This window comes from Rousettus aegyptiacus, unplaced genomic scaffold, assembly GCF_014176215.1.
Source record: "Rousettus aegyptiacus isolate mRouAeg1 unplaced genomic scaffold, mRouAeg1.p scaffold_m13_p_10, whole genome shotgun sequence".
Classification (NCBI taxonomy): Eukaryota; Metazoa; Chordata; class Mammalia; order Chiroptera; family Pteropodidae; genus Rousettus; species Rousettus aegyptiacus.
In genome coordinates, this window is record NW_023416285.1 from 80,256,789 (window position 1) to 80,400,967 (window position 144,179).

General features: G+C 43.4%; 1 protein-coding gene and 1 pseudogene across 4 annotated transcripts; both read right to left on the reverse strand.

The window, feature by feature from the left end:
• Positions 1–21,352: 21,352 nt before the first annotated feature.
• Positions 21,353–100,981, reverse strand: JCAD (junctional cadherin 5 associated). 4 transcript variants are annotated; one of them, XM_016132662.2, is made up of 5 exons: positions 100,961–100,981; positions 61,054–61,120; positions 49,680–50,000; positions 30,448–34,217; positions 21,353–23,952 (listed from the first exon to the last, which is right to left on the reverse strand). In XM_016132662.2, the coding sequence occupies exons 3-5, from the start codon at positions 49,940–49,942 to the stop codon at positions 23,918–23,920; spliced, it is 4,068 nt and encodes a 1,355-aa protein (XP_015988148.2). In that variant the 5' UTR covers positions 49,943–50,000; positions 61,054–61,120; positions 100,961–100,981; the 3' UTR covers positions 21,353–23,917. The 4 variants fall into 4 exon arrangements, with proteins under 4 accessions (XP_015988148.2, XP_015988147.2, XP_036083974.1 ...); XM_016132661.2 differs by lacking the exon at positions 100,961–100,981 and adding an exon at positions 63,803–63,864; XM_036228081.1 differs by lacking the exons at positions 49,680–50,000; positions 100,961–100,981 and adding an exon at positions 63,803–63,908.
• On the reverse strand, positions 26,761–26,879 carry LOC118609087 (annotated as a pseudogene).
• Positions 100,982–144,179: the final 43,198 nt, after the last annotated feature.

The following is a 144,179-nucleotide window of genomic DNA, read 5'->3' on the forward strand; positions in this document are numbered from 1 at the left end:
GCAGGGCCACCAGTGTTAGCCAGGTTGATGGAGACTCAGATATGGCTGCTGCCTGTATCTGGGCAGAGGAGGACTCCCAAAGGAACAATGCCCTCTGCCAGCTCTTCTGTCTGGAAGAAAGCTGCTCCTCAAGCTCTCACCCTTAAACCAGACAGTCAGTTCCTCCCTGGATGTCCATGGCACCTACTGCCCCCACACTGGAGCTCAGAGCGAGCGAGTGAGTCTGCCAATGAGTAAGTCCATGTGTGGGCCTCTTAAAAGGAATGTCTGCAATTCCAGCAGCCCTTCATCTCACTAAGCCACAATCTTTACTGGTTTTCATAGCAGAAGTTGTGGGGACTTTTCTTCCTGACACTGGAGCCTGGTCTGGGACCCCTGACTCCTCTGGGAGAATCTCTGAAGCTGAGATATCCTTCCAGATTCTCAACTGCCACATGTAGGTGTAGGACAAGCACATCTCACACCTCTGCCCCTCCAGCAGTCTGGAGGTGACCTCTTCTGAGTGTCTCCAGTTATAGGACTTTTGTTCAGCTGGACTTTAGGCGATGCCCAATGATGGCTGTTCTGTACTTTAGTTGTAATTTTGTTGCGAGAGGAGGTAAGCAAAGCATTTACTTACTCTTTCATCTTGACCAGAGACCCCTCCCAATTTTTAACCACTATTCGTGGGTGTCAGATCAGTTCATTCCATGTATCCATCTTTCCTACCGGTCTCAAGGTGGCTTCTTCTCTATGTCTTTAGTGGTAGGACTTCTGTTCAACAAGCCTTCAGGCAATTCTCAATGATGGTCGTTCTGTAGTTTAGTTGTAATTTAGATGTGGTTGTGAGAGGAGAAGGTGAGCACAGCATTTACCTACTCTGCCGCCTTGATCAGAAGTCTAGAATAGATTTACTGCCCAAAAAATCCTCTGTGCTCCACCTATTCATCACTCCTTTTCCCGATTCCTGACAACCACTGGTCTTCTTACTGTCTCTATAGTTGCCTTTTCCATAATATCATGTTGTTGGGATCACATAGGTATGTAGGCTTTTCAGATTGGCTTCTTTTACTTATAAATATGCTTTTAAAGTTCCTCCATGTCTTTTCTGGGCTTGATAGCTCATTTCTTTTTATAACTGAATAGCATTCATTGTATGGATGTACCACTATTGGTTTATCCATTTACATACTGAAGTTTAGGTTCGTTGCTTCCAAATTTGGGCAATGATGAATTCATGTGCAAGTTTTTGTGTAGACATAAATTGTCAGCTCATTTCAGCAAATACCGAGTGAGCTGAAAATACCAAGCAGTTGAAATACCAAGGAGCCAATTTGCTGGATTGTATGGGAAAAGTATACTTAGTTTTGTAAGAAACTGCTAAGCTGTCTTTCAAAGTGGCTGTACCATTTTGCATTCCACCAGCAATGAATCAGAGTTCTATTTGCTGGCCTAGTATGTTTTAAATGTTACTTTGATCTAGTTATTCACTTGTTCGAAAATCTTTCATGGCTATTTGCTACTTTACTATAAAATCCCAATGTGCTGGGGACAGATCCCAGCACAGCATCTAGCTCACAACTTATTTCTGACAACATCTCCTTCCATAACCTAGGCTCCAAAATCCCCCCGTCAATCCAAAGCACTATTCCACTGGAGGTAGAGGGTGGAAATACAACCCATAAAGAATAGCTACCAAGAGGCTCTGTGCATTTCTTCTGTCCATCTTTCTTCACATTGCTTAACAGCTTTTGTTTACCTAATGTTATACATCTTTCAAGACAAAGCTAAGGTACCATTTTCTACTGGACTTTTCTAATCATTTACTCTTCTGTCCATCTGATTGCCAGCATCTCTTGCCATATTTGTGGTGTCCTGACTATATAAAGTTTTTATGAGCATCTCGATCCTGAACAATTTTCTCACAAGACAGCCTTGTACCAGTAAGTCAAAACTTAGGTAATACATGTTCCCACAAGTATGTGCAAAAGATAAACACTTAAGTGAAAGTTATTTATCTCTAAGGGAGTGACTTTGATGGTTCTGTTCGAGAAATGCTTTCAGTACTGATTTACACTACCCAACTCTCAAGATTGCCTGAAGATTCCAGTATTACTGGAATAAGTACATGGCTTCTTTTCAGGACAACATGTGTTTGATTTTACCAGTTAAAAACTGATCATCTTATTTTTAAAATCAGTTCCACTTCTTTATGATGCTCTCTTGCAGCATTTGATAAATATGTTCTTGATTAGAGGTAGAAATAAAAAAATATTTATTCTTTATGAGCAATAAATATTAGGTGATTAAATAAGTGTACATAAAAGAGAAAACACTGAAGAAATTGAATACATTGAGATATTTTCTTAAAAAGTTCAAAATACTTTCTAAGCAAAAATGTCATAAATTCTTGTAATATAACCATATAGGTAAGAACTGGTATCATCCCCATTTTCTAGGGTCTGGTGTTAAAATCACATTCTTCATGATCGGAGGGACTCAAGATAGAATCCAGGCCCCAGTTCCACATCCTGTGACCACCAGACGTTTGATATGTTAACATGAACAGTTGGAACAGTCTCTGGTCATGGTAGAGGACACAGTTCTAGTGACGGAAGGAGAAATTAGACCCGGAAGCTTTTTTTCACCCTGTATGAGAAAGACTCCCACTGTGGCTCTCTGCTGCTCCACAATTGCAGAGTCTTTGTTTGGAGGTGTAAGTCTTCCCTTTTATTCATGGAAAAAAAGTAAACTCTTGGAGAACAAACATGCAATTTATCAGCCATATAGAATTCATTATAGGTGAGTGTAATAGAAATTTTTCTACGGAAGGTTTTCTAAAGGAAAAGGAAGGAGAGTTCTATATAGAGGACAGCGAGACACAGAAAAGGACAGACTGCAGGAAGAGGAGGCTCGGAATGGGTAGAGGCAAAACTCCAGCTTCATAATTGTGCCAGCCCTTCACTCTGTATAGATGACTATGGACTGGCCTCTGCTTTTTCCTAATCACAGACCAGCTGGGGTTTTGGCTGCTGAAGGTGGAGCCGGGGCAGAGTGAAAAAGGCTGCATCTTCAGAAATGTAGAGCGACCCCCTGGGTTAGGCAGATTGTACCCCCAAGCCAAGTTGACAGCCTTGGCAGCTCTTCCTTTACTTTACAACGAACAATTGAGAGAAAGTTGCCTTTTAAAATGCACTGTTAAAAATCTTACATTGGTAATACATATTATATAGTAAAATATTGTATAGGTCTCCTGAATGTATCCACACATATTTATAGAGATACATATACATTTTCTATCATCTTGGTTTTCATAAATGGAATTTTACTGTATTTATAATAAAGGCTAACATTTTGCAGGGGGACGGGGGAGGGTTGTTTGGCACCAGTATGGTTGTAAGTCCTTAGTGTGCAATAACTCACCTTATGAAGCACTATTTGTATCCTCATTATACAAATAGGAGACTGAGGAACACAGAAGCCAAGTGGCTTGTCCAAGGTCACATAGCTGGAAAGTGTCAGAGACAAGGTTTGAGCCCCAGCCAACTCTTGTTTATTACCAAGTCAGACCATCTTTCCCATTGGTTCTATAACTCACACTTTTGTTCTTCAATAAAAAATGTCATGTGTTGATATATTTCCGTATCAGTTCAGCTCATCCTTTTTAATGGCTGCATAATGTGTAAGTGCTCATGCTTAAGAACACAACTCAGCATTGTTTTAAATATGTAATTGCTCTGTAACCATCACCAGATCTAGACCCAGGAAACTGCCATCACCCCCAGAAGCCCTCTACACTTACTAGCCCTCTCCCGAAAGTAACCACCGTATGGATTCCTATCACTATGGATTAACTTTGCCCACTTTTGAAATTTATGTAAATGGAATTATAAAATATGTCTTCTTTGTGTCTGTTTTTTTCTCACATAATATATAGTGAGAGTCATTTATGTCTTGAATTTCTCTCAATATTTTATAGTTGTCAGGGTAGAGATACTAAGCACCTTTAGTTCTTAGGTATTTGACTTTTTAATGCTATTGTAAATGGCATTTTTAATTTAATCTTCTAATTGTTACTCTAAACAAAATCAAGTTTTTAAAAATTGATGTTTAAAACATTGAGAAATTCACTTATTCATTTTAATAGTTTAATCTCTAGGTTCAAAATCATAACATATGGCAATAATAACAGCACCATTTTTAAATAAATTTTATTTTTTATTTTACTTTTGTTTATTTCAATGTATTTTTTTCACCTTATTGCACAAGCTAGGACCTCTAGTATCATAATGAATAAGAAGTTTGTTTCCTTCCTCATCTTTCAATATTTGATCATTGAGTGGGATGTTTGCTGGAGGATTTTTTTTTTTTAGAGTTACTCTTTAACATACCAAAAAAGCTCTCTTCTATTCCTAATTTTTATTGCTCACAGATGGGTGTTGAATTAAAGTACTATATATTTTACTTACTTGGTTTCTCTAGTTCCTTCATTAGATCACAGCACCTCTGAGAGCAGAGACTTTTGTCTGCGTTGTTCTCTGTAATTCCCCAGTGCCTAGAACAGACACCTGGAGAAAGGCTCTGAGGTTGCAGAGTTAATGAGATAATATGTGTAAAGCAGCAGGCTCAGTGCCCCAAACACAAGAGAACCTCGGGAATGGTGGCTGTTCTGTCATCATTGTTCTGACCATGTGATAGTGGTGCGTGACTTGTCTGTGGTTCAAATTCTGTCCAGGGCCATTTCTAGGGCTGTCCGCAGTCAAGGCACCCACAGAATTGTAAAATGAAGTGCCTATTTGAGCCTTTCAGGCACTAAAGCTTTCCGAAGCCTGGTCTTATCCCTATACCATCTGCTGCCCCGTGCATCTCCCAGAACAAGAACCAGATTAACCAGAGCTGTCCATTTGTGCCTGGCATCTTGTCCCCAGGATGGTACAGGCCCACTGGAGGGGTTCGGAGAAGAACTAGAGCTGACAGGCTGGTTTAAAGGCGAGGCTGCAGGTAAGATCATTGAGAGCGAAGGTCGCCTCGAGGAGAGTAAGAGTTTAATGTGGTGCGATGCTGGCGTGAAGTGGGTGTTTCTTGAAATGCTCCAGGATAAAACTAAGAGAGAAGCTTTGACACTGGCTGTTGTACGGTGTCCCTGACGAAAAGCAGCAGGCCGACAGAGCTGGTATTCGACATGAGAGTAGGAGCCTACGTCGCTTAGAAAGCAAAACATTAAGCAAGATAAAGCACTGTTAATTATTATTGATGAAATTTCCTAAACCAGTCCAGGACTGACCCAAACAGGACATCTTTGGCCTCTGGGACACTAGGATATCGAGGAATTGTCATGGACCCATGATCTTGCTGTCTTTATGCTGTCTGCTCCAAGTAGCAAGAACAGTATATGAAACTTACCGAAGCTGAAATGACAACAAACACGTGCAAGTCAGGGGAGGGGCTGGGGAAATTTCCAGAAGGCGCATGTACAACAACTTGCCCTGCCATTCCTCTCAATAAGCCTATTCCTTAGAGCAGGGTTTTTCAACCTCAAAACTATTCACATTTGGGCTGAATAATTCTGTTATGGGGGTTTTGTGGGATGTGTATCGCAAGATGTTTAGTAGTTTTCTGCCTCTACCATCAGATGCCAGCCGCCTCTCCTCCCCAATTTTAACAACTACAGAAGTCTCCGAATGTCACCATTGCTTTCCTGGCTTGGGGCGGGGTGGCGGGGGGGCGGGGGCGGTGCAGTCACCTCTAGTTGAGAATTAGTACCCTAGAATGAGCTGAGCATGAGAATCTGCTCTTTGCTCTCTCCACCTCAGAAGCCAAGCCCTCCTCGAGTCGTGAGCGTCTTGCCATGCTGACCATGATTCTAAGGCATGTCTTCTATTCATGGCTTGTGAATGCAACCCAAATGCTCTCAGAGATATATAAAATGCTGGACCATGTTGGCTTATTGAGAGATGCTCTTATTATGGAAATAGTCTTCTCAGTCATCCCATTGAGAAAAGTGGGATGTTTTACAGATTAAAAAAAAAAAAAATCTTGAAAGTGCAATGCTTTGCTTAAGATCACCAGTGGACTAGACATTAGATTCTTATCCAGAAACTGCAGTTTAACTGCCTCCCGGGTGGGGGTGGGGGGGAATGCTTTTCAGAGTGGATTCATATGTTGTCCCTACCTGCGCGGTTTCCCGAGATGATGTGATTTAATTCCACTCTTACAGAAGTAAATGAAGGAAAGCCGCCCCATCCGGGCCCCACCTGCGTTCTCTGTTCTGGTACTCGGTGAGTCTGCGTGCCCACAAGGAAGAGCGTTCAGTCGCTGGTTTGACACGTTTCCAAGGTTTGCACCACATGTTTGGGGGCTCTCCGGGAAGCTCAGCCATTAGGCATTCATGTCTCATTTTTTCTTGTTTGGAACAAGACAAAGGCCCCCTCCGTCATGGAAAATCCATCTCTCCTCCAGATGCCCTTAATCCCTCATCGCCATCTTCTTGAAGAAACATCACCCCGGGGCCCGGAAGCAAGCTGCTCAGTGCAGAGCAGAGAGCATTTGAACCACAAAACAGGTTTAAACTAGAATTTTCTACTCGAGATTTCTTGTGGCCCACAAGGCCGTTGCGTACTATTGTGGAAATAAATCTGTGTTGAAGAAAGAGGACCCAACACTGCAAGGAGACCCTAGTTTGTACAAAAGGGACTTCCCTCAACTGCCTGAGGATGTTTGGACCTGGAACCTGCCGCTACGGGGACAGGGAGAAGAGAATGCGAAGGGCTAAGGGACACTGTCACCTTTGGAACGTTGAAGCATGAGCAAGTGTTGTGTACACGTATCACCATCGCGCCACACACAGGCAAGACATGCTCACTCACGACACACCGCACACACTCAATTCACAGGGCACATGCACTTGCAACACAGACAGTATACACGCACACATGACACACACGCACAACACAGCGCACACACGTGACACACTCGTGCAACACACACAGTATACACACACATGCAGCACATACACTAAACATGCACGCAACGTGCTCCAAGCAGCCTCTGGGGAGTCTCACCGAGCACTTCCCATAAGCAGCCAGCAGGGGACAGCCTTGCAAAGGCTTTGGAGGACTCGGACTTTGCTTCCAGAGGCAACAAGCACAAAGGATGAGTTAACTTTACGACCTGCACGAAGTGCCTACTGTGTGACAGATGTTGCGCTGGGAGCTTCAGGGGCTGGCAACGAAGAAAAGGGGAATGTCTCTTCCTTCGAGACTCAGCTTCCTCCAAAACCTCTCGAGGGTGCGGCTTCCCCCAGAGCCAGCACGTGGCCCCTGACTCTGCGCAGGCCTGGGGAGGAGAGCTGCGGCCTTAGCGCCAGCCCCGCCTCTGACTAGCCCTGTGACGTCAGATGAGCCGCTAATCCCCGCCCCTTTTCAGGAACACGTAATGAGTGATGGTGCGGCATCATCCAGTAGAAATATAATCTGAGCCACAAATGGAAGCCACACGGGTGACAAGATTCCCTTTGAAAGAGTAAAAGAAATAGGTGAAGTTAATTTAATGTGTTTTATTTAATCCAATATGCTAAAATAGTGTTTCAATGTGTGATCTAAAAATGCTGAGCTATTGTGCATTCAGTTTTTGTATTTCAAATCTGGGGTGTGGTTTACGCTCACAGTTCTCAGTTTGGACCAGCCGCTCAGCGGCTCAGCTGCTGTATGTGCCGCGGTCACCACGCTGGATGGTAGAACTAGGCCTTGTAGCAGGTCAGAGTGGGCCGGGAGCTGTTAAAACATCACCCGTGCCTGGAACAAAAGACGAAAAACAAATACCGCGCCCAGGCTCCACACCATTAATTCGATTCTGTCGAAAGCTGACGGTTATCACCATAATATCAAAGGCCGGCCTAGTCCATTTCATCCGCCTTTTCCAGTGAGCACCTCTATCCTTCTTTACGCACACGCACACGTATACACAAGTACACACAAGCACACACACACATACACGAATACATATACATACACAAAGGTTTGGAACCTGAAGTTAGAGTGTCCTCAGAGGCCCTTTTTATTAAAAAACACGAAACACGGGGATGGAGAGAAGATCAGACTCGTCTACATTTCCCTATTGCTAGGCTCTCACCTGTGCTGTGCGAGTCCCATGACTCTTCTAATGTCCCTCAGGACAGGCTCCATGTCGTTTTCCTCCGGGCCCCTGCAGACGCCAAGGCCAGCAAGGGCCGCTCCACTCCCGCTCCGGCTGCCTCTCCTCGCCATGCGGTCCCTCCGGGCTTGTGGGCTTGTGACGTGCAGGATGCAGGATGCGTATCTGCGCAGCCAGGCCCTGTCTTCTCTGAGCAGCCAGGAGGGCTGGGCCTCTGCCCTCTCCTCCCCCCAGCCCTCTCCTCCTCCCACCCACAGGACGCAGGCCCTGCCGGGTGGGCGCAAGGGCTTCAGCGCTGTGCGCAGGTGTTTCCGTAGGGGAAGAGCCCTGCGCATGGCTGCAGACTGAGGCTTTCCTGGGGGAAGCTCCCGAGGCCTCCACCGCTTCCTGGCACAGGTATCCAGGTACGCAGCTGCTCCAGCTCTAGAGAAATCAATGCAGCGTGAGTGGCTGAGGGAAAACCCCACAAACTTGGGCCCCGTGGTCAGGAGGACAATAGAGCAGAGTCTCACCGATGGCACGTTCTCCGTAGGAAACTGTGGGTTAAGTTAAAAAAAAAAAAAGCAAACGTATTGTTAAAAAGACAAGGACATGGAGAAAAGAAAACACTTATGCACTGTTGGTGGAATTATAAATTGGTACAGCCACCTCGAAAAACAGTATGCAGGTACCTCGAAAAATTAAAACTAGAACTACCATGCGATCCACTTCACAGTACTCATCCAAAGAAAACGAAAACACTAACTTGAAAAGATTAGCGGCACTGCCATGTTTATAGCTGCATTATTCACCATAGACTAGAGATGGGAGCAATGTAAGTGTTCACTGATGGATGAATGGCCATAAAAAAGAAGGAAATCTCTCTGTTTGTGACAACATGATGGACTTGGAAAGAAATCAACTAAGTGAAATAAGTCAGACAGAGAAAGACAAATACTATTTGATCTCACTTGTATGCAGAATCTTAAAAAAAAGAAAAAGAAAAAGAAAAAACTTATGGATACACAGAACAGAGGCAAGGGGTAGGAAGTGAAGAGGGTTGTAGGTGCGAACTTCCAGTTATGAAATAAACAAGTCCGAGGATTTAACACGCAGCACTGTGACTATAGTTAACAATACTGTATTGTATATTTGAAAGTTGCTAAAAGAGTAGATCTTAAAAGCTCTCATCATAAGAAAAAAATTGTAACTATATATGTGATGTTGGATTAACTAGACTTGCTGTGGTGATTATTTCACAATATATACAGGTATCAAATCATTACATTATATACCTGAAACTAAGATAGCATCACATGTCAATTATACTTAAACAGGCAAGCAAACTAACTAACTCCTAGTTATGCCATCCCAGTTGGAGAAGAGGAGAATGGTTTGGAGGAAATACTGATCTAACTACATAGCACTTATTTTCTAGCTGTCAGTGTGTCCTCTGCCAAGGTATTAGCTGACCTTGAAAATGTCCTGAGTCTCTGTTGCCACACTGCAAAGGAATGACAATACTTGCTGTGGCTGGCTTACAGGGTTGTCATGAAAACCAGATAAGAACACATGGGCTGAAATTTGTTCAGAACCGTGAAAGGTCTGAGAGAGTTGTCTCAGTTTCACGGCTGTTGATAGAAAACACAAGACACTTGGGTCAGAGATGAAGGACTGTATCACTCACAGCAAGAGCAGTAGCCCGGGTAGCAGCCCTTCCTGCTCCGATCCCTGAGCCCCAGCTCCTACAGGGCGATGGGAAGAGGGCCAGGTGAAACCTGCACACAGGACAGCAGCCCTGCGCTTGGAAACTCACGGTGTTTCAAATGGGTAGTAAGCCTGCCCGAGCTTTACCCCAGCGGGATGTATTCTCGATTCTATTGGGAAGTCAACGAACCTGCCCTGTGCTCTGTGGACAGACGCTGTTTCTCTTCCCACGCTGTTCGTTCTGCAAACACCCTTGGAAAGCTGGTTCTGAACAAAGTCAAGGACAAAAGCAGTCAGCTCCTCTATAGGCACCATGACTATGAGGGCAGTGGCTCGGGGAAATTTGGCTCCTCACCAAGGCACTCTGTGACATGTAGGTGCTATGCATCCACCCGGTATTCCCGCTTCCTTTATTCTGACGACTGCCCTGGTAGGAGGGAGGGGCAAAACCGACACCATCTTGCTGCTGATGCAGACAGGGCAGGAAGAAGTTAAGTACTTACCCAAGCCTCCCAGCTCCTTGGGGAATCACCATGTCTAACACTGAGAAATCTGGCAAGGTGATCTCTAATGTCACTCGAGCCTCATTCATCCCACTATAATCACAAACTGGAACTCCCAGGAACACTCCAGTCACGGCCTCTAGAAACTTCTGAAGCTTCCGAAGCTGAGCTCACTTGCAAACAAGCACTATCTGCACTACATGACTGGGCTTCGTCCCGGGTCGTCATAATGCTTGCAGCTCTCACCTGCCAGGTTGGGTGTCAGAGGGTTATGAGGGAACTCACGGACACCCAGGAGCGATCGGGACCCACGGAAGGTCTGCAGCTAGGAGCTTCCTGGGCAGGAGAACCCAAAGATGCCTGGGAAGAGGGGGACGCTTGGGACTGCGGACACAGGGGTTGGTGGCCAGCCATCAGCCCTCGTACAGGGTCTGCCTGTTGTGCTCTGTCCTCTGCAGGATCCATACCTGAGGGTTTTTTCTGTACAGAGAAAGTGATCGGGCTCAAGAGGTCATGTGGCCTGGGGACTGTGTCTCTCTTGGTGCTTCAACAGATGCCATGAAGGTCTCTCGCTCTGGAGGGACTCTAGCTGATCCCTTCGAGGACGGGCTTGTGCAGGAGCCCAGCCCAGTGGCTGCCCTGACTCCTCAAGTGGCTCACGCCTGAGAGGGCCTCTCTTCCGGTCCACCAGTACGATTGCTGGTTAACATCAATGGAACAGGCGCTTTACTAAGCTCTTCACGGGCATTATTTTATTTTTAAATAAAATCTTCAGAAAAACCCTTTCTGTGGTGAAATGTTTGTGTTCACAGTAAGTGACAAAACTCCAATTCATCAAAGGCCCAGATGGCTCTAAGGCCCATATGTGCTTGAGAGTCATCTACACGTTTTCACAAAGTTTAGGTCCAGGAGCAGAATCCCTTACAAGTCTTTCTTTCGTGCCAGCTCGTTGCAGCAAAGTACCTCGACCTCGATCTTTCGATAAGCAGGTCTGTGGGTTCCATCTGTGGGTTCTGTCTTCCGGAAAAACCTCAAGCCTTTGCCACAACCCGGCAGGACAGCGGTGCTGTGGGATCTGCAGCTTCCTTGGCATGAGACTACACTGCCCTCTAGCGTTCGGACGCCAGCGGGACACTCCCCTGCTCAGGGCGACAGGCGGCCGCCCCGCCTCTTCCTTCCAGGGCAGAAGGGAGCCCACGACTTCCAGCTCAGAGGAATGGGCCACCTCCCAGCTGTCTCTCCCACATGGGCTGCAAGGGCCTGCATGAGAATCCTCGTGTGGAGCTGCCGGCAGCCTTCGGCAGGCTCCACCTCGTGAGAGGGGATTTTTTTTTTTCTGACAGGGACGTTTGTACAGCATTAGCTACAGTTGTCATCCTGAAGCCATTTAACCCAATGGCTGATGGTGTGTGTTGATATTTGACTGAATATTCAACTTGTAGTCCACAAACCTCTCCCATGTCAGCATGCCTTCAGAAACCAAGTATATTTCCAAAGGAATGACTGTCCACTAAGGAAATCATGTCCGGATTTCTGAAAAACGTTCAAATGTACAAAACACAGAGGAGCCCACTAATGATCTTCTGCCTTTGAAAAAGAAAAAAAGAAGAGAAAGAGAAAAAGTCTGAGTTGAACTTGACCCTCAGGGGTGAGGGGTGGAGGTGAGCAGAGAGACTCCTGGGCCCGCCACCTAGATCAATGTGGCGCCGATGTTTTCAGGGCAGGCTTAGGGTCAAAGGGCAGAGAGACTCTCCTGAGCTCACACCCGCTCCAGGAGATTCTTGATATTCCTGAAGGCCCTGACCTGAGGCATTTGCAAGTCATACAAGTCATGGATATCTTAAGAGTATACAATTCTATCCATAAGTGCAATAGCAGATAAATTTTAGAACATAATTAGCTTATGTCCTAGTCAGCGGCTACTATCACTTTGATGCTCTGTAACAAGCAACCACAAACATCTCAGAGATGAAGTACCATAGCATTTGTTTTTTTACTCACATCTGTGGGTCACCCCAGGTGTCAAGCTATAGGTCTTTGGGTTGACTAGGGTGGCTCGCCTCTGTGTGTCCCCCACTTTTCCTAATGAGGGGCTGTCTGGGACAGTTTCTTGTGGTCATAGGAGAAGCATAAAGGGGAAATCCCAGCCACATGAGCACATTTTAAGCTTTCGCTCAGGTCACATCTGTTAATACACTGGCCAAAGCAAGCCACATGGTCAAGTCGCATTCAGGAGAGGAAGTAGGGATTAGAGAATAATCACATCCCTTTATACCCTTTGACCTAAGGTATCTGATGTATTTTCGACCCAACCCATGAGAGGAACACGTAGAGCCATGTGGAAGCAGATGCTGGGCTTATTGTTTTGTAAGTGATGTATTGCTACATCCCAGCTTCAGATTGAAGGAGTTATGTGCATGCATGAGAAAAATGTCTAGTTGCTATTTTCATAAAGATCACTCAGGAATAGACAAACTATGCAGGCTGACTTGGCAAATGCTCCAGGCGGGTCCAGTTCCTGGAGCTGAGAATTCTCCAGGCAGGCCGGCGCTCAGTGTTGTCACTGTGGGCTATCTGGGGAGATGGTGGCTCCATGCGAATCCTACTTGTGACCCCAACACTTACTCCTCGAAGTGGGGGGCCCCAGCAGAGATTCTTCAATATGCCATGATTACGGCATAGTGGAGAAAACTGCCTTGAGCAACCACCTTTTATGTTCATAAGATATGTTCTATCTATTGTGCGTGAGACCAGGATCTGTGCAAAGTTTCTGTGACTTGAAACTTTTCTGAATTAAGAAAAAAATGACACCCTTCACAGGCTTCTTTCTTTGGAGGTACTCAAGCTTATTGGAAACTTTAGCTTGTCTTCTCCATGGTGCGATCTTATACATGTGGAATGGATCTGAACTTGGTAACATGGGCACAATTACGACTCTGACAGGGAACCCTCTGAGAGTAACAGACCTTTATAATAAAGACAGTCATTTAAAAATAGTGGTATAAACTGTGCGGCTTTGGCGTGACTCAGACACAGTGTTCTGTCCAAGTTCATGCATATAGGGCTCCCCAAAGGCAGAAATAACTCTCCTGGCAGTTCTACTTGTTCTTCCAGAGTTCAAGATAAAAAAGGCAGACCCCGTGGCAAAATTATGAAGCTGGCAAAATGAATCTTCCCAGACCCCAGTCTTACATTATTCTGCTTTCTTCTTCTCCTTCTTCTTCTTCTTCTTCTTTCTTCGATTCTTCTCTGGAGGGTAGGAGGAGGACGGGATGTGAGCAGCGGGAGGAGAGGGGAGGAGGAGAATAAGAGAAGAATAGAAACCTCCCCTCTCCTCCTCCTCCTCTCCTTCTCCTCCTCCTCCTCCTCCTCCTCCTCCTCCTCCTCCTCCTCCTCCTCCTCCAGTAGCAATCACAAGATTCCCTTTCACTTTTTCAACTTTCTTTATTAGGTTCAAGGTAAAAAATTCAGAATAAGTTTTCTTTTAATGAGAAACAAATCACCTCCAAATGTAGCAGTTTAAAAGTACAATAAATATTTATTATTGCACATCATTTCCGTCAGCAAGTAGGAACAGCTGAGCTGAGGCTGGAAGGTCCACTTCCAAGGCAGCTAACTCCCACGGTAGGCAAGCTGGTGCTGGTTGTTGGCAGGAGACCTCAGCTCCCCATCATGTGGACTTCTCTCTCCACAGGGCTGCTTGAGCAGCCTCCTGACATGGCTGCCGGCTTCCCCCAAAGTGAGGTATCCAAGAGAGCAAGTTGGAAGCCACAGTGTTTTTTGTGACCTAGCTTCGGAATTCACACACCATCATCGTTGTAGCATGCTAGTTGGCTACAAAGTTCAGGTTTATTTAATGAGGGAGGAGATTCCACAGGGTATGAATATCTTAGAGCAAGGATTATCAGTCCATTTTGGAAACTGGCTACTACACCTCCAGTTCACTTTCAGGGGCCTTTTTAAAAAGAAACTCCTTTCTACTATTACAAAGGAAAATAATCTAATTACAATTATCTACACACATTGAGTGGTTAGATCTCAGAGTGAATTTCAGTCAAGGATCACATTGACCAGCATTGGATTTTATCCCTAGTTGGGATAAAAGGTATTGCCCCATAATGAAAGAATGTAAGCATGAGCCAGTGGGAATGGGGCCCTGAATTAACTTCCTGCTGTCATATATAAGGTCAGATTTGAGGGTGAAACTAGACTGGGCCTATGAGAGTGAACAGGTTAAAAGAGGCTGTTCTGCTCTGCTGGCTTCCTCCAGTGGTGAGTCCGTCCATATGGCCCACATGTCAAACCGTGAGGGCTCAGCCCAGGCCATGCGAGGGAGGTGAGCCTCTGAAGGACCATAGTGCTGGTGGACGTGGACCTGCTCTCCCCTGCCCGTGCTGGCCCTCTGCTTGCTTTCCCTGGACACCAAATACTGGACCCTCTCTGCTTTGCTAAGGCAACCCCAAGTCTCCCTCCCCACAAGTCCTCTTTCCCAAGTAGAACCCCAGCTACCTCATTTTGACACATGCAATTTCCCCATCCGCCACCTTAGTCCAATTCATTGTCCATTTTTTTTCTTCTTTCAATCTTTCCTCTTTTTTTTTTTCATGTAATAGCTGTTTCTTATGGAAAATACAGATGAACAATACATACATACCCATAATCCCAATTCCAGAGATGACAATTGTTAACATTTGGGTGTAAACGCTTCCAGACTTGTAAATTTTTGTTGTTCTATGGTGTTGACTTCCTGCTCTACTGAAATAAAACCCAGGACTTGGCGGCCCCTACTTCCGCCTTTTGTTTAACATGTGAACAGCTGTGCTTTTACTTCAAAAAATGTTTATTGATAATCTATGCTGTCAATATGTGCCAGGAGCTGTGTTAGGCCCCGTGGATTCACAAGACAGACACAATCCAAACTCTCACAATGTTTGTGTCTAGGAGGAGGGGACAGTGACATTTGACACTTTAAATGCATTTCATTACAGTCATTGTAGTGGCTTGGAGGAGAAGAGCGCCTCAGGGCTACCTGACCCTGAACGAAATACCACAGATTGGGTGGTTTATAAACCACAGAAGTCGACTTCTCATAGTTCCGGAGGCTGGGAGTCTGAAGTCAGTGTGCCGACATGGGGGGTCAGGACGCTCTTCTGGTTCGTAGACATCTCGTTGTGTCCTCAAGTGGTGGAAGAGACAAGGGGGCTCTCTGGGGTGTCTTTTATAAGGGCACTAATCTCATTCATGAGGGAGTCTATCTTCCTGACCTCATCACCTTCTGAAAGCCCCACCTCCTAAAACCATCATCTTGGGCATTAAGTTTTAATGAATTTGAGAGGATCACATTCCCTGGCCAGGTCGGGAAGCTGCTGCAGAACCTAAGGCTTAGACTGAGCCTGGAAGGATGAATGGACGTTGTCAGAAGAGAAGGCTAAGGCCGGCCAGCGAGACGCAGGAGCATGCGCAGGCGCTCTGTGCCAGGAAGGATGGAGAGGAGCTCCAGGGCCTGGGCTATTGAACCACTTCTGAAGTTTCCCCAAGTGGCTATGGATTTGAGTGCATTGAAATCACGTGAGGTACTGGTTAAGATAGAAGCGTGTTGGTTCCCAGGCCAGACATACTAAATAAGCCTCCTTTTCTCTTTTAACAAGTTCCAGGCACTGAAAGACACACCCAAGTTTGAAAGCTCCGCTGCCTGTGCAGATGGCAAAGAGCTGCTGGATGTAGGTCCTCCAGGGCCATTCCAGAGGCAGCCCAGCAGGGGCCCCACCTGGAGAGGTGTGCTTTGGAACCTGACAGAGTGAGGAATGAAGGTTAGTTACCGTATTTCACCAACTATATAGGCACATCTCTTTTCCACATTCTAGCACTTCTGATATTGGGACTCATTTATCTTCCAAGGCAAGAAATAATCTAATCGACAGCGTTTTCTTCCTTTTTTTTTTTTTTTTTTAGGATGAAACAAATAATGATGTATCTCTTAGGTTTGCTGAAATATAGGAGTCACAATTTTAACCGACTTTCCCTTGCTTCGCACAACTCACCCAATCACAACTGAACTCTTCTGCTCCCTCTTAGAGTGAGACCCCCCTGGGGCATAGTTCCCCCCTACACCCCAAGAATACCTGATGCCATGATAATTTATATTGCATGAACTTTGCTGCCCACTACAACTTTTTTCCTCCTGGCATCTTGAAATGTTTTCTTGTAGTTCATGTTTCATTTTTGCCTTTAGTCATAAAGTCTGACCCTCCTACCCCCCCCCCCCAAAAAAGTGTTTCTGGGCTGCATCTTCTTTATGAGAGATACAAATGAAAATCTCAATAACCAGAAAAGAAAGTTCAGAATTCCTCCCTTGCAACTGATACAGGCTGAAATAATTAGAAAAGTGAACTATTTAGTGGTAAAACCTGCTGCCCGAACTGCCCAGACCTAGTTCTGGTTCCCTTGTGGTAAACTGCAGGGTTTTGAAGGCTGAGCGTGTCCGTCTCAGACAAGAAGGCATGGGCATAGCCTTCTTGGGGACTTTCCAGTGAGGGTGCGGGAGGCTGTGCTGCTCCCTCCGTCTCTGGAGTCGCTGGCTGTACCCTCCCCCATGTCTTACCCACCAGCGGCCCTGGCCCCACCCACCATGGGGGCTTCTCCAGGAGACAGTCCAGAATCCATTGCCTCTGCCTCTGCAGAAAGTGTGGTGAGTGTCCACAGGAGAGTGGAGAAGGATGAATAAAGTCTGCTGTTTTCAGAACTCAGAAACTTGGCATCTAGACTCCTGTGTTTGCCAGTTGCTTCACACTGTCCTGTTGTACCAAGGGCATCGATGTGGTAAAATCGCTTTCTTCCCCTGAAGGTGCATCTCCCAGGAAAGGGAGGGTTTGTGTTTGGCAGACCCTAAGCGAAGGTGGCTGCTTACGATGACTGGCCCTTTTGGCTTCGTAGTTAACCTTGTGGTTGCATAAAAGGCACCTTAAAAACTCCCCATTTGAAACTACATGTTTAGTCTCTGGTGAGACAAAATCTTGAGTGCTGCCAGAAGGCTCCCATCTTAAAGCCTTCCACAGGGACCTGGGAGGTGCATGAACTGTTCTGTGTTGCTGGCTGGTAAACATCCATCCACCCTGGGGCTAACACCTGGCCGTAGTTTCAATGTGGCAGAGACTACTCTTTGCCCGTCAAAAACTATCTGCACTCTATTTATTGGTAATGGAACTTTTATTTTATTCAGACCCGCAGTGGTGCACAGTTAAAAAAACAAACAAACAAACTATGTTTTCCAATCTCCCTTGCACTTATTTTGATCATGAGATTAATTTCCAGCAAATACAATCTAAGCAGAAGAGTGTAGAACTTCCTGGAAATTTCTTTAAAGAAAGCTAACTCATCTGCGAGGAGAATTCTCCCTCCTGGCCACTACCTGGAAAGAGTCTAAAATGGATGGCACTCATCAGCCGTTCTGGACCATGAGGTTACCTTGAGGAGGGAAGCTATGGTATAAGGATGCTAGATAGAAAGACATGAGGAGCCCGGCTCCCGGTTGCCATGGAGCTAATGTGCTAACCCTGGACTTCCTGCATCTAGATTCCTTTGAAGTGTGAGAGAAATGAGCTTTCATCTCCTTCATCATGTTGAAGCCAGTGTTGTTCCCAACTTTCTGACATAAGCAGCTGAACCTAATCCTAACAAATGCAGTCAGCATCGTAAGCCATCACCTTTGACTTTCCTGACTCACTGGGAGATCATTCTCTCATCCTCCTGGAGTGCAGTAAACTAAGATGAATAGCATGGACTTTGGGGTGTAAAAATAGGTTTGAATCCCTACTCTGCTGCCAGCTGCATCTGCAAGCAATTATTTGTCTTCTCGGGACCCATTTGTCTTTGGTAAAATGATGTTAAGTTAATTGATGCACATGTCATAACTGGAACATAGTAGGGACCCAAGGACATTTGTTTCCCTGTCTTCCTCGCATCCCTATGTCAAGCATTTGTTTTAAACAGTCCAAAGAAACTCTAGGTAAATGCACCTCTGGGTTTACTTCTCCACAAGGTGACCCTGAGAAATAAAGCAGTGGGGTTAGATGAGGTAAAAACACCCACAGTTAACACAGCAGGAAGCACAGGAGAAAGGGAGGTAGTCAAGAGAAAAAAACAGAAATGAGCATCTATGTGATCAGGAACAAACCTTCTGTAGCTCAAGTAAGAGCTGGGTTCTCCAGTCAAAGCCAAACCGGAGGCCCATTGGTCCTGGGAGGGCTGTTGCTTAGTTTTCCATGGAGCTATTTACTGTCCCCAAAATGCCAAGCAATGGGGGTAACCAACAGTATTCCCAGCCTGTGAAATACAAGCTGACCACTTGGGGTAAGATTTATGTGTAGCGTAGAAGCTTGGCTCATGAGATCCAAACATCTCCAAACCTAAGTGCATTTAAAGGACCCCAAGCAGCCAAATTGTGATTAAAGCAGTCTACATAGACACTGACTGCCCGGCTCATGAAAACCCCAGTGCCTTGTGCCTACCTAAGAAAAATATGTTTGGAGAGAATTCAATACTGTCAGTTCCTTGGCTGGTCCACAGCTATGGCGAGCGGGAGAGTAGCGTGAAATTATTGGAATGGGAAAGGGACCATCCTGGTGAAAGAGATAATGGAAGGGTTCCTTCTCTGGTGATGACCCAGTCCTCAGTCATGTACGGCCGTAGCTGTCAAGTCATTTTACCCTTGGACCCCGCTGGGACTATATATATATATATATATATATATATATATATATATATATATATATATGTATGCTAGAAACCACCTTTTCACTACACACTAAGTGTTTCAGAGACAGTAGGGAAGGTGGTCACGGTCACTGCTCATCATGTAGAGCCAGGCCTAGGACTGGAACCCCTGATTACAAGGTCATGTATTTCATCTCATAGCATTAATGTGGTCAAGGAATTGGTTTTTCAGTTATATTTTAATATGTGGATTCAATTGTCAACCAGTTGGGAATAGCTCTTACTTTAAAACCCACATCTCGACATGCTCTGAAATTTCGGACATCTGCAAGGGCCCCCGAATATTTGAGCTGTGAGACAAGACACACCCATAGCCTCTCCTCGGGCTATGACCACAGCTGGCTACCGGCCGTTACCATTTGTCTTTCCCCAGGACCCTCTCTACCTCCCTTGGATGTTAATGGTGCCCAAAGAAGTGCTGAGCAGATGCGAAGTTTCTGTGGGGTTACAGGGCCTTGTCTTCACCAAATTTTAGAAGTTCTTGTTCTTTTTTTTTTGAGATGTTTCTGCTTAGCTTTTCTGTGAGGCCTGAGTGCGAGGGCTTGAATTTCAGCTGACTCAGGTGGAGCCACCTCATTGATTTGTATAATCTGTAGGTCACTGTTTTTCTCCTTGGCCGGGATACGGTCTTCACTTCTATTCTGCCATGTGCTTCCCGACCTGAACTTGCCTTTGTCCCGCTCTCGCTCTGTGACATGAGTGGCACGCATCGCAGCCCTGGCGCAGGGTGCCTGAAGGGAAGCAGGAGAGGGACTGCTGCCCCCGTGGCCCCGCTGAGCCCCGGCGGGCCTGGCTTCCGCACGGGCAGGATGCTAGCTCTGTGGACAGCGCTCCTGCTCTCTCCGAGTCAAGGCTTTGGGATGAAAGCTGGGCTTGCCATGGAGTTCCGGCTTCCGTCAGAGGCCACAGCACAGGAACCTCCCTGTCCTCTGCAGTAAACACGACTGTGACAGGGGCTCTCACGAGTCAAAGCCCGGAATCCACGAGCACCCTGCCTGCCTTGCAGCACTGCTGACGACCCCAAGGACTGCTTCGACGTGCCGTTTGGTAGGCCACAGCGACCTTCTCATGGGGCCTCCATTTGAATTACAGTCTTAACTACTTCCTTAACGTGCAGGTTCAAGACCATTCTTTTTAAATGTTATTTTATCATCTCCCCCTTCTTCCCTTGGTGAGTCCCGGAGTGGACCAACCCACACTCCGGGAAAAGGACCTCCCACATGCAGAATCTCAAAGGTCATTGCAATGTGTCTCTTAAATCTTGTTCTGAGTAATAACTCCCATCCCACAAACAGATGTACAGAATCTGCAGTGAAAAGCAAAACAGAAATAAAATGCAAAAATCCCCCAGGCCTACTATAATAGCTTCAGCTTAAAAAAATACACTCCCACCCTTCAATCTATCCCTCAAACTTCATCTCCCCTGCAAAGATGGGTCTGGCAGAACAATGGCCCAAACACTAAAATAACTGCTCACAAGAACTTAAAAAATTGGAACTGTTTCTCTAAGCTCACATATTTAGAGAGAATTCTGCTGCACTGGTCACTTTCTAAAAGATGTTAACTTGACAACTGTGTATTATTTAATCATTTTAAACAAAACGACAACACAAAATAGCCAAAACACACAAACATAATCTTCAGGGGTCACAGATGAAACAGCAGGTTAATCTGCTCTTCCATCAGTCCGTTATGCTCAGAGCTCGGAAGTAGCTGTGCCAACAGTGGATCGGCTCGTCATTTTCCCTCAGAAGTTCTAAACCAAGCTGCTTTAGAGTAAGTCATTTTGCTCCTGCGAAAAGTGGTCAGGGCCTAGTTTCAGAGTCATTGGTGTTTAAGCACTTGAACTCCTTCCTATTAACAACAATCCTTCAACAACAGTCAATTGGAATAGGAAAAGATCCCCTTAGCATTTCCACTTGATTCAAAATCTCAGCTTATAATTCTAGTATGGACACTACGATCTCAGAGAGTAGTTGAGATTTCGCAGGACTCTTAAGGAGGAAATCCAAATAATTACAAACGACATGGAAAAGAATTCTGAAGATGCAGTCGGGCTGTGGATTTAGGGGAGGAGTTTTCTGTGGTTTGCAGAAACATAAAGTTGAAAATGATAATGAAGATATTTGGTTTTCAATTATTCGAAAATTTTCTTCAAAAAGGTAATTAGAGCTATATGACCAACATTTTCCCCTTCTTTTGCAAGTTAAGAAACACAAATATATTTCATATGTAATTCCTCATGTGATTTTTAGTCCAAATGGTAAAAATTAGAACTTTAATTTTATAACTGCCCAAATGATTACAAACCAAAAATAACTCATACATGAGAAAAACAATGACAAACACAAAATATGAATTTTTTCCAGCCGCAGTTATGCACATATGAGAAATATGAATAATAAAATAATAATTAGCGTTGAGGTCTGGGGAAGCTACTTTTGATTAGAGACTGGGTTATTTGTCTCAGAATATGCAACTTTAAAAGTCAAATTTTCAAAGTTACCTTCCTCCAAAAAGATTTCTATGTAGGATGATTTCTAGAAATTAAGGTTAAAAGTATAAATATTAATAATTTCAACTAAATTCAAAAAGGTTTCATAAAGTTGTGATGCAACAATTTAGAATAAAACAAAACAGGAATATTGTATTTTAATTTGTGTTTTATAAAAGATACACTATTTTTTTTGTTTTTTAGGAACCTGGTATTTCTCTTGAGGAATAAGCTAAAATTTAATTCTTTTGATTAAAAGAAGTCTTTAGATGAGATCAATAAAATTTAAAAGTAAGTCAGAATAAAGTTAAAATATGTGTGTGTGTGTATGCCTATATGTACAGATTCACATATATATCTGGATATACACATATATACCTTCTTCCACTTGCATTTAAAGAGGGAAGCAGAACCCCTACAATACCTCCAGGTAACCACCCTCACTAAGTTCTACCAGAAGACTTAAATGATTCACCAACGACGACAGAGTAATCGACCTCTTCACCACTAAACTTTTCCTGGGAAAACAGTTTCAACCATTTTTAGTGGAGACGTGGCCAATCTCATTGTGTTGTGAAAACGAGAGCCTACTGTAACTCTTCACGAGAGCCAAACTCTGGAAAGAAGTGACTGTGTATAAGAGGTAAGAACCAAGACTGCAGAGAAGCATATCTGAAAAGATTTTTCAGAATTACTTAAGGTTCTGTGTTGTTTATTACAATCCAAGTACATAAAATTCTTATGAAATAAAATCATATGGTACAGATAAAAACAGGCCATGAAAATCCAGTCAGAGTCATTTTAGGGCCAAATTGTAGACCACCCAACAATTCACAGTTTAGGAATTTGAAATGTCTAGAAATAGATAAGGTGGTTTCTCAAAAATTGAAAAAGAAAGAAAGAGAAAGAAAGAAAAAGAAAAAGAAAAAAAAGAAAAAAGAAAAAAGAGAAAAGAAGAGAAAGAAAGAAGGAAAGAAGGAAAGAAAGAAAGAAGGAAAGGAAAGAAAGGGAAGGAAGTTGGTAGGAGACAAGAAACCACCAAGAAATCTGTCAGCTAACAAGAAATCATTACTTAGAAAGAAGGGATAAATGCATAAAAAATGTAAAACCTTTGTGCAGGTTAATGCAATAGTAAACACAGTAGAATACATAGGCCTCATAACGCTTTTGTAATGGGATATATATATATATATATATATCTTTAGCACTTTAAAAAATCTGCAGAGACCAATTAAGGATCATTCTAGATAAAAATACATATTTCTTAAAGGGGCAAAGGGTGGGGGGGAGGAAAGTATAATCTCAGGGCAGATCCCCACAGATCCCCCGTACAAAGGTGAAAGTATACTTTTTGGTAATTTTAGTGGATATGGCAGCAAAAATTGTCATAAGGATGTTGGCTGGGTTTGAGAGGGTTATTTCCACAAATAACGTTACAGCTACATTAGTAAAAAATTCTTTGTGAAAAGTAAGGGATGTATGCTTAAAGCAAATGTGAACCCTCTCTGGGTCCCTCTCACACAAAGGGATACAGACTCTTAAATAAAATAATACTTCCTTAAAAATCTGCCTCCTAACAACTGTTTACATCATAGAAAAATAGCATTTTATAAAAAGAAATATAGTTACTTTGTTAAAATGGTCTATTTTAAACCAGCAATTATTTTTCATATAAAGAATTTCTAAACATCCATACAGGAAATAAAAATAGATAGTTAATACTGAGTGCAAAGCAGATGATGGCATATTTGCAAACGATCAAAGCATTTCATTACCGGATAAATAATACTCTTAGCACATTATAGTACAAGTTTTAGGGACTTAAAAGATATTGCTTTTAACAAGTAAGGTTATTTCCAGCAGCAGAAGGCCAAATTGATTAGAAATGGATCAGATATATTCATTCACATTTCCCTAAACTCAAAGTGCAGACACACTAGGCAATGACATGAGCATGGACAGCCGACCCTGGAAATGCAAAGGGGAAATTATGACACTGACCATCCTTTCAAAATCATTCACTATGTCATCCATGTTCGAATTGCCTCATTGAACCATGATGGCTAAATCCATCACTGAGGAGAGTCTAGGTGACTCTTTTCTAAATATAGGTATTAACTCTTCATGCTATAAAAATGGATGGTTTCAAAGGACGACTGCTTTATTTCCACAAAGCTATTCTGTAGGGATGACGTGTTTCCTGGTGGCAGCGGTAACGGATGTCACAGTGCAGAGTGTATCTGTTTCCAGCCGATACACAGGCAAGCTGGCTGACAGGCAAAATCAGAGATCACTCAACAAATGTGGAGGCCCGCACCTCACCGGCAGCTCATCACACCCTCTCGACTCTGCTAGGGTCATATGAATCTGTAAAAAAAAAAAAGAAAAGATAGAAAAGAAAATCAGTGAGAAATTCAACTGGTCTGTTTTCTGCCTAATCCTCAGGCCATGAACAATTATATTTAGGGAGCAAAATCCACAAAGGTAAAACTATGAAACTAAAAAGTTCACTTTTAGACATTTCGGCGATCTTGTTTTTTTCACTAAGAAGTAAAAAAACTATTATCAAAAGTCTGTTTTAAAGGGACCTGTATGATCATTACCTAATCACAAATGGAAAAATGTGAAACATAATTAACATAATTAACTTTAAAAGCAATGCTTGTTAACCGGCAGTGGCTGATGCTAAGGACCATTCCATTATTTTTTTTATGAATTACAATTCTAATGAGTTGCTTTATAGCGTGTCTTTGTAATCAAATGCTGTCCCTGGAAGACTTGGGGACCCTGAAATTCTGACTGTGTGACCTTAATAAGAGGCCTCCTGTCTCTGACCTCCACCAACCAGCAGGCAGCACTGCCACAGGGGTTCCCAACCCCCAGGGCGCTGACCAGTATGGGTCAGGTAGATGGCCTGCTAGGAACTAGGCCTCACAGCAGGAAGTGAGTGGCGGGCCAGTGAGCTTCATCTGTATCTGCAGCCGCTCCTCAGAGCTGGCATCACCGCCTCAGCTGTGCCTCAGATCATCAGGTATTAGATTCTCACAGGAGCACCGGTCCCTCGTGCCAGAAAGGCTGGGGACCGCTGCTTTCGCCTACACCGGAAAATCCCACACTAGGCCCAGATATCCTGGGTTTCACACAAGGAACACCATGTAAAAAAAGCAATAGTCCTAAACTGCCATTAGTGCTGCAGCCAGCAAGGCTAAGTCTGATCACCTGGGATTCACAGACCTCAGGGCCCCCAGACAAACCTGAAGCTCACATGCCTGCCTCCTATGTTCAGAAATTCCTGCCGCAGCAGCTCAAAGGTTTCTTAACTTTCTAAGAAAACACCCATAAGAAATCTGGAAGGATGGTACAATTTGATAGCTACAAAAACTATTACAATCTCTTCTCAAGTCATCTGGACACTGTGCATAATTACGAAGACCACACAGACTCCAATTTCTCTAGCAGCACGTCCTCCTTACACCTTCTCATCTTAGCCATGATATATTTATGATCTGACACTACAAGTGTGACAGCCAAGACGGCGTTTAGAGCACTCTGAGTCATTCACTATAAACCAGATATGACAGGCCTGTATTTGGGGACAGGAGTCTGTTGCTTCTCAAATGGATTTACTGCACTCAGTGCCCATCTGCGAAAGCAGGGAGCGTTCACGCGAGCCAGCGCCCTCTGAGCTCTTACACATACCACTACCCTGTGGAACGATGTAGGATGCTAGCAGCTGAGCGCCACATTCTTGTGCTCAGTCAGCTTTACCGTGAGCTATACTGAGAGGGACTGCCTTGAGCAGAGATGTCTTTTTCTCCACTGTGGACAGTCGCCAATGAGTGACAGCGCGGAAAGGGCATGCTTTTGGCTGGTGAGAGACCTAGAAAAGGTTGAGCATCTATTAAGCCCCAGATTACACAGATGCTGGGCACTGACCAGCTCTCTTACGGCCAGGTACATGGAGACACGTCCACAAAACATGCCTGCACCCCAGCGCCCCGCTGTTGAAGCTACAGGCCCAGGGACAGAGAGCAGGACAAGCATTCTGTACAACGGCCCCTTCTTCAGATCACAGAAGGTCTAGGTCCAATAAAGCTATAACATGAGCCACATAACATTATTTTAAATTTTCTAGTATCCATGGGGAAGCAAATAAAAAGAAACTGGTGAAATTAATTTTAATCATGTGTTTTATTTCATCAAATATATCCAAAATATTATTTCAACAGGTAATCAAAATAAAAATCACTGAACAATTCTGAATTTTATTTTTTTTGTACTATGCCTTTGAACTCTGGTGTGTATTTTACACACATAACCTATCTCAATTTAGATGAGCCACGTTTCAAGAGCTCAGGAGCCATAGGTGACTGACAGGAGACTACTCCACTGGCCAGCCCAGGTCCAGAGACCAGGTTGGTTACCCGAGTATTTGGAATCCTGGCTCCTTTCAGCAATATTTCGGGTGACGATGAATCACGAAGGGCTGCCGTGGTGGAGAGCTCGTATATGAGCACCCCTGAAAGCTCCTGCCCTGGAAGCGATGCTGATGCTTAGCTGTCTAACAGCACTACGTGGCATCATGCCACCTTCCCAGATTTTCCCCACTGAGGCCTGAGGCAGACAGTCTCTCCTTGTTCTCTTCCCGTACTGGTATTAAGAGGGTAGACAATAGAAGTTGATGGAACCAACAGGTCCTGAACTCTATCAGTACCTGGGATTACATTCTGATCTGAAATATAACCCACCCAGTAGAGATGGGATTGTGTCACCTGAACTGGTTTTGAGCTGCTGATTTCTTAGCCAGAGCCCAAAAAGACCACTGAAAAGAAATTAGCTACAATGTCCAATTTTAAGCTGAAATAAGGACACTTTATAATATGACAGGTACTACAATACAACATAAATAATGAAGTTATGAGGGGTATGTGTATGGGTGGGGCGGGAGTTACATTATTGTTTGAAAATTCTAGAACAAAATCTGAACTTAAATGGGCTGTGCCTTCAGGAGCAGTGAAATGGTACTGGTCCATTGAAGTGACAAAGGTCAAAGGTAGGGGTGAGGTTGAGATGAAGATGAAGATCCTCGTGTTTGTTTATTGGTTTGTTTGTTGGTTGGTTGGTTGACTTCACAGATTACAAGGACCTTGTCAGTTTACAATCCCTTATTTTTTAAGCCTATAGAACCTGGTCTTCCTAGATGGTTTCCCATCCAAGTACTAATCAGGCCTGACCCTGCTTAGCTTGTGAGATCAGACAGGATCCGGCTTGTTCAGGGTAGCATGGCCGTAGACAGATCCTTGTGTTTAAAAGGATAAAATATATCAAAAGAAAACCAAAGTCCAAAAGTTTATCAGCAACAAAGTTTCAAGGGTTTATTTTATTTTGTGAAGCAACAAGTAGAAAATTTAACACATGTTAAAAGTTTTATTGCTACAGTCATGTAACCTCTCTAAAGGACCAGTTTTAATATTGAGGCCTGTTGGCCATCCCATGAAAGGCCAACAGAGGTTCACCTGGGCCACTGTGTTTGTTAGAAACCCTCCCTAATGGTATCATGTCATGCAGTGACTTAAAAATGCCTGAGATAGCTATCTGTCATCATGAGTAGTTCTCTGCCTTCAGATTTTTGGTCATTTTATTATGTATGAACAAATGCATTAGAAGAAAAGGAGAAAATAATTTCTACCTGTTAGTAACTATGGTTTAAAAAAAAAATAGAAAAATAATAAGGTCATGGCAGAGGTGTTTTTAAATTGGCATTATGTAAGTATTTTCAGATACCTATCCACTCCATTCACGTCCCAAATGGTCACGCTAAAAAGTGACAGAATCTAAATATTCTATTGAACAAGAAATTTTCAACAAAATATTGTTGAAAATATTTCAACAAAATATTGAGCTATGTTCTAAAATACTGCCTGAGATATGCGGCCATGGACTGAGACATAGAAATCTTTACAAACTGATGTTTTATTTTAATGGGATGTGTCTTATTTTAAAGTCTTTATAATTCTCAGTACAAGCTAGGACTGATAAAATTATCCTTGACTTAAAAGCCTACGATGTCTTTTTAACTAGCACTTAAAAGCAAGGGAGCATGTTTTGGGGGGCAATAGGGGAGGAGGAATCACATTGAAGCCTAATAAATCTCCACAGCTCAAAAAATGGGCCACATAACAGTTTTTCCACCATAATGGCAAAGGTTTCACATTCTTAGTATTCTTGTCCTCAGTAAAGACCAAATTTATCAAATGAGATGATCCAAGAGGACCCTGACAAATCAGTTATTTCAATAATGTAGTATTTTCCTAAGGAACAAAGCAACATTGGTTAATACTCTTAAGAATCATGCTACATTTCTGGGAAAATTTAAAAAGTGCAAAGTAGATTTTTTTATTTAAAACAAATAATTCTGAATTCTTCTGGCTGAAAAGGGCCATCTTTTCCATCTACTTTTAAATCCTTCGATTTCAACCTTCTTTCAACTGTATGGTCAATTCACCTAGGACAAAGAAGGCAAGGATATACAATAGGGTAAAGACAGTCTCTTCCACAGGAGGCGTTGGGAAAAATGGATAGATACATGCAAAAAATGAAACTGGATCAACTTCTCATATCGTATACAAAAATAAACTCTAAATGGATTCAAGATTTAAATGTAAGACCTGAAACCATAAAATTCCTCAGAGAAACACAGGCAGTAAACTCTTTGACATCAGTCTTAGCAGTATCTTTTAGGATATATCGCCTCGGGCAAGGGCAACAAAAGAAAACAAATGGGACTACATCGAACTAAAAAGTTTTTGCACAGCCAAGGAAACCATTGGCAAGAGGAAAAGACTACCTACTGAATGGGAGAAGATATTGGCAAAAGATACATTCGATAGGGGGTTAATATGCAAAATATATTTTAAAAAAACTCATAACACCAAAAATTCAAACAATCTAATTAAAAAATACGCAGAGGACCCGAATAGACCTTTCTCCAAAGAGGGCATATAAATGGCCAACAGGCATATGAAAAAATGCTCAACATCATTAACCATCAGGAAAATGCAAACTAAAGCCACAATGAGGTATCACCTTACACCTGTCAGATGACCATCATCATCAAAAAAAAAAAAAATCAACAAATAAGGAGTGCTGGTGAGCCTGTGGAGAAAAGAGAACACCAATAATAAACTGTTGGTGGATTGTAAATTGGTGCAGACACTATGGTAAACGGTATGGAGGTTCCTCAGAAAAATTCAAATCAGAGCTGCCATATGACCCAGCAATTCCATTTCTGGGTATGTATCCGAAGAAAACAAAAACACTGATCCAAAAAGATGTATGCACTTCTATCTTCATTGCAGCATTATTTATAATAGCCAAGATAAGCAACTTAGATGTCCATCAAGAGATGAATGGATAAAGAAGAGGTGGTACATACATAAAATGGAATATGTGGACTCTGAAAACAAAACAAAACAAACAAAAACAGATCCATAGATAACAGAACAAGCTGATGGCTGTTGATGGTGGGGGGATACATGAAATAAATAAGAATCACCACTAAGTTCAAATCTATTTTGAAGAGAGTTAGAGGAAGTGGAAAGAAATACTGACATTTTGAACTCTAAAAATGGAGATGTTTAGATGACTTCTGTCCTCATGGAAAAAGCAAATAGATAAATAAATAAATCCATCCTTGGATCAAAATAGGAAACAGAGAAGCAGGGCAGGGGTGACCGCCCTGTTAGGTAGGAGGGCCTGGCTCAGAGGTCCGACTGGGGTCTGAGGGCACTCCCACACTCACCTCACGGGGGCACAGTCTTCCCCCTGCTGTAACGATTTAAGGTCCCTTCCATTCTGTGATTTGATTTACGACAGATACCTTTTGATAACTACCTCACCTCTTCTACTAATCATATACTAGGACATATAATTGATAATTCCCAGCCTCTGAAGAAAAGTGCCTAAAACAGTAATGTCTTGAGTTCTCCTGGCCGGTTTGTGTCAAAGTCAAAACGGTGAAATTGCGTTTGAGGAAAATCACTGTCACTGTCACTGTCACTGGGGCCCTGTCTTGTGAACTTTATGAATCAAAGAAGGCTCTGAAGACACGCTAAGGTGAGAGGATGGAGAGAGCCCAGGGGCCTGCAGGATGCTGTTGCCAAAATCATCTCACCTGGGATTTCAAAATCAGAACTTAGAGGACTTTAAGAAACAGTTAATGAGTGAGTAAACTTTTTAGGGGTGAGGTAGTAAGATAGTACAAACTATTAATTTTGCCTACTAAAGTTTCATAAATGGTGTGGTGTGGTAGTGAAAACAGATAAAAATGGGAGGCAAAGAATTTTGAAAGGTGGAAAAGTGAAACACAGCATCATGGGGCAGGTAGTTTCTTTAACCAACCTGGTATATCTCTTCTTCTTAAGTAATAAGGAGCAATGGGGGTTATCTGGGTGAACACTGTTATTTTAGGAGATGCAATGGTTACGATCTCCTACAAGGTTTATCAAGGTGCCTGCAACAAAGCTATATTGATTCCCTCTTTGCAGTAAAGGGCCCAAAAAGTTGTTTATATGGATAATTTCATATAGTTCTCTACACAGATAATTTTTATAAAGACGCTACAAGATTTAAAATAAACTACAAGATCGAGAACACACAAGATCTTGTTTTTTTTTTTTTTTTTTTTTAAGGAAAGCTTCTAGATAATTCTTTGTAAAATGAAGACTTGGTACAATAATTCACAGGGTCAACCTGATCTTTCTTGAATATGCATATTTTCATTTTTCACCAACTTGGTATTTTTTAATGCCCCAAGGACACCAAATTAACACTGAACACCTGCCCACTCTCCTGACTCCTCACCTGGGCACCAGAAGTCCTGGTCCACATTCCTCTTCTCCCTTCCTGCTGCCAGATGCCCGTTTCCTTCCTGTGGGAGGGCGCCCTTGGAGGTGGAGAGCCCATTTCCCGCCTTCCGGGACAGGTTCCAGGTGGGCAGAGACACCAGGTTCCCTGGCGGCAGCCCAGGGCCCCTCTCGGCCTTCGCCTCCTCTGCCTCCTCCATGGAGTCAGCGCTCTGGGAGCTCAGGAGCCTCATCCGAGACACGGAGCTCACCTCTTTCATCCTCATCAAGCGGTCAGGGTCAGCTCTCTGGGGCGGGGACGCCAGTTTCTCTTGTAAACTTTCGATCACTTTGGAAGTGTTTCTCGGCCTCTTTTCTGAGCCTGCCACACTCGGAGTCCTTTCTATGAAGTGGAACAAAGTGGACCTGAAGGGTGGTTTTGTCCCCACGCCCTTGTGAATGATGGATGTGGACTCCTGGGTGCTGGGCTGAGGCTCGGGGTCGGGGGCCTTGCCGGGGATGGCCGCGTCCACACTGGCGCCCTCAGAAGCCCAGGGAGCCCGTCGGGCACTGTCCCTTTCCCCTACAAAGAGAGGGCTTTCTGTCCAGCCACACTTTCTCCTGCCATAAAAAGCGTCAGCGGACACTGTTGGGTCATCCGGCTGTGATGGGCTGGATGTCGGCCCCTCCCTGGGGGACGCTGGCCTTGGGGCACTGCCATCGGGCTCAGTCGGCTGGCTCTGTCCTGTTCTCCTGGTGCCTGGCAGCAGGGACTCCACGGCCACCTCGATGCCCAGGATCCTCACAGCCCGAGCTTGGAGGGACTCATTTGGGGGGATTTCTAGTGCACTTGCTTTACCTGAAGACTCATAAAACTTACTGGCACCCTGCTCCTGTGCCAAGGTCAGCCCCACAGACCTCAAGTCAGGTGCTGAGAGGCCTCGGGGTTTGCTGGCAAGAGAGAGGGGGACCATGGTGGCCCCCACCTCCTCCGTCTTCGGGGGGGTTGCTTTACTCAGCTCCACAGAACTTGAAACACTGGGGATTTCCTGCCTTTCCTGGGGCTCCCTTAGTTTAGCTAGACCAGATGGGGGTACTGGTTTTGTGTCACTTGGCCAAGAAGTCATCATTCTTTTCACGGGACCTGGGCTGACTGCTAGCTCCTTCATTCTTTTCTCAATCTCCTGGTTTCTCTTCTCTGTAATCAGGCGTCCATGGGCTGACAGCAATGCTTCGCCTCTGCTGTCTGTTGCCGGCGAGGGGCCCGGGGACTGAGGTCGGGCCTCCAGGAGGAGGGCTGCGGGCTTCTGCTCCTCACTCCAGCTCTCGGACTTACTCTTGACTCTCCCGCACCACGCGGGCTCCTCCGGCACCAGCCTCCTTGGCTGTCCCGCCTCTCTCCTCTCCTGGCTGTCTTCACTGAAACCCAAGTTCTTGGGCGTGGAGTCAGAGTGCCATTCCGACTGCCATTCTGTCTCACTGTCCTCACTGCCGCTGCCGCTCTGACTGCTCTCTTCTTCTTCCTGAAGCTCTTTGTTAAAACTTTCTAGCTGACTTATCAGATCCCAGGGGCGACGGCTAACTGGTTTTAAAAGAAACTGACCAAATGGCTGCTGACTGTTGCACGGGCCCGTGGTCGCCCCCTTCACCACTTCACCCCCGGTCATGGGGCTGGCTCCATGTCCGCGGCCGTCCACGCGGGACTGGCCCCGGCCCGCTTTCGGCACAGGGGCCTGGTTTATTATAGACGAGCTAGTCCTTGAAAAAGCACTGTGGCTGGAAGGGTGCAGGGACAACTGACCTTTTAGATGATGAGCATCTGGCCTCTGGTTTTGGTCACTAGAAGCTAACACCAGGTGCTTCTGGGCTTTGGAGGCAGAAGGGTCTAGAAATTTTGGAGTCAGCAGTGCATTAGGTGACTCTCCCGACTTCTCACCAGGGAGGGGCTGTAGGCTTTTGGATTCCTCAGTGAAAGTAGTTTGTGTTTGCTGATCTCTGCACTGGTGCCCTGGCCACGAGCCAGAATACTTGAGTTCTCTGTGTTTCGTAGGGTGAATGAAGCTGAGGTCATCTGTTTGTTTGTCTTCTGGTCCCCCCAGATCTTGTTTTTGGAACTCTGTTCTCCCAGCCATGCTTCCTGTGAGAGCCTGCAGCTCCAGGTCAGTGGAAGACATGCTCAGCAAGCTTTGTTCCTGCAGAACTGTGGTCTTATCGAGCCCGTACTTTTCATCAGCACTCTGTTTTAAGTCATTGTTGTTGGTATCTATATCTGGCAGATGTGATTCTGATTTAACTGGGATGGAAACCAAACAAAATATGGTCTCGTTGATTTTTTTCTTTGAACTTTTCTTGGTCTGAATCCCAGTTTCAAACTTTTTGAGCTTGGTTCGGGTTCCACAGGTACTCTCGCCCTGTGGGTCTGGAGAGGAGACTTGGCTTTCTGCTTGTCCATGCTGGCCGCCTCTCACGTCAGGCCACTGTCCTCTCACGACACAGTGGTCTCCTTGGTCAGGAAAGCCACCATTTTCTCCGTCCCTGGGGAGCTGGCCCCACAGCCAGTGGGGGCTGGGATGGCCGAAAGCAGGGCCTCTTTCACTCCCTGAGGGGGCCATCATGCTCTCTGGGTTCAGAACGGCGCCATCACGGTACATGCGGCCATGAGCTGGCTCTGGGGCAGAGACCGGACCAGAGTGGTACAATTTTTTGTCCACCTTTGTTTCTTCAAAGAAACCCTGGGGTGGGACCAGTTTAATGTGTCGTATCCGTGGGTCGTCAAAGGGGATGTATAGAACAGAGCCGTCGTAGGCAGTGGTGAGATGGGGCTGTTGCGGGACCCTTTGGGGAGAGCGTGGGCTCGCATCGTACTCACTCCCGCCCCCGAGGGAGCCAGGAGGAAGCTGACAGCTGGCAGCGACCTCCTCCATCGGATGACGATAATCATCACACACAGGCCTGGGTGCCACGTCCTCCAAGTAGGGGTTTGTGATGTGCTGGGATGGTGACCTGTACGATGGCGGAGGCACGTACACTGGAGGCTCCAAACCAGAGTCGGGCAGGCAGAGCTCCTGCCTGGGGTCGGCAGTTCTGGTCAGGTAGGAAATACTCAGGTCTGGCTGCTGGCTGTCCACATAGTCGCTGTTTTCCACTCCCCCCCTGGGATGTGGGCGGGCATCATAGGATGGAGGCTTGAGGGGTCTCCCAAACTTCGGCCGAGATGAAGGGACACAGGAGCCACCCTTCTCAGGGTTCCTGATGGATTCCAAATTTGGTGCACCATTTGGAGGGTAAAATTGTGTTTTAGGGGCACCTGGTAAATGCCCATCACTTAACGGAATGTCCATGCAACTCAGGCTCTCAGGAGAGAGAACTCTAGGCAATGACCGGGATTTGCCTTTGCTTTGGGAATTCAACGCATGTTCTCCTCGTATGAATGGGTACAGATCTTGAAACAGCTTCTCCCCACCGCCATCAGACATCTGCCTCCCTAATTTCCTTTGCTGGTTCCAGCTTTCCAGGCTTACATTCTGCCACTTGGCAGGACCCGCCATTCTTAGCTCTTCTTCCCAAACTGCTTTCTTCATCACATTCTCTGTCCTTCCTCCAACTTCCCATGGACCCTCCCTCGCATGGACGGGCAGACTATGGGCTTGGGCCATTCCTCTGACCTCCAGGTCTTCTCGGTCCCTTGGACTTGGCAAGCCACTGACCTCCGGTCCTCGTCTCCAATAGGTGTAGCTGTGATTGCTCTGAGGCTGAGAGGGCCACGCTAGCATGGGTTGATGATAAAACCTATAAAACAAAGAGGCACGGAAGTTACACCAAGAAAGGAAGCACACAGAAAAAAACATGTAGTTCCCTGCTTCTGTGACTGGTGTTCCACCTCAGACATAGGGCAGTACTTTCAAAAAACAGATTCCCAACCAGAGTACTTGTTGACTCTAAAGAAAACATGTCCCACTAATTATGGTTGGAAGGCAGCCATGTGTCTTGCCATCCAAGGACTCAGGAATGGCAGCAACAGGCTGCCCACAGGAACATCAGGACATTGGTTATACTTGAATGATGAGGGAATAAGGGCAAACCCAAGAGCAAGTGTGGCCTTGGGACACCGCGAGTCCATTCTCAGCTCAGTCCATACGGTGGAGCTCCAGGGGAGCGAGTCTGGGAAGCTGCTTTTCACAGCCCCGCCCACAGCAGTGGTCCTTAAACTGTAGCATGAGCAGGAATCACGAGAGGGTTGCCAGGGCACAGAATGCCAGGTCCCACCCTCAGTTTCTGATTCAGCAGGCCTGGGTGGGGCGCTATAATGTGCATTTTTTATTATGTATGTTTCAGGGGTGTACAGCATTATCATTCAAAATCTGAATATACTACAAAGTGGACACCCCTAAAAGTCTAATTACTATCCGTCACCATACAATTGATCCCCTTCCCTCCTTTGACCCTTCCCCAACTCTTCCCCTTTGGTAACCACCAATCTATTCCCAGTATCTACGAGTTTGTTTTGGTTTTGTTTGTAGTTTAAATAGTGGAACACTACTCAGCCATAAAAAAGAATGAAATCTTGCCATTTGTAGCAACATGGATAAACCATGAAGGTATAACGCTGAGTGAAATAAGTTAGGCAGAGAAAGACCAATACCGAACAATTTCACTGATATGCAGAACAAACATACTGTGCATTTCTAATAGGTCCCCAGGTGATGCCGAGGTTGCCTGTCCCAGTGCCTCACTCTGAGGACTATCACTGCTGCTGGTTGTCAACCATGACTGCACATTAGGATCCGGAGGGACTTCACGGCTCCTGATGCCCAGGCAGTCCCCTAGCTCCATCATGTTAGAATCACGGTGGCAGGAGGCACCAAGCGTCAGAGTTTTTCCAGGTCCCTAGGAATTCCCAGTGTATGGCTGAGACAGAAGCACAGCCTAGCAGAGCTCCCGCACTTCCCTGACAGTAAGAATCACCAGTGGGTCGTCGAAGACACACATTACCAAGTCTGCCCTGCTGGAAGTCAGTTTCAGTAGGTCTAGGTTAGGGTCCAGGCAGCTGTATTTCTAACAAGCACTCCCAGGGAGCCTTACCTTCAGACAAGGTGGGAAATATTTCCAGGGCTGAGTCTGCGATTCACCAGAGGAAGAGAGGGCTCTGTTCATGGGCAGAACTCTCTGCCAGGCTGGACAGCATAGTATAAATGCCACCTGATTCCAGGTGGCTGTTCATCACATGGCTGCACCTTAGCAGTCTTTAAAAACTACCAAGGCCCGGGGCCCACCTCCAAATATTTGGACTTAATCCATCTAGTGAGAAGACTAACACCAGTGGATTTCAAAATCTCCTCAAATGAGTTTAGCATGCATCCAGAGTTTAGAATCACTGTTCTAATGCAGCTGAAGATAGACTCTAATCAACACTTACACTGTGCAGAAATGTTAAGTGACTGCCTACAAATGACCAGGGATTAGGACTTTAACACGGAAAAACCATTAAGTGGAAGGAGGCTTGGGGCACTCGGCTATTTTGATTAACCATGGGCCAAGTAGAAGTTGTTTCAACTCTAAAACTGTTGTTTGCTTTTTAAATTATAAAAATAATATGTATTCACTGTTGAAAATTTAGACAAATATAGAAAAGTATGAAAACTAAAAATCACTTGTAATTTTTCTACCCAAAGATAGATATTTTGACAGATATCTTCTAGTCTGTGTGTGTGCGAGGATGTGGATTTTCAAATAGCCTCAGTATTCTGCTTGGGGTCTGGCTTCACATGAACATTTCCTGATACTTGTAGTACAAACAGCTGACATTTACATAGCAGTCACCATGTGTTAGTCCATACAAGTGCCTTCTACACAGGAGCTTACGTACGAAATCCTGTTATTCCCATTTTATAAAGGAGGAAATTGAGGCACAGAAGTTAAGTAACTGGCTGAACACTAACATTTACTGGGCACTTATGCTGTATCAGGCATTGTGCAAATTCTGCTGATTGGATTCTTTCATTAACTTTACAATTATCATTATTTATCCCTTTTACAGATAAGGAAACTGAGGCACACAGATAGGTTAAATAACTCTCTCAGGTCACTCAGCTGGTAAGTAGTGGTGGGAAAAGAATTCAAACTCAAGAATTGTGACCGAAATGATGATTTAGTTAGCCACTCTGTTTAACTTCTCCCAAAGCAAAGAAAAATTCTTCCAGTGCATAATTTTAATAGGATATCTGGATGAATAGGATTCTATCATATGTACATGACTTATTTAAGCCCTGAACCACTGCTGGACATGTATGTAGACTGCATTCTGAAGCACTTTGAGAGACACTGTTGTTCACAAACACCAAGCATGTCTCAGATTAGTTCAAATAAACTACTAGAGAAGGAATCAGTACATTGAGGGCATTATGTTATCTGTGTTGTCCAACCTGACCTTAGATCAGCCATTCCGATTCATATGCCCTGGTGTAGTATGGAGGAGAGCTGGACTTGCTAAACCTTTCCCATCTCTGGTTATTATGATCATTTTTTTTTCTTATTATCTAAGTGAAAATAATGTCTTATTGGTTTTAATTTACATGTCTTTGATCTCTAGTAAGGTCAGTCTTTTTCATGTGCCTCCTTGTCATTTGTGATTTTAAACGATTTCTACAACACAGGCCATGTGTCAGCGGACACAGGGCAGGGTGAAGACGGCAGGGAACGGCCACTGGTTCTGTGCGACCACGCACGGAAAGGCCTGGAAGGGGAGCAGCTGCAGGGACTGCGCTGGAGGAGGACCATTCGATGCTGCTCCACCGGAGCCTAGATGTTAAATAAACGGCAAGAGTCTGTTCTTATTATTACCATTATGATTTTGGAATTACTTCTTTACCTAATAGTAGCTCTTCAAATCCTGCCTTCACCCCTACCCGATGACTTGTTAACCAGCTGCTTAAAGCAAAGCTGAATTATGGGTGAAAAAGTAGAAAATATTTAAAATCAGTTGGAGGTAAACCACTTGCCTGTGAGCAGCCTAAATGCTTCCGCACTTACTGTTCATACATGGTGCAAGCTGTCTTAACATTGGACATGGCTGAAGGTCAGTTTCCTTGTTGCTTCTGTTGTCATCATAATTGGGTGAGCAACATTTCAGTTCTGAATGCTTAACAGAGCACTTCTTGGGTCAGGTTCTATAAGGATTCGTCATTTTGGAACCATTGCTCCCCACCCACCACCCACCCAAGTGATCCAGCCAATCACAGCCCAGAGCTGTGGAGCCACAGCCCATCACTTGGGAAATGCTCTGTGATCCATAGTTGGAGAAACACTGTAGAAGATGAGCCATTTAAAAGTCCTCAACACCTCCTGGCTATAGGATCTTAGACTTTATGCAAAGTCCAAGGGCAAGACTTAAAAACTGCTGCTTAACAAGAAGTTTCAATAGTCATAGACCCAATTAAGAGAGAGTAAAGTAAATCATTCAGAAGGATGTGGCTGGCGCCTGCATCAGATCTACTTTCTTGCCTGTTCTCCAGTGGATGGCGACTGGGCTTTATAAACCACATGACTTTAATAAGCACCATTCTTACTCCTTACAGTCTTACAAAACTTTCCTGGGGTGCCTGACTTTATGGAAGAAACCGCACTGTGCGGCTTCTCATTTTCTCAGTGGATATTCTGGTTTCTCAGTAAACATGTTGGTTGCGCTTAAATGCCGAGGTGTCACTTGTCTATGTAAGTGCCATGAGCAAAATTAGAAGACAAAGAAGGAATGACATAAAAAGTATAAGAATATAAACAGATTGCAACTACCTATACAAGTAATATGGTCAATTTTCTTCCCTGTCCAAAAAGTTGACATTATCCCCTTAACTTTACCAAAATTGCTATATATAACTAATCAAAATAGCTAAGCATTCTGGATTAAACTTTTTTTCCTATTTGCACAATGCATCAAAATCTCAATTTAAGGAAAAAACAAGTCATCTGGGAAATTTTAAATATTATTTTAAATATATTTATTATTTTAAATATATTTAAAAAACAGTCCATATGACATAAAAACTATAAAGCATTTATTTAACAAACATCTATTTTATACCTAGTATGAGCCTGGTTCTGACAGGTACAGGTGTACCCCACATGGTGATAGTTCTGCTAAACTTCTCCTTCAGACAAGTTATCAAGTGTGGATATTTACTGGCTTTGATGTATGATACCCTTGACCAGCTAAAATGTGTACTACCTCAGATGGCTTCAAAACCAAGAATATATTTTCCACCTTTGAGAAAATAAGATGAAATCAATTTTTTCTTTTTCAAAAAATGGGACTACAATTTACATTTTAAAAAAAGTTAACAATGTGACGTTTTACAAAAACATGCCGAACGCATTAATACAGGGAGGGGGAAAAGATAAGGAAAGCAAAGTGGAACGCAATAGCCCAAATAAATAGTGGTGACAAGTTCAATGAGACAAGCAGGGTCTTTGTACACAATTCCTGGGAGAACAGGACAGAAACAACACAGAAGTTACACTTGCTAACAGTTCCATGTCTTATCACAGAAGAGAGATACGATGCTAACAAAATAACTGATAAAAACTGTTTGGAAAATATTTGAAATATGTAAATGTGAAAAACAACATGTCTAAAGGAAGATAAGCAAACCTAGTCACTGAATATATAAAAACTAATGATGAAAAAAATTAGGAAACACTTCTGTTAATTCGCATGACTCATTTTCGACCACAATACTGCTCTTTTAAAAAGTAAAAGCCTACTTAGAACGGCAGTATTTGAATGACTTTTAACCATGGTTTCACATGCTCCAGGATTATTGTCTCAGTAGACTCCAAGGTTCTTAGTTACTAAACCAACTTGCTATCAACTGAGCACATTACAGCCTAGCTCTGTGCCCGAAACCCAGTGGGCATGGGATAGATGCCCTCCTTCCTCTATGAACAAAATCCTGAACATGGTCCCTATGGGCAGCCCCCAAAGTCTAGAGCCAGCTATGTTTCCCTGTGAGGCTGGAGTGGAGGGTGGGAAGCCCCAACAAAGTGGTCCCTGGCCCACTGACTTCCTCTGGTTGCAGGTCTGCTAGCCTAGGCCTTCTGACCCTGGTGTAGCGTCACATTCTGGACTGGGAACGGCTGCAGCACTTTGCTGTAGCTATTCCTTCAGAAGCTGGTTCCTCTGCCAAATAGGTCAGTTTTACCCAGGTGAATAATCTGAGCACAAAGGTAGCACGTGTCACTTAAAGAACCTCACACTTCTCGAAGGGGAATCTCTCTTCCTTTAGACGGGCAGAGGCATTGACGCATCTCTTGAGTGACTCGTATTCATCATTAACATGTTTCTGTGATGGGACCAGCCATCTATTGCTATAAAATTTGCTCTTAATGCCCTTTGTCCTGGAAGCCTATAATTTTACCTTTCAGCACGTCTTGGTATAGTCAATACACTACACTGTATAAGTAACCCTCTGACATAGGGTAACAATTAGGCTAATTTTGGAAAGGGGAAATATGAGGTCAAGAGAAAATTAAGTCTAAGGTATAGAGGTTAGCATAAAGTAAAGATCAGTCAGAAAAGATAAAGCTGTTGGAAATATAATGGATAAATACCATTTTTTAGCCAAGTTCAATCTGAACAATAATTGTAAGTTGCATTGACATAGTTGCAACTAGAAAACACATAAATGCATGGTCAAATCGCTAATGTACTATCATGCCTGCTTTTTACAATGTCACAATAAATTAGTATAAATGATAAATAATATAGATTCAGTTGAAATAAAGCACCAAGTAGAGTATTTCATGGGTAACTTGTTATTTTTTTTAAAAAAATACACACACTTTATAATGGGTCTGGAAGAGGAAGCATGATAATATATTGGCTATATAAATGATGCTAAATTTAGACGTATGAACAAGGGAAGATGGCAAAACAATTCAAAATACTAAGGGTATAGGTATGCACAGTGGTAACTAAGTAGATTCACCTGGAAGACCACCTGCTGACAAACCAGATGGAAGCCCCTGGGTCATGGGTCATGGCTCATGGGTCATGGATCACCGGTCACCTGAGCTTTGGTCTGGGTTCCACAAAGATGAATTCAGAATGGAAAAGGTCACTTTGGAAGCCATCCCTGCTGCCATGCCAACTTGCTCTGACACAGGAAGATAATATTTTAAAAACTTCTATGACTAGAAATGATCACAAATTGCTCTTAATGGGGTTGCCGGCCATTTTCTGGATCATCTTTGCAATGGGACTTCAACAGACTTTATTTCTGCAGGTCTAGTAAGGACCTTTATACATTCTGGGTAAGTCAGAGACCCCACCCAAGATGGCCTGCCTCTGGGAATGGTGCTCACTTTTTACAAGTCGGTAAGTGCATAGCGGGTACTGATGTGAAAGACTGAGCCATCTTAGAAAATGCGGTGAAAATTCTAGTAGTATAGCTTTTGGATGTATGTAAGAAAATCAAGAGACTAGGAAAACCATTCAATAAAGTGTATCCTGAGGTGCAGTCTACATGTGGACCACTGACAAACGCACACATAGAGAAGGAAAAGGTGAGCAAAGTAGGAAGGAGTGAAGGAACAAAACCAAAGAAGGGTGTGGCGTCTCCATGGAAGAAGAAGAATGTGGAGGACAGGTGGGTGGGGACTGGTGGCAGGCCACCTGGGGCAGGGCGACCATGGCTGTGTGCACTGTTACCCTCAATGCAGAGAGCTGGGACCTCACAGTGAATGTCATCTTCACTGTGACTGAACTTCTGCTGAGAAAAGACAGCCTGTTTCACAAACTCCCATCTCTGACGCCCATCAGTTAGTTAAATTAGACCACCTGCCTTCCTGTAAAATGGCAAGGATACACTGACTTCTCTGAATTTAAAGGCAAGAAGACACTGGGGAGTCCTCTTTATTCCAGCAGCAGCCTCCTTCCAGAAGAACGTGTGTCTACACGCCTACCCACACAAGAATCTCCATGACGGATTACATGCTCCCTCTATATAAAACACCTTCTTTGTACCATCACCATGTAGGAGCCTCCTCAAGCCTACAGAGAGACCGACCTGCGGGGAAGTTCGTGTCAGAAGGGCAGGAAGCCGTGGTGATGACCTGGGCTTGCAGTTCACCGAGGGCAAAGCCCAGGGAAGTGGGGGTGGGGGGGCAGAGGCCAGCCCTCCCTCCCGCCAAGATGTGGGCCTCACCCTACGAGTGCCTGGCTGCGACACTTGCATTCCCCACAGGTCGCTAATCACTTCTGATGAATCTCCTAGCTCTGGGGAGAAAAGGTCTGATGGGATAATAGTGGAGTGAGCAGACTGTCCCTGAGTCAGGCCTGGAAAAGCCCAGCAAACCTGCAGCCAATCTCCAAAGAGGCTGCTCCCGGGCAACGGAGCAGTCAAGGCTTGTGGCACCTGAACAGGCTAACGAGACCATGGGTGGCTTCAGGCCCCTCACTGCAGCAACAGGGAGCAGTGCAGGCAGTGCTGCTGCGAGTGTGGGCACCAGTCGGTGGCGTGGGTCGAATGCCAACACCGCGACTTTCTGTTACTTTGCCTCTCTTTGCCTCTGATTCTTCATTTATATTGAAGGGAATGGCAACGATTCCTTTCTTTTTAAGTTTCTTGGGAGAGATTAATCAGATAATACATTTAAGCTGTTTAGCAGAGTGTCTAACACATAATAAACCCTTGTTTTAAACTATTATTACTATTATTAGCCCTATTAAAATAAATTCTCAGTGGAGTATATAATTCTGAAACTCTTCCTCGTATCATCCGAGGAGGGGGGTGAGGGCAGAGGAAAGAACCGTTTGTCTCAACACGATTATTTTAGATCTGTATTGTCTCTTTCTAAGTTGTAATCTATAGACTCTCACAATGATAGGAAACGGTGACGCAGCTGACTGTCACAACAAAACTCTGCCCCCCAGTGTTGGCTGGTCTCTGAGGAAGAAGCGACGCCTGTTTCCATAATGACGATATAGAACAAGACCAATATTTAGTTTACGAAAACAAAGCAGGAAGAGTAAGCTGCTATCCATCTTCTGTTAAATAAATCCAACAGGTAAGGCAGATTATTTCAGTATTTTCCTATTTTCTCTTTAATAAGGATATATTATATTTTTACCAAGTCAAACATCTCCGCTCATGTAGTCTATACACTGCCACCATCGACAACGGGAAACAGCAACCCTAGTTTCTCACTTCCCTTCACACTTCTGTCACCACCCCTCACTTATACATCCATTCATTTCTTCAGTGAACAGTTATGGAGCCCTCTCTGCATCTCAAACCCTCTGCTCTTTGGAAGGTAAACTCAGTCTAGGCTCTCTGTACCACATCAGGAACTCAGAGGTCCACAGTTGACCCTTGAACAACATGGGGGTTGAGGTGCTGAGCCCCATACTGTCAAAAATCCGTGTGTAACGTGTGACTCCCTAGTCATCACTGGTATCTATGGGAGATTGTTTCCAAGACCTCTGTGGATACCAAAATCCACGGTACCCAAGTGCCCTGTGTAAAAGCGGGGAGAACAATGCATCCGGTCAGCCTCTGCATCCGTGGGTCCCAATCGCAGATCAGAAACAGCTTTCCATCACGGTTGGCTGACCCTGAAGATTCAAATCTGTGCTGTTCAAGGGTCAGCTATAGTCATCTCTGAAACTAAGTGACCGCAATTGAAGATGACTCGGTCTTTTTTAGACCCACGTTCCATATTCTTACCATCTGGTTTCTCTAATCTGGGTATTTCCTAGCTTGGTAACTAATCCAATTCTCTAGCTAAAGAAGAAACTCAGCACTAACGATCCTCTTGGTGAGGACACAGCCACCAACGCAAATGAAGTTCTGGGCCATGCTGCCGAAATCTTCCCACGCATTCTGGAAGTACTTCCTTATCACTGTTCTTGCCAAAGACTCATGCTCAAAGGGTCCAACCGGCTTCCTGTTGGGGAAGACTGGGGACAGTAAAGCAACACGAGTGTGTACAGGAGAGAGGACCAGGACCCAGGCAGTTCTGGAAGGTTGCACTACCTGTGAACAAGCACAAACCGACTCAGAAGAAGGGTCTACAAAAAGGCCATGGGAAAAACAAGAGGTCTGAATCCTCACGTGTATTCATGAGCACACCAGCTGAAACGATTCTGACTTTTTTTCTGTGAAGAGGTCAAAATAAAAACACCTAACACTTAGGATATGAAGCAAGCAGCTAAAAGACAAATAATGCTTGTGAAAGTATGGTTTTATAAAGAGAAAGAGCTACATAGAAACAGATGTTGAACTTGAAGCATTCCTTTTTTTGGAAAACCATTATAAGCAGGATATGATTTAAGAGAGGCTTAAAAAGCCTCTGAAAATTAACTGTTTACCATATCCAGTAGCACTACCTAGAATGGATGTTTACTGATCAAATATAAACCACCCAGGATGAGGTCCTAGATCCCCGCCACATCAGAGACTCCTAGATTGCCGAGTCTCTAATTAGTTACGACTACTGCTGATGACAAGAGATAATGACAACTTATTCTCATGGTTAACTAACAAAATTTTTTTACCAGAATTCCTGGGGCTAAACAGAGGAGAACCTATTATGGTGTGCCTTGTAGATTCAAAGCTCTGCTATGTTACTTTATTTTACAGTTTCCTCTGATTATAATATTTCAAAGGAAACACATGAAGGAAACCGTGAATGCCTGATAACAGTCTTTTACATAGTTTAATGGTAGCTAAGTATTATTCAATTATGGCTACTTGTATTCTGAGCAGCAGTTTCCTTCATGTATAGATAACAGCTAGCTTTTCTCTTTTGTCTCCTCTTTCCCCCTGAGTGTGTGTGTGTGTGTGTGTGTGTGTGTGTGTGTGTGTGTGTTGGCAAGCAAGCCCTGGAACAGTCAGTATGTGCATAAACAGTTAGTGCAAACTGATGAACTAAAAGAATGCTTCTCATTATAATCTTTGAACACAGATGTAAATAGAAGCTTTCAGAAGCATCCTTTTCCTACTGCCATAGAGAACAAGATGCCACATATAAGATGAACTCAGAAAGTCTCTGCTGCTGGTTAGACGGCAAAATTAGAACATAATAAAAATCTAGCATTAAATTATTTGACGTACAGAATGTTGACTGTGTGCCATTGTACAGACATTCATGGTTTTCCAGCTATGAACCTATAATTGCTGTAACGACTGTGACATGACCTGCGAGGTCTTTTTCCTGTACCATGTGAGGCACTTTTGTGCAAAGCCTGCCGCCAGTTTCAGCATCGCAGTCTGTTAACTGAGACCATTAGGACCGGCTTAGCATCTAGAAGAGTTCTCTGCAGAATCAATGACTCAAGGAGGAAATGCCAAGTCTTTAGGGTCACTAAATGAATGGTCTGTGAAGGTAACACGTTTGAGGTGTGTGGTCGGCACCCCCTCCCGGCCTAGAAATCACCATGGTCTGTAGCCCCTTTACCCACCCTGGGCACAGCTCAGATACCCATGTCTGGTCCTTCTCTCCTCTTGTCTAACTTCCCTTCCCCTATCCAGCCCCTCCTTCTGCCTCCACTGATTGGAGGAGGGGTGACATGCTAACCAAGGCCACAGCATCTGCAGGCTGCCAAAATCTGTCAATTCTCTCTCTCAAGAATCTGAGAGACAAGGGTGGCGGTCATCAGGGGGCTCTGGGGTTAAACCATTAGGTAGAGGCTAAAGAACAAAAGTCACCGTGAGCCCAGGTCCCTAGGAAGAGTGACTGTTTGTGAAGGAAGGGGCTGGTCATAGCAGAGGGCAAGCAGAGTGCAGGAAGAGGCAACAACAATGTGGGACAGAGACCAAAGGGTCCCCCAGGGAACACCCCAATCCAGAGAGACATCGACTGAGGGACAGTCCTGACTTACGGTGTTCACATCCCCACATCGAATGAGCCTGCAGGTCTTCACTTCCTACCTGTGGAGAATCCATGAGACCCCCCACCGTGCCCTCACAACGATCTCTCCCTGCTCACTCAGGGGCGCTATTTTCTGTACCCACAGAATCCACAGAGAAGGGACTAGTCGGCCTGCTAGGAGTTTCTGTTATTACGTCCTCCTTCCCCTCCTCCCTGTTCCTCAAGAGTTAGCTTGAACAGACAAAGCCATCAGCACTGGTACCACAACTGCCTCTCACCGACAGCCAACACCCCTCCTTTTCACAGTGGACCCCCCCCCAATGGCTTCACATGGGTCCTCTCGCTGGCAAATCCTCCACCTCCCACCCCACATTAGCCCAATGATCTGAAACACTCAGGATTTATGCAACTGACTTGCTATATAAGTACTAGGTTTGACTTGATAAATTTATATTTTAAGAAATGTTCGAGTGTTTGATAAATGCGAAATTCTTTATAGGAATTAGCAAAATCTGGGACAAATGAGAAAAGGTGTCTGCCTTCCAGAGCCTGACAATCCTAGGGACCAGGAGAAAGTTCTAGAAAAACACGTGGGAGAGTAATTTCAACTAGAGGATGCTTAAGAAGTCAAACAGGTAGGGTGGGCTTCCTGTGGGCAATGGGGAGGAGAGAGGGCTCTGGTGTTCCTGAGCAGGGCTTTGGGGGTTAGGGGGTACACGGTGGCCCCGTGTGGCCAGCAGCCTGCAATCTGGAGAAGGCATGGGAAAGGCGGGTCAGGCTTGGAGGCGGCGGACTGCATGGCCCACGAAAGAGCTGGCGGTTGAAAACACAGGCAGTGGGGGTCCAGGAACGCCCTGAGTAGGGAATCGCACAGTCAGGGTTCAGAGTTCATTGTCTGTGCTTTAAGTTACAGCCCTGAGGCGGACAGCACACACAGACGGTAGCTTTGGGAAACCACTGCTCCCTAATCATCAGTCTGGATAAATTGCGTAAAACGAGATTTGACTCTTGGTCCTGGCTCCACTGCTTGAGCAGAAGCGCCTTTTAGCAAGTCCAGTTGGTCTTTCGCCCTTCCTCACATTAGAACTGATGTTTTTATCCCATCCTGGGTGTTCGGTATCGCTTGATCTAAAGACAGTGAAAGCTCAAAGCACAGCCTCTTCAGCAAGTTAGGAAACACCCATTCTGAATGTCTGGAAATCTGTATTCCTTTTTACTCCTCTAAGTTTTAGTGGATATAACCAGCTCTTAGGTAAGAAACTCTGTCTGAGCCCTTGTTAATTATCAGAGGGAAAGGGAAAGAAGTCCTGGCCACCCTCGCCAGCCCCAGATGGCAGGCAACACCAGCTTTGGTGACGGAGCCCTTATCAGCGTGCACAGAAGAGGCCTGATGCACATGTGTCTGATTTAAGTACGACAGGATGCATTCCTTATGCAGTACCAGGACAGGAAAGGGACGCAGCTGGGCTCCGAGAGCTGGTACACACCCGTGAGAGCCCCTGGGAGGGTGGAGGACGAGCAAGTGGGAAAGGACAGGACGGCACAGAGCACCCGTAAAAGGCGCTCAGAGGCTTGAGCACCCCTTTCAAACTGGGCCAGGCCTGACGTGGGAAGTTTGGCCAGGCCCGGGGCTTCTCTCCACTGCCTCCAGTGGCTGGTGCCAAGTGGCCAACTGTCTCTGGGCTTTACGTTCTTTGGCTATAAAATAGCAACATGGCCAACATGCCGACAACTCAGCTGTTCCACCGGAATCAAACAAATTGACCCTGTTCGGCTCCTGTGACCTTCCAAATGACTTGGATGACCATCTTCCCCAGTCACTCAATGGGGCCCTGAGGACCAGCTCGTCTGTGGTGTGGGGACTCCAGGGAAGACCTCAAACCCACCGAAGAAACTGCAGGCAAAAGGGTCCTTTTTGATGCTTCCCAGTCACCCTGAGGGTTTGGAGTTGCACAGAGTCGTCCAGGGCCTCACCTCTCTGCCAGACACGGAGGCCAGCCCAGCAGGGTCACTGTGGCACAGGCCAGGCTGCAGGACCACTGCTGCACTCACCAGTGACTCACTGAAGGCTGAGATCTCGCACAGTAACATCCACCCAGATGCAGAATTTATATAAGCCAAAGTATTGTTGGGTTTTGTTTTCCTTTCCCTTTTTCTTTAAAATGTTAAAGCTGTTAACTATTAGCATTCATTGTTTTCTCCCAAAGCACTTTTTTTTTTTTCCAATGAGGGAAAATAATCTTCCTCCTGCCCACCTTTCTGTTCACCTCCTGTTTTCAATTCTCTATTGGCTACTAAAGAAAAAAACATCGTTTCAGTACAACCTAGGAAGTCCTACAGCTGGTCTCTGAGGCTTTGGGCACGGGCATGGATTTTTACAAGCATGCATGCATTTTTTCCTTTTACCCTAAAAGGCAACCTTCACTCCCAAAGCTACTATACACCTCCCAAGTCATCAGCCAGCCTCAGAAGCAGGAAGAGGCCAGGTCTGTTGATACATCTGTCATCTGAAACGGAGTCATCCCCATGCTGCATAAAGCCACTTATCTGAGTGCTTTACTCATGGCAGAAAGAGAAGGCTGGGAGACTGAATCATGCCCCCCACCTGGAGGCAGGGCTGGTGTGCCCTGTGGTCCTCAGACACCTGTCATCGCATAGGGGCTAGAAAGCCCGGAGCAGGCTGCAGAAGAGGTTGGGAGCCACACTACCCACACGACATTCTAAGGGGTTTCTATTGCCTCCCACTCAGGGACCCGACTCTCATCCCCAATCCAGAGCTTTGAGACTGAGACCCCACACAGACCACACAGCATGTCACGCGGACTCCACCGCCACTTTCTGCACCTCGTTAGCAGCAGCCTTCCGTTCCTCAGCAGTTGGTACAATGGTGAGAATAAACTAAATCTATAAGCGTATAGTGATCACCCTGTGTGCCAACATTGCAAGAAGCTCTGCAGTGAACACAAAAGAAGGAGTAACTGAGGTACAGCTTCCGTCCCCTGAAATCCAAGGTGGAAAGTACAGAACTAGAAGCAACAGGAGGCAGGATAAAAGCAAGCACGGGTTGTACAGTCGTTACTAAGCTGTCCTCACTCTCAGCCATCTTGTCCATAAGCGCCTTCTTCCCAATCCATGGTGGGCGTTTCTGGGGAACGTGGCTGATAAGAGACTTTAAGCCCAAGACAGCAGTGGACCCAACTGCGAGTCGTGGGGGGGCAAGGTTAAAGAAAAACAGCTCCAAATCCTCTGCCATTCCACGCTCCCCTCTGAACCAGCCCCATCAGTGGATCCCTCTTGCCCCTCGCCAGAGAAGAGGTTCTGACTTGGCAGCACAAACCTGCTTCTCCCACACTGAGAGTGAAGAGGGGTGATTGCCTTCGCTTTTCCTCAGTAACCAAGGTATTAGATGCTCTGGATGATAAGGACAAAACGGACGAAACCCTTCCTACTCTTTGCCTGAAAGCCGTCAACTGACATGGAAGATCCTTCCGGTGAAAAGGTGTCCTCTAACCATGAATGCTTCGTTCAGCCCCTTCAGACTTAATTCACTCCCCTTTGCGTTTGCTTGTTTGTTTTGCTTAAAGACAGGTCCTTTTCTTGCTGGTTACACACAGTTTGACAACATGCTGGATGCGAGCAGAGCCTTCCTTCCCCAATCGGAGCCAGGTCCCAACACAGCATCGAAGACAAACACAGTTTTATGAAGTGATGACAAAGGTTTCCTCTAGGTCATAACCGCCTGGATGAGAGTTGCAGGCTCCTCTCCCATGCTGGCTCTGTGGCAAGCTGCCGAAAATTCCCTCTTTTTAACCCTCTGTTCCCCCAGCCAACCCGCCCCATCATTGCTGTTGGTCTAAGCGAACACCCACAGACGCGGCTTTATGGGGACCCGGACCCACATCAGGGACAGGGTGCATGCCGGGGAAATGTTGATTGGGAGCCAGTGGAATCACAGGGATATACAGGAAGAAAGGTGTCCTTCTTCCCAAACCAAGGGGAATACAACCTCTTTCAACTCTGTACTAGGCCAACTATTGAAATATATTAATAAAAAAGCCTAATTACTAGAAGTGTGTGCTTGACATAAACTAGCTATCGTGGAGTTTTTAATGATTCTTAGAAGAGGCCGTATCAAGAGATATTATAAAAGGAACAAGGAAACCGAGTACCGAATCGCAGTGCCTGGCGTGACAGAATTCGTTCACTGGCCACCGTTTACCGAAGGCCCCGCACCTCAGTGGGCGCTGGGCGCACGGCAGCGCCCTGTGCCTCGCCCCACCTCTCCCTCCCTAGCCCCGGCCCGTTATGAGGCGTTGAAGGATTTTGCTTACTACACACCCCGAACCCCCAAGTCAGAGGAAACCGGGAGTTCCCGCTGGTGCTTACCCTGCCTCGGACGTCCTGGCCGCAGAGGCGCTCCGGGGCTCCCCGTGGGCTCTCAGCGCACGGCGCTCATTTTCAGAGTGACTCACACGCCCTGGCCCCGGAGACGCCTTGCTGTGTGGTGGGGCGTCGCAGCCATTCAGCAGCCCCGCGCTCGCTCTCGCCCTGGCGGGCTGGCGCCCCTCATGCCGCTCCTCGCGCGCTGCCGGGCGGTCTCGCGAGAGTTTGTACCCGTGAGAAATCAGCAGGTCCTCCACGCTGTACATGCTGCACCGGCCGCATCAAAGCTTGGGCGCTGGGACCGTCGTGGTGGCAGGGCCCACACTGAGGGACAACAGAGTGATGGTGAGGACTCGCCCCTTCTTCCCGCAGCTGCGTCTCACAGGGCCCCCTCCCTTCAGCCCCAACTAGACCCTGGTTCCCAACACGGTGTGGCGCCTGCACAGATAGTGAAGAGGCAGGGATTGTCGTGCCTGAAATTACTCTCCGTCTTATTCAAGCAGAGAGTGAGAGCATGCAGCGGGGGCTCTGCGGGATGTGGTGGTAATTCTGGGGACCCCACCCTCTGATGGCTGCCTCTTGTAGAACAGTCCAGAGCAGTGTTTAAGCAATAAAATGAATGACAGTTTCACCATCCCCTTGTCCCAGTCATCTGAAAACAACGGGCATAAGGAGAGAGGGCAAAATAAATGCAGACTAGGAAGCTGCAATTACTACCTCACGTTTCTAAAAAAAGAAACTACCAGCGTCCAGCTTAGTCTTATACTCCCCCGCTCTCATCTTATAGACAAATCTTTTGCTCTAAAAGGGCAGAGGGAGATCTTTAACCAACACAAAGCCACGATAAACACAAAGCCATGATACATACGCTTTGGCATGATACACTGTAGCAGGAGCAGCTGTACCAGTGAGGCTGACTAGCTGCTGAAAACAGAGCTTAAGTTTTTAGGCTCATAATGAGAAAACATGGCACACGGATCGAGTGTACACGCCCAAACACTACACAATCCCAAACTTCTCCTTCCCATGGGAAACTTTTAAGAATCAAATCTCTCACTAATAAATCGTGGGGAAACGTTTTACATCTCTGGGCCTAGAGTGTCCACATGCAAATCCTGCCATGAGACATTAATTCACCGGCGGCTACTTCCCTGAGTAAACTGTCCTAAGACCACTGCGCCAACAAAAAGGAATAAAATTGGACAGGAACCTACGTGAGAGCACATGTGTGAAAATAGGTGAGGCTGCCATGTTTCCTTTTAAACGAGAGAATCTTCTTTGCTCATCTTCCTATTATAGAGGAAAAGGCAGTTTGGTCAGACGGGTCTGCTCCCCAGAGGCTGTGACACTGGCCTGGGCAAGGAGTACACCAAAGCCAGGTTTCTAAGAGCTCGGCCAGCTCTAGCCTCAACTTCGCTGGTGGACAGAAATAGCGTCGCCGCAGTCCCCTGGAACAATGGCCAGGAAATGCCTGCTGGCCCATGTGCAGGTGGAAGCGGCACGTGCTTCCTGTCAGGGGGATTCTCACTGGGGCCCATCGCACAGTTCTGCTGACTGCGCATGTCCTCACTCCAGCACACGCAGCAGGACAGTCTCGGTTGTCAGCATGGAGGGATATCAAACTTCGGAAGGCTATAATTTTCTATTAGGTACCTACATTTCATGGGAGGTTGACAAGCTCTGGCAGTTACTGCACTAGTAGAAAAATCTCCATCGCAATTCTGATACTCCTTCTTGACACTCCTGCTGTATGTGTTTTCAGGAGGTGTACAACTTGGGTCATTCACTTAGACAGAAATAGAAGCAGAGAGCAAATATCTGTTTTCTGATTCAACTGAGCAAGTCACTGGGCTGGCGACTGCAGAGGAAAGAGATTCCACTACAAACACAGGGCTATAGGAACACGGAGGCAAGGCGAAGAAGGCAGAATCTTTGTTTTGTTCAACAATTTGCCCCCAGCGCTAGTATATAGTATGCTCTCCATAGATAACTGTTTAGCGAATGCACAAAAATGAGAAAAAAAAAAAGGACATTTGAGCTAGGTTTTGAAGGATGATCACTAGATAAACCGCATGTGCACATTTACTAGAGAGAGAATTGACGTTTAAAATAGATTTGGAGTACAATTATCACAGAAGTAAATGACATAACAACGATCCTAGTGGCCTAGACCAGGGTCCTTGGACTCGTTGGCTCAATGTCACACATCCAGTCAGCACTATAAAGTTAGAGTCTGGGTCTTGTAACACTTGGTTTCTCTCTTTTACTATGTCAGGCTCATTTAAAGCCAGGGCACTACACTCTATACACAGAGGGACAGGCCAGTGTCTACCACAGACCTGGCTGTGCTGCAGTCCACTGTCAGAGTCATAAGAAATGACCCTCACAAAACATGTATGTGGCTCATTTCCCTACTGGGGTTAGGTAAGTTGATCCCTGAAGAGCTATCACTTGACCTACAGGTCTGAGGTCAAAAGCATACTGATTACTGTAAATTCCTAACTTTATCAGCTCATGGAGGCCAGAGCTTGTGTGCCGGCTTCAACACGCAGGACTTGAAGTCGGGCGGGAGAGGCAAGGAGGACCCGCAGGCCCACAGCCCAAACGAGTGTTCTCAGACACTGCTCAGCCTACGGAGGACATCGTTTCCTCAGGCTCACATTCTTCGCCTTCTCGATCCCAACTGAGAGTCGGGGCTTTGCCCTCCTCTCCATACCCATACTACATGTCACCTGTCCTCTTAGATGAAACTCACGCGGTTTCTCCAATCCCTATCATATTCTGCTTACTTTCTTCAGGGTCCTATCTACTTAAGGTGGAATGGGCTGCCTCACTACCAGGTTGAGGCCACTAGGAGGGGACCCTGAGGGGATGAGGAGGAGTGAGGCATCTGATGCGTTACTGGACTAAACGCTGTCCCTTCTAAAGTTTCTTTTCAATCCTGAGATGCCAGCACTCCGCGTCAACAGCATTTAATTAAACCACCCACCAACCAACTCAAAGTGTTGCTGGAAAGACAAATGCACACCAAAAATAATAAACGTCTGTTATTATAACAGTAGATTTCACAACTTGGCAGATATGTGAGTATTTCAAATAGCGTAGTATCAGCTGTAGTCCTTTTAACCCCAGCGTTCCTGCTGGTACCCAGCCCCAGCTGTGATCTCTGCAGCAAGTCGTTAACTTCAGTTCCCTGATCTGCAAAATGGTGATGTCGCCATCTTCCTGTCTCGGCAGGCTGTTTGAGAGCCAAATAAGAATATGTAAAAGTGGAAATCACCACACAAACTTAAGATTGCGGATTTATTATGCTACACTGGCTCTAGTTTGTCACTTGCTTATGGAAAGATTTCGCATTAGCTATTAATTTTCAGCATGTAGTTTAGACCATTTCTTAACTCCTTTGGTATCATTTGGGATGTCATTCTTGATTTCCAAAGTCATGCCCACTTTATAGCATCCACATTTCTTGTCTTTTGTGAATGGATACTCCAATCTCCACCCAAGTCACTTAGAACAGTAAATGTTATTTTATATGGTCCAAAATATTAATGTGTAATTCATGAGTACATATAATGCACCAGGTACTGAAACCATAATAATGAATAAGACATGTTCTGTGCCCTTGAGAATCTTACTGTCTAGCTGTAGAGACAGCTGAAAAACAGGCAATGAAAATGTGGCATATACATGTATTAGTGACAGAAGCTAGTCACCTCTCCATAGTGTCATAGCACTATGACAAGGATAAGGACAGGCTGACATGAAAGGGACCCTTACCCAGTCTCAAGGGGTCAGGAAGACCCCTTCCAAGCCCCTGGAAGATTGCTTCTAAACCAAAACCCCTCTACCTCAGGGTAGACCTGCACACTAAGGTCACCTATAAGATGATTTTATAGCCAGTTCGTTTAAGAAATTTTTTCCGTCACTACTTTTGTTTGTTGCCTTATCTCAAATACTGATTGTGGGGCATTTAGAAAGAGGGGTCAAGCCAGTGCAGGTGCCTAGATCCAGTCTCAGGTAAGCAAGGGTCTTCTAGAACTGGCTGAGCCAGGACACAATGACGAGAGAAAAATGAGCCCACTATAAACTTTGGGTTCATTCTATGAATGTCTAAATGCCATTAATACAGAGGAAACTCTATAAGAACAAACACATTAACAGAACAATCCATCCATCAAGGCACCACTGCCTCTGAAGGTAGGGAGTCCCTGGCTGGGAGGTTCTTAAGCACAGATTGAAGTAACTGATTTGGAAACTTCTTTCTTTTTACAGCCACCACTGCATGTATGTACACACACATCAATCTCAACTTTAAAGGTAAAATATTCACCCTCACATCCTGATATGTACTCATATGTACTATAATCTTTTCTATTCTATTTCACTTTAAAAAGCTAGTGACCACTCAATGAACTTCATGGCACTCTAGTAGGTCACAACCTGCAGTTTGAAAAGTGCTGTTATAGAAATCATTCCTGTGCTGGTCAGTGTGCTGGACTAGATGACCTCTGAAATTTCGGCAAGTTCAAAGATCCTATCGATCTATGAGAAATTCCTTAGTATAACAAGTTCATTGCTCTGTTCTCAACAACAAATACAACTGTGCTATCCTATAAAAAAAGTTCTTTCCAAGAAAAGGCATAGCTACTAAATGAAGCTATTTTCCTATTCTTAAGAGCAGAAAATGAAAAAGAAATAAATCTCCTCAAGGGAAAGTACCATATTCTGCTTCCTTCCTCACTCTACTATGACTTACGAGGGACTTGACAGCTGAGGCTTGGGCACACTGCATCACCGGCTGACAGATGAGCCAGCACTGCGGAAGCAGAGAGGGAAGGCACTGGTCCCTCGAAATGAAATAGACCTGCGACACTGCCACTTTCATTCTCTCTTTGGGTTGTGGAAGCCGGGACATGGCTTTCTGTTTCTTTTGATGTCACTACTGTTCTTTTCATGTTTTCCTACTATTCTCTGGCCCATATATTCCTAGAGTCAGTCCATCATCTCAAAAACAAAACCTATAAAAGCAGTTTAAAAACCCTACCACCACAATAAAAACCTGGTTAAAGGAACACGTTATCCTAATGGATCTCGTTCTCCAGGTGGCATGTGTCCAGCTGTTTCCCCTCAACGTGGGTGGACGGTGCTTGCAGACTTTCTCCCACACAAGTGTAGACAGGGTGGCAGGGCACAGTAAGAAGGACGTCATGCGCTTTGATGTTAGAATGACCTAGGTTTCCATCCTGGCTTCCACTGGGTCGGTGGCCTTTATGAAGTTACTTAACTTCAGCGCCTCAGTTTTCTCGTGTGTAAAACAGATGGGTCTGCCACTTTATTCCAAGGTTATGTGGCTCTCAGGAGCATTAGGATATTAGGATAGAAACTTCTACTGGACTTTGTGATATTGCTCAGTTTAACTAGAGAGAAATCAGAACTAGTCCCAGCCTCCTGCTCAGAGAATTTCTCACCTAGTTGTACAACTTGGGTCGAGTAAAATAAGCCACTCGATTAAAAAAAAAAAGCTTTGTAGGACAGTACACTTGGCCCTGAACAACATGGGTTTGAAGTGCACAGGTCCACTTACATGCTGATTTTTTTTTCAATAAATACTGTAAGTGTATATTCTCTTACTTATGATTTTCTTAATAACATTTTCTTCTTCTCTAGCTTACTTTACTATAAGAATCAATACATAATACATATAACATACAAACTATGTCTTAATCGACAGTTTGTTATTGATAAAGCTTCCAATGAACACTAGGCTATTATATTAGTAGTTAAGTTTATAGGGAGTCAAAAGTTACACATGGATTTTCAACTACATGGGGGGTTGGCACCCCTAACCTCTGCGTTGTTCAAAGGTCAAGAAGAAAAACTAGATTTATAAAAAATCCTTGTATAGAAGATTTTGTGCTGAGTGTACAATGCAAATTTTTGTTATCTGCTATTAAAATGCTACTTCTCACCTCTTTAAAACTGGTTTAAATTAAATTAAATTCATGAGACCCAAAAAAGAAATGCTTTTTGCCTGTAGTCTCTAATTTAGGTGGTTTGAAGGAAATGGTGTAAAGGAATAACAATGGCGAACAGCCAAGTTTACCTGTACTAGGTTTCCTGATCAATTCATGAAATCAATAGGTTTATATTCTATTACTCCCCATTTCCCTGACTAAGGATGCTTATGATACGCAGTGAAATGTAGAAAATACTCTCCAGTAGATGCATAACAAACTCATCAAGAATATCTTCCAATTCTGGGTTAATTTATTCCCACTTGCCCCAATAAAGTTTCTCTATACAAAGCAGAAGGAAAAGCCTGCTTTATAAGCTTGAAATAGCAGTGCACATGAAAGATAATAACATCAACCATCCACTGAGAATCTGCAAAGTGCCAGACATTCTGTTAGTTGCCTGGAATACTTTATTTCATTTTATGCTCACAGCACACTTCCTGATGTAGATATGAATGTCTCCATTTCACAGACAAGAAAACTAAGGGTGAGTCCAAGGTGATACAGCTTATAAGGTTCAAATCAAGGTCAGCTAGCTTCAAAGTCTGTATTTTAGGCTCACTCGTCTATATTTCCTTTTTTTAATAACAACAAAAACTTCCTAATTTACCAAATAATGCATAAACAAGAAAAGATAGAAGGTGTGGTGACATTAAAATAAAAACTATGTATATTTAAAATGAAAAAAATTCTCCTTTATTCTCTGAGATTAGGATGGCTCTTCTAGATGCTTCTTTCCTTATACAAATCAAACACACACACACACACACACACATATACACAAACCTTGCACATGTGTATATGCATACACACATGCTCAGACACACAGAGTTGATGCCTCGCTTTACTGTGATGTTTTATGGCAATACTAGTATGAATTTATAAACACTCAGTAACATGATTCATTCACAAATACACCTTGCAATCACTTTGTGACCTCCAGATCTCTTTGATCCTTTCGGGTTTGGGGTTCTTCGTCAGTAACAGGAAGCATCATAAAACCTATTGTGTGAAACTGAAAAGCAGAAACTACAATCTATCAGAAATGAAAGAGGAGTGAGTAACTTTAGAAAAAAACAAATTCTAAAAAAAAAAAAAATGTATAAATAGTCACTCCTATCTGCAACATTAATAGAATTTGAACTTAATTTGAGCAGACAATGGGAAACAACGCAGGGCTTCTGCAAGCAAGGGAAAGGCTGCTCCACAGAGGCTCTGGCAGGAAAGTGGCAGACTACCATGGTCAAAGCGAGGACAGACATGGGGTCAAGTAGTCGTAAGTCCTGCTGCAAAGTGCAGGGCTGGCAGCAGAGGGGATAAGTAAATAAAAGGAATAATAAGAATAATTTTCAAAGGAAGAAGTACAGTGGATTTTAGTCTTAATGACTAAGATAACGGCCTTTTTTTTTTCATTAAGAGAAATACAGAAATCAGAAACAACTATTGGTTGGAGAAGATGATGAGTAATTTGACTTTGGTTTTAACCAATCTATTTACACAAAATTTTCTTTTCTCAAAATTCTTTTCAAATGGATTTTCATCAAATCAGTTGTTCCTTCCAAAGAACCTGATTGAGACCACTTAAGGTCATCTTATTGTGGGGTAGGTTTCTACAGTATCAGCCAAATGCCGTTTATATTCACATGAAAGGGCTGATAAAATTAGAAAAGTGTCGTAAACAATCCATTAACATTTCAGCATGGAGTTGAGGTATCCACCACCCCCCTCCACTGTAGGATGAGTTTCTATTTCTCTGTGTTGCTCACACATATCTGTTGTGTCGAACTGACTCTGAAACACTGCTCATCAGACAAGGAGCGAACCTCTCTGGGCTCCAGTCTTCTAAAAAAAGTGAGATAAGAAGATTGAACTAAAGGTTCTCAGGGTCCTTCTAGCTCTAGAATCTGCCCCTCTCTCCAGCATGTTCTCCCTTGTTATGAACAGCATGCATTTCTAATTCAGTGGTCACAGTGAAAAGCTTATAGCTTGTGGCCATGACACAAAATAAAGCTAAATAGGTCATATGATGATAGAACCTCTGACCTTGGCCTCATTAGCACCCCTACAGGGGCCAAGCAAAAGAGCAGAGCTAAATGGCCCCACACTGAGCGGAGGAGGAGGCGGGTACTGGGGGGAGGGAGGCCAGGGAGTATGCCGTCCAGCAATTCTCCAACCCAGAAGTCTCAGAGTACAGGTATCACACACTTATTCTAACTTAAATTGATTAAGACGCTTGTTCTGCACTGAATGTGCAAGGCACTGGGCTCTGTGCTAGAGAACAGAAAAGCGCAAAGGACCCGTCAGTCCCCTCCTCATGGATGTCACAGCCTAAGTGCTCTTCTTCCAATTCCGGGCATTTTCATCCTTAGAGGCTGAGGCTCGCAAATGAGTGTTCTCTAACAGGTACTATTTCCTCCACCTTTTCTATTTATAAAAATAAAAACTAACTTTTATTCTCTTATTTAAAGTTATAAAGCTCCCAAGACAGTAAAATGAAAGAAAATATTAATAAGCTCATTAAATGAAGCAGACTTGTCTTCCTTTTAAAAATTTGTCTGGAACATGAATGGAAATTTAATAAGGGACAAAGAAAAACACCCCATTTAAAAATATGAAACAAATATTCACCCTCACCTATAGTCAAAGATATGTAAATTAAACCAAAATGCCATCATTCACTTAGCAAATCAGCGAAGCTTTTAGAAAGCACCGTTTGTTGTGGGCTTGGGCATGATGAGCTATAAGGGTTCTCCTATTTGTGGGTGTATGAATGTGCAGGGGGTGTCTGTGCATAAATGGGTATTTCCTTTCTTAAAGGTTATTAATATGTTATGAACTCTTTAAAAATATAAAACCTATGGACTAATTATCTCACTTCTTAGGATCCATCCTAATGACGTAATCAGAGATACAAAGTTTTCTATCAGGATATTTACCCAAGTTTTAATTATGTTAATAAAAAATCAAACTACATGTCAATTTAAGGGATGATTAAAAAAATTCCGTTGCATCTACATGGTAGGCTATAATATGTATAACATTTATAAAATTACATTTTCAGATACATAATGGCACAGGGAAATGCTCACGATACCATGTCAAATAATAAAGACAGGATACAAAACCCTAGAGTCAGTGTAATACCAATTTCACTTATATGCATATGCACAGGGGGTGAGGGGGCATGGAAAGGAAACAAACCCAAATATTAGCAGTGGTATTGGATTCTGGATTTGCTTTTTCTTAAGTCCTTATTTATACTTTACTATATTTTATGAGGTTCCGTCATAAAATGCATTAGGTACAACTATATGAAGTTGCCGTTTTGCAGGTAAGAAATGTTCAAATGTTAGCACTTTCATATACTTTAATATTATTTCATCATCAGGAAAAACACTTTCAAGAACAAGGAGTTGCTTAGGTAAGATTAGGAAGATGTACCTTTGAATATATATTGCATATTTTAAAGTTTCAATAAGAATAAAAGAAACACTGGAGAAAAGAATAAGTGAACAGTAAATCAAATAAGGTTCTAAGGGTCTAGTATGTGGTGCATGTTTCTTATCTGCTACAGAGATTCTTAACCTATTTGCAGTAAGCCTAAAATTACATGTTTTGTTGATAAAATCTAACACAAGATTACAAATAGCATTCTAAAGGTCTCGATTAGACATTACTCCTCCTCTAGAAAACCTTAAACTTAGCTGTAGTCACTGACATTCCATACTTAAGATGTAATTAGTCCCTCAAATTGTTGGCAGTTCACTGTAAATATTTCTGCAACTGATGATTTTTCTGTCTAATGTTACGATTAATATATAACAAATTACTTTATTTAAACAAGAGGTAAATAGTCAAGATATAAAACAAACCAGGATGGAGCATGTTGCTAACTGATATATGGACGTTTAATTCTTTCTACAGCTTTTTTTAATGGTAGAGCTATGTGTTTTATTATGAGCAATAGGATTGTCATCCCTCTTTTCAGTCTTAATAATTAAATAAAGAACTCAACAGTTCCAGTTGAAGTTCTGGGACAGTAAGTTCCCACACAATGTCATTACCATACTACACAGAATGATAGTCAGCTCTGCCAGAGCCTTTGAGTTGTTAAAATCTCCTAAGACATAAAAAACATATTTACTCTCTGAAGCAATAATTTTAGTAGAGTAACCATCACTGAGTTGTTTCTTTAAGGTGACAGAAAAAAAAAAAGAGAGAAAACTTGGGTCTAAGATCAAAAGGATCTTGGAATGCTAATGTGCTGGGTTGGGTTGGTGTTAAGGCACTGATCCAAAAACAGAGAGAAAGAGAAGAAAATATTATGCACTTCATTTTTCTCATAAACATTATCCCCTCTAACTTTTTTTTTTTGTCTTTTCCGTCACAACTTGGTGAATTCTCTCCCTCCCTCCCTCTCTTTCTCTCTCTACTGTCTTTCTTCTCTTTTACCTTTAAATTCTGTCACACAGTTAAGTTTTGGAGACCACACCCCATTTTCATGAGGCCCTAAGTACCGCACTAACATTTTTGAAAGGTTAGCAATCATTAAGAAAAAGACTAAAATTAGATAAGATTTTTTAAATCTTCTGGAATTTTTTAACTATTTGCAAAAATAAATGTGAAACTTATAATAGGCTAGAATTTAATTCCACTATCATCAAATATGTCAAACTCCATATGCAAAGATTTCTAAAATAGTCTGTTAAACTTTTAACATAATAGTTTTGTTTTTAAATATCTTTAGAATAAAAGAGCCAAGGTTTTGTAAAAAAAAAAAAAGTTTAAAATTACTTCATATAACTTTTACATTTTTTTCTCATTTTCTAAGTATAAAAGTCATAGAAAGTTATTCTAGAAGTAGACACTACAAAATTCAGTGTTTAAGCAAAAAGTAAAAGTTCCCAATATCCCTACTGAGAGATAACCAACAGTAACTAAGGTGTCTATTTCTCCAACTCTTCTTCCAATACATAGAGGTGTGTTCTCTCCCCACCACCCCTTCCTCCTTCTTGAAAAGTATCTTGGTTTCTCCCCCTAAATTCTTTCGTTTCCATACAGAAGAAACAAGCTTAATAGATAAGCTATCAAAAGATAACCAGCGCAAACTACAAGGATTTTTAGCGGTCTGATAATCTTTGCCGGTCTGCAACTATATAGAAATATAAACTGTTCCCAACTATATTATCTATAGAACGTTTTTGGAAACTATATTTAATTAAAGAAAGTAAAGGTGATAATTTTAAACAAGAGATCATAAATTCCAATCCAGATAACTGAAGTTTGAGCATTGAGGCAGTTTCTGGATTTTTAAATGACATTTAGTGTTTAAAGGAGATATCAAAGTACTGGAGACTGACCTTGTCCTCCCTGGGCTGCTGGCCTTGGCAAGAGAGTGTCCCTCAGCATTCCTTAAATCAGCAGGCCCTTGAAACAAAGTACAATAGCAAGATTTTAATGAGTGAGATAACTCTTCCCATTAAAAAGGTAAAAAAAAAAAAAAAAAAAAAAAGTCTGTTAAAAAAGCAAAAAACCCTGCAGGAATGGGTTCAGCAATAGGGCCAGAGGATTTCAGAGATACAGTCCTTGCTTATCAGAATAAAAACCACAACAGAACAATGGTTTCAATCCTATGCTCTGTGTTCTAAACTCTCTCCAGATTAATTGGCCTAGAGTCTCGCCAAGCTCATTAAAACTTCTGGACTCCTACAGCAAGGTTGGTGTTTACTGTCTTCGCAAACTAGAGGGCTCTCCCAGCAAGGACAAGAACTTGGTGGAACCACAGACTCCTGGGCTTTCTTTACTGATAGTATTTCTCAAAAAAAAAAAAAAAAAAAAAAAAAAAAAAAAGAATTGCATTTTAAAAATCAAACTCCAAGGATACTTGCTTTTCATACTTGCTTTTATTTTTAACTGAAAAATTGATCCTTATTTATTCTCCTTGTGGTACCTCCCATGTCCAGTTACATTTTATAGCTACTGAACAATATACCACCCACCCCTGGAATCTGTGACCACTCGCATGGGTTATTAGATAACTCTGATTAGCTGGTCAAGGACTCCAGAGCATGTGGACACAGGCATTTTAAGTTATGTTCCAAGGAGGTGGAAAGACAAATTCTATTTTTTTTTTTCTGGCATAGGCTTCCTCCACCCACCCAATCCCCCTAAATCTCTCAGGCTTGCCAAGGGCCTGACTTCCCCAGTTTCTGCAGCAAAGGGTGAAGTTTGGCGGGAGAAAGGCCCAGCAGATTAAAGCCTCTGTTCAACAATTATTTGCTCACTCCAGCAGGAGTGAAACAGTTTGCTACATGCTGCCTGCCTCAGTAACACTTAGGGACCTTCAGGAAGCTTGTTCAGAGGTGGCTAAGAATTACATACCTCCTATCAAGGTAAATATAAACTCCAAGGCCGCAGGATATCATGGAAAACCAAATGAATTTACCAAACCCCCAATCTGTCTTGGTGAAAACCAACCCAAGTCTTATGCAATAAAATCTGAATGGGATTTCCAAAACGACTTTACAAACGCCTGTGTCATTAGATGGTCTTAATCTAATTTGATCTTCTTAAATTCAAAAACTGTGAGCACAAGTTTTTCCTGCACAGCCTTTGACCACGCAGTTTAGACTATTGAGTCTGCCTTTTTTATCAAGGAAATTTCTGGTTGCCCACATCCCATGTCCCTCTCCCCTCCACTCCCCTCCGAAGAACACCCTCCTATCTTCCAACCCTCACCTCAAATCACTGGGATATCTGAAAATCTGAAAAGACAAAAGACAGAAAAAGGAAGGACATGAAGCTGTGGGAAAAACGTCTGAGTTGTGTGGTCCAAACTACTTCACCCTCCTCCCCTAGACGGGCCAGGCAACCGGACTAGCAGACGGAGCCGCCGGCGTGGGGGATTAAAGGGGGTGGGGAGGATGCAGCCAGTGGGAGAGTAAGTGACAGGGTGAGTGTGTTGGGGGGGGGGGGGTGACCTGTCTAAGCTAATTCCTCAAAGTCCTCTGCTCCTAGAGGGTGGCTGTGCAGGACCAGGGCATGACTGGGTTGCGCTGGCACGAAGTTCCCGTTTTCATTTTTTTCTTTAGTAGTGAAATCACAGCTTCTTTTTCAAACCCGCAGAAGAATCCGAGGCTCCCGGCTGCTACCGCCAGTGACAGGCAGCAAGAGCGGCGCCTTCAGCTGTCGGTGCCGCGCCTCACTGCGGTCCCGGCATCTGGGAAGACGCTGGCATTCCGAGGTGACTTGCGGGAGAGCTGGGCTGGGGAGGGGGGCGCAGGGGTGCAGGGTGCTCGCGGAGACCCGAGCGCCAGGACCGCGGGCGGGCAGGCAGCTCGGGATCCCGGGAACCAGCGGACCGACGAGATTTACAGCACTCTCAGGCGGGGCGCCTTCCTTTCTCTCGCCCTCCTCCCTGGCTTTTCTTTTTTGTTTGACCACCAGCAGCCGGGGGCCGAGCCGCCCGGGCACTTGCTGGGAGCGGCGGCGATTAGCGCTCTAATCCCCGGTCCTGCCCCGCGGAGCAGCGGGCGCCGGGCCCGGCGGGGACCTGCGCAGGGAGCGGGCGCCGCGGCTCCCAACGTCCCGCGGGCAGGTCCGGCCGCCGGGCACCGTGGGAACCGGGGACCTCGCGGACCCTGGGCAGCGGCTCTCAGTTCCCGGGGTGGAGATGCCCGCCCAGCCGGGGCGCGCAGGCGGGGGAGGTGGGCGGCTGGCCCCGGACTGTGGCGGGAAAGACGCCGAGAGGGGCGCGGCGACCCCCGCCCTGCGGGCCCTCCCCGCGCCCGGGGAAGACCCGAACGGCAACGCCAGCGCGGCCTTCGCGACTCGGGGTCCGCGCGCCTCGCTCCGGGGCCGGGCACCTGAGGGGTGGGGACTCGTGCTCCTGCCGAAGCGGGCGTCCCCCGCCCTCCGAGGCTACGGCGCTGGGCGCTGCCGCGGGCTCCGCGCGGGGTGCGGACGTCCCCCAAGCTTGGGGGAGGCTCGGACGCGAGCAACGTCCGGCTGGAGAAGTTGAGGTAGAGCGAGGGGGGCTGGGGGAGAGGCCGCGGGAGCGGGCCAAGTGCTCGGCGGGAGTCAGGAGTGGGGAGAGTCGCCGGGACTTACCTATCAGCTCCCTCATGCTGCCCGGCGCCGCCGCCACCGCTCCGGCCGGCCGGGGACCAGCACCAGCAGCCCGCTGGCAGCCGCCGCGGCGGAGCATGCCCGGAGCCACCGCCGCCCGCCCCGCCCCGCGCCCGGCCCCGCCCCGCCCCGCCCTCCTGGCCGCCTCCGGGCTCCGGCTTCCTCCAGCCAGGGCTGCACCCAGGCAGGCAGCCCGGAGCGTGGGCCACGGAACTCCCTCCTGGGTGGGTCGTGCGGAAGGCACAGGGGGGCTGGCCACCTTTCCCTGTCCTTTCCTGTCACTTGTGGTTGGGCGGCTTAAACCCTGTGCGATATACACATACACAGATACGCAGAAAACACAGAAATACTGGTACAGTCACACAGATGCACACACGCTCATATACAGTAACACAGATACACACGAACCCACTCATATACAAACACATCAAATACAACATCAAACAGATGCATATGAACATGTATATACACACGCACACAGAAACACACACACGTTGAAGGCATAAAGAGCAGAAAATAGCGATGGTTTCAACACCTTAGAGCTTGGGATTTCCTTCGTTTAAAAAAAAGACATGCAAGAGTCTTAGCTGTAGGTTGGAGGAGAGCTCAGAAGTCAGCTGGTCTGTATTCTCTTGTGACAGATGAGGAACCTGAAGCCTAGAGTAGGATTTACCTAATAAAGCCAGGAGTAGGAGGTCCATGGGGAGTTCTGAGCAGAATGAGTCTTTACCGCCTCCCAACCCACTCCAAGTTTCTCTTGCAGCAGAGATTAGACGGCCGACAGGTCTCCTCAGGGGCAAAAGTTATAGCATTTTGGAGGACAGAGAAAAGACATAAAATGTCTAGCTTTACTAATGAGTTGGGGAGAGGGAGAGGATGTTGGCTAAATCAAGTTCACAAAGACAAAAATGGATGGCAGAGCAGGCCGGAGTCCTTACAGAATGATTTTTTTAGAAAATCATTGACCTGCACCATGCACTTAGGGGTGTGCTTGCTGCCATAACACCAGTCACATCTAAAGTTGTTTGCACTGCCACCATAACCACGGGAGGCTCCAGACTGAGCCCTTTACATGCATTATTTTCTTTTAATCCTTACCACAGTCCTAGGAATTGGGTGCCACTGGAAACGAAGGCTCAAGGAGGCACACGGTTAGCAAGTTGCAGAATCTAGCCCAAGACAAGACCCTGTTCTGAACCCTAACTATAAGTGTATACAGACTAAGAGGGCAAAAAAGCCAAACACAGTAGAGCTGGGAGAGAATAACTAAGCAGCTGCCATGTTGTGTGTTATCTGTAGTACATTTGAGGACACCAGGTGAGGAGACGAGAGCAGACAACATAATCAGATGCTCAAGAGGCAGATGGCTTGGGCCTGACTTGGGGGCCTTCTGCTACTTTCTAGATGTGTTTAACTTCTGCTAGTCTCAATTTCCTCTCTACAAAATGGAGTTGATGATGATACTCACTTTATAGGAAAGCCATGAGAATTAAATGAGATAATGTCTTTCTAGCACTAAGCATAGTTCTAACACATTGTGAAAGTGAAGACAATGTTAGATCCTACCACTAATACTCGTGCTGATAGTGCTTTGTGGGCTCTTCTTACTAGGGAAGGCTTGTTGGGGAGCTCCTTGAAGAACAGGTGGGTTGTGGCTAGGCAGAGACAAAGGGTATCATCTCTGGGCTGGGAGTGATAGGATAGAAAAAAAAAAAAAAACGACAAGACAAAGAAACAGCAGCTTTTCTGGGAAATCGCAGATATTAACAACAGTGACACTTTCTTGTTATAAAAGCATCTTCCGGGGATAGATTGCTTCAATGACATACAATTCTTATTTGTCTTCAATTTGTCAACTCAATGAAATAATTTTGTTGTTGTGGAGCTCCTGTATCTGCCCAGCACACTGCAGACACATACAGAGCCAAACGTTTCCTCAAGATCATTAATCAGCCAGCGAATTGAGATTAGGGTGCATTTTCTTCATAGAACAATGTTATATTGTTGGGTTTCTGGGTCAACTTCAGAGAAGTTTTATAATGTAACTGAAATGCTGTATAGTTGCAGTAGAAAACAACATTGAAACAATGCTAGGAACGAAGTTAAACTGACCCAAAAAAGCTTAAGAAGAAATAATGTTTTTTTGCAGTAAGGCTGGTAAGGGCAGATTTAATTAAGGGAAGGTAATAAGATTGAAATACCAGATTCTGAAAAAGACTTTACAGTTTTAAAGATTTTTATGGTTTCTTGACACTGGTTCTCTATCGTGAGAACCCCATTTCAAAATGTGTGGCTTCTTTCTTTCTTCGGTCCTGATATATCACTATCCCTGCTCTAATGCTTTCCAGCCATGGCTAAGGCCATTTCAAGCAAACAAACACAATGAAAAAATGTGGATAGAAGGAGGTGATTAGGCTGGGGGCAAGAAGAAAAGTGGGAGATTTTCCGAAGATTTGGGAATAGAATTATGAAGAGGAAGGAAGGCAAGGTTGGAAAGCTACATGAATATGAGCAGGTGGCTGTCTGAATTATAATGTAAGAAGACAGAGGCAAGGGGGAGTGCGGCGCTTCCCCCAAAGAAGATAAAAGTTGGTGAGGAAACCCACGGGGCCCTTTTCCCACGCGAGACACCAGTACACAGACATGGGTTGGTGGACATGAGATACAAGAAACCAGCCATACATAATTGTATGTATTTTTTATATATACACTCATATACATACATGCATATCTACATATCTATCTCTATATATTCTTATTATGTTTTCAGATAAAAGGACAGTTCTTCCTAAGTCAGGTCTTTGCAACTCAGAAAGCACATGTGTAAGTTTTATCTTGGCCACAAGAAGAATCACATTTCTTCTTCTAATCACCACCCACTCCCACTTTTGTGCAACTTCAGTACCATTCTCCCACCTACTTGATTTGGGGAGATTTAAACACAGGGAAAAAATGTTACTGCTTATGTGATATAAAATGTAAAATATGATTTAAAACAACTTTTATCGAGATGCTGTTAGAAATCTAGTGCTGTCTGGGAACATGTGCCAGGATGCAGCCCCGGATGCCCAAATGTCCCCGTCTTGCTCTGAGTCCTGGAGAAGGGATTTCACAGACGCAGGAAGGAACTTGGACTGTTGAGTCATCGGGGCAGATGTGCGATGACCAGAGAAAGAATGCTTAACGGCCTTCTTTAGGAAAAAAAAAAAAAAAAAGACAAACCCTTGTTTCTTCAACTTGCAGCCTTTTCAAGGACCTAGAACGACCCTCATCCTTCCTTCTGTGATGACCTACTAGGAGGTGTCCTTTAGCTGATGTAGTTTTGGCTCTTTTTCTTAGTCTGAAAAACATTATCAATTTTCTTTTTTTTTTTTTTTTGAAGATTAATGTTCTTGATAAAATCTCGAAGTCCTTCTTGTTGGCTAGTTTTAGAAAGTCAGATAATAATGATTATACAAAACCCTGAGTTTTATGTCAACAGGTGCTAATAAAATTCATTTTTAGATATCAACATGCTGTATATTAATTCAGAGGTGATACCGCATAATTATTTTTAACCACGAAATCTGTTTCTCAAAGTGTGCTCCATGGACCACTTACTTCAGGACCAAGAGGGGACTCAAAGCCAGATCCCTTGGCCTCATCAACAATGGACACAATCAGAATTTAATTTCTACTTCCTACAGTTGAGACCCTGGACTCTGGACTTAAGGCAAACGCCCAGATGATTCCTACACATGGTAAAGTTTGAGAAACAGGTCTACAGCACAAGAAATAAGAATTGTGTCGAGAGCCTAACAAAATGATTGGTACGTAATAAACATTTAAAAAAAAGAAAAAACAGTAGCTATGGACATCACTATGTGATGACGATGAACAGCAGAGTCAGGAATAATGCGCATTAGGCTTTGTCAACTGTTGCTTAGAAGATTTGACACCTTCCCAGGCAGAAAAATGTATATCCCTGGGGATTAAGAAAAGAATAATAAACATTTTATAATTATATATCTTCACTCTAAGGAGAATAAATCTGCATGGTTTTTGCTCAAAAAAAAAAAAAAATCATTTGTCGTCATTCGCTATCTCTGTCAGCCTTTTCCTCCATGAGGCTACACATTAATGGAAAACAGCCTCCCCGCCTCTCTCGCTGTCTCACAAGCCCTGTCACCACTCACCCGTAGAAAGGGGCTGCTGTTTACTAGTGGTTGACAGGACATTCCAAACATCCCCCTGCCTGCAATCTACAATCCTTTGCCAAATTCATAAGGAAAACCCTGTTTTCCTGTCCTCCGGGGGAATGACAGCGGCTGGCTGAGATCCCACTGGTACAAAGGTGATGCAAACGTGGCTTCGAGAAGACAGTGATGGGGTCAGACATGGGCACCTCTCCTGCCATCACATACCAGCTAATCGAGAATCAACCCAAATTAATTTGAGTGTTTTCTTAAATCCTGTCTGACATTTCATTTTAAAAATGGGAAATATGTGAACAACCATGAAACAAGTTAGTTCCCAACATTAATTACCAAAAAAAAAGAAAGAAAAAAGCTTTTATTTCAGGAAACGATGACATATCAGAGTTTTATTAAGTCAGGGATGGCTAACAAAACAAGGATGACACCAGGTTGTGAGGGAGATGTGACAACTGGCTTTCAGTTCATGTTTCTTACGTGCCAGGCACGTGGCTAGGCCTTGACTAAGTTCTTCCATGTACATAAGGTAGCATTTATTACCCGGGCTGTATGATTTTGAGTTAGTGATTCTAGTTGAGTCTTGATGAGAATGTAAATATCCTACATGAGAAAGCTTTCCGTATCTTTGCTTGTTTGCCTTCATGAAAGTCCCATAGCATTTTGTTTAAGCTGCTAGAATAGCATTAATTATGGCATATGCCTTGGATCTGCTTTATCAGCATACATATTTGTTCGGCTACTAGATCCTGAGTTCCCAGTAGAAGAGACTATTCATTCCTACCCCGTGTTTTCTTAAGTTCTATATTTGTCTGCTTGGCATCCATTAATTACAGGGCCAAACTAAGGGCCACAGTTGTTTGCAACTCCCCTGCGATTAAAACCTCATACTCTGAACCACCTTCCTATCTAACTCACCCGCACCAAGACAATATTTTCACTGGCCTAACACCCAGTCAAGTAGGGACAGCCCTTATGCCCCGATGCCCATCACGGTTATTCAAACCAGTCAATCCTAAACTGTTTTCCTGGCCCTGCTTTCCCTTTCACCCAGAGACCCCAGTAAAGGCTGTGGTCTATGCTTCGCCCTCGTTCCTTTCTGCCTCCTTAGGAACCTTGGGGCTTCCCCGTCTGGCCCTCGGTGGCATGCATGCCTCTTGATTCTTGAGGAACTGTAACTTTAAACTTTTCTTTCAATACATTGACTTCTCCATGTTGTCACTCAGTCACCTTTATAAATTAAGACCCAGGTACAAATCAATCCCTCCTTGCACTATACCTGTGGACAGGTAGATGAGACAACTGTCTTGAATTGTAGAATATCTCTAAAGTAAAAAATGGTCATCTAAACTCACATTGTACATAACCTGAGTTATAAATCCTCATCATCTGAACAGGGTCAAAATGTTAGCTGAGCACTAATGGTTCTCATAGGGAAAATGGCCAGCACTTTTAGAAAATGTTTAGGTTTTCTGGAATTTTTGGTCTATTTGTTTTAAATCTGTTTTGAGTTTTACTTTTGCTTTTGTATGTGTGTTCTGTCTTAAGCCCAGATTACTGTCCTCAAACTGTTCATTAGCTCCCTAAACCTGGGTGATATATATATGTATAGATATCTCATGATATATATAATATATATCATATGTAAAACAGGTCGGGTGCTCTTTGTTTATTTGGTTTAATCCAACAAAAAGTTAAACTTTCTAAAAGCAAATAATATAAAAATGCATATAAGAGAGGCCAAAAAGAATTATTAGCGGTTTGTAGTAAGACAACCAATAAACATGAAACAGAAGTCTGAGAAAAGAAAATAAATCACTAGTGAAAGTCAGCTTTTCATCATCAGTAGTTAAAAAATAACAATAAAGTCCAAACCCAGTCTCATTTGTCAGGAACAATTGGCTCCCGGAAAACTGCCGCAATGTTTCTTTAGTCATCCCCTCCCACTCCCCCCCCCCCGCACCCCATAACTGAATCCATTTTCCCCAGTCATAGTCATTGCCGATAAGGCTCAGCAGGACTCACCGCTTCTGCGTGCGCCATCACTGCAACCTCTGCCCCCCGCATGGGGGCACTTCCAACCCAAGCGGACGAATTGAGAGCAGTTTTCAAGTCAGCAGGAAACTTCATGTACTTTCTAGTTTTCCCAAACCAGTGAATGTATTAATTCTTTGTCTAAATATTTTTACAGTCTTCCCTATGGTTCTCGATGCCTGGAATGTGTATTAGAACTTTTGCTGAAACCACCAAATACCTGAAAGTTACCATACCTAACTAGTCACAGATGTAGTATTAAATCCGCCCTGATTTTTTTTCCTCCATATACAGCATACATTGGAGCCATAATATTACACATTCTTGGAACAGATGCTATTCATAAACAAAACGAATATCTTTTCCAGAGAACACTGCCTTATTCGTGGTCAGGGGCCACCAGTTTAATTTACAGGGGCCACCTGTTTATAGGCAAATCTACATATGCGGTTACGATGGATTTTATATGTTAAGGATTAATCTAAAATGTAAAAGAACGTTTCCTAGTTGCTGATTCTTTGCTGCTATCTCATAATAAATTGTTCTAATATTATTATTGTTGTTGTTGTTTTTATTTTTCCCAGATTTTCCATGAACAGGGTATGAACAGGGGAAACAGGGATGGTGACAGACTGAGGAATGTGAGGACAAAATATTCCAGTGTTGAAAAAATTGCAGGATGATAAGCCTGATTTTCAGCCATTCGATGTCAAATGTTAAGGTCTTAATAAGATACATTTAAAAGTTGAAAGGTAAATTTTCTTAGATGCGGATTTGAAACACTAACATAAAAACAACAGAAGGAACCACACAGACACCGGCACGTCATTGCTTTGGGAAAACAAAATGCTTTCTCTTCCTCGTAAAGATGGGTGACCAGAGGTTAGTATCGCGAAAACTTACCTGGCATTTCAATGAAAGGTCACGAAACATGTTTATTTCACAGTCAACTCCCACTGCTACTCAGTGAAGCATATTTACTTAACATTCCCATGTTTCAGGTCACATGTTATATTTAGTGTTCCATGCTACAGTAGACACTATTTGCACTAACATCTCAGAGTAAGTGCAGGCCTTGCTCTGGCATTCTCACACACACAAAGGCCTAGTCACTACACCAGACTGTAAGTTTCTCAATGGCAAGCCACCTGGTGACAACTGCCATTCACATCATCAGCCCTTATAAGTAGAAATGTCATCATCTGAATATATTAAAGCGGAAATGGTAAATTTATGAACCATTTGGAAAAAATTGGTGGTTAGCTGTCATTGACTAGGATCTCCATGCTGCCACTTGTTAATGGCATGTCTTTAGGAAAATCACATCAGTTCTCGGAGCCTCAGTTTCCTTATATGATAAGAAACCACGGTCTAGTTGTGAGATTAAATGAGATATCCTGTGAAAGCATGCAGTACAGAGTCAGCATTCCACGGAGGTTAGCTGTCCTTATGCTGCACCCTTCCCGAGGTTCACGCGAGAATGCGTGAGAGAAATTCAAAGCACTTGGCACATCATAGCACTCTGCAAACCACAGCGATTAGTATCTTCAATTTCTGGGGTCTAAATATAACTTATGAGCACAGTTCCCTCATTTGTTGAGGGAGGAAACTATTTCTATGTTCATTTTCTGTTTGTAGGAAAAATGTTACAGAGATACTAGATGATTAACAAATTTTAAGAATTGTTCCACTTAGCTTTTTAATTCGAAAGCAAGACTGTGATTTCCTTCCTTCCCTTCCTTCCTTCCTTCCTTCCTTCCTTCCTTCCTTCCTTCCTTCCTTCCTTCCTTCCTTCCTTCCTTCCTTCTATCCTTCCAGACAAGAGAACTGGTATTGCAAAATGTATGAACGTTTTCAGGTTAAAACAAAGTGTTAGATCTCCTTAAAGCTATTGAAGTATCATAAAGGATTTGGTTAAGATACTGTGTAAGGCAGACTATGTAGAGATACCCTCATTTTCCTAGGGAGCTCAGATATCACAAGAGATATTCCAAGAGAACACTTTCACGAGGAGACTCATTTAATGTGAGATGTGAAGTCTCTGAGCTTAGCCTGAGCATATGGCTGTGTGTGTGTGTGTGTGTGTGTGTGTGTGTGTGAGAGAGAGAGAGAGAGAGAGAGAGAGAGAGAGAGAGAGAGAGAGAGAGAGAGAGAGAAAGAGGGCAGTAAAAGAACTAGCTTTCAGGATGTAGAAGAGTAGTTTTGGCCCAGTAACAAGAGAATGAATAAATGTGTTAGAAATCTTGATAAAAATACCATGGACAAAATAGCCATCTGATACTAAATTCAGGATATTCTTTGGAACATATACGAGCAGGATAAATTTGCATGACTCTTCCTTTGGATATTAGCACGTACTGTACCTGTGGTTAGGACATTACTTCACTGCCTTTCACTCTTTTCTTCCAAAGTTAATAGGAGGGCGCCAAGCGGGCAACTGGCCAAGGTAAAAGTAATGCGACCATATTATAAACTCCCTGAAAGTTTCAGTGATTTCAATTTTAAATACTCTTTTTGTATCTTGAGCCAAATTCTCGGGCCTGAACATTCAGAAGAGCCAGCCTGGCTCTCGGGGCCTGGCCTCCACACGGTCCCAGGTGGATAATATCTCACCTCATGAGTGGGTGGGTCAGCTGGGGTAGTGACGATGTACACAGCTCTGTGTCCACCCAAACACACAACAGCAACGCTTTCTGGGGAAAGACAACAGGGTCTGCAGCTGCTATCATCTCCAGCTGTCAGTGATCCCCACGTGGGAGAGGAGTTCAAAAGGGCGGGGAAGTCATGACCACGATACTCGGAGTGGGGTGGCAGTGGGGGAAGATCATAGAGCGGATGTCATCTATGGCACGCCCGCCGTTCCCTCACTGCACCCATTACATCCAAACACGTGATGCTTCCTCGTACGAGAAGCAATGCCCGCTCAGCCTCAGATGGCAGTCCCCCTTCTTCCCATTTCCCACGTCAAACTCATTGTTAAAGGCTTTATTACTTTATTTAAATTCTGATTTCGCAAACAGGAAATCGATACGGGCTTCAAAGAACCATCTTATTCTCCCATGGGGAAAAGACCTTGAAAGCCAGAATGGAACGGGCTGGGGTTGTCTTAATCTCTGAAGGAAATAAACACGGTAAGGGAGGGTCCCCTCTGCTCTCATGAAAAAGCCTACGTAACACGCTCTGATACACGTTGCTGTTGGTATGTTTTTAGTAGAATTCTTTGGGAACAACGTGTTCTTCTCATTAAACCTGTTAGTCTGGTGACATTTCACACAGCTTTAGCCCAACTCCATGGAATGGCTTAATTGATTTAACATTCCTGTCAGTACAATGGCGCTGGGTAATTGTTACATAATAAGGGAGCCAAAGGCCAGCTGAAAGAAGTGCCTGAGGTTTGCTCCAGCTTCGTTGCATTTTGAAGGGAAGCTGTACTCTCAGACCACTCGAGGAACTTCTGGCTAAAAATTTTTGCAAAAAAATGAAGCTGATGTCACATCAGAAATGCCAAACACCAAACACCAGCAGATGCCAACCTGTCAGAATCATGCCATCAGATTATGGAACAACACAGTGGAAAAATATGAAGTGAGCAGGAAGGGAGAAAATGCACTCGAAATTAGGGCAGTCTGTTTGTTTTGCTAATTTTTCTGATAAGGGGAGAAGTTCCTGGGAAGAACTAGGGTGAAAAGGAAAGCGCCGTCAGGCCCCTGTGCCTGCCGTTTCCCACGGCCTGCCACCATCGTAGCCTCGTCGTGTTATCACGCTTATTTCCAAGCATTGCCATTTGTTCTGAATCTTCTCGACTCGGATGACGAATGGAGTCAGCTTGATGCTTCCTAAGGCATATGTGCTTTCACTTCGAATTTATAAATATGGTTCAGACAGGGACTTTTTGAGCATTTGGTGCCTACCCCAAAATCCGACTGTTATTTCTTTCTAAACTGCCTATGTTTTTATTTTATCAAATAACTACACCATCCAGGTGTTTGTTGATTGCAGAACCCACAGCTGGAGCCGACCTGCCAAAGTCCTAGTTCTCTAAGACTGTGGGTCTCACTCAGCCAGATATAGGAACCAGACCCGCCTGTTTCAGGAAAGGTCAGCATCCCAGCGCTATCTGGTTCTCTTGTAACTGTGTGGTGAAACTGTGAAGGGCCATCTACGTGCAGTTAGGACAACATAGGGACACACGTGTAGTCCTGGGTAGCAGGGCATTGCTAATCATTAGAGTCTAAATTAAACTCTGGTGCGATGGGGCCAACAGACGGCCCGTTATCTGCAACTTCACAGGAATAAAAGTCAGCAGGAGAGCAAAGCCATTGTGCTTGTCAAGGGAAGAAGAAAAACGAAAGACATACTATAGGCTGGTGAGAACCTGCTGTGAAGACTGAATTGCTCAGGCCCATGTTTAATTCATTTTAAAAGAGTTTCCCCGGAAGAAGAGAAGGCACGTTCCCCAGCAGGACTCGCTTGCCCAGAATGTCAGGCAGAAAAACGGACATACATTCGATTGAACTTGGTAAAATATAGGGAGACATTTGGAATTGCAGAGAATATTCGCAGTGCTGCTGCCGGCTGGCGGAGTGGTCCAGCGAAACCTGCCTCCCCGAGTCGCGGCTCCCAGTCCCCTCTGTGGCGAGGTCACACGCTGCGTGTGGACTTCTTTTACAAACCCTGGGCAGACAATGGTATGTGGGGCAGCGTTGCCTAGGCCCTTGGCAAGGAACTGAACAAAAGAAATTTACTTAAATTTACTTGTCCATACTTTTTTTTCCTTTACCATGTTAACTATTTTTAATTGTACCATTCAGTGACATTATGTATGTCCACAGTGTTGTGCAAACACAACCACTATCCATTTCCTGCACTTTTTCACCATCCCTAGCAAACACGGTAGCCATCAAACAATAATTCCCCATCCCTCCCTCCCTTCAGCCCCTGGTCACCTCCATTTTCCATCTATAAATTCAGCTAGGTACCTCATAGAAGTAGAATCGTTTAATATTTGTCCTTTTGTGACTAGTGTATTCCACTTAGCATAATGTCCTTAAGTTTCATTCAGGTTCCAGCATGTATCAGCATATTCTTTCTCTTTAAGGATAAATAATATTTTATCATATGTATATACCACATCTTATTTACCTATTCGTCCATCAATGGATACTTGGGTTGTTTCCACCTTTTGGTATTTGTGAATATGCTGCTGTGAACACTTGTGCAGAGTCCTGCTTTCAATACTTTTGAGTATATGCATGTGAGTGGAATTGCAGATCATATGGAAATTCTACGTTCAACTTTTTGAGGAACTGCCAGACTATTTTCCACAGTGGCTGCACCATTTTACGTTCCCACCAGCAGTAAAGGAGGGTTCTCATTTCTCCACATTCTCGCCAACACTTATTTTCAATTTTCTTTTTCGAAACAGCCACCCTAATAGGTGCGTAGTGGTATCTCATTGTGGTTTTGATTTGCATTCCATACTTTTAATAATCCAGCCGCTAAGAACAGGTATGGCTTTTTCTTTGAAATTCCAGCGGCTCCCCCTGGTCAACCAAACAGCCGGTGGGAGTGTGAAGCCTGTTTCCAGACAAATCTCAGAGCCACTCTGCAGGGATTCCACCTTGTAACTGTCACAACCACGTAGCACGGAGAGACTGATAGGAATTGTAGAAAGGCAAACATGTGAATCAAGAAGGTCACTTTGCACTCTCAGTAGGCTAGATGAAGGGTTGGTTTTTTTTCTTTTAATATAACAGCATCAGAGAACTGCCATTTAGTACAAACCAAGCAATTCACCCACCAAGCCTGTGAAGATGGTGGAAATAGATGCTCTGATAGCAGAAGGCTGGACAAAGGCGACCACCGCAGGGCTTGCTGTTTTCATGGAAAGCTGACTGCTTTTACCTGCCAGGAAGGCCAGTAAATTATACCTGTGATAATTGGAAAGAGATGGATCTGCAATGGTCGATCAGAGAAGTTGCTTCTCCAATGACTGGCCTATGGCAGCAGGTCTTTTATACTAGTACATAAAAAGGCTATAGGACAATAGTGTGTTTCCTTTTGGAACTAGATATATCAGAGCTGCTGCAGGCATTTCTCCTTAATGACGGTCAGAAGGATGGTGCCCTCAGGCAGGGACTGACCGCAACATTCAGGACAGAGGGGGTGTGGCCAGAGCTCGTCATCTCGGTAATAGACGGTCAGAAATCATCACCATCTTCTTTTGTGCGCCCTTGTAACAAGGAACTCTATGATGCCACGTAGACGGAGGTAAGGGCCCCACAAATCTGGGTCTAGGCTCTAGCTGTCAGACTCTGCTGAGGCTCTGCCAATCAACGTCGGTGGAACTCACCTCTACTGGTGACGCCTGTTATCTGCCTTACTTTGTTAGTGGGTCAAGAAGAGTAGTAATTATAGGAGTTTCTGGCTAACTGGCAGCAAGGTACAGAGAAGCACAATTGAACCTTAGGGAAATGGAGAAATTACTCTTTGAAATAAAGTAGGCTCTTTGAGTTTCTAAGGAGCAAAATTTCCCAGAGAAAGAATCTGATTAGTCTACTTAATCTTCGTTATCTCTGGGCAAAGCTCTTTAGACATATCTTCTCCTGGTTTCTGGCCATGGATTGGCTGGCCTTTGGTCAGCCCATTGACTAGGAGCCTATCAACTGTGCTTGGAGGGCTGGGTCACATGCTACGCATTATGGCCATTCTCATTCCAGGACTAGAAGGCAGTAGGCAAAAGTTTCTGGAGCCGGAGACCATGAATCATACCTATGGTTGATGGGCCTCGTACAATCATGTCTAACTCTGCACTTCAAAAACAGACACCAGCACTTCACATGCCTCCCCTGCTTAAAACATAGAACAGTTTCTGCAGATTACGAGGCTAAGTTATAAAAAGAATTCAGCTTAGGTTTTACTTGCACAGTTATTTCTAATCGTTCTTCGTCATCCATTTAATTTTTCAAACAACCCCTCCCTCCTAAAGAACAAGGATGAAAAAGAACATCCATGTAAACCTCTTGGCAGAAAAAAAATAATCTATAAGAGGGTTTCCTCAAGGAGTTGCCTGAGTTGAGTGGTTTAGCTGTTTCTGAGAGTACGTGCAGATGGAATTAATTCTCTTAGTGTCCAGTGGTTTATTCTAATAGTCACTGAGTGAGGGAAAAAAAAAATTCTTCATTCTTTTTGTAATTTTAATCTTAGGAGAACCACGAGGTTTCAGAGCATCACTTGCATCCTTCTTCTTGAAGATTCAGTATTGTTCTACCTTCCTCCCTCTTCCCTCCTCCTCACCTTCAGGTAGCTGCATTAATGGCATTCTTGTCTCAGTTCCTAGAGCTCACAACTTCGAGTCCAACTATGTTTCTCCTTTCTTTTAACTCTTTCTTCAATAGTAAGTCATCACTTAGTCCTGTCTTTGCGACCTTTCAGCCCATCCCTTCTGATTATTCCTGCCATTTTGGCAGTAGTCTCCCAACTGGCCTTCCTCTACCCCTCAGATTTTCTCCATAGAGCCAGGAGAATTCTCTGACATAAGTCTCACTTGGATCACCCTCGCTCCTCTGTTTGCAAACCTATAGAAAAACCTCTGTCAAATTCAAATCCTTCATCACACACTTCGTACATTAAAGTCCCCAATCACATGTTTCATGAATTACCAGCCTGTCTCTCACCTGAGTAGGATGACCCCATCTCTGACCACTCTACAGTCTGCTGTGCCAGGCCTGCACCTCTTCTCAGCTTTTCGCAGGTCATTTCTTCATCTCAAATGCTGCCCCCTATCACCACCCTCCTGGGCCCTGCTCAATCCCAATAGTGGCAGCAATCCCTCATGCTTGCCCCATAGGCCTGCTTATAGCGATGCTTTCCTTTCACGCCCCCCTATGGCTCAACCAGCGTCATCCTATCTATGACGCCTGCTGCCTGTGGGCTCCCTAAACTCTTCTCCTATGTGAGACCAGGAATCCCCCAAGACTCATCCTTCTCTTGAAGGAGAAAAACGAAGTCTCTTTTCACCAGAGCAGCCCTGTTTCAGAGTCATACCAGGTACTGTTCACATTCCAAACTCAATGAAGAACAGTGAAACATACCCTCACTCTGGCCAAAATCTCCTTACTGCTGACCAACAGGTTCCCTAGGTAAAGGCAAATGTTGAGTTTAAGAAGCATCTACGTTACCTGGGTGAAAGAAACCATTATTGGCACCGAGTGAACTCACACCATGGACCACTTTACCAGAACAGCTAGAGAACAAAGGACTAGAACAAAGGGCCACTATATATGTTGATAATTTATATCTCAGTCAATTTTTTGTTTTGTTTTGTTTTTGGTTAAAATGACAAAAATCCATTTTGAACTAGCTTGGTCTTGGTCATATAAGGAGATTTAATCGGATGACAAAATTGAAGAAAGGGTTGAACACACAAGTTGGGTACGTTAAGTCATGAAGTTGAATCAGAACCTGGAATTCAATACCAGCAGGTATCACAGCTGTACCAGCATGCCTCCGACTAGGACAAAAACGAGTGTCCCCAAGACACAGCTCTGAGGAGGTCACTCGCACCTGTGGCACAACAGCAGACACTGGTTTGGAAGCTGCGTGTATGTAGTACTACCGCCTCCAGCATTGCCTGAAATTCTGGTGCCATGAGATGCTCCTTTAGTTTTTAGAAATATCCGATGTGTACATAACTGGAACGACACAAGTATATCAAATTTCTTTGCTGCAATTTAAACCGAGCTGCGTTTGTTTAAATATTATATCTTTAAAGTCTAAGTGTAATTGTTTTTACCTTTTTCTGAGAAATGAATAATTATGAATGTATATTTATACATCTCACACATAATGGTGATGATAGAAACCTTTAAAAGTGCTTTGGAACAGGTGGTAGTTTTAGAACAAAACAGATCCATTAGCTGTCAAATCCAGCTTCCCGTAGGATGGAAAACAGAGTCAGTTCTCAGGTGATGCTAAGAAAAGCTCTCACTTGTTCTAATATCTTAGAGTATGAATTCTTTTGTAAAAATTTTGCCATGGGGAGACTATGACAACTCGCTATTAATGAATATCACTGCAAAAAATAAAAAAATAAAAAAATAAAAAAATAGCTTCTCTAATCAAATGATATGAAACCTAATTCAAAATGTACTTTAAAAGATAATGCAGTTGATTCCAGACCAGTGGTGCAAATTTCTGAGGTTTTCCAGATTTGCATAGTTTTCTGCCTCATTTATAGAAACGTTTTATCTCTTCTATTCATCATCATAGGAAGAAAGATATAATCTCCTATTTTATGAAACAATAGTTTGTAGAACTGGAGAAACCCTTAGAAGTATTCACAGATGAAGCAAATGACTTCTCTAAGGCCAGACAATGATTCAGAGCTGGAGAAGACACTGGAAATCAAAGCTCTTGGGTGTTCTGGCTTCCACCTCCCTTGAATGCTAAGCAGTCATTTTTTTAAAAAACTGTTTCTGTAAATAGTCACTCATATCGGCTTTTTTGTACATGTATACTTAAATGAATCTATTAAAAGATCTGATAAAAAAAATTTAAACCACATTTACACCACTTATGAATGTCATGCTCTACTCAATAGAAAGGGCAGAGTCCTTTGTATCCCCCAGGACAGAGTCTACAGACAGCTAGGAGAACTTTAATTTAATAGTTAAAGCTTATATGCCTATTTATTAAGCCATCACATCTGTGTTTAAACAACTCAATTCATAATTGTACATCGGAATAAAATAAAACTTCTGTCAGCCCTAACACAAGTTAGTCATGAATCAGAAATGAAATGCAGGCACTTAATCATAAGGAAAAAAATGCAAATAGGAAAAACAATTTTAAAGAGTCTGAAAATGTCTATTTGTGAGATGCAAGAGTAAATTAAATTAACTTAATATGCAATATAGCAATTATTTGTGCTCTGGAAATCATCACAGTCACCCAATCCATGGTCATTCTGTTTTCTACTATCATACAGCTGTCAAATTGATTCACCCTCATTTCCTTCCCCCATAAAGCAATAATCCTCATACTATACCTCGTACATTAGGATCCTGATTCTAAAATACTAGCGGGTATTCTACTATTCACTGGTGTCTTTTCTTGCAGTTACATAACCTTATTTGTTTGAATCTTTCAGTTTCTTTTTGAACTCATTAGGTTTTTACATTTTCACTATTTCAGAGGAGTAATTTGATTTATCTTTTTGGTATAACCTATATACTTGTTAAAGAGTCAGTCCCTCAAATTGTGAAATCGGGGGGAAAGCAAGACTTAAAATGATCTGCTATAAAATGAGCACATAATGAGGCCCTAATCTATGTGAACCATCTGCTTTATTTGCCATTATTTTTGTGTGACTTTGTGTTAGTTTTTACATTTCAATAGTATTTCCACATTTGTCCATTAGTCTTTACAATAAGATTCCTTCTAGCTCAAAAATTCTGTAATAAATAAAAGTATGATTCTCACTTTCAATAAATTTACCATCAAATTAGAGAGAAGATGTGTTGGATTTTAACATGGACATAGGTTTTGCAGAAGCTCTGAGAAGGCAGAGGCCAGGGATAGCTGTGTAATTGCAAAAGGCTGCTTGAAGAGGATGAAATGCCCTTACAGAATGGGGAGAAGGGAGAGCTTCCAAGTGAGAGACAATGTGGGATATGAGCCACAGAAGTGAGAACTACTTTTGGGACCCACAGATCGATGTTAGAAATTGTGTGTGTGAGTGGGGCATGATGGGTTGACCTTCAAGATACCCTCTGGTCATTTGCCAACTAGGACAAGAACTCTCATCTCTAGCTTCATTGATGACTCAGTTTACCTGTTCTTTTTAAGAGTGCCTATGGATTTACAGTGATTTCCAATCCATGAGATTCTAACTGCATGGCCTGCTGATCTGCACAGCAGGAACCTATGGCTTCAGGGAGAATTTTCTTTAGTCGAATTCTAACACCAATCCAGTCCTCTTTCTAGAAAGTCTGTTTGTTTAAATGAACCCCTTTGAAATATTAAAGATGGAACTTATATCACAAATTCGATGGGATTTTATTGATAAAAAATTATAAAACTCTGTATGTCTATTGACTCTTTTGAAGAATGAGACATTTGAAATTTCTTTCAGCATTAAACTGTCACCAAAAAACAAAACAGTACATCAAATTGTTTCTAAAAAAGAATTTTTCTCAAGGACAAATGAACATGTATCAACTGCACCAAAGGTTTCCTATCTTGAAAAAACAATTGCAAACAAAATCTACCTCTTGTTTGCCCCTTTTCAGACATTGAACTTCTCCCCCTCACAAAGGACTGCTTTGTCCTTTGGCAGACAAGTCAGTGTAAACTGTGTCAGTTGTTCAGGGATGAACCCAAACGGTGCCTTTTACTGACAGGGCAGAAAATAACAGTCTAAGAGTCTACTACTGAGTTTGAAATGAGATGCATTCGACAATTCAATCAAGGGCTCACTTTTTGTTTGTTTGTTTGTTTGTTTGCCTGCAGGGCAATGTCAGCAGGCCAGAGCTAGAAGTTCTGTCTGTGTTTGGACCTCACCAGTTACCTTAGCTTTGGACTTTCAATAGTGAATTTTGTGTGCTGAAAGCTATGTTACAAATTCAAATCATTAATTACTACCTAGCCTGGGAGGAAATCCAACGCCACTACTGAAAAGAGTTGTTCAATGCTTTGTTCCAATTGCCAAAGGCATCTTCACTTTTATAATCACTGTACTTCCCATAGCTCCTATACTGGATGAAGACATGGGGGGATGTCCACCTAACTTTTCCAACCAGTAGATCTGAACTCTTTCTAATCCGAGGCATACGATGTGAAAATGTTCGAATACTTCTTATAAACAAAGAAATGAGATCAACCCGAGGAGTCAGAAATATTTTTTAAAAGGTATACTGATATACTTCTCTCTTTTTTTAAAGTATGAAGAAAATTTCTTAGTTTTGGTAGATTTTTATTTCTTGCTAAATAATACCTGCTGTTCCTTGCCAGAGGAACAGCAGGATAGGCATAATGGAATGAATCCCAGACTTGGGATCCAGAGACTTAGATGGGAATCTGGCTTGTCTGAATTAGAAACACATGCATGATGGAGGAAGCCCTACTCCTCACTGGTGACAGAGAGTCATACCCCAGGCTCTCCATTCTTCCATACACTCTTCCCCTGGCCAGAGGTAAAGTCATATCTCAGTGTCAAGTTTGGAAGATGCTGAATACACCTAACCCAGCATCTTCCTCCTTCTTCCCTCTGAATCTACCACTCAGCACACACACTCTCAGTCAGTCCTCAAGGGGGGTGGCCTGTGTTTGTTCAGCAGTGACACTGTCCATGACTGGGAAAGTCTATCTAACTTAAAGACATGGTATTAAGCTCACTCGGCCAATACACTAAAACCACAATCTCCAATATCATTTTATCAGTTATACCTGACTCAACTGGTTCTGAATGTGGGAAGGGGAAAGGAAGGTGTGTGTGTTATTTACTCACGCCCATGCAAAAAAGCTGGAATGATACCTGGAACCTTACTGGACTTTAGTATAAATTTTGCTTAAAATTAATGAAGGTGGAGAGATTGGATTGGATGGAAAAAAGCAAAGAAGGCCGAACATGAAAATTATAAATTAGGAGGCCTTTTGAAGCAGTTGATCCAGCTTCAAACTTCCAAAGATAGATCAGTAGCATTAGAATAGGAAACAGCAGTATTTCTCCCCATGGGAAATTCAGGATAAAACGGTCATCCTTTGGAGTTCCAGAACACATCACTGTTCTCAGAGTCTGCTGGTCTCAGCCAACGCTGGAGGGCTCCTCACCGCAGGCCTCCTGACTTGTTTGTTTACTTACAGCAAGTGGAGGGATCTGCCAGCTCAGTGTTCAGGTTTTAAATCACATAGTTTGGGAGATGGCAAGATAAAGACCCTCATTCAATTTCAGTTTCTTTCTCTTTTGAAAATAATAAGGTTCAGAAACACAGTGATCCAAAAGCAGGAACTGGATGAAATCCATTTGGTTTCCAGGCCTTGATATGGGAACAAAATAAGACATGACACAGACAATTGATCTCTATCCCAAGGAGAGAGACAACGTACAAAAAAATAATGCTCCTCAACCAAAATGGGGGTGGCTTTTTTTCTTTTCTCCCTCTTCAGAGGAAATTCTAGAAGGCATTGGTGACAGGAGAGCTTTGGTCCCTAAACTCCCTTTTAGGTTCCATGGCTAATGGAAATGACACATTGGGGTGTGGCAGGCTGACACTGGGCTGGGAGTCAAGAGACTACATCCCATGTCACAGATAAGCCACTTTTCCTCTCTGCGTCAAGGTTTCCTCATCTGCGGAATGAAGGGCTTCCTTCCGTGATGGCGAGGGTGGGCCTCCTGGCTCCCACTGCCCCTGTCTATCAAGAGGGACTGAACCGCGACGGCCACCATGGCCACCCTGGAGAAAGAGGGGCTTGGAGAGGAGCACCGTCACTCAGCAGCCCGAACAGCACCTCTTCTCTGCCTGCCTTGCCTGGCTGCCCTATTTGGCAGCCACTTACGGAACTCCCGCTATGCCTCCATCTGTCGAATCCCGGTGGAACATCAGGGATGAAGAGTGTGAAACGCGGATGCTTCTTTCATATTTTTTTAGTTGCTGCTAATGGCTGTCTAGGGATGAAATGTTGGAAGTCTTGGTTAGAAGTGTCTTTTGAAATATTAAAAATATCTGGAGTTCACTGGAGAATTGTTTCATAAGACATAGAACGGCCACCCCCATTCTTGTGGCCAGTGACACTGTCTGATTTATCCAAAGGGGTTATAAGTCATTGTAGATGAGTTAATCACTTGGAATAGAGCAGCAGATGCCAGCTGTCTAGAGAACAGCAAGGCTTTTCTGTATTTTGAGGCTTTTAAAATACACACACACACACACACACACACAAACTGCTATATAAAAGTTATTTACAATACATGAAAACACAATTATTCCAAATCAAATTCAAAATGACCGATTTGTTTTGTTTCTAATTATATTGTTGAAAATAGTCAAAAGAATATCTGCATTCCAGTAGTTAACAGCAAGGATCTATAACCTGCTTAACTTTCACCAACAGCTGAAGAATATTTTGACATTTTCCTTCTTAACCTAATGTGTGCTTATTTAACTAGGTGTTATTGCCTTTAATTTAGGGGTTATCAACCAAAGAGCTGCTGAGCCAAGCAATGTGACAAATGGTGTTCTGTATGTTCTTTTGTTTCCAAAGCTAATGACACTAAAAATACCTTAAGAGTACATGAAGGTCCCACACTCATTAGGGACACTATCTGCTTACTTGCCAATTGCTTGAGGAACTTCGTAGGACAAATATTTGCACAAGTGATAGATAGCTACAGGGGGTGGATAGATAGAAGAGATAGTCAAAAGAAAAAAATGTGAACATTCTAGATCTTATCCTTCTCTACTGCCAAACCCCTTTCCATATTCAAGCAAAGGTCCTATCAGACAATGAGAAACAGGACCCCAGAAAGTGATAATCAAGTCATTGCAAGGAATGTGGTGCATCCTGTCCTCACAAGGCAGAAGGACAGGCCACCAGCACAATCAGCTCATTGGCAGCTTCTGCTCTAATTCACTTGTTACTGATCAATAAGATGAGGGAAGGGGGTGAAGGAGGGCATTGAAGGCAACTCCCATGGCTGGATTCGAAATGGCAGCGTGATACAGGCACAGCCTTAGACCATGCAGAGCGCCAGCATGTGCTCACACAGCCGGCCCACGCCTTGCTCGTGAATCTCCTTGTGGGCCCACCGACTTATTCATCCCAGGCGCAGAGGCCCATCTCCATCTTCGTGGCTAAATAAAACTGTGAAAACTCTGGAGGAGTAACAATATGGTGACTTAAAGACGACTAACTGGTACATCTGTGAGAAGCTCTACGATATGACTTCTGACAGTTGTTTGGCATAATTAAAGATCACCAAACCAAGCTAAGAAAAAATTTTTCAAAAATAGATAAGATTCTGGATGAGATTCTAATAGCATAATGGAATTTCTCTTTAAATTTATCTTTATAGGAAGTTTCTGTCAAAAAAATAAGCAGGGCTGAGACATAAAGAAGTCAGTCTAACACATGGCGACTGACGTCAGATTTTCTCAGAGGGCTGGAGGCGTTAAGAAGAAAAGATGTGAAAGGGTGACTTCACCAACTATCTGCATTTCCTCACGATGACTATAGCTGTATTTTAAACTATTCTCGTTGATCTACTCTAGGTCTCAAATCACAGAGTATATTTTCTACAACACAGACAGATTCTCTGAAAGGAGAAAGAAGAGTAGAGAATGGAAGTGGGGGCTGTAGGGAGTCGAATGGGGCATCCACGTAGGCCCATGGCAGCAGGGCGGGACGAAGATACACATTTGCCTGGCGGTGCCGAGCCAAAGTGTCTAGCATACGGCGGCAGGTAAAGCTGAGCAGCTGGGAGCTCCTAGCTCAAATCACCCCAGCCACCCTCACTCCCCCATTCACTTCCGGGCCCTGCAGACAGGAGCCAGCAGGCCCAAGCATCCTTAGCTCACCAAACCTGGGGAAGAAACACCCGAGGGATCTCCTCAGAAACACCGTTCTTGTATGGTGACAACATGGTGAGCAAAAGCTTCCTTATCTCTGAGCGCAAAGCCCAGTGCTGTGTGTCACATGGCCCCCACAGTGAGAGGCTTCAAGGCTTCAAGATTTTCCTTTTGGAGGACAGGGTTAATAGCTGCACCTAAGCCAGCACGGTAGATGATGGGCATTTGCAACTTGAACGTTCCTATTTGTGAACCAGCCCCAAAGCCTACGACTTGTAATAATTGGTTCTTCTGCTGAGGGACAGGTAGAATGGTGACAGCAGTGTTGGGGGTGAGAGTGAACCATTTAGCTAGTGAGTGAGCGTGGCTTATTGCTCAGCAGCCACATTTCAACACAGGTTTTGCTATTTTCTGCTCAGTAACTCTTGCAAGGTGCTACTGAAAAATAAAATGTTCTGTTGTGGGAAAAAATCCATAAAGAAAGCCAACCATGTGTGCTGATTTTAAAAAGAAGAATGCAGAATGCTCTGAGTAAGCCATGGGTTTTAGCCACAAGATAGAAATTTTTGATAAATTAAAAAATAATTTATGTATGGTGTCAGGGGGGATCACTTTGTAAGTTATGTAAATGTCTAGCCACTATGCTGTACACCTGAAACTAATATAATATTTAATGCCAACTGCCATTGAAAATTAAAAATTTTAAATATTAAAATTAAAAAAATGAAAAGGATATACTGTAGAAGGATCAAAATCTTCAGATATGCCAAGGTCCTGGATGTTGAGTCTACTATATTTTACAATTAGAGACATGAGAGAACTATGCTCTCCATGTAGATGAGACCAAGTAATAAAAGGGATCTACCTTCAGCCAACACTAAGGTATCATCACTCATGTCGGGCGTGGTTTACATTTTGATAAAACCCACTGATAGTTTTCTCATTTTCTTCTGTAGATCCCAATGGCATGCTTATTGTAAAACAATCTTTTGGTGTCTACATATTAGTGTTGTTTATAGGACTATCGTTTTCCACATATGGCCACCCAAGTCAGTTTGGATAATTTGAAATTGGCATTTCAGTGAAATCGTTGGCACATTCGAGCTGCCTGTGGAGAAGTGTGAGACAGGCATAAGGCCGCAGCTGGCCCCTTCAGGACTGTAGAACAAACGGAGAAAGAGGCTGGGCCACTTGCCGAGTCATTGATGGGTATCCGCGTAGGGACTGCTCAGTGCCTTGCGTCTCTGAGCTCCTACAAGGGCCTCCTGAATGCTGGCCCGTGTGTGTAGCCCCCGTGTATTATCAGGCAGCGCTCTGATAGCCAAGCTCTCACTCCAGTGGGCAGCACCAAAGCCAAGGGAACCGCAGGGATAGAGTATAGCTTATAGAGGTTCAGCAAGTGTTTGGAGATCAAGGTTCTTTAATAAGTTTCTTGAGTATTGCTTGTAATAATTAGGCCCTCTCCTGAGAGCTTGGTTATAGAGCTGGGCACTTCATAGGATTCTGTCTTTTTTGCAGAGACTTTGGCAAGTCCACGAGGACTTACTGGTATGAGATGGTCACTGTGATAGGAAAGGAAGGTAAGAAAGACTTCTTCTGGACTGGCTGTAGTAAGTCGGCAGGTGGTTACTGCTTTGTCATTAACTCATATCAAAGCCAAGATGAAAATTGCTAATCTGTGTACTGGAGGGCTACTGTGAAATATGGAAGAGCCAAAGGAACAAGTCAGATTCCCAGGTGCTCTGGGATCACTGTCCCCACCTGAGGGGCCGTGTAGAATAGTCACCTTTTTGTCAAAGGCTAAGGAGCTCTACTACTGCCTGCATTCTCTGTTACACAGTCTCGGGGGAGGTGAATAGGGATCTCTTGGAAAGAAATTAGTTCTCTTACTGCTCTAAAGCATCATTCTTTCCTTTGTCATGGCCAGCCACCCACTCCTACCTCGTTTTCTTCTTGCCCACACCTCACAGACTTAACCCACTGCTTCTCCGTCATTCTCACTGCCCAGTCTCCTGACTCATATCTCTCTCCCTGAATGCACCGAGGCGTGAAAGAGTTCCCTGTCTTTTCTTTCTCTTGTTTCTCTCCCTGAAACAAGCACAAAGTGCCCCCTTCTAGAGCCCGAAGGAGGACATCCAGTTCTCACTAGAGGTTAGGTCCATTTAAATTGTCTGAGTAGGATGCTGACTCGGTGATTCAGATTTCTGCTCAGTGTGGGTTCAGGCTGGTGCACCATAAACTACAGTGTGGCTCTGAGCCCCTTCGATCATTTCATTCTTTTCCCTCGTATCCCTTGGGGCCCTGGGACAAACTTTACGTCCATTCTCTGTGCCCGAGAACTATGGGTCCTTCTGTGGTCCATGGTCCCCATTTTTCTCTCCTGCCTTGAACTTGAAATTCCCAATTTCACCCCTGAAGAATAAGTCCATGGCTCTCATCTCTTGAAGTTATTTTCTGACTCAGGACTCATTTCTTCACTTCTGGTTCAGTATTGCTGATAGATATTTACTAGTCACTTATTAAAGCTGATTCTATCCCTGGCGAATTATGGCTTTAAAAACTATTGTTCTAAATTAAGTCCTGGGCCAGCCTTACCAGGGTCCTGTGGCACCTTGTCTGTATTGCCTCAGCTCTAACCATAGCCGTTAGCCAGCCCCCCCATTTCGTCCCATTTTAAGCTTTCATGTCCATTCAACCTGCCATAATTTGGAATCTTTTGGTTGGAAGTGACCATTTAATTCTCTACTCATCTGCACTTTATATGCCTTCATATAGCATTTACCCTGCTGTGCTTTAATTGTTTGCTTTCCTGTTGGCCTCCCAGTCCAGATCACAAACTCATGTTGGGCAAAGGCCATCTTGCTCATCTTGGGATTGTGAGTGCCTGACACAAAATTGGAGCTCAGAAAATATTTATGAGCCACTCAGGTTAACAGCTGAAGTTCTCTAGGTGAGAGACCTTACGAAATCTTAAATCCCCAGCTTCGCAATAAACAATCCTTTATCCCAGTAGCAGAGGTAATAACAAATGACCAAATTAGCAAGAGATGGCCTGTTCCCATTCATCCTAGATAATTTTTTTGTGGTTTTGTTTGTTTGTTTCTACTTGCTTATTTGTTCATTTTTAAGTAAAGTGGAACTTCTCTCTAAAACTCATGTCATGTTGAATCAGCTGACAACAGTCAGAAAAAAAAAATGCTGTGTTCTGCTTTTTGTTTCATTGTCAGTAAAAGCCAAGGTTCAGTGCACACAAGCCACACTATTAGCAGAGGAGCTACAGTGCAGAGAAGCTTCCAGAAAGATGTTATCGGTCTGCATCATAAAAGCCTCTTTTCTGTCACTCTGCCTTATTGTGTCTTCCTAAGCCGCCCTCTGCCCCCTGTCAGCTTTCCCATCACCAAAGGTGCCAGGAAACAGGAGCATGCATCTGAGAGCAGAGTGGTGAGGGGCTGGCCCTGGGGCCACACAAAGTCACATCAGCCTAGAGCTAGACCGCTGCTCTGCCCCTAACTCCATCTCCCTGAGCCTCAGCTTCCTCATCTATGAGATGTGGTAAATGCTACCTACCTTACAGAGTTGTTATAGGGATTAGTGATCATGTATAATTATTGTGATCATAATGGAAACCTCTAGGCAAGACCACTTTCCCGAGCTGGCACAAAATGAAATCAGGAAATGTCTAATGCATTATTCATCACACCTTAACACGACCTTTATATAACATTCAGCTGGAATATCTTCGATCTGTTTCTTCTTCATTTGCTATTCTGAGCTCAGAACATAGGATAACTAGCTCATCAGTTCAATGAGCTGATTTTTTTTTTTTTTAATGAACATCTGTTTGTGCCAACGTCTCAGGTTCCTAAATGTACCTGGTTTCCTAGGGTTGGGGTATGAATTGATGAAGCTCAGGTGGTGTCATGAAATTTCTCAAATAGATTATTGAGGCTGCATGACACATATGCGAAGTGTATCTATTTGGAGACTCTGTGGGATGATGAATCAAGCAAGAGCTCAGATTTTCCACTGAGCCACTGTGGAATTTTAATTAGCTTTGAGTCCATTTCTCTGCTGGAAAAAGCAGATCTCGAAGCATTTCTTCAATAGCATTACAGTAATCATACTTCTAAAAGGAATAATTTACAGGATATATTTTTATAAGCTCAGAGGAACAAGGCGACATCTAGTTCTGCATTTGGTAATGGAGTTACTGTCAGATGGATGTTTAAAATATTAACAACAATAATGTGGATCAGGTGGTTCACACTGTCTACCGATATTCTAACACTGACTGTTCAACTGAACTTCTTGGGACCATAGAAGAGTTCAGATTTGTGCTGCCTCAGATGGTGGCCACCGGTCACACAGGCCATCAAGCACTTGCAATGTGGCTAGTGAGACTAAGGACTGAATTTTTAACTTTATTTAATGTTAACTAATTAAATTTAAATAGCCATTTGTGGCTAGTGGCTGCCATGTTGGACAGCGCAGCTCTAAGGTAGCAACTGGAGCCCACTCCAGCCGCCCTGCCATTTGGAGCACCAGTCGGACATAGGAGGACGCCTGAAAGGTACCCAGAGAGCCACAAACACATGCACTCAAGCTTGACTGAAGCCTCTTGATCGGGTTCTCTGATTTTCTATTCCTCAACAGATTGGAAGCATCTGGTTAGAGAAAAAGGCAGACACAACGGTAGCAGTGGGAAATAAAAAAAACATTGACAACAAACTGGGACTCAAAAGAGAAACTGTCTAGAATTACTGAGCGTGAAAACACCCAGCCTTTAAACCTAGAGAGTATAGTATTTGATGCCTTGGACCATACAGGAAATGTTAAGAGTTAGGGACATAAGCATCGGGAAAGATAGAGAGAAAATGGCCAAGACTCATCCAGATTTTTGCCCATCAGAAGTGGTAAAAATATAGACAGTTTTGGCACACAAATGGGTGAGCTTTGGTCATTTGGAGAGTCCTCCAGGAGTAGGAAATTCCAGTTCCCTATAATGTCTTACTTCTCTTGGGGGTGAAACCCGAATAATTACTGTGACCCTCTGAGCTACCCGATGTAGCTTTGTCCACCACTCCTGCCCCAGTTCACCCACTTTCTCTGCCTTATTCTCAGCTCTGCTGGTCTGCCTTCTATTTCCTGAAGGTGCCATGATCCTTCCTCCACAGGGTTTGCTCCTGTTGTTATCTAGAAGGATTCCTCCACCCAAATTCCATCCCTCTTCCCCTCCAGATGCCAGTTCAAAGGCCACTCCTTGGAAAGTGAGCTCACGCCTCCACCCCTCCCTACCCCATCAGGCCTGGTTCCTTTGTTATTCACTCCTCCCCCAGAACTCCTACTAGAACATAGATAGTCATTAATGAGATTATCTGATTTATTCATTTGTATACTCTAAGAAAGCATGGATGGTGTTTGGCCTGATCATTCACCTTTGCATCCCCAGTAAGCTAGTCAATGCTCAATAAATACTAAATGAAAGAATGAATGGTTGTTTCTAAGACTTCAGTATGACAAGTGTCCTCCAATTCCTAGCACTTTCACATCTTTTCATAAAGGCTCTTTAGTTTCTATGATTCTTTGAGAGCCATTTCTAAGTTCTTACTGCCCAATAATTTTATGTCATAAAATCTTCAACCTTAAAATTCTACCCACTCTCCTATGTTTGCTCTACTTATGACATTTGCTCCCAAAACTTCCCGTTTCCTTTAAATTGTTGGATTTCATTGTTGGATAAATTGTTGGTAAGCTGAATTGTATCTGTGGTTCTTTCCTTAATGGAACAATTTTCTTGATTTTTTTGTTTATCCTCCACCTGATCTTTTTCTATTATCTCTTTCATAGACTTCCCCTAAATGTTCAGTTTATTTCCTATTTTTTCCATTAAAAGAAGTATTAATAAATAAATGGCAGAAATTACACCTACACTTATTCCTAACTTTTCTTGCCCCCTACCTCTGAAACATAAGACAACATCATAAAAGAAAGTTCTCAGTGAATCATTTCCAAAACTTTCAGGGGTTCCCATTTCCCATTTTCTACCCCATTCCATTTTTTTCCCCTAAACAAATCAGGGGTAAAAACTCCTGTTAGTCCATTACCCTTCTCCCTAAATCCAATCAAGTTGTTATGCTTCAAGTTTCATTCTCTTTTTTCAGAGAGAGCTCTCTTCACTAATGAAATTATGTTCCCATTCTAATAGACTTTATTTCGTTGTGTCTAATAGACCCAAATCCTTGCATATAAATTACAATTTCTTTTAGCAAGTATTTATTGAGTACCTGCTATATACCAGGCACTGCAGTAGGGAAAAAGCAATAAATAAGTTGAAAAAAGTTCCCATTCTCATGGAGATTACATTTTATGGGGATAAGTATAGTAAACATATGAACATATATAATTTTAGATAGTGATGAGCTCTACAAATAATATATGATAAATGCTATATACGATGGAAAAGGAATCTGAATTTATAGCTCATAGCCCACAGGAATATTGTGAGAATTATGAGCCAATATATGCATAACGTATAGAGGAGGATGGGTTCATTATTCTTGGTAGAAATTATGACTTTGTTTTTGAAGTGCAGAGTCCTGTCATAAATGTATTAAGAATTATTATTATTATTATTTTATTAATGAAGGGAAAGATTACCTATTCATTCACTCAGGAGATACTTATGGGGTACCTTCTATGAGCAGGGTACTAACATACAAGTGTTACAATGAAGTACAGAAAACCTGTGACATTCTGACTTCAAAAGCAGGACTAAAATCATGGATCACTTTCACTGTGACCTTTGTCTAGGAAAAGGCCAATTGGGCTAGACAGTGAGCTTGTACACTACCCTCAGACCACTCTTGGTGACTCACCTCCTACCTAGTCAACTGCCCACGGCTCTGGATGGTAGAGCCCTGGTTGTTCTTTTGCATGAAACTTAAAGGTATATTATAATAGGAGTCCTCAACCCCTGGGCTGTGGACCAGTACCAGTTCATGGCCTGTTAGGAACCAGGCCGCACAGCAGGAGGTGAGCAGCAGGTGAGCAAAGGAACCTCCATCTGTATTTGTAGCCTCTCCCTGGCGCTAGCATCACTGCCTCAGCTCCACCTCAGATCATCAGGCATTAGATTCTCATAGGAGCACCGGTCCCTGGCGCCAAAAAGGTTGGTGGCCACCATGTTATGTATGAGGATAGAAAAGCCAGTCACTCATATTCATAAACTTAGAATTAAAAGGAATTTCATATGCCATATGTCTCTTTCACAAATGAGGAAATATGTACAGTCATGTGGCGCATAACGACGTCTGGGTCAGTGATGAACCACAGGTGTGATGGCGGTCCCATATGATTATAATGGAGCTAGGAAACTCCTATGGCCTAGTGACGTCGTAGCCACGGTAATGCCATAGCACAACGCAGTACGCCGGGGTTTGTGGCGATGCCGGTGTCAACAAACCTACTGCGCTGCCACTTGCATAATAGCACAGCCCACACAATTACACACAGTACACGAAACCTGATCATGACAATAAACGACTATGTTACTGTTTTATGATTTTACTAGACTATACTTTTTATCATTTTATTGTTACTTATTTTAAAAAGTTTGCTGTAGAGCAGCATGCCGCATTACGCCGCCAGCAGCCTCATGTCTTGTGTTTACCCATCTCTTGATGACATCATTTTCTCGTATGTGTGATTCCAGCTCATGTCATTTTGTACAGTAACGTGCTGTACAGGTTTGTAGCCTAGGAGCAACAGGCTGCACCATACAGCCTCGGTGTGTGGTGGGCTGTACCATCTAGGTGTGCAAGTGCACTCTGGGTTGTTCACACAACGGCCAAATCATCTAACGACACATTTTTTCAGAAAGCATCTCTATCGTTAAGTAGTGCATGACCGTTTATATATTGCACCCACATATATATATTTACATGCACACATATACATATAGAGATATATACATAAATATCCTGTTCTTCTGATCCCAAACAAGCCCTTTCTTACTGTCATGGCCTACTGACAATAAATAGAGTCCACTTTTCAATTCATTTCAACCAACATTTTCTGTTGTTTCAATTTTCAGAGCGCTTGGTATATAACACAGGAGAGATAATTTAAAGTAAGGGTGGTAAGTGCTATGTAAAGGCACAAATATCATAGGAATGTGCCCCCAAAATTTACCCCAGATGGATTAGCTCTGATGGGAACTGGAGGGCAGGTGGAGGTAGAAAGAAAGGGCGTTAGGGGCGAGGGAATCAGAAGCTAATTCACAAAGGCTTTGGGGCACAGGGCTCACTCGGGGAAATGATTTTAGGGGTCCTGGAGCATAGGGCTCACAGGAGCTGGAGGGGGAAATGCTCCCTCCCAGGGGGCCTCACATGCCACGCTGAAGGCGTTTGGACTTGATTCAGTCCAAGGTTTTGAGCAGAGGGGTAACTTCATTAAAACTGCAGGTTGGCATTTGCCTGAAGAATGGCAGCTCAGTTCTGTTATTCACATTTTACCTGGGATAGTGAGCATTAACACTGATTGAATGTGCTAAGAGCTTTGCATACATTAGCTCACTTGATCGTCCTAACATTCCCGTGGCCTAGGAGTTTTTACTGTTTTGATTTCACAGATCAAGAAACTGAAGCTTAGAGAAGTTATAGGTTAGCATCAGATCAGAGCACCAAATAGGTCGGTTTTATTCCTAAACCCACCCTCTTACCTGCAGTGTTCTATTGCCCTGGATGGCTAACTGCCAGTAGGGAATAATTTTGTTAAGGTGGTATGCCGGGGAGAGGTGAAAATAATTTTTAGACACTCCTACTATGTCTGGTATTAAAAGGGTAAGAAGAAGACAAGGACTTGTCACCAGCCCTATGTTGTGGAGCTTCTTCTGCCAATTTTTCTGACCTTCACTTTGTGTGTGCCAAAATCAGACACTACAACTTTAATATTAGTTTAAGAAAATTAAGAATCAGGAAGATAATCTATTTAACACTTTCAAAGCCTAAATCTAGCAGGGCAGTTCTCTTTTAATCATGTCACTATAAATTTCTTTGGCATTAATTGACATTACTGCATTTGATAAATGTAGAAGATTAAAGGATGATTTTATAATTGATGTGCAAAAAATCAGAGTGGTTATTTTACATCCTATATCCTGAAATGTTCAGATCCAGCATTAACTTAACTATGCCAGCCCTTCTAATCTCTTAGTTCCCAGTGGCAATCTAGGAAGAAACACACCACTTCCTTCAGGACAAAACAGCCTCTGACACTAAGACCCCAGCCAGTGCTTCTCTTCCAACACGATTCCAGAACAATAAAACTATCATTAAAGATGATGCTTTAAACATCATCCAGCATTTTAAAGAAATGTTTTCCAGCAGGCACGGTGTATCATGGACATGCAAACTAACACTGTAGGATTTTGTCATTGCAAAGCCTACGGTAGTGCAAAGGGTTCATTTGGATGAACGTGGTAGGCTGTAGACCTTAGAGCCTGAATGTTTGTAAGGTGCCCTCGCTTGAGTTCTCAGTTGTTATCCTACTGGTTGGACATGCTGAGGAGGTGGCTCAAATGCAGCGAGGCCACGGCCGTGTGCAAGGCGCGCCACGAGCCTGTCCTTGCAGCTCCTGGTCGCTGTGCACTTCTCTCCTGTGATCACTTTTCATCCCCGTGGCAGTCCTGACTCTTCATTACGACTGGAGAATAGAGACGGGGTCTTGTGACTGCCTCTCAGTGGGACTCTCAAAGAGCTCACAGTGAGCTTACACAAATATTTGGTAGATGAATAAGTATATAAATTAATTAATGATTAAATGAAATCAGAAAACACATTATTCAAGGAAGTCAGTCCTGAGGCGTCATCATTCCTAATTGCATAAAGGACAACTTCCTGAAAACTTTTTAAAAAAATCACTGACCATACCATTTAATAAAATGTGCACCCTATCCTGGTATGTCCTTCTTTCTGCCTTAGTCAGTAGGTTATGTTCCAGAAAAATGTCCAGCGCTCTGTCTTGTGAAAAGACTGGCCATACAGGGGGTGACTGTCAGGGAGTGTCAGACAGAGTGCTTGGCTCTCATTAGCTGTCTCTTTATTCAGGCTCAGAGCTGGAGAAGTACAGGCATCCAGCCTTATGATTGGCAAGCACCGCTTTGCAGTACAGAGGTGAACATTCTATCAGAGAGAAAGACTTCAAACATGGAACAACGTTACACACGTGAAGTGAAAGGCTCATGGCGTGAAGGTGCCCCATCACTGCCAGCCCTCAGAGCCTCACACACGAGCACCCTACTTGGCGTCTTCAGCCAAAGGGAAGGGCAGCAGTGAGAACCCCTTCACTAGAGTTTTCTCGGAATCTGTGGGAGGAGATTTCTGGCACCAAATGCTCTTCTGCCAGTCAAAGTTTGTCATCCTAGGTAATAAGCTCCTTCTTCATAAACACATTTCGGCCTACATTTTTGATGAAAGAGAAAATTCCCAGTATAAGGACTTAGTGCACTCAATATTAAAAAATAAAAAATAAAGGAACTCTCACATGCTTTCAGCAAGTTCCTATAAGTATGTTCCACATTGAATATTTAGGAAGTAGTGTAATTCCCATTCTCCGTGGAAGATGCCTGAAAGCATGAATACCAAACCCTATATATACATATACTATATTTTTTCCTATAAATATATACCTATAATAAAGTTTAATTTATGAATTAGGCACAGTAAGAGATTAATAACAATAACTAATAAAATCGATCATTTCTAACAATATACTGTAATAAAAGTTATATGAATGTGGTCTGTCTGTCCATCTCTCAAAATATCTTACTGTACTGTACAAGCCTTCCTTTTGTGATGATGTGAGATAATATAGTGCTTATGCGATGAGATAAAGTGAGGTACTCAATGGCATGCAATTTAAAACACAGCTTATTTCTGGAGTTTTCCATTTAATATTTCGAACTGTGGTTGACCATGGGTTCCCACGCATTGACTGCAAACATGCAGATAAGGTAGGAACAACTGTAGCAGCTTTTCCATCCTGAATCTTGATGTGGCAGAGCTTGGAATCCTTGACCCAACTTGCCCAGTTGAAATGCTTGAGCTAGAGCTGTAGAGAGCCCTGGGGCTGAGCATCTTTACTCTTCCTTAGGTTGCCTCTCTCTCAGGTCCCTGTGCTCAGTTATCTTCATACACTTCCCATCCGTGTTTGTGGAGGTCATTCCCCACCATGGCTCTACAAAGGGCAAGAGTACCAATGGGCAGAGCTGAGCTTCACTCAATGGGACAGAGAAGCCATGTTAGGCTTCAAAGGCTGCCTGTATTGGGGACACCACTACAGACTCTCCAGAATGAAAGTCCAGATTTCACTCATTAAGGGCCTTTGACTTAGAAGGTCCCTGGTGGCACATAGTCATGGCAAGGCTCGCTTTGTTGTGTTTTAGGAGACTGCGGGGCCAGAGAGGGTAGAGGAAGAAAGTCGACCAGCAAGTCAATAGTCAAATTTCTCTTTCTCCCTCTCTCTTACTCCCCCATCTTGCTCTCATTCTTGCTAATAAACTGGTAGAAAGCATTCTGGGATACCATCCCCTCCCTGCTTTTCTCCCTTCCTAAGCCCCTCTCTCCCTCTTCGTACTATCTTCTTCCCCGTTCTCTCTTATCCACGTCCTACCTCACCTCCTTTCCTTCCTTGTGCTCTGACATCTCCCTATTCTGGCTGTGTATGCTCAGATCTCCTGTCGTTTTCTCAAACCCAGTATAAAACAGGCCTCCTCTTTTCCTTGCTCCCAAATAGACTCTTTCTCCCAACTTTCTTTTATAGTTAACGATGCCACCACTTTCCCAACCTTCCGGGTTCCAAATCTGAAGTTACTTCAGCTGACACGTCAGCCAGCCACCTCGTCTTGCTGATGTTTCCCTAAATACCTCCCTCGTATCTACACTCCCACTCTGCTCTCCTTGCTGCTGCCTGAGCTCCAGCTCTTATTACCTCAAACCTCGATTACCCCTGTAAGTACTTTGCCTTCCAACCTCTCTCCTCACTATCCAAGGGATGGAAGGATGGCAGAGGGCAATCCACTTGTCTTAGCAGCACAGGCTGGGAGAAGGGAGGGAGCAGTGTGGTCAGGGGCTGCCGTGTGGACCAGCTGTGGCCTTGCCCTCTTGCTTGCCCCTCGTTCATGCACCTGCGGGGAGGGTGGCCAAGGCCCAAAGCTTGGGGGATAGCCATAATTTGATTTTCAATTTTTGTGCACATATGTATTGAGTTTCTACAATACCAGACCCTGTTCTAGGTATTGCGATATAATTCTGAGCAAGGCAGACAGAGTTCCTGTCCTCATGGAACTTACTAGTTCATAAGAGAGATAGTCAATAAATAAAGATTCAATGTGATATCTTATGAAAAAAAAAATAGAGCCAAATAAAGGGAAGAAAAAGTGATTGGGACAAAGGGCCAACAAACACAGGAAATAATGCTCAGCGTCATTAGGAAAATGCAAATCGAAATCACAATGACATACCACTTCACACCCACTAGGATAGCTATAATTAAAAAAGACAAAAAGAAAAATGTTGGCAAGGACGTAGAGCAACTGAAACTCTCGTACATTGTTGATGAAAATGTAAAATGGTGCAGCTGCTGTGAAAAAGTTTGGCAGCCCTTCAAAACGTTAAACATAGACTTACCGTACGCCCCAGCAATTCCACTCCCACATATTCACCTAGGAGAACTGCAAACATGTATTCACACAAAAACTTGGGCACGAATGTCATAGCGGCATTATTCACAACAGTCAAAAGGTGGGAACAACTCAAATGTCCATCAGCCGAGTGATGAATGGATAAACAGAATACGGTGTGAACACAATGGAATATCATTTAGCCACGAAGAAGAATGGAGTGCGGATTCATGCACTGTCATGAATGAATCTTAAAAACATTACGCTACGTGAAAGAAGCCAGATACAAAAGGCCACATATTGTATGATTCCATTTATATGAAATGTCCAGAATAGGCCAATCCATAAAGATAGAAAGCATATCGGTGGTTGTCAGGGCTAGGGGTGGGGGGATGTGGAAACAGGGAATGACTTTAGTGGATATTGGGTTTCCTTTCAAGATAATGAAAATGTTCTGGAATTAGATGGTTGTGATGGCTGCACAGCACTGTAAATGTACTCAATACCACTTAATTGTATACCTTAAAAATGTTTAAAAAGGTAAAGTTTATGTTATGTGTATTTTACCACAATAAAAAAAAAAGTGAATAAGGGAAGTTAGGGATTGCTCCTTGAATAGGGCGGTCAAGGGAGCGTCTGAGATGAGGTGAGATTTGGGCAGAGACCCCAGGAAAGAGGGGTTAAGCCTTGCAGTTACCCAGGCAGAGTCTTCCAGGAGGAGGAAACGAAGCACGCAGCCAGCTCTGAGCGGCATTCATCACAATCTGACTCCGCTGTCCTCATTTCACTTCTCAGTCCAGAAAAACAAATGGCTCCTTTGCGCCCAACCCTTCTGCCTCTCTCGACCCATCAATTGCCTACCTGCTTCTCATCAGGGCACACATTGTTGTACTGTCCCCTAGGCACACGAGCCCCTTCCACCTGTCCATCACTCATGCAACTGCCCCTTCTCGCCATCTGAATGCTAAACAACCCTTCAGGTCCCAGCCTAGAGACCACTTCTCCTGGGACACATTTTCTGGTGCCTGGGGTTTGAGCCTTTAGTTTACCACTCATCAGCCGTGTGAGCCTGGACACTTAGCCCCTCTCTAAGCTTCTATTTCCTCATGTGAAAAATGACTGTTACTGAGAATGAAATGAGATGATTGCAAAGTGCTTAGCTTAGTACCTGATGCATAGTGAGCTCTCAGAAATGGTAGTTGTATCATTACTTCAACCTTTCCTATAACCTGAGTTTGAAATTTAGCACTTCATTTTGTATCTGATAATACTTGGTAAATATTATATAAATGTAATTAAGAGTCAAAATACATGCTAAACACCAATGAAGATATTGATATTCTTTGAGACATCTTTCCCCCAATACTGGTGACTATTTCAATACAGAGCATCTAGAATGCACTTGAATAAATGTTTGACTGGGCGATGATTGATTCATTCATTGATTTGGTTCTGTCATCAAACAAAAAGGGAGTTTTCTTCAAATTAAAACTTAAAAGGAAAACAATGATCTCTCGGAGAAAGAAGAAATAGAGATGAGAGAGAAGAGAGAGAGAGAGAGAGAGAGAGAGAGAGAGAGAGAGAGAGAGAAAGGGAAACACCTGGTCCCAGCAGGGTGAAATATATTGAAAGATTTCATAGGCACAAATGTTTTCAAAAAAGGAATACACTGTCAAAAAAAGCTCTGGTGGAATGGTGGAAGAAAATGTTCATACATTTTATGACCAAATGTAAGACAAATCTTTAATGTTCTATCACTGGAGAAAGGCATGCATTTAAAAATATGAAAATATGAGAATATGAGATAGAGCTATACTTCAAAAAAATTCAGAAGTGGGATATAGAGGATAGATGAGAGAGAGAGAAAGAGAGAGAGAGAGAGAGAGAGAGAGAGAGAGATAAAGAGAGAGAGATAAAGAGAGAGAGAGAGAAACACCTGGTCCCAGCAGGGTGAAATATATTGAAAGATTTCATAGGCACAAATGTTTTCAAAAAAGGAATACACTGTCAAAAAAAGCTCTGGTGGAATGGTGGAAGAAAATGTTCATACATTTTATGACCAAATGTAAGACAAATCTTTAATGTTCTATCACTGGAGAAAGGCATGCATTTAAAAATATGAAAATATGAGAATATGAGATAGAGCTATACTTCAAAAAAATTCAGAAGTGGGATATAGAGGATAGATATGAGAGAGAGGAGAGAGAGAGAGAGAGAGAGAGAGAGGAGAATGGCATCTGATGACTGGAAGAGAAAGCAGTGAGGAAAGAGAACCAGTTTGGTTTTATTCGATGAGAAGATATGATGCCAAGATAGGGCTGGAACTGCTCCTGTGTGAGCTGGTCACGTGACCACCCTCCAAGCAGCTGCACCAGAGAGTAAATAAGACCACCCCGACTGCTGTTTCCAGCCTTTAAGACGTGTACACACCCGGGCGCGGACGTGGTGCTCCAACGGGGCACAACTCTTCCTCAAACATCAGCCCTTTCTCCACGAACAGAGAACTGCTGCTGCATGTTTCATCGCTTTATTCCTCTTTCAGAGTAACAGACGCAAGCCCCGTTTAACAGGAAAAAGCTAGAAAGCAGCTGGCTCCTTCCAGTGCTGATTGACACAATTTTCTTAACCATCTTTTCAAACTAAACCATGAAAAAGGAAAAAAAGCATTTACCTGATGTGATCCCTGATTTCTTCACGAGAGTCTAAAATGGAATATTTAAGGAGTGACTCAAATGCATCTTCTGAGAGTTCCTTAAATCCAAACTCTGCCTCTGATAGCAGCTCTGAGTTTGAGCTCTGAATAGAGGCTGTGTGTTATTTTAACCACAAGGTTTCTAGTCAGTAGGGAGGAGAGATGGAAATGAGGCACGCGGCAAGTGGGGGCGCCCATCCACCCCCCGGGCGCAGTCAGGAACGTCTGAAGAACCCTCGGACCAACTTTCCCTAAACTAGAGGTTAAAGAACTGTAGAAAATCCCCAAAGAGTAAGATAAGACACTTATGGTCTTTTCTAAAAAAAGACATGTTGGTATGCCCTCTCTGATACAGTTTGAAGAGGAGCCCAGCATGGAGCTGACTTGCAGAGTCCTGGGCCTCTGGGAGAGGAGAAGTGACACCTGTTGACAGCTTTGCTCCACAAACAAGGGAGCCTTCTGGGGGTTAAAAGCACAGAATGAGAAAGGAGTGCGACCACATCGAATCTTTTGTGTAAAAACAATACCGGTGTCGTGAGACTCCATAGGAAGTTACATAGTAAGGGAACAGCTATTCTACAATGTGTTATTATGGAAGATTAATGTGGTGTGTGTGCGTGTGCGTGTGTGTGCGTGTGAATGCATGTGCGTGTGTGTGTGAATGTGTGTGTGCGTGTGTATGTGTCTGTCTTCCTCACTACCAAACAATATAGGAAGCAAAGATCCGGCCTCAGCTTGGACCAGATGAAGATCCTCCTCCTCAGTGTTTCGGCAAATACAAAGGCCGCCTTTGGACTTGGAGGAGAATGATTTATGGCACACAGAATCAACAGCAAAAAGTAGAGCTGCTGAAATGGCCAGTGGTCCTTTACAGCCAGCACTTCACAGATGCCAAAGGGGTTTAACTCCACTTTTGGAAAACCTCAGCAGTGCTCCTATTAAGCAGGGTCATAACTCAGTTTTATATAGAGTCTTTCATCTCAAAGGAGCTCGAGGTACGTTTACACCAAAATATAAATTATCCTGTGCACAGCCACCTTGGGGATGGAATACAGCCCCTGCCTAGCAGCAGCTGGCCAGGACACAGCCCATCAGTACGGAGCTGCAGGCAGACAGTAGGCCCACGGCCAGCAAGCACTCTGCAAGGAAGAATGAGTGGGGCCTGCCCTCTAACATCTGCCCTTTCCTCCCCGGAGCTACGGGGGACCTCTCTGATCTGCACCTCGCTTTCTGTCCTGACCCCCTTCCCAAGCCTTCCCCCAGTGATTTCTGCTCCACACCCAGTCCTGCCTACAAAATCTCACGATGAACCTCAAAATCACAAACTGGGAGTAAAAATAATGACTGCACTTACAAATTTGATCCTGTACACCAGGAGTTGGCAAACCATGGCCCTCAGGCCAAATCCAGACTGCTGTTTTTGTAAATAAAATTTTATTAGTACACGGTCACACTCATTCACCTGTGGATTGTCTATGGCTGCTACAACAACATTGGTACTGCAATAATGGAATGGAGTAGATGTGGCAAAGATTGCATGTAAGGCGTTTTGATTTGTTTTGCACTGTTTTATTTTTTAGAGGTAGAAGAATGGAACAAGGAAGCTCTTTCAATAATCTCTAAAGATCAGACTATAGAAGAAACACCATATTCGGGCCCTGAGCCTTCAATTTCATTATTCCTTCATCAGAGAAATTCTTTTATCCAGATACCCTCCATCCCTGCCCAGCCGCACTGTCCCAGAGCACCGAGCTTCATGCCCAAGAAATCACCAATGGGCTATGTCCAACTGGTATCTCACATAGAAGCCTTAAAGGCACCCCCAAGGCCTCCTCCATGTAAACTCCAAATGCACCTTGACTTTGAAACCCTCTCTGGTTCTTCCCAGGCAGTTAGTTGTTCCCTTCTCCAGGCTCTGGTAATATTTTGTTCATTCTTCTCTTGTAGTTCTTGTGGTTACTTTCCAATGATCTGTTTCTGTGTTTGTCTTTCTTACTAGACTATGGGTTTCCTGCGAGTAAGAATGATATCTTATTCAACTTTTTACCCCCAAAACATAACACAGTTAAGGACAAATGAGGGGGCACTCCATTAACAGGTATTACACAGATAACACAGTCTTACTCCAGTGGAATATAATCTCAAAGGAAATGAAGGAAAGGGATGTCTGATGTTCTCTGAAGACTAGATGTGCTTAAAATAGTCTTCCCCAGGGATGACCCTGGCTCTGTCCTAACTCTTGTCACCAAGTGGGGCTGACTTTTAAACATTCTTTTTTAGTTGGTCGTGTAATTTTGAATTTGTGGAAGAAGAGCCTCATTAGAAAAACATATACCAACAGCAGTAAGAAAAAGACAATCTTTTAACAACTAGAGCCGCCAGAAAACTTACAAGAGTTGGCACTGGGTAGAAAGTAGCCTGAGCGTTCTCTAAGTTCCCTTCTTACTCTAAGGTTTGGTGATAGCCTAGTTTCTCTGGTGTGGCCCCATCAGAAGACAGATCTGTGGCCAAGGGACACAGATTTGGCCCTATTAGGCCTGGAGCATAAAAGAAACCAGTCCTCTCACATGGCAAGCAGCACTAACTTTGTAACATTTCGGCAGCAATGCCATGGTGTCCTCATTTGTATTCTTCTAATGGTTAGATGTGTGGCAAGACCTGGTAACATTGTGTAGTGAACAAAAGTTGGTAATGTGGTGTTCTGGGCATTTATCACATGCACGGCCACTCAACGGCTAGTAAACAGTCTTCCTTTGGTGAACTTGGACTTTCCACATTGAGTCCTTGTCTTAGTCTGCTCAGGTGGCCATATAAAATACCATTGATTAAGTAGCTAAATATCAAAAAGGTATGTTCTCATGGTTTGGAGGGTAGAAGTCTAAGATCAGGTTCTGATGAGAGCCTGCAGACCTCCTGGCCACCTTCTCACTGTTTGCTTATGTGGCCTTTCCCTGGTGCCTGGGTAGGGAGATGTTTTTCTCATCCTTCTCTCTCTCCTCTTTTCTCTTCTCTTCTCTTCTCTTCTCTTCTCTTCTCTTCTCTTCTCTTCTCTTCTCTTCTCTTCTCTTCTCTTCTCTTCTCTTCTCTTCTCTCCTCTCCTCTCCTCTCCTCTCCTCTCCTCTCCTCTCCTCTCCTCTCCTCTCCTCTCCTCTCCTCTCCTCTCCTCTCCTCTCCTCTCCTCTTCTTCCTCTTTCTCCCTCCTCCTCCTCCCATTCTCTTTATAAGGCCACCAATCCTATCAGATTAGGACCTCATCCTTATGGCCTCCTTAATCTTAATTAGCCTCTAAAAGGCCTACATTCAAATACAGTCACATTGGGAATTAGGGCTTCAATGTATAAAACGTGGGTGGGGGGAGGCACATTTCAGTCTATAGCAGTCATCCTTCCCCAAAATAGAAGCTAGGCTCTCTTTTCCAGCCACCTTTGCAGCTGGGGTACAAGCACATGTCACAGGCTGGGCAGGCAGATGCCTTCAACTCAGTATACTCCAGGAGGCAGGAAAGGGGTTGAATACACTCTGCAGGAGGTGCCGCTTGGTAGGGAGACACCAGCTTCGGTGGCAGCTCCAGGGAGGAGCAGCCATGGTGCCTGGTTCAGATCGTCTGCTGGGTGATTTCAGGGGCCTGGTCCTGCCCCTGTGGTGACAGAAGCCCATGCCTGCACCCCAACCCCCACTATGTGTAACTGTGCAGTTTCCACACCTGCTCCTGGTCTCCCAGAGATTCTGTGACCTACTGATAGTCTTCAGTAAATCATCTTTTGTCTCAAATTAGATAGAGGTACCATTTGCAAATAAGAAGGCCAGTATTTATGGCTGATATGGGTGTTTAAAACTAAACTGTGTCGCACCTTTTTGCTTTCTTTGCCAGCTTTTCTGGAGGATTTTTCCTTCTTATCTTGGCGTTATTTTGAACGAATATTTGGCAATGTGATGTTGAACCAATTCGTGGCCTGTTTGCCTCGGGATTATTCTTTATCCCTTTCCCACTTCATTTTGTCACAGGAGGTGGGGGAAGAGCTCACCCCTGGAAGGTGTGGGACACAGGCTCTCATGGTACCTGGCTTCCAGCTGGGTTTGACCAAGGAGAGGCCCTGGCAAGAGACAGGAAGGAAGAGAGAAGGAGAAGCCGGGACATTCCTCCCACTCTCTCCACTCGCGGTAGCTCTCCAGCAGGGCCACCTCCTCCTTCGTGACTCCAGCTCTGCAGTGACAGGCATGGATCCAGCCTCTGCCAGGTGACTCTGGCTCTGCGCTTCTGCCTGGGCACGGCAGTGGCTTCCTGCTATTGCTTATCTCTCAGTTGTCTCACCACAGCCATTTAGTTTTTCTGTGTCCCAACCTCACTGGATTAACTGTCTTGTTTGAAATGCTTAGAGTGGTTCTCATTTTCCTGGCTGGATCCTGATCGACACAGTAGGGAGATACCACTGTTGATTCAGTTCAAAGAACAACCACATGCCCGTAGGCATGAGTGGGACTGTGTGCAGTCTTCATCCTCTTGGGTCAAATTCTTCTTATTGATTCAGACAAGATCACTTCTCCAAAGTTACCATGAGGCAAGTGTTATCAGGCCATCTCTGTAAGTCTTCTAGTCTTTCCAGAGAATAAGAAACAGTGTTCAAAGAGACTTGTTGATGGAAAACATCATGATTAGAAACAGCAGCTAAATCTTGCCTCACTGACCAGAAGATCTTATGAGGATAAGGCAAGATAAAGCAGAGATGGGTCAGGAAAGGCTAATAAATAAATGGAATTTAGAAAAATTTGCCAGACTTTTAGAAAAAAAAAATTATAAACACATTTCTCTCTAGTACATAAGGGAGGAAAAGCTATACATGCAAAGTATGCATTATAGCATTACTTATTAAAACAAATCTAAATGTCCAACAGCAATAAAATTATGTTTCATCATGAGACGTTTTACATCATGTAATAGTTAAAAACCAGTAGCAAAAATAATGAAGACATTGTAGCAACTCGGAAATGTTTACAGCAGTGTTAAATACTTAGAACTAGAAGAACCAGACAACGTATGTGCTCTATGATCACAGCCACGTGAAAATCACAGACGCGCAGGGACAAACTAGAAGTGGTACGGGAGAAGGCTGGGTTGATATGTTAAGGTGATACAGTAATAGGCACGTTATTTTTTTTTATAAAATTGCCTTTTAAAAGATGAGGATGTTTGTACAAAAATAAATATCTTCCTTTCCCTTTTCTTTCCCATTCCTTTCCGATCTAGGATCATGTACTACGAAGTGACGCCAGGAAGGGGACAGGCAGGGCTGCGTGCCGATCAACCACCGGCACTTGGGGCACGCCAGAGGGGACACGAAGGTAGTAAAATGAGATGAGAAATACTGAAGAACCAGGTAACATGAAATTTTAGGGATTCATAAGACCTATAGAGAAACAAGAACAAGCAGGATTTTAAATTTGGGCTGAATATACATGGTAGGCTTCATTTTCAATACTTTACGCACGCTGTCACATTGATTCCCATGGATTCGGCATAGGAGACAATGGACCTCTTTTCCTGCTACTATGAACAGATGGAGAAACGGGGGCCAAGAGATGTGAAACGACCTGCTCACATTTACACAGCAGGAAAGGTCTTCTTTGACTCCGAATCCAGCCCACTGGCCTCCACACTGTCACTGCTTCTGAACAACTAAGATGGTTGTGATTAAAACCAGTGTCCCTAATCACCAGAGACAGTTCTTCCCTTGTTCAGTCTTAAGACCTCCTCCTGAGTCTCCTCGAGCTGTTTGCCAGAACTCAGCCCTGGGTGACCGCTTCTCTCCCTAGATCAAAGTTTTCCTGAAGTGAGATCTTCTTATCTGCTATCTGGCAGGCTTCCTGTCAGCTTCGGTTGACTCCCATGATGGAGAAGACCCTCTCACAGAGAGCATCCTGCTGCTTTTAGGAAGGGCTGCACATAAAAGCCTGCCTGCTAAAGGGGGCAGTTATAGGACCTACTCACAGAGCAGTTACAGGGTTAAATTTTTTAAGTGTGTGCATGGGATTTAGCACTGTGCCTAGCACATAAAAAGTTGGCTAGCTAGCTGGTAGTAAGAGCTCATTAGTAGTAAAAATAGCAATAGCATCTATTAACTAAGTGGTTGGGATTAGAAATAGCTCCATGGAAAATTTTCCTTCAGAAATTCAGAGCAGGGAGAAAGTTTCTTCTTTCTTCTCCTATAAATTTATTTAACTCCTGGTTCTAGATAATTCATGTGCTTTCTTTTTAGCCCAAGCTGCAAGGAGACTCGCTTAGTCTGGATGTGTTTAGCTTTTCTCTGCCCCATTCCTCACCCTCGCCCTCACCTCACTTCCCATTTTGGGTCTTATAAACTGTTTGATATCTAGTCTGTTTTGGACGAAGGTGGAATACTGTACACAGCTCAGCTGATTGAATGACACGTCCCTTGTCCCTGCGAATCAGTGAATATTGCAAATCAATGAATTCACACAGTGTTTAATCTATATAGTAAAGACAATATTTAATAAGTGCCATTAATTTAGTTATTGTTCAATAAATGATTACCATCGATAATGTAAAGATTAACCTGAACGAGAAGGTATGTTTTTCTATATTTCGCACTCATGTTATTCCCTGATAAAACAGGTTCATAGTTCATTGATAGAGCCCTGTGTGAGTGTGTATGTTTCTTCCCTATATTCTAATTGGTACCGTTTGCATCATACCATCATCTCGTCATTCATTTATTCATTTGGAAGGTGTTTATTGAGTATCTGCTAACAGCCGGACTCTGAATTATGGTGGATTACCAATGAAGTTTTCAAGTTTTTTATGGCCAAGGCTTCCTCTGAAGCATGAGGGTGGTTAGTGCCTGGGCCATTCATTTGATACTTGATATCTGTGTCTGGTTTTGTAAATTACTTTTTTTTTATAAATGGTATTCTGTATTTCTCATCAGGGCATGGTCCTCTATAGAGTACGGACCTTATCTTATTAATCTCTGAAGCCTACCTAATACATTGCCCTACACATAACAGGTTCTCAATAAATGGTTTTATTAATATTAATATGTCATTCTGATCATTCAAAAAAATAAGTGGATATTACATGGGAAATATAATTTGATGCCTCCGATTCAGAAAATTTTTTATGTAGCCATATTAAAGCATATCTAAGGCCAAGATTAGAGGCTTGTGGGACAGTCTAAACCACAGATCAGTAAGGCCGGAGGTGAGCATCTGAGCAAAGCTGGCTGTGTGACTGAAGGTCGAAACCCACCACTTAGACTACGCCTGAATAAATGAACGGACACCCAGCCCAACACCACATTTAAACAGACACAGCCAAGAACAGTATGATGAATGTGCTAATGATAAAGGTTGGCGTTGTCTCTTCTGAGAATGGACAAGCACGTCATGAACAAAACCATTACTAAGCACTGAGCTAAACAGAATTTATCCTGAATGCCGGCCAAGAAAGAGCCACCTTTCAAAATAGGAGGAATGGAAAATGATAGTTGCCAAGCAAAGCCTTGTTTATCTTGATACAAAATTGATTAACTGGTAAGAACAGTGGTGTTTAGTTTGGAAGTGGATGTGATGCAGGATATAAAAATAAGTAAATACAGAAATACCTCCAGGGAACAAAAAGCCAATATTTGACCTATTGTTAGACTTATTTCCTGTGACTTTTTAAAAAAGCAGATTCTTGTACTTTGCCTCCAGAGATTTTGATTCCGTAGATCTTTTTAAAAAGTTCCCAGGTGATTCTGGAGGTTGGCCAGGTTTGGGGTCCACTGGTCCAGATCTCTTTCTTCTGTACTACCTTCTGCTGCAGACTAAGGGTTGGAAAAGAAGTGGTTCCCCTTCAATGATGGGTTATTTGAAAGACAGAACATGCACGTATGAAAAGGAGAGAATAATGACAGTGAAAAAGGAAGGCTCGGGATGGGTTTAAATGATGCATAAATGTCCTTAGACTGGAGATGGGGCAGGATGGCCCTAGCAAGAAAAAAGCACCAGCAAAGCCACAGAAATGAGACTGAGCAGGGAGCAGGACCAGCTGACCGGGGTGGCAGGGACACATGCTGGAGCAGATGTAAATAAAACTGAGTTCTGGATACTTAACAAGTGGTTATGTAATTCCCATTGAAGAATGCTACTGCCAGACAGTGACCCAGTGGAAAGTATGACTTGAGCCAATAATTCCCAAACAAGTTAGAGTTACGAGACACGGTAATTGTTGGTTTGACTTCACAATGTCCCACTTTTTCCCTACATATCTCTCCAAAGAGCTCACTAGCATGGCATCCAGGCCCTAAGCACTTCAAGTTTTCCCTTTGTGAGGCTTTGAAAATGCTTCTCGAGAATTTCTCACTCTCAGATAAAATAACACTTGGGTTAAACACCTAAGAACCACACTTCCGTGTGGGCGCACCCTACTTGAGAGAAGTCACTTCTATCTGCACACTTTCCAACCATGTCCATGTGGGACTACGGGACAGGAAGCCTATCAGAGACTATTATCTCAGGGCCAGCCTTCATCCTAACAAGACCTATCACTTCATATTGCTAGTGATGGCTTAGGAAATTTATCTAACATTGTACTTGAAGATCTACTATGAGTGGGTGTCATGAGTACAGAGTATAGAGCCGAAAGTTCCTCCTCAAGGAGCTCACCTTACCATCAGAGTTAGGATGAGCCCAAGCCTAGATGTGAGGCTTGAACAAGCTCAGAAATGGCAAATAGGCAGGAGAAAGTAAAGAGACACTGAAGAAGGTCAAGAAGGGTCCCCTCAGTTGAAGCGTGGGAGTCATCCATTAATAGCTTTAATTGTGGCCATGAAAACAAGTATGATAACAAGATTGAATGGGACTAGAATGGGCAAAAGTTATGAAGGAGTAATCTCTCACTCGCCTGTGGCATTAGCAAGAATAGTCACAATTTGCTCATTTCAGTTGTGGCTTTGGTTTTTAAGAGTCATGTACAGAAAACAAGAAAGCAAGAACAATTGCAGCAGGTAATAGACGTGAGCCCTAGAGAAAAGTTTGATGACTCAAATTCCTTTCAGGAGACGAACGGCCAGAAAAGAGATTTAACAGAGCATTTAAATAGAAGAGAGTTATTTTAAGAAGAGCATTTCTCTGTCTTAAAGTGGCTGAAATGAAAGGGAATGGCTTCAATTTCAAGAAGAGAGGTTAATTTACTTATAAGGAAAACCTTCTGACTAGAAGGATTATTATAGATATAGATCAGATAACTAAGGAATTGGTAGACTCTTCTTTCTCAGAGACCTGTAAGATGAGGAGAAACAGACTTTTGTCTGGAATAGTAGAATTTCTGAAGGAAAAGAAGAGGTGAGGATGACCATACCCTTAAAAGTCCAGCAATTCAGATTCTGGCATCCTATAGAAGGAAGAAGTAATTTTTACAATAACAGCAGCAGCAATCACGACTAACCTTTACCTAGTGCTCATCACAAGCCAATTTCAGCCCTACCCACTATACATACTAACTCCTGTAATCCTCATGACACTTCCACGAGGCCAGTTACCATCTGCATATTACAGATAAGGAAACTGAGGCACGAAGAGGTTAAGTTACTTGTTCAAGGTAACACGTCAGCTGGGAACAGACCAGGTAAAGGCTGGTTTCTAAATGACCCATGGTTGCCCTCTGTGAGGACCCGTTATCTCCCTTGTGGCTTCAAATAAGCAGAAGCTTTTCCCACCTATGACTGACAGACCTAGGAGGCAAGAATAAGAAGGGCTTTATTTGAACTATATTCTATTCTTCATAAATTCGAAAGCCCGAAGTAGAGGGGGGGAATTCTTTTAAGCCCAGGCCTTTCCCTAGGAGATTTCTCTTCTGTCCAAGCAGTAAACAGGCAACAGCTGTGTTTCACAGGACATCGGGCTCACCTCCTGGCCCCAGCTCAGGACCTGCTTCCAGTTTTGCACCAGGGTCCAAAGCCTTCGTTAATTTACTTCCACATATGTTATTCCAAAATGATTTAAGGTAACCCAAAGCTAAAACCAATTCTTAGTTTTAGGCAAACCAACATCCCTATTTCTCCAGCCCACCAAAGAACTTTCAGGTAGATTTGCCTGTCATCAGCCAGATGCAGCGGAAAATTTAGTTCTAATCCAGTTTTAGGTATAATCAGATAAGTTAGGCAAAAAAACCCAAAATATCACTATTTGGGTAATATTTGAGAGGTAGGAGAGGTGGTATTCATCCACCAAAGGCAGGCTATTTTCAGGTTGGGAATTAAATGCAAAAGAAGAAATACAGAATTTTTAAACACCTGTTCCCCAAATATTAAGGCCAATTTTGTTCAACCAAAGATAAAAGGAAAAACTGATGGTAGGTTTCATGGCTTCTTAGATAGTTCTGGAAAAAGAGATTTTGGGAAACAAATGTTCGGATTTTCATCGAGGTTCCTCTCAATGTGGACCTCCATATAGTTGCTGTGCTGTGACTATAGTTTAGAAGGTTTATTTCTGACACAACCTATTCAGAAGAAAACTACTTATCATCCGGGAACATTTGGTGTTTGGGGCTCTCATCTCTGCACCCCTCACCCTGCCTAAGGTCACACTGCTTAGGTTTGCTCCATGTGAGAATTCATCTGGCAGCTCTTACTTCAAGAAAATAAGTCAGAAAGACCAGGGCCCAGTCTTCCTCTGACCTCCGCCACATTCTGTCTGCTCAACAGGGAAAGATTAGTCTTGTCAATGGGGGAGCCCTCAAGTTTAAGACTCTGCCTACAGGGTGAGCAATACCAGCTGTGATTCCAAATGAAGCTTCTGGGGGAGAGTCCAGCAAAGGGAGGTGGGGACCCCCGACTCAGCAGACACACAGGCCCACAGCCCTGCACACCGGTAAAACCAGACCTTCATGATCTGTTGTCAATAACCTTGAATTGGGCCAGCAAGAACCCTCCTTATCTGCTCCCAAAGCCTCCACTCAGAGATAGTCCAGAGTCCACTGAGTTTGGGTCACATGGAATGTCAGAAGGAACACTGCAAGAGTCAGAGTGATCGCCTTGGTGGTCCATTCACTTAATGTTACCATAAATAAGTCCTGATTGAACTCCTAATAATTTAACATGATGGATGAATAGCAGGGATGGTGGAGGAGAGAGAGAAAATCTGGAAGAGGGGTGGGCAATGTAGTAAAGTGACGCGAACTTATGTCACAATGTCAAGGGTTCTTAATACTTTGAGGGGCGCCTACCCCTTGTGAATCACTGAAATTATACATCCTTTCTTCAGGAAATAATACATCACACATACAACATTTTACCTGAAGTTTCGGCGGGGGCGGGGGGGCGGGGGGGGAGGGTTATGAGTACCCTGAAGGCTAGCTATGGACATGGACAGAGCCCCTGCAAAGACTCTTTGTCCATTTATGATCAGACACATTGGCCCCTCGAAGGCAGACAGGACTGGGGCTGGCCTTGTCAGCCTTCCTTCCAGAAATGCTTACTCTTAGGTCTTGCAGCCCCAGTGGGAAATACAACACTCTGGGCTCCAGTGACAGCCCTAGTTTGGGTTCTAGCTCACAATTAGCTAGCAGTTTGACTGTAGCCAGGGTACCTAACCTCTCTGAGTCCGGTTCTCTCATCTAAAAAGTGGGGATAATAGTAGTGCCTACATTGTGAGATTGTTTGAAGATTAAATGACAAAGTGCACACAAACCACGTGGCTCCGTGCTTTAGCATGCTAAGTGCTCAGAACAGATCGACCAGCAACAGGTCCTGCCAAAAGTCGTGCTATTCATGCAGTGATCATTAAACGGTCAGGGCTTGAGAGTAAGGGCCACAGTCAGCGGCAGCCCCCAGAGGTGAGAGGAGCCATTGTTCTCAAAGGGTGGGCTTCCTGCCCATCAAAACATCTGTGCACAGTTTTGCAAGGCAGCAGCAGCCACAGAGAAGGAGCGCTCATCCTCTGGTGAGGCCAAGATGGGGGTGTATTGAGAAACCTCAAATCCAAGGGCAATTTTACATCCCCCCCAAAACATAAGCTACACGTTATTCAGCTATATGACAAGAACAGACATTGCTGCAGTGGAAATCCCCGAGAACCGCACTGCAGTTCCATGCTGCGGTCTGTCGGTAGAGCAGATAAAAGGGGACGATGTTTAATAAGATTCTTCTCAGCATTTTGGCAGCTACGCCCCATGAGCCCCACACTGCCGTGGCTCCACGGGGCCCGTGATGAAACCTCAGGCACCAAGGAAATTTCAGTTCAAGCAATTAAGGCCTTTTGCACAGGCCCAACCCATCGTATTCTATTTTAAAATATTTCCTTGACAGCATCCATCAAAACAAGCCACGTTTCTCCCATCCTCTCTTTTTTTTAAGACAGTTACATGTTAGGGTGTTAAGGAGCAGGGAGGAGGAAAGGAAAAAGGCAATCCGCCTCTTCTAGCTGTCAATTTGGGTATAGAATGTTCATTTTCTAGGTTTACGGGTCATTATGATTTTGTACCTGTGGTTTTCTAGATGCACGTTCAGCAGTGATACCCTCAGACTATACATACCTATAAAACACTTCCAGGCTGGAACCAGATTAATCTACCTTATAGTGCGTGAAATCGGTCCTCCCTCCTGTCAGCAGGGACGGGATAGGGCCGAGCCCTGGCTGGTGCCAAAGTCTGGGCTTGGGAAGGCGCCTCCAGCCGACAGCGCACACATGTGTGTCACTTGCAGGGAGAGCAGAAAGCACAAGGTTTGGAACATACGAGGAGAAAGGCAGTAAGTCATCACAATCATGCGTTCGGCTCTGGAGGCTTCACTCTGTGTTTGCTGTATGCATTCTATTTTCCTACCTTGAAAATGTCTGTGGGGCAAATCTGCCCAGGAATGGAGAAAAGAGGCAGCTGCTGCTGCAGGAGTCTAACCACAGACCCTGTCCTTGTGTTGACAGTTAATTTGCAGTATTGGCACGCTGGGTCTCCAACCGGAGAAAATTTGACTCTGAATATTCCAGCTGTTGGTCTGTTCGGCCCTCCCACATTGCAAATTACACTCTGGTGGTAAACCATTTACAAAAGGCTCAGTGGATCCCTGACAGACGTGGGGAGGGTTAATCTGGAGACCCTATCGGTCAGCAGGCGAGGAACTGGGCCAAGTCCATCTGCAGACCCCACCTCATTCTGCACAGCTGACGCGGCCGAGCGTCAGGGAGCAGGGGAGGCCGGGCAGGCCGCAGGCCTCGATGCTGCGTTGAACCAGCTGCTGCGTAAAGGTGGAAATGTGGCGGCTCGACTGAGGTCCCGGGACACCTTGAGAGAAAGGAGTAAACACTCAGGCCAGGAAAAAGGTGGGGCTTCTCATTGTGGCGCTCAGGAAAGGCTGGTGTGCTTTGAAGTGAGGAAAGCAGCCGGCCTCTTCCCATCTCAGGGCGAGGTCTTACTTCTCTCCAAGATGCTGATCTATGATCCAAAAGTCACAGGTGCCAGGGGCTGAAGCGCTAAGCGAGGCTGGCGGGGTGCCCATGTGTGGCAGCTGCTGCATGTAGGCACGAGCAGGAAACTCAGAAGTGTCCCATCTTACAAAGCCAAGGACATCACACACACATGCGCGCACACACATGCATAAACACACACATACCGTACACACATCACATCAGGCCATATCACAGATACACACCACACAAAGACAAACACACATACCACAAATAGCCGCATCACAGAAACACACACCATACCAAAGACACACACACACCACACAGACGTACACATACCATGCAAACACACCGCATGCGCACCATGCCACAGATACATATACCACACATACTACACACACCACACACACACACGCACACCACATATACATATGCATACCATATACCAAACATGCGATGCATCACACACAAACACACATGCGCGACACACACGTCCAGTCCAGGGCCTGGAAAAGCAAGGTCCTCCAGGCAGACAGTCCTTGGGCAGGCAGATCCCTGCCCCGACCCCGACTAGTTCCCTGCAGGGCCCAGCCTGGCAAGCAGCAACACAGGCACCTCAGAGAAGGCACGTTTCACAGGGAACCACCAGGTTCCGGGTCCCCTGTCTGCCCCCAGCCCCTGCAAGATGCACTCTGACGAACCCACTTCTTGCAGCTCCAGGCCTGGTGGGAGGAGGCCCCTGAGGTATGGAAGGAAAGCAGAGGCCATGGGGAGGGGGAGCGGGCAGCGACCGCGGCTCCCGAACACATGTTCTGTCGCCTGGTCTGACGTACGAACAGAACATTTTAAAGTCGAAGCACTGCAGGAGATTGAAAGACTATATTGATAGCATAAATAATTACTATTTATTTTCAAAAATAGTTTTTAGAATTGTTGAACTCCTGTTATGGGTCAGGCCCTTCACCGCGTGCGTGATGTAGGTTGTCACCATTCGCCCTCGTGACGGATCAGTGAGCGGGGGCTGCCATCCTCATTTTGCAAACGGAGCAATGAGGACAGAGGGTGCCTAAGATATGGCACCTACAGTGAAAGAGGGACTTGAACAGGTTTGTCCAATTCCTGAGTCCAAGTTCTTTACCCCTGAACAATGTCTCTATTATATTGGCAGATTTCGATTGCCCTTGAGAAAAAAAATCGCTATGATGAAATGTACCAGGGGAGTCTAAGGGGGGAGATGAAGTAGTTGAATGTAGTATAAAATTTGTTTCTAATTAAATCTGATACAAAAGTTTTAAATATGTCATCGGATAATGAGTTGCCAAACAAAAAATGTTCCCAAACGCCAGCCACAAGCACCGACTTCTCAGAGCATGGGAACATCGAGCTGCCTTCGGGGACATCTGAATGCAGAGACCTGACTACAGGCTGCATTAGCCCTGGAGCCGGCGCTGCTGCGTCATCCAGAAGTAGGGAGCTCTCTGTTCCCTCGTGGAGGCCATTTGTCTAAAAAAATATCTATCTTTTGGAGGAGCGACTGAATGATTTTTAAATCGCCTTGAAACCAGTGGCTGTCAGAAAGTCACCCATGAAACTGTCTTGCCCTTAACTGACACTCTGTGCTATTAGTGTGGTCACCCAATATTAATGTCAACAATGCTCCCAAAGTGACCGTAGGCATCAGCTCCTGTCACTTGGCGGCTCCACCTCCTCCACCCACATCCTGAGGCTGCTAACCGACCTAGTGGGGACAACCCCATGGCCCACTGCAAATCAGTTGTGAGAGGGAGCCTCGGGTCAATCTCATGTGCTTGTTTTCTAGACACTGCCTCCCACAGGTCCTTGGTGGATGCCAAGCTGTAGGAAGTAACAGACTTGAGTTGGCCCAAGATAGCATGGCAAGGAAAAATACTGACTTTAAAAATAAATTTAGCATTTATTTTTAAATAATTAAATAAATTAAGAATCTCCCAGGAGGGACAGCTGGGTCCTTGCAATCCTAATGCCTATCTCCCTGGAAACCATCTTCCTTTTAGGGCTATTTTAGGCCAGCCTACAAGGACCTGCTTTTCTTTAAAGCTTTGATCCATATGTGGGCATAAACTCCTTTCATTTATTCCCTACATCACAGTTGTGATGGCACTGGAATATTAAACTAAAGATTTATGGATAACAAAAGAGAAATAAACAAAGAAACTAACATACATCCAGACCATCTGGCATCCCGATACTGTCATCTCAGCCTTCCTGGGACACCTGCTTCTTTGTCCTGTTCCCTGTCCTATTCCCTGTCACCAAGGCCATCTTCATCACCCAGAAGCATTGCCAATCCTATTTAGACACCTCGAAATCTAAACTCATGAGAAGAAGGTCTAGAGAGACAGGAGTTCACCCTCTCTCAAGTCCAAGGTCCCCTTGCTCTTTTCAGGTGATCTGTTAATTCATTTCCTTACTCATCAGATCTTTATCGAGTACCTACTATGTGCTAGATATCTGGAAGGGCTCTGATAAAGTGGTAAAAAAAAAAAAAACTATCTCTGCCATCATAGAGCTGCATTTGATGATCTTTGGGATTTTCACAAGTTTATGGAGGGTCATGCATCTGTCAAGAATAATTTTGATATTTCCACAAAACCCTCCCTTGGCTACTGACTCACTCTCTTCTCCTCAACTGAGTTTTTGCCTGAAGGGTCAAACTCTGAGTTTCATTCTCATAAAGGACCCTAATGGTAACTTCTGTTTTGATTGGGGGAGGGGGGTGAATAGGTCTGAGTTTCCTCTATTCTCGGTATTAACAGCTCAGATAGTGCCAACACACTCTTTGGGAGGACTATTTTAAAAACTATGTTTCGTGGTTCCTTATTGCCATGCATTAAGCATCACGGCCATCCCTTCACAACAAACTTGCTCTCTAGGTATCTTGAGAAATCCCTTTGGCCCTGGAAATGTTGACAAGACATCTGTACCAAAACATGGCACGCTCTCAAAAATCTGGTCAGGGCCAATACCAAGGAAGCACCGGACCCCAATTCAAATCTGAGACCAGGAATTAGGCTTATGTGGAAAGAGGTGAGAAAAGAGTTTTGGAGGCCAGAAGAGCCAAGCCGACCCTGGTGAATGCTTATGGTAGAACCATATAGTCACGGGCAAGTCTGAGCTTCGCGGGACAAGAAGTCAACAAGAGAGATTCCAAGCCTCAAGTCAGGGAAAGACAAAGATTTAGGGTGATGCAGAGTGTGAAACCAAAGTGGTTGCAGAAGTCAGTATGGCTCGGAGTCTAGACTCCGCTGCTCTCTGATCTCTCAAGAGCCTGGAGTTGCTGGACCCCGTTCAGCAGGTGGCTGGAGAGGAGCACAGCACGCAGGGGATGGTGAGGAGGCTCAAGTCGGCGCGTGTTACGTGTAAGCCACCCTCACACTCACCACTTCCACAGAGATCCTCGAACCCCTGGCTCTGTACTCAGTCCCCTCCCCCACCTCAGCTCTCCAGCAGGTCCACTACTCCCACCAAACAGAAATAACAAAAAATCATGAACACCATTGCATTCCAACTTTTCTAATGTGTCTATGATAGTTCCAGCAACTTCAAGCCTATATCTTCCTGTATATTCCAGAGTGTACTGTATTTCATTATCTGACAGCCAGGAGGGTAATTCCGTATTAGGTTACTAATTGCTATTTTTATTATCTTCAAGAAACTTTGCTTTCTTTTTTTTTTTTTCCTTTGGTAATTTTATTTTTGTCCTGTCATTAGATGTTGTGAATAAATTAAAAGAGATTTACTGTGATCTTGGGGTTTTCTTTAACAACCACACTGAGAGATGAAAGAATCAAAAAGCCAACTAGATAAAAATGGAGGACATAGTTGTCACCTCATTCTCCTAGCACAGTGGTTCAAGTTGAGGTCCATAAACCTCCAAGAGCCACTGAGGTTTTTCCAGGAAAGCTATGGAGCCAACACTGTTTTCCTAATGACGGTGGCATGTTGTTCACCTTTCCAGTCTCTTGACATTCACGCAGAAGCAATGGTGAGTTAAACGGCTGATGTCTTAGCACAGACCAGGGCGATGGCGCTAAATTTTGTTAGTAGTCATTCTATTCTTCTCCACCACAAATTCAGAGGAGGAAAAAAGTCTCAATTAAGGACACCCTAGGTGAAGCAGCAAATGTTAATTTAATTGCATGTCAAACACTGAGTATGAGAACATGCCCATTCAAAGTTCATGAAAGACCAATGGACTTTAATGGAACAGAGTATGAAGAGTTCGTTGCTGTGGTTTGGGATGCTACACTGCCACTGGCTTTTAAGAAACTACCACTTGTTGAGTTTTGGTATAGGAGCACAGGAGAATATCCACGATTATCTGAAAAAGCTGGTAAAATGCTCCTCCGTTTTCAAGACACCATAGCAGATATGATAATCTAGTTGTCTTCTCTTAAACCAGTTTTTAATAAAAAAAATATTAAAATGTTAAAAAGGTAGTATGTATTGTTATAGTTATTTTCAAGTGAATTGCTAAATAAATACTTTCAAAATTTCTCAGTTTTAATTTCAAATACAATAAACATTAATAGATATAATTTACATAAACTAAAGCTCTTTGGGGCAGTCAATCAATTTTAAGGCTATAAAGAACAGAGTAGTCCAAACCGATGTTGTAAAATGCACACACATATACATTCCTCCGTTCTCACTGGGCCAAAAGCTCTTGCCTGACTCACTACGAAACAGAAGTCCTTGAACTATTTATAATAAGAAGAATCCATCTAAACTAACGAGAGCCAGAATGACACCCACATGCTCACGACAGCCACCAGCAGTCTGCCAGGGCAGCCTGAGGTTGCATGTCAAAGGGCAGGAATCCGAGACTCAAAGGATGGATGTTGCCAGCACCTTGACAATATCAAGATTGCCCTGAATTAACTGTTCTGCCATCTCTGTTCTTAGAGTCACATTTCCTCACTTTTACACATTGCCAAGGACATCTGGGCCTGGCCTTTCTCTTGATGTGTTACCCTTCAGTCTCCAGGAGAAAAGTTCTACTAACATCTTCTGTGTGTGGAAATATTGTATGAGTCAGGAAATAACTTCTAGAACATTTTAAAGAATAAAGCAAGATATGTGGCTTTCTCCTAAGATCTCCCCCTGAGATTTTAACCAGTACCTATAGAATTTGAGCCCAGGCACAGACTTAAGTAGGTTTGCCAACCACATACAGAGAGAGCCGTGGGTGTCAGCAAACCATAGGGATCTTGAGGCTCCCTATTCTGCTTCACGCCGACCTTAACCATCACTGGGCTCTGGATCAGTGGTTCTCCAAGTGAGGTCTCTAGATCAGCAGCATCAGCTTCTCATCTGAAAACCTGTCAGAAAAGAAAATACTTTGGCCCCAGCCCAGACTTATGAATAGGAAACTCTAAAGGTGAAGCCCCACAGTCTGTGTTGAAATGAGCCCCCACGTAATTCATGCTCATGAAATTGGAGGACCACTGCTCTAGCTCAGCAAGTGAAGATCAGGCTTGTCTCAGATACCTCCCAGCCACCATTTCGGGGGACTTCACCCCTTTCCCAGTTGGGTTTCTCAACTCTCTCCCACCTTTTTTACTTCACACTGTGATAGGAATTTATTTTCATCTCCCTGCCAACTCTCCCAAATTGAAATATGAGCAAATAAGGCTTAAGGTATCAAGCTTCCTTAAAAAAAAAAAAAAAAAATCCTTAACTGTAGAACTCAGAAGTGCTGCCCAGAGAACACCTCCCTTAGTCTTGCTCTTTGTCTATAATGCTGACCAGTACCAGTAACTTCCAGTTTTCTCACTGTCTTCACATTTTTTGGAAGTATTCATCTTTAACCTCTCTTTAGCTTATGAATAACTGATAGAAACATTCATGACTGAGCAACCGAACCTTTTACCTTTGCCCCAAGCTCTCCTGCCAATTTTAGAGCAAGAGTTACTGGAAAGATTCCTTTACATTCGTTTCTTATAATACTGAGAAAAAGGAGGAGGAAACTTCATGGTCAGCATCTTGGACTCTCTTGGCCAGAACTATGTGTTGTCAATACCTGCTCAGTGCTTCTGAGGCTAATTCGGCATCCAAACTAGAACTGCTAAGCCTGTCCAGCTGCATAAAAAATATGCCCAGTCAGTCCAATGTGTTCCCTCTATGGGAAGAACAATTCATATTTTGGATTCTCCCGTTGAGCTTTGAGAAGTCTAATGCCCATGGGAAGCACAGCACCGACTTAGAGAGGCAAACAGATCGGGACTCAAGAAACTATGATAATAGTTCCCCACCCCATTCTGCGGCACCTCAAAGAACAAGGACAGTACTGCTGAGCACTTCCAAACCACCTTCGGATACGGGCAATTCTGAATCTTCCTGCATTGGTGGGCATTTTTTGTATAGTTTACCAAGGGCCACAAGCAAGACTCAACTTTGGACACCAGCATATGCAAATCTTTCTTCTAAGATGTGACATTGATTACCACTTCGGTTTTGTCATTTTCCATTACACAGGTAATGAAATGTCCAGGATAAATTCATCAACAAAGGAACCATTTTTGAATGTCAAATAAATGCACACACTCCCCATTCACCTTCATGCCTGTGTCCCCAAAATTGCTGCCAAAAAAAATATTGACATATATGATTTTGCTGGGAGTGGTGGCTCTTGGTCTGGCAAGGCTAAGATATGTGAAGAACCTTCAAAAGAAGTTTAATTTTAAAATATTAAACAAATCTGGCTTTCTCTCCTTTGGCAACTCAAGGAAGAAAAGAGAATGGAGGTTGTTGGGCACAGGGGCCTCTGTGTTCTTAGCCTACCCTCTCCTGCTGAACTTCTATAGCACACGCAGTTCATATAATGTTAGAAAGAGGAAACCACAAAGGGTCACATCTGTTATCCTTCTGGCAGGACCATGTTACGTTAGATGCAACATCATTGTGATCTTAAGTATCTCCAGAGGACGTTTCCATCTCTTCACATCTTCCCTCTAGTGATGTAAATGGGACACTCTGAGTAGATTCTATGTGTTCTCCTCTCCTGTGTGGTACCACTTAGTCCAGATGAGGTTCTTGGTAGCAAGTAAAAGAAACTGGCTCAGGCTCTTGGAAGCAATACAGGATTAAAGGGATATGATTGGGGCTCTCAGAATTGATGAGAAGCTTAAAGAACAGGGTTGAGACAACAAGAACCATGAAATACCTGGAGAAAAGAGACATAATGCATAACCAGGGAACAGTCTATTGCAGGTGCAACGTGATCAAGACATCACTTTGACAATGACTCATACCACTGTGATGCAGCTAACCTCTGAAACTCTTCTTCTTCCCTATGTCACATGCACAAACTCCAAAGACCTGAAGAGCAAACATCTGATTGGTCCAGTGTAGGTCATTGGCCCAACTTGACTGTAGCAAGAGGCAGATGGAGTAAGTATATGGCCCCCTTGGTCTCCATAGTGGGGAGAGTCAGAGAGAGAGGGAGAGGCAGGAACCAGGCTTTCTTTCAAAGAGATGTAGGTATTGAATGTTGTGGTTAAAACAAATCTTGATATGAGTACTGTGTGCTCATGAAGGGTAGCTGTGGTCCCACTAAGTTCGATTGCAACGTTTCCTCATCACACACTTTCCTTACATTTCTCAAAGCTGCTGGCCCAGCAATGAACTGTCTGACCATCCTCCTTTGCATTGCAAATGTTGACAGATGTTTTCTACTTTGACCTATTTTTCACTATTCCATCTCTGAGCTCAGCTTCATTCAAGGCACAGTGATTCTAAGAGTATTTATCAACCTAGATCTTGAGGAAGGTGGTAGCTGTGTCTCAAAACAGGAAGTGAGGGATGGTCTATGGCCATGCTGAAGCAGCGCACCGGAGCAGGAAACTGACACATCCCTGCTGAATCTGGCCAATGCAGAATCTGCTTCACACCGAAGCAAAGACCAGCGGGCCACACTAAAAAGGCAAAGCATCTTCAACGTCTCAGTGACCAAATGGCACACGCATTTCGTGATCTGAGAGCCACCTTCTTATAAGGTGCATCATTTTTGAAAAAGAAAAAACATTGCCAAACCATGAGGCAATGTTTTTTTTTAACATGCAGAATTTTTATCTTATGTGTACTAAAAAAGCTGTTTTAGTCTTTAGACATCAGTTTTATAATCTATATGCCTACATAAAAAAATATGGGAGAAATAAATTTGAAACATATTTACATTCATACTCTAACTTTTCCAAATTGTTTTTTGACTCAGGGTTGCTGAAAGCTGTGCTGCTCTACATAAACTGTCCTCTGTGCCACGAAGAGTTTTACTGCTACAGTGCTTCTTAAAATAATTAATCAAAGAGCTAAAAGCCATTGGTGCTTATCTCCTAAGCTGGCTCTGCAATTCTTTACAGTTCACCTTCTTCTGACTTTCTCTTTAAGAATTGCCAAGCCCATCTGATTCACCATCTTTCCCTCCTCTCCTCCTCCACCAAAGGATTTGGTTCCTAGGGGTTACAAGATGATTGTCCCCGGGACTTTCCCAGGCAGCTGTCACCTGTGCTACAGAAGTTGATGCAGGCATTCTGAAAGCTTAGGCAATGACAAGGAGGTGACAACTGACACCTGGCCCACAGTGATTGTGAAAGACTGATTGTAAAATGCTGAGAGGTTTCAGGAATGTTAGCAAACGTCCCTTACAACTGTAGAATCAAGCGTGAGATGTAGAGGTGCTCTTTAAACTCGGAAATGCTACAAAATGTTGTTGCCTTGTAAAGTCATTGTCACGTAGGACTTGGGTGGCAGGAGGGCATATTTGTATGGTGTTATTTTGACCTCATCATTTTGATGAGTTTATTTAGACATCTGTACTTATTTTGTAGCCCTAATCGTACCATTAAATGTTCAGCTTTGAACATTACCAGGAAATGTAGGCAACACACACTCATCTCCTTTATTCCCCTCCTTCCCTGAGCTGGAGTTTCATCCTGAGGGAAGGTGGAATGCAGTCAAGGATGAGGTAAAAGTGTCTTGACGTGAAACTCCAACATCAGGGAGCAAGTGCGCTTTGGCTGTAAGTGAGCACTGGAACTAGGAGAAGACCAGGGCCTGGGCTCTAAAAGGAGGTTTAGGGTTAGGAAGAGTATGACAACCAAAGATCAAAAAACCAGCTAGAGTATTGGTGTTTGAGCCAAGGTTGAGAGGACCAGAGGACAGGTGAACTTCAGTATAGTTGAACAAGAGTATAGGTGGTTGAACCAAAATCAAGAATGAAGCAATGGGCATTGGCCAAGAACAGATGGAGAGTCCAGAGAGTTAAGCAAATTAAGCCCCAGGCAGCACCAATGACCTGAGTACAATAAATCAGCCAGTCTTGATTAAAGACTTTATGTATACTTCCTGCCAGAGCAGATGCTGGGTAGGACATAGGCCAGCCCAGGTCTAGAAAAATGAACAGTAGGTGAACTGCAGTTGGATGAGGGGCAGAGAACTGGGCCTGTGGTCGAGTCTGATTACTCCCCAGGCACATGTGGAGTTGACGCGGGGCCTAATATTCTTTGAGCATCTTGGTACAATGAAGAGTTCTTTCTCTGCCTCTCGGAATGATTTCTTGATTGTTTTCCATGGTTTATTCCCTGGGGTGACCCTGACTATCCTCAGTGGGATGGCTGAGTTTCAGATGTAGTAACACCCCTGGATGTGTTTTCATCTAATGTTGTTGAACCTAATAAACGACGATGACAACTTGAAACAAAAATGAAACTTTTTTTAGGGCACGGCTACTCCACCTCCACACACGCAGCTGGAGTTTCCTGCTAATACGATCCTTGAGATCTGGAGGTCCTGGCCAACTGACAAAACAATTTGCTCATGATAGTGGCTTAATGACAAAGAGGAAATCTCTCATGAACTGCTGGGGCAGCAAAAAGTGTCCAAAGAACACATCTCTGTGTTAGCATAGCTGCAGCGCTGGGGGTACCACTGAGAATATTCCAAAAATGACAAGCTCTGCATGGATTCCCAGGTCCTGTATACAGATTTCTATGGCTGGTCCTACTCAGCCCCAATTAAGCCCTATATCATCAATGGAAAAGAAGCAAAACAAAACCCAGGTTGTAAAACCCTGCACATAACTTGTTTTTCCCAGTGTTTCCCGGCTCTCCAGGAGATAGGGAGCTGTGGAAATGTTTGCACATGAGCTAGCAGGAAGCCTAGTGTTTTTGTCATAGCTTAGTTTAGTTCATTGGGTTCCCCTTTTGGTCTAGTCAAAAGGTAAAGTTTTCGATAAGTTAGTCAATCTTTTTTAGAAGTTGAAGATAAAGGCCATAGGGTACTGACACTGCACAATTGAGTTTTTCTAATCTCCTACGAAATACAGTAAATTCATAAGCATGAAATCATCAAAGCCTAATTTACTTTAGACCAGACTATATAATTTCCTTGATATTATCCACTTTTGCCTGATGGGATGGTCACTCCCTTGAATACATAACGTAAGACTCCATCTTAGCAGATTCTCCTGGAGAGACAGATTCTCCTGCTTGCTGGCCTTAAAAAAAGCATGATGGCAGAGGGGGCGTATGGCAGGGGACTGTGGGTGCCTTCCAGAACTGAGAGTAGCCCCTAGCTGACCACCAACAAGAAAACTGGGGCCTCAGTCTGACGGCCTCAAGGAACTGAATTCTTCGTGAACTTGGAAGAGGATCCAGAGCTTCAGAGAGGAAACCTGTCTGGCTGATGGCTTGACTGCACTTCTCTATCACAAACACAACAAAGAACCAACTCTGACATACAGGTGCTTCTAAAGGGCATGTCACAAAAAATTTTGCTAATAAACACTGCCAAATTGCCTTCCATGGCTGTACCAACTTATACTCCCCCATGACCAACCATGTTTGAGAATGGCTCATTCCCAGGCCCCTTACCAGCACCTGATATAAACATGTCTCTTGTGACCAATAAAGTTGAGTATCTTTTCATATATTTATTGGACCCTTGTTTTTTCTCTTCTGTGGATGCCTTTTTGTATCTTTCACCCATTTTTCTATTGAATGACTTATCCTTTTTTTCTTGATTCATAGAAATTCTTTATAAATTCTGAATATTAATCATTTCTATATTGTACATATAATACAAAATCTATAGCTCATTTTTTCCCTTAAATTTGTGTGTGGTTTTTCAACCACACAGAAGTTTTTAATTATTGATATGTAATCAGATTTATTCATTTGGATGGGTTTTGTGTTTCTTTTAAAGTCTTTCTACTCAAGATTATAAAAAATATTCTCCTATATTTTCAGATAATATTTTAATATTTTTGTTCTTATGTTTTTACTTTATTCCACCTGAAATTTATTTTGAGTTATCCACTTTTCCACCCACCCATCTGGATCCTACCCTCTTCATTGGCCTGATACTGCTCTGGGCAAGGTCTCTAGCAATTTCGATGTTGCGGAACCAAAAACGTCATGGCCTTGTTTCATTTGGCTTCTCAGCAGCATTTGTAAAAGTTGAGCACATTTTTATTTTGAAATACTTCCCTCTCCTGGTCTCATGTCCCCTTCATCTCACTGGTCTTCCTTGGTCTCCTTTACCAGACAGTCTTCCTCTTCCCAACCTCTAAATGTTGATATTTCTCAAGGTTTAGTTTCAAGCTATCTTCACTGTCTCCCCTTGGGGATCCGAGCTTTATGTAATCTCCGTAATGATTCTTTAATTACATCTCTAGCCTAGATGTCTTCCCTGAGCTTTCCTTTCTTTGTATATTCAGATACTCGCTGACACTCTCTTTGGATAATCCGCAGCCATCTCAGACTTCACACGTGCAAGATTGAGCTGTGATTTTCATCCCCTGGTCCAAACCTGTTTTCTCTCTGGGCTTTGTCATGATCCGCTCAAACCAGACACCTAGGCATCATCCTTGGCTTCTTCCTATCTTCTATCGCCATATCTAATCTATCAGTAAATCCTATCAACTTTACCTGCCACATACACCTCGATTTGATCTGTTACTTCTCACCTCCACTCCAGCTGCCCTCATCTGGGCCACTCTTATCACTCACTCACGTTTCTGCACTTGCCTCTCTGCTTCCTTGTAAAAAGTAGGTCATGGTTCCTGCTTCCAACTCTTCAGTGGCTTCTTGTACTGTGAACAATCCAGACTTCTTTCCAGGTTCTCTAAGATGTCATGTGGCCTCGACCCTGACTCCCTTACCATCTCAGACTATTCCTCACCTTGCCCATGGGGCCTCCCTCCCTCAGATCTTTGAACAAATCCAGATCTTTACTTACAACTTCAGGCCAGTATTGGTTTCCTGAGGTTGCAGGAACAAAGTACCACAGACTTGGTGGATTAATACAACAGAAATTTATTCTGTCGCAACTCTGGGGAGAGAACTCTGAACTCAAGTATCTGACATCAAGTATTTTACAGATAAGAAGCTGGGGTTTAGAAACAGCCCCACAGCTTAAAGAATCATCCTGTTTCCTGTCTTTGCAACTAAATATCCATAACAAGATACTTTTTTATAACAGCAAATCACTTTATGAGGACAAAACCAGAGAAAATATTTGTCATATAGCGTCATTCAGTGAAGCAACTAGACTATAACCAGATCAAAAGAGCTCTATTACTGTGAATTAGGTTATGGAAATAACTATAACACAATGTCTGTGAATTTGTTCCACTTAATGTTTATAGAAAAGGGGAATTTGAGAGCTAGAAGAAAGGGCTGATCCATATGTATTGTTTCATCAGGAGGATTTCCTTAGACATGTTTGAATATCCAGTTCTGTATTTCACTCTGAGCTTAGTCTGTACCCAAGACTTTTAAATTGACCAAAGAGAGATCATGACTGTTACAATGCTGCCTATGAAACACCCCAGGGCTTGACCTTCCTGCAGGCAAAGTGCCCCGCATTTTCACTTTAATCTCCCTCAGGCTGTTTTGAAAGCATCTGCTTTTCTTCTCGGAGGCTTTTGGGACCTGGGCAGACATACACACTCTGAAGTTATCTCCTCTTAAGCAGATAATTCAAGGATTAACTTATCTCAGTAAACACAGTGATCCTAGAAAGGCAGATAATCACCTCCCAGGAGAATTGGAAAGTCTCAAGGGAGGAAGAGAAGCCATTCCAGGCCTCCTCCATCCAGTAAACAGAACATAATAAGCTGGACCGTCCTGGGGAGGTTCTGGCTCACCTGCTAATTTACGTTCGACCAACACCATGGTGCCTGCAGTGGCATTCACAGGGAGGGCTCTTCGGGAGCTGTCTGTCTTCTCTGTTGCAGCAGAAGAGTTGGAGCTGGCGATAAGTTCACCATGTATACCTTGGAGAACGTGAATCCATGGTTTCCTACAGCCCCTTCCCCCACCACTGCTCACCCTTCTAGGGAAAAAGTGACTCAACCAGCCGTGGCTGACATTGCTGGGAGCCCGGCAAAGGTTTCTGTCCCACACCAGTCTTCTAAATGCTTTATGAGCAGCTGGCAGCCAACATTTTCATCTGCTTTTTAGATATTTGGTCTTCAAACTTCCATCTCCTCCTACCCAACTAGATCCAGTATTCCTAACCGATTCAGTGGCAGATGCTTCACACTCAGTGAAAAAGCTCAGTAGAAAGGGGTAGGGAGACTTTAATTAAACAAAAGTAAACTTTCCTTTACTGCAGGGCTTCTCCAATCCTCCAGCAGACTAATTTATATTGTAAATCTCCAAGAGAAGGGAAAATCTGAGAGAAGGATTTTCCAAACATATATGTTTACAGCATGCATCTTCCGGTCTACTAGTGATGCATGGAATATAGTTTGGGAATCCCTGCACTGGCCATATGCCCTTCCTGTGCTCAGGAGGATGGGAAGGGAGGAAGCACAGTACTGAGTGTGGGCCTGTATGTGCCAGGAGCTGTGCGTGCCCTTCTCAGGCACTGCCACTTGTATCCATAGTCTCTCAACAACTTTGCAAGGTGGGTATCATTAACACCACTCCTTAAATGTTAAATGGCATCATTTGCAACCACAGTAAGGTTCAAATGCTAGAAGCATCCAAAGAACAAAACTGCCTCCAAAAAAATATTTTTATAGTCATCCATTTAAAAAATCAGGCCATTGTACTGAGCAAGAACAATCTGCCATGGTGTTCGGTGCGTGGCAGTGGCGTGCTCTGCTTGCTGAGCCATGAAGAGCTGGTCAGTGAGGTCACAGTGGCCTTGGCCATGAGGTCAGGGCAGGGTGGGGGCGGGGGCACCCATGGATGTATCACAAGTGACTCAGTCAGAAGACACTCTGTGCTGTGAAAATCTCAGAAATTCATGAAACAAAAGTCATTTACAATTGAACAGGAGCTACTGCAAATTTGCAGACTGAAGAAATTTCTGGAAAGAAAGGGATGGCAAGAGCCAACCATGAACCTGCTGGAGGTGTTAAAGAAAGGGAGCATACGGATGAATTTCTAGATTTTGGAAAGAGAACTGATAAACAGCATTATTACTTTTTTAAAAATAAGCTTTTCATTTTAGGCTACAGCAGTTTTAGATTTCCAGAAAAGTTGCAAAGATGGTACATAGCCCCATATGCTCATAGCCAGTTTACCTAATTGCTAACATTTGTCACAGTTAAGGAGCCAGTATTGTTTTGTCATTAACTAAAGTTCATATTTTATTTGGATTTCTTTACTTTTACCCAATATCCCCTTATTGTCCCAGCCTCCTACCCAGTAGACCACATCACATTTAGTCATCGTGTCTCCTTAGAGCCCTCTCAACCATGGTAGATTCTCAGACGTTCCTCGTTCTTAATGATTTTGACAGTTTTGAGTACAGGTCAAGTATTTTAAAGAATGTTCTTCTGTGTGGGTTTGTCTGATGCTTTTCTCGTGGTTAGACTGGGGTTATAGGTTTGGGGAAGAAGACCACAGAGGTGAAGTACCCTCCTAATCCCATCATATCAAGGGCACATACTGTCCACGTGATTTATGTTGATGTTGACCTTGGTCGCCTGGCTGACCTTGATCGCCTTCCACACTGTACTCTTGGGGGTCACTGTGCACAACCCATACTTACGGGATGTGAGCTATGCTCCTCCTCCTTGAGGACGGAGCATCTACATAAGTTATTTGGAATTCTTCTGCATGAGAGATGTATGTCTATTCTCTTACATTTAAAGAATGTATTATTTAATCATTAATTTACATCAGGATGGACTCATGGATATTTATATTACACCTTATACAACTATCTATAAATAACACTATTTCGTTGCTCAAATTATTCCAGCTTTGGCCATTGGAAGCTCTTTCAGTTGGCTCCTGTGTCCCTTAGACATGCCCCTATTGTGTGTGTAGCTTTTTGTTTGTTTTGCTTTCTTTTGTTTTTTTTTTTAGCCTTTCCTTGCTTTTTAACACTACAAAATGCTACAAAATGAATAGTCTGTGTCCCAGCCTTTTCTAGAAATAGCCATTTTCCCCAAGAAGCCTTGCTCCCTTCTGTTGGAGAATGGTATTAGAAACCAAGAGTAGACTTTGGTTGGATGTACTTGTTGTTACTGAAGAGTCATTTCTTGAAGGCCCTCCCAGCAAACAAAGCAAAGAAATATATGTGTATGTGACACAAATACATGTGTAAGAAATAATACCTCTATATAGCCATCTGTATCTAAATTAAGCTGAACCTGCGTTCATACTGATACCTCCAACTCTAATCCAATATGATATGGATCATTTTAGTCCTTTCTTCTTGTCTGTAACCTAACAATCCAACAATGAGAAACCTGTCTTCCTCATTCTGTTATATTCCCATTGACACCTCTAGTGGTTTCAGAATTCTTAACCCATATCCCCATGGGAGACAATTTTACCAACTAGAGTACAGTACTCGAAGTAACTCTTTGTGCCTTTGGTCTTACAATATCCTCTCATTTCTAAAGTTTCTTGATCAGAACCTTTTCTCTTCCTCCAGTGAGAGTATGTCATATGTTTAGAGTAATTAGATTCTTTTTTTCACAGCCTGCATTTCATCCTGGGATCGTCTGGCCTTCTTAATAATTTTTAAAATTTTGCTTCTATTGAGGTTAACTCTGTGCTGTGAAGTTTTGTGGGTTTTGACAAATTAATAGTGTAATATATCCACCATTACAGAATAGTTTTACAATTCTAAAAAGCCAAGACATGGAAACAACCTAATAATCACTGGTGGACAAATGAAGAAGTTATGGTATATATATGTGTGTGTGTGTGTGTGTGTGTGTGTGTGTGTGTGTGTGTAACATATGTATATATAACATATATATATATATACACACACACATACATACATACACACAATGGAATATTATTCACCCATAAAAAATGAAGAAATCCTGCCACTTATGACAACTTGGATGAGACTTGAGGACATTATGCTAAGTGAAATAAGTCAGCCAGAGAAAGGTAAATATCATACGATCTCACTTATACTTTAAATCTTAAAATGCATACACACACACACACACATGCACACACACACACACACACACACACAGAAAAAGAGATCCACTTTGTAGTTACCAAAAGGACTAGGAGGAGCAAAAGTTGGATAAAGGTGGTTATATGGCACAAACTTTCAACTATAAGATAAATAAGAACTAGGGACATAATGTATAACATGATGACTATATATAACATTGCTGCATAATATTATGAAAGTTGGTAAGAGAACAGATCCTAGATTTATCATAAGAAAACAGTAAATACAAATATATGTATTTATATAAGATGCTAGATGTTACTATACTCATTATGGTAGTCATTTGACAATAGAAGTCAAATCATTATGCTGTAACCCTAAACTTATACAGTGCTATAGGTCGATTATACATCGATAAAATTGGCAAACAAATAAATTTGCCAGGTGTGCAGTATTATGCTGTGTGCTACCATCTTTCAGGTAAGAGGCCAGTTGTTTCATTGTGTTGAAAATAAGAGTAAGCAAGAAAAAAACTCTGTGTTTCACCGATTCTGCCCTCCCGCGTTTTTGGTTTTGTTCCATTTCCGGTAAGCAGACATTTTAGATGAATGCCCATAATGGCATATGTTTAGTGTCACTTTCAATTGTTTTGCATAATGTAGTTATAGTAAAAGGGTCTTTTTAAAGAATAATATCATTATAAGATATGTTTATTTCATAGGCACTTATGTTTCAGGTAATGGGCCTGTTGATTCACTGCACTTTATCTAACATCTTAGGTGCAATAACTTGTAGGCTTGAACTTTTTCATTTAGATCACTGTCCTCTTTAGAGTAGAGAAAGCTAAATTCTAACAATTTCACTACTCCAGAAGAGGTCAGGGTCTGGCCATGCCCAGTAAATAACCAATACTATAGCAAGTGGCAGAGCCATTCTCAAAACATGGATCCAACTTTCCACTGTATCAAATGGCCCTTCAGAATTTTCATAAATCTGGGGACTTATAAACTTAGCAAAAACTTTCTCTTTGCCCTGAGACCAGCTCTTGCCTCACCCCATTTTTTAAAGTCTAAATAATATTTATTTATGAACTCAAAGTTTTGCAACAAATGCATCATTAAGCCCACTTTTTGTGGCCAAGATTAGAGTGAAAAGCAAAGGTAATTTATTTACCCCATGCCTGTAGTCAGCCACTATTTTTCACTGAGTATGGCCTTAGGATTTCAATAGCAAATCTCGTGGAGGTAAAACTTTTATGACTTCCATTAATTCACTGTTCCTGGCTGTCATGTTCTTCAACTTGCTGTCAAGCCATAGAAGTATATTTTTAGGATATTTCTAAGGGAGTAGTGTGAGGACTTATCAGACATAATTTATAACAAGACTTCCGGAGAAACAAGAACAGGTGGATTCTGCTACACATCCACATGTGTGCCACACACACACACACAGATAGACACTGCCTTGTATGTAAGAAAGATAGGAAATGCATTCTTTGGGAACATCACCGTATCACAAAAATGTCCTTTTGTATGTACTAGGATTCCCAGACTGAGTTTTATATTTAGGTGTTACTTCAGACTCCATTGGCCATGATGCAAGAAAAAGCCTGACATATATATGGAAGAAAGGAAACTGGGAGAGAGGGAAGGGGAAATGAGTAGGAAGAAAGGTAGGTAATGAGGCAAAAAAGTAAAAGGAAAGGCGGCAGGACGAGAAGAGAGAAAGGGAAGGGAGACGGGGAAAAGAAGGATATTTCTTAGGTGTTTATGTTTCAGGTAAGAGGCCAGTTGTTTCATTGCAATTGCTCACTTATTCCTCTCGGTGACATGACAGAGAGGATCCTGAAAGGCCGAAACAGGGTGGGGAAGAATTGATGGAGAAAATCAGGGGAAAAAAAGGTTTACCTCAAGCAAGACGCTCAGCAGCTGTCTAATTGCTTCTCCCAATGGGACTTTTTTTATATAACCTGATTAAAATTTTCTGCCTCTAACATATCCTCGGCTGATAATAATGCATATTTAACTTTATTATTGTATTATTAGTCACTAACCCCGAACATACCCGGGACCCTGGGCTCTTTGGCCTTCATAGGTCCTTCTTCCATTAAAATAAAAAAAAAAAAAAATCATATATCATGACTCTGTGGTTATAAATATGAATATATTAAAATTATCTATTGAAACATCTTCTTTGGCCTAGAAGTTTACTTTTTTATGGTTTAAAACACACACACACACACACACACACACACACACACACACACACACATTTTTGCAGATCCCTGAAAGTATTATGGGCCCTTGACACTGTTCCCATTGCTGAAGAAGTTGGTCATAACAATACCCTTTGTCGATTGACTGGTATGGCTTACACGTGTCACCATGCGGATCCTGGGCCCTGATTCAAAATCAGCACTTTGTGTCACCAGGGTGTGATTTTGTATTGCTAAGTGCCAGTGGTCAAACTGAATTGATCTACATTCACCAGGTCTTTAATTAAATATCTGCTAAAAATACGTGTACATCTATATTTTAAAGTTTACAAAAGCAGCACTTGTGGGACTGAGGAGGGACCAAGTTTACTCAGAACAAGCGTCACCCAGGGCTGGGGCAGCCCAGCTCCAGCCGCGCACATTTCTGCCTCTCAGAAGGAGCTGCATGGAGCAGAGCAAAATGACTTGGAGAAGATAAGGTGTCAGAAGCAGGGACTTGTCATTCTGTCCTGGTGAAGATTCTAAGGGCATAGGCATTTAAGTAAGTAAGTTGGTAAGTAAGTAAGTAAGTAAGTAAATAAATAAATAAATAAATAAGGTAAGATGAGATTTAAAAAAAAAAAAAAAAACCAACAAATTCCAGACTTCCTTTTTCTTGATAATGAGATGCTGCCCTTAGAGTCTTTCATAAATTTTAGTATTTGTGATTATGACAGTCTTCGGAAGAAAATAAGACACTTTTTAAACCAAACTGATCTGTCATCGAAACGTAATGTTTATATTTTTTGTAAATCAAATCACTACTGAGGTTCACAGAGAAACTTTAGGGAATTATTTTTTTAAGTAATAAACATCCTCTAATAGCCCTTCTGTAGGCTGTGAGAATGGATTGAAGTATGTACAGCAAGTTCTTTTAAAAGCAGATACATGAGGGAAGGAGAGCGAAAAAGTCACTCGCTTTGCATCTGAATTGCATTTTTCTAGACCTCTTCTCCTGGGTCTTTGCATACCTGACTGGGGCCTTCTCTTGGGGGTCTCAGCTCAACTATTCCCCACCCCCCTAGAAAGAGAACTTTCCTGTACACCTTACTGGTTTTTACGCCACTTCTGTATTTTATTTTCCTAATAGTATATGCGATCATCAGAAATTACTTGCATACCTGTTGATTGGTGGTTGGTTCACTGTTTATCTGCCACTACTAGAATTTGAGCTCCCTGAGAGCAGACAACATACATGCTTTGTTCACTGCTGAGTGTTTGGTGCCTAGAACAGTGCCAGGCACGTATTCGTTAAATGGATGATTGAATGAATGAATGAATTCAAAGTCTCCTCTGGAGCCCATTGCAAACAGACTTCTGAACAGTTCTGGGAAGTAACAAGGAGTAGTTTACCAGATCACAGCATGTTTGAGCCAGAGGCCCTGAGCCATTCTCTGACCCCACTCACTTTACAGATGAAGTTGATTTAGGGGCCTGGAGAGGTAAGACGTGCTCGTGGCAGATCAAGACTGAGGTTGGGGGCCCAGCTGTTTTCAATTCCCGAGGCAGGCCTCAAACCAGAGTTTTAAAATAAAGGCACATGAAAATCAGACCGAATACCAACCAAAGTCATCCTCTATAAGATAAATAACAGTCTACCCTCACACAGCTGATGTTAATCAAGGCAAGAGAGCATCGGAGCACCAAAAACAAACAAGCATCTCTCCGTTTGAGTTTCGGCTCAAGCCAGCTATCTCTCCCGCATTCTCTCTTGGCACACCCACTATTCCTCACTTTCATTTTTGGCAAAAATGAAAAGAGCTAAAACTTATTAAGAGTTTACTATGTCTTGGGCATTATGCTAAAGTTTTACATTCCTCATCTCCAGGAGAGAGAAACTTTACAGAAGGAGATTTAGGTTTAAATAGCTTAGATCATTTGTCTGAGGTCACACAGCTTATATTAAGGAAACTAGGGTACCATCTTAGGCTGTCTGGCACCAAAAGCTGGATTAAAGGATTTTTTAAGTTAATTTTTTTTTTTTTTTGAGTAGATAATACATTCACAGTGTCCGGAATTTGAAATCTACATATAAATTTACTAAAAACAAAAAATAAAAACAAACTTCCTTTCACCATAGTCTCCCAACCCCCCCATAAACAACCAATAAGCTTCTTAAGGATCTTTCTAGAGACATATTATACATACACAAGCCAACAGAGGTGTGCGTGTGTGTGTGTGTGTGTGTGTGTGTGTGTGTACATAAGCGCATATTCTTTTGTAACTTTTTTCGCTATAGAAAATATTGAACATATACAAAAGCAGACAGAATCCTACACTGGAGGCTCCACATCCCCAAGCCCCTGCTTCATGTATCAACTCAAGAACAATCTTATTTCAACTACATCCCACCCGTCTCCTTCCACATCATAGCTTTCAACTTCTGGGTGCATCTAAAAGATGAAGACCCTTAAAACATAACCACAGTTCACTAATTACACCTATAAAATTAACAATAATTCCTTAATATCATAAAATATAGTCAGCACTCAAATTTCCAATTGCTTCATAAATGTCTTAAGTTTCTAAAAGCTGGTTTATTTGAATCAGAATCCAAGTAAGATCCATATATTATAGTTGTTGAAAGTTCAGAGACTCTTTATTATTTTTTTATTATTTTTTTAAAATTAAAGAAATAATTTTTTTTCCCTCTTCTCCTCTCTCATCTACCCCTCTGGTATGAGACTCTTTCAATCTACAGATTCTCCCTCTACTTTTCTTCTTTAATACTCTGCAATTTATTTGTTGACAAAATCATTTGTTTATTCTATAAAATTTCCAATAGTCTGGATTATGTAAAAGGAACAAAAACCTCTTTTACATAAAATTTGCAGTACTTTGTACTTTCTTCACTTAATGGCTTCATAAATTCATTCAACAAATACTTGCTGAGTGCCTAACACTTTTCTATGTACTGGAGATAGAGGAGAAAACAAACAAACACACAAAGAAAGCATCCCCACCCTCTTAGGGTTACATTCTAGTGGATTGAGACAGGCGAACGTAAGTAAATCAAGACATTGGCTTCCTGTGTTGTCAGAAGAATAAAGATGGGAGAAGAATAGAGACTGTGTCAGCAGAACTACAGTTTTAAATAGTGTGATCAAGAAAAGCCTCACTGAGAAGATGGCATTTGAGCAAATTCTTAGAGCAGGTGCGAGGTGAGTCATGAGGCCACCTGAAGAGCATTTTAAGTAGAGAAACAGCAGGTGCAAAGCCTATGGATGTGCTGGGGAAACGAGCCCTTAGCCGGTGAGTTGCAAAATTTCCCCTCAGTTTACCTTTTTACCTTGTGCTTTGTGTTTGATGATTTTCACCATTTAAAGAAGTTTGACTTTTAAAAATGCAGTCAACATTTAAATCTTTTCTATGGCACCTGGGTCTTGTAACTGAGTTAGAAAAAGCTTGAATTTTTAGCCACCAGGTTATTCCACTGGCCAAGAGGGCCTAGGTTTCACTACAGTTATAAATAACCTATAACAAGCTGCAGAATCTCGATTATTTAACATAACAAAGCTAATTTCTTGCTCACACCATGTGTCCCAAGCTTCAGGGACCACCCTGACAGGTGCATCAGCAATCACTGTGTCGGGAGAAGGAGTTCAGGCCAACTGCACAGCGGTGCTTGCGGGCTGTTGCTTGGATTTCACTGGCCAAAGCCCGACCTCAAGACCTCAAGGTGGCCGGGCAGTGCAATTCCAGGTGTGGCCGGAAGGAGTAGGGAGCGTGTGTAAACAGCCCTAAACAACACCACAGGCTCCTCCTGCCTTGAGGCAAAGTGAAGACCTGCTTTCCAATAACCTCAAATCTATGACTTGAATTGACAGCGAAGCGATGCGATACAGACTTATTACAGCAAGTCCTCGAGTAATGTCATTCAAGGTCGTTTCGTTATAACCTTGATGAGATGCTATAGGAACTTAGCTCTTCTTTATATCAATTAGCCTTTGGTAACATTGGGTTTGTAATACACCATTTTTTTAAAGTCACAGAACCTATCAATGGCGTTTTAAGTGAGGACTTAACTGTGCTAGATCAGACCGGTTCATGTGACCATTTGGGCATCTGCGCAGGAGAGATGCGCAGAGTGGCAGCACTTACCATGAAAGCTCCACAGCCTCCATTGCTCCTCAGCACGGGGAGGACCTATCCTTCTCACTTCAGGAGCCAGGATGACACTGGCTCACTGGCTACACTAGCTCTTTAGGGTGCAACATCTGGGACAAATGCATACATTAATGCTGGTCACGTTCAGATAAAAATAAATCATCTGTATCCTACAGATCTGGAGAAAGGTGCCGTTTGTTTAGATAGTGGATTTTTTTTTTTTTTTTTTTTTTTTTTTTTTGCAGATTTAGCAAAGCCAATAGATCTTGGAACTTTCAGTATAAACAATGAGGAAACTAAAATAAACCTTTATAGAGCAGAAGAGATAGGACCATTTTCTTCAACATGAATCATGAGCTAATTATTGTTTCTAAAAATGTAAACTAAATTAATTTATGCTCAGTCAGCAGCTAAAGAACAGGAGGGACCCAGTAACTGCCTTGTGTTCGAATACAGAATATTTAGAGACTGGCTGTGCTCAATTTTTCTGCTTGCTAGACAATCCCTCTCAAGTTATCGCAAGTAATGGGAGCATCTTCTGAGGATATACATGAGTAATGAGAGAGAGCGGGACCTCGTAGGAACATAAGACTGGAAGCCAGCGGACACCCAGACTTAGATGGAAATGAAACCACACCCCGTGTCCCCAGGATTTTGCCCGGTAGCAGGAGTGAGATTCTACATAAAAGAACCTCAGGGGAAGAGCAGGGCTCTGAGAGCTACTCCTGGCACCTTGCTGGGACGCGGGGCAGTGGGAACTCCCTTGGACCCTGGGATCATGTGCTAACAGCTCCTGACGTGCAGTGATGAAGGAGCTAGTGCCTGTGCCCACTGAAGAAATGGGGATCTTAAGGACAGAGATGTTAGATGACATCATCTTACCTTATTAGAACATTACAGTGTGAAAAAGACAAATCCCAGTTCTGGATTAGTCAGTTTCAATATTTAAAAAAAAAAAAGGAACTGTGGCAGATTGTATTATTGTGTTATTTCAAATATTTTTGCTATTCTTCTCTATAGGTTCACCTCAGAGGACCCCTCCCTGGAGCCCCTTCTGGTGTGGGTAGCACACATGTTGCCCGCTTAGTTCAGGGTTCACCATGTGACTTTTTCTTTGTCCAGTGGAATTTATACTGGGTCTGAACAGATGTTTTAAGGGCCATTGCAAGGTTCCACCATTGCTTTGTTCTCTCTGCCACAAGACTAAGATAGAACTAAGATAGGGCTCCTCCTTCAGCCTGAACGAACGAAGAACACAGAGCGAAAGCTGATGCGCTGCCAATACGTGTGCGAGCAAGGAATAAACATTTTATGTTGTAAGGCACTCCGATTTTGGAAGCTATTCATTATTTCAACATAATTTAGCTTAGGCTGATGGATACCGATCTCAAAACCAGAAATATGGTGCCCGTCTAGCAATAACTCTGAAATACATAGCCTGTTGCCTGAAACAAAGTTGCCTGAAACACTGTTGCCTGAAACATCGTTGCCTGAAAAGAAGAACGGACTAAGTGAACTTCTGGTTTCAGTTAAGAAGTAGGAAAATAAACCATTGGTACCATGAGTTTGCTTTTATTGCCTGCATTTGACAAGGAACTATAAGAAAGCAATAAGCTCCAAAGATTTCCAGTTCAAAAGCAGAATTGAAAGGAAATATGGGAAATCCAGGTATCTCAAAGCTAACAGAGACAGAATTGGAGGCAAAGAGGATGCGGAGATAAGGAGAACTGGTGAAAAGCTGTTTCAGAAATAATCGGTCTCTCAACCCCTCATTCACTCTCTACTCCTGGGCCGCTTCTTCCTTGCCTCTCTGTTCAGGGTAAATAAAAGGTCGTGGACTGCTGTCAATCAACCTGCAGGTACAGATGCAGTATGTGCACTGAATGCTTAATGCAGAGACACCTGCCCTTCCATCCCATTAACCCCAGAACACCGGCAGCCAGACCCTTCCTTGCTCCTTAGGAAATGAAAAGATTCTCTAAGGAGAATATTACCAGCCAGGTGGAAAGGTCTTAAGACATTGATATCAGGGGTCACAGAACAAATAACATCTAGGTCATAGTACAGTGTGAAAATCATAAAGTTGGAGCTTTGACTCACTCTTTTATTTCTCAACTCTTAAACTGTGTGGGCCGAGATCTACACACACACACACACACACACACACACACTTAATATCCTTGGAGACACAGAGAGGGTTTTTAACCCAAGACACAAAAATGGGTTTTATTTTGAAAAAGGATTATTCAGATATTTAGAGATCAAAAAACAGAAACTCAAAACATAATTGTAGAAAAAAAAGCAACAAGTTTTATGGATGTTAAATTTGAGGAAATCTCCCAGAAAGTAGTAAAAACCATACAAAGATAAAAAATAGACAGTTAATAAAATTAGAGGCCTACACCAGGTGGTCCAACACATATTTAACAAAAGTCCCAGAAAGATACTAGAGAAAAGAGGTGAGGAAATCATCAACGACATGATTCAAGAACATTCTCAGAGCCGAAAGGCTTGAGCGGCCAAATTGTGAAAGCCCACTGAGATTCATAGTAAAGTATACTGCATGAAATTTCTAGTTCCAGGGACCATCAGAAGATCCTACGAGGTTCCAGAGGAGGGGCGGGGGGGGGGGGGAACAGGCCACACAAATGATCAGCATTCTTAGCTTAAGACTTCTTTACAGAGATACCAAAAACAAAAAGATGTTCTAAAGAAAAATTATACTTGACTTATATCTGCAGCAAAACTATTAAATATGAGGGCAAAATAAAGACATTGCAGCACATGCAAATCTTTTAAAAAGGTATCTCCTTCATACCATTTCTCAGGAAGCTACTAGAGAAACCGCTCAACCAAAATGAGAAAGTAAACCAAGAAAGCAGAGGCATGGGATGTACCGGAAATCTGATACGCAGAGAGGTATAGGACAGCCCTAGAATGATGAAGGGAGGCCCCAAGATAAGCAGACAGAGGCAATGCACGGTCCAGATGGGCACGCCAGAAGTGTGGACAGGGTTATAAGCTACACCCCTACTGCCATCTTCTCAAACCAAGCGCCCAACTGAGTGTCCAGTTGAGCTTATTTGACTTAGCCTGTCCATGTACTGATAAAGTTCCTTCTTTCTCCTCCATGACCTATTACTTGGATCAGCCAAGGTTCCCTATTTTGCCCCACAGAAATACTCCCCTTTAACATGTTCCTAGGAGCTGGAGGTAGGCTGGGGCGAGTTGAGCCCTCCCCAGAGCACGTCGCTCCTGGGACCCAGAACCTGTTCCACACCCAGATGCTTCAATGGCATGAGTATCTGGCCTTGCTCTCCAATTTTTGCAGAAGGGTCTCTTTATACACATTCAGGGAACCTAAACACAGAGAGTCTGTTCTCCTGGGAACCTAGGGGCAGTTTTACTGTGTTATTTCAGGTAAATTTATTTGCTATCAAAACTGAGGAATGAATCCTGTGGGGCACATACATGGGTTACACATGTATAAAGTAAAGCAAAGAAATGGTTAACACTAAAGTTTGGAGAAGGATTACCCGGCAGGGGAGGGAAGGGGCCAGTCACTGAAAAGGGAAGCAAGGAGCATTTGGAAGATGCCAGATGCCGACATAATTCTCCCCCGAGCCCAAGAAACGAATATGCAGGGTTCATTTTACTCTTTTTCTGATTGTACATAAATGTGTTATATTCTGTTACGTATGATACATTTCACGAAAATTTATTCTTTAAATTTGAAAAAGTCAGGTAACAGTGACTGATTTAAACAACAAAAAAAGAATACAGAAGCTCTGTATACTGGTGTGGAATGATCTCTAAGGTATTTTGTCAGATGAAAGAAACAGGGGCAGAATAGGATGCTTCTGATACAATGACTGAGTGGATAAGTCATAAAAAAAAAAAAGGGTACACCTGCATTCACACCTTGCCTGTGTATACTTAACACATCCCTGGAGGAACACACTAGATGAACAGTGAATACTGAACTGAACTGGGTACCTGAGAACCAGGGGAAAAGGACCCCTATATTCTATCCTTTCATATTCGTGAATTTTGAAGTGCTTAAAAGCTTTAGTTATTCAAAAAACTTTATTGTTTATAAAAAGAAGGCTGACAGTATCAAACCAAATGTTATTGAGGATGTGGAAGCATATCCTGCTGGTGGGAGGGTAAACCAGTAAGCCTTGGAAAGCAATTTAAAAATATAACGTTTGGGCCTCCAACAACACTCTTAGAAAAACTTTTTCCACATATGCTTAGGAAATATGTACAGAAATGTTCAGAATAGTGTTATGTATAATAAAGAGAGAGAGAGGAAGGGAGGGAAGGGAGGAAGAAAAGCAACTTAAAATATCTTCATGAGGAAAACGTACTGAAAGAAATTCTGATTGATTCATACACTAGACTATCATAAGGAAGTAGAAAAGAATCAACATGGATAAAAATCACAAAAATGTGAAAAGGAAACAAGAAACAGAATGAAATGCATTGTATGATATTGTTTATGCAATGCCCACATGTGAACAATGATGTATATCGATGATATATCTATACATACGGTGAAGTCTGATGTGGATGAGAGCGACAAAGATGAAATTCCAGATGGTCGGTTGTCCGTGGGAGGACAGAGGGAGACGAACTGCGGAAACGTGACGCAGAGGCTTCGTCTGTGTGGGTCACACTTCACCTCTGGAGCTGGGCGGTGAGGCGGGCGAGACGTGTTTCCTTATAGCACTCGCCCTAACTTGCTGATATACAATAGTCCTCCCTCATCTGGGTTCTGCTTTCTGCTGATTCAGCTACCCACGGTCAATCGAAATCTGAAAATATTCAATGGGACATTCCAGAAATAAGCAACTCCTAAGTTTTAAATTGTGTGCTGTTCTGAGTCGGGTGATGGAATCTTGCGACGCCCAGCCCAGGACCTGACGCCTCCCTTGGTCCAGCATCTCCATGCTATAGATCTCCCCACCCGTTAGTCACCAGATCGACTGTCATGGTATCACAGGGGTGGTGTTCAAGTCTCCCTCATTTTCCTCAACAATGGCCACAAATCACTACAGTAGTGATGCTGGTGATTGGGATGTGCCGGAGAGAAGCCATGAGGTGCTGCCTTCAAGCGAAAAGGTAGTACAGAGCAATACGGTATTTTAAGAGTGAAAGAGAGACCACATTCACACCACTTTTATTGCAGTAGATTGTTATAATTGTTCTATTTTATTATTAGTTATTGTTGCTAATCTTTTACCTTGCCTACTCAATAAGTCAAACTTTATCATAGATACGCATGTATAGGGAAAAACATAGTACATGTAGGGTTCAGTACTATCCGAGGTGTCAGGCACCCACTGGGGGGCTTGGAATGTGTCCCCCATGGATAAAGGGGGACTGTACTTCATTTTAGTAAATAAATATTGCCACCAAAATCATCTGGAGTATAGCACCTCGGTCGGTATAAATTAGATTATAATAACAAAAGGTTAACAGAGAAGATAGATTCCAACAAGTCTGACCTTGTTTCATCTGTCACTTCAACTTTCCAGATCTTGGGGTATTTTTATTATGTTTTGTCTAGCCAGATTCACTTGAACGGGAAAAAAAAAAAAAGTAGAAATAAAAATGTCCTGGAGTTGTGTGATTAAATCATCAAATGTTTAGAGTTGGGAGGAATTTGACCAATTGCATCATCCAAGCTCATCATTCTTAAAGGAGAAATTGGGGCCCAGAGAAGAAATCTGCCCAAAGGCACCAGCCAGAGAAAGTCCATGACAGAGCCACAGCCCAGGGCTCCAGGCCCCTGGGCCTCTGTCCTGGACACCACATTCTTACCAGGGAAGGAGCAGTGATTTCCCAAGAAGGCTTAGAGCTCCTGGACAAAACATTAGGTAGGTTCAGGTTTGGGTGGCACACCGGGGAGCCTCTGCCGGGCAAACCGTGAGCACGGGATTTCCTGGATGGAACAAACCAAACAGCAGAACGTGTGAGCCAAACTTCAGTACACTACACGCCCAGAGCACGGACCTGGCTCACGGCCCCACTGGCCGTGCAAAGCTCTGAGTCCAGGCAGAGCTGGGACCCTGGGACTCTGGACCCTGCCCGGGTACGGTCAGGCTCCCCTCTGATCTACGAGCCTTCGCAACACAGTGCCTGGCTTGGCACTCGGGAGCACAAGCCTTCGAGTCGGTCAGCCCAGCTCAGTGCTGGTTCTACCACTTACTACCTGTTTAGACTTAGACAACTTTTTAAGTTCTTGAGTCCTCTAGAAAAATTGGGGTAATAATAGCACCTATCTCATACATATACTACGGAATGATATACTGTGAAGTGTGTGTGTGTGTGTGTGTGTGTGTGTGTGTGTGTGTGTGTGTGTGGTCTAATATATAGTAAATGCTCAATGATTGGTACTATCATTATTATCCTTTTAGAAGAGAAAAGTCTCAGTTTTCATAGCCTAAAAACAAAGCTATCCTAAGTCAGAGAACAAGAAAACAAACAAATTGAAAAGCCAGCACTACACCTAGCCCTTCTGCCACATGACTCAAGTTTCAAGTTTAAGGTGAACTAGCCTCTCCCAGCCTGCGGAAGCAATGGCTGTGGATTTATGCTTTCCCATCACCTTGGAGAGCCTTCACATGCACTAAGGGAGAAGGGCGGATGACAATAAAGTCAGCTTCCCTTAACTCCTAGGTAAGTCACCTTAAGTGGTTGGGGACGCACTGAGCAGGTGTTTGCAACACCCCTCCCTCTGTAATGACATGAGCTGATGAACCAGGTAACCTGTACCCCCTTGGCCCTTGTGCCCTGAGAGGCCAGCATTCCACGCCAGGCCCTGCCAGTGGTTCTGTGAGAGGACACAGGGTTTATTCAGAGGCCAAGAGGGATTCATGGAAGGGGAAGAACTTAAGACGAACTTATAAAGAATCAAATCAGAAAAGCAGGCAAGAAGTGAAGGAAGACTTCAGTGGAGGAAGGGACCATCAAGCCTCCAGAGAAAGTAAGAGAGTTCTCTCCTAGACT

Coding starts and splice junctions, on each gene's coding strand:
- JCAD (XM_016132662.2), bottom strand. CDS start 49,942: ATGTACAGCGTGGAGGACCTGCTGATTTCTCACGGGTACAAACTCTCG. Junction 34,218..49,679: donor GCCAGGACGTCCGAGGCAGG/GTAAGCACCAGC, acceptor TTTGTTTTATAG/GTTTTATCATCAACCCATGC. Junction 23,953..30,447: donor CCAGGACTTCTGGTGCCCAG/GTGAGGAGTCAG, acceptor TTTTTTTTACAG/ATTCATATGACCCTAGCAGA.